Source organism: Narcine bancroftii, chromosome 4, assembly GCF_036971445.1.
Source record: "Narcine bancroftii isolate sNarBan1 chromosome 4, sNarBan1.hap1, whole genome shotgun sequence".
NCBI lineage: Eukaryota > Metazoa > Chordata > Chondrichthyes > Torpediniformes > Narcinidae > Narcine > Narcine bancroftii.
This window is the reverse complement of record NC_091472.1, coordinates 304,522,031-304,666,209: the sequence shown is the minus strand read 5'-3', so window position 1 is coordinate 304,666,209 and position 144,179 is coordinate 304,522,031. Positions and strand designations below refer to the sequence as shown.

At 41.7% G+C, this 144,179-nt stretch overlaps 1 long non-coding RNA gene across 6 annotated transcripts; it reads left to right on the top strand.

Annotated features, from left to right (window-relative positions):
- The first annotated feature begins 56,062 nt into the window (after positions 1–56,062).
- LOC138760185 (uncharacterized) lies at positions 56,063–105,720 on the top strand. Of its 6 annotated transcripts, XR_011355496.1 has the most exons (5): positions 56,063–56,184; positions 57,437–57,550; positions 82,154–82,331; positions 89,164–89,323; positions 100,438–100,923. It is a non-coding gene; the product is annotated as an uncharacterized lncRNA (long non-coding RNA). The 6 variants fall into 6 exon arrangements; XR_011355495.1 differs by lacking the exon at positions 89,164–89,323; XR_011355499.1 differs by lacking the exons at positions 57,437–57,550; positions 82,154–82,331; positions 89,164–89,323 and adding an exon at positions 105,534–105,720 and having other exon boundaries at positions 100,438–100,671.
- Positions 105,721–144,179: the final 38,459 nt, after the last annotated feature.

Sequence of the window (144,179 nt, the reverse complement as noted above, 5' to 3'; positions counted from 1 at the left end):
CATTTCAACCTATAGTAATAGGTTTCCAGCCATGCAGGTCACAGCTCTTCAAATGCACATTCAGGAACTTTTTAAATGCTCTGGACCTCCCCCCACACCTCCCTTCCCCCCCCCCCCACCCCCCCAACAGCAGTAGGTTGCAGATCGCTACCACTCACTGGGTTTTTCTTATCTACCATTTTCTTCTTGATTAATGAACTTTCAGGAAAAGGTAATTGGTCCTGCTACTTATTCTATGTCGGCCTTTCATAATTTTCTTCACTTCTTTTACATCTTCCTTGAGCTTCCTCTGTTCCAAAGGAAAACAGTTAGTAGCTGACCCATCTTTTCCCAAAGTTAAAAATGTCCTGATTCTGTTATGGTAACATTGTTGTAAACCTCATCTCAAGTTCAAGTTCTATTATCATGTGACTCTCTTTCTCTCTCTCTCTCTCTCTCTCTCTCTCTCTCTCTCTCTCTCTCTATATGTACACACACACACACACACACACACACACACACACACACACACACACACACACACCCAGGCCACCACTGTGCGCACACATACACACATAATAATCATGTATACATAAAATAAAATTTAAAAATTCAGAATATTTAAGAATAATTTACTCATTTTATGCAAAAGAGACCTAAGGTTACAGGGTATCAATCTCACAGGCTGTGGGAAGAAGCTCTTTACCAGCCTAGTAGTCCTGATTTTGATGCTCCTGTACCTCCTCCCTGATGGTAGTAGGTCAAAGATTCTGTGTGATGAATGGTAGGAATCATCGATAATTCTTTGAGCCCTGTTTAAGCATTGCTCCTACTGAACATTGTCAATAGAGAAAAGGAAGACCCCAGTGATCTTCTCAGCTGTTTTAATGATCCTGAACCCTAATGTAGTAAAACTCCATTCCAAGCTGTCCAATGAACTGGAAATAATGCTGAAATTCATTGCCCGGAAATGGACACACTTTCACAGTGAGTTCTACACAATTATTTTTAAAGGTTTAGTATTAATTCCTAGCTTTTGCACTCAGTGTCCGTTTTTAAACCCAAGGAGTTTGCATACTTTATTAAGGGCTTCCTCAACTTGACCTGACACTTTGTGCAAATGCTCAGTTCTTGCTGTTCTTGCACCCACTTTAAGTTCATTATTTGCTTCACACTGCCTGAACCCATTCCTCTTTGTAATTCATGCAATTGACTTCCTATGTTCAAAATTCATCTGTTCTGTGTCTCCCTATTTTACTTACCTGAAGTTTGCTTCTGCCCTTGTCACTGTTGACTGCTTCGCTCAGTTTTGCACTATTTGAAAACTTTGAAATTACCCATCACCCTGGTCTTCTCACTATTATGTTTAGGCAGTAGGTACAGGTGCCTGATGCCTGGCACGCTGAGTTCAGACCGCCAGGACCACCAAATATCTGTCTGCAATCCTGTAACATCACAGTTTTTGCCCTAACTGAAACGGTAAATATTTATCTATCCTTTTCAAAAGTTTTTTTTCTCTCATGTGGCAAAATAATTTGTACTTAATGTTTGTTAGTGTATCTTAGGCAGCAAGCAAGAATGCCATTGCATTTGTATATTGTATTTATGTATGTGTATGATAATAAACTCCTGTCGTCATTGAAATTACATCAGTCTACATATTTAAAATAGCTTAGTAGAGATTTTAATGTTTCAGGTGCTAGTAAAATACATTCATCCGGATGAGAAGTAACGAAACACCACTTGTTAGTTTTCCTTCCACTCGACAATTTTGTATCCACAATGTCTGAAATGTATATAATTATATTAACATAGATTAATCAGCAATGCACAGAAATGAGAAGTTAAAACAATGCTTAGAACAGAGCAATTATTCAGCATTTATTTAGCCTTTTAAATAAAAAAAGAATAAGCAAATACAGAAATCTTATTAAATCTGTCTGTTGACCTAATCTCTAAACGCCCTCTGAAATATTTTGCCCCAGCCCCAAACTGGAGATATCGTGTCTTTACCCAGTTCTACGACTAAAGACTGACCAGCATGTAATTTTATATCCTCTGATGCTTGCAAGTCAGTAGTATATCCCTTGTGAGGATTCCTGAGATGGACCTTATCTAAATGTCCTTTAATCTCTATACAATATGGCATTTTACTTATTTCCACATGATAGACATAATACCTGGGGAGTGTTTTGACCTGTATAGCAGCAACTCCATTATTCAAAAGTTGTGACATCATTTATAATGAGGATGAAGAAACTGTACCAAAAAACTTGCTGATGACCTAAAAATCATAAAATCATAGAGAAGCTCCATTGACCTGATCGCAAAATTCCATTTGTGGTGATTTGCCTGCCATTTAATTAAGCAGTGTAACCCTGCTGCTATAACAACATTAGCACCTGGTTCTAATAAGAAGCTAAGTCTTTTTCATGTTTCATCAGGGAACAATCTGGACACCTTTGATGGAACTCCACAAACGATATATCTCTGTCCAGCCAAGATTTTTCAATTTCATTCAGAAGGTACTTTCAATGAAATATTGTCTTCACCACTCCAATGTTTTGGCAGGATATCTGTCTTACTTAACATTAGTTTTATTTTCATTAGATTTAGTGCACCATGCAGCTTTTTCAATGTAATTTTTGTTTGCTCAGATTTCCTCTACTTTAATGTTTATGTGATTTTTTTTGTTATACTGCTTGGTCCATAACAATGAAACAAGTGATAATCAAATTAGCTGTAGTAAAAGGGACTTGGTTATAAATGAGATTTATAATTGGATTAGTAAATATGCAGACGATACTAAGATAGGTGGAATAGTGGATAATGAAGAAGGTTTTCAAGGATTGCAGAGGGATTTGGGCTTAGAAAAGTGGGCTGAAAAATGGCAGATAGAATTTAATGCTGATATTGAGGAATACAGAAGAGCAGAAAGATTTAGGAGTGACGGTACATCGTTCCCTGAAGGTAGAAACTCACGTGAATAGGGTGGTGAAGAAGGCTTTTAGTATGCTGGCCTTTATCAATCATTGCATGGAATATAGGAGTTGGGAGGTGATGTTGAGATTGTCTAAGACGTTGGTGCGGCCTCATTTGGAGTTCTGTGTGCAGTTCTGGTCGCCTAATTATAGGAAGGATATAAACAGAGTGGAGAGAGTGCAGAGAAGGTTGACCAGAATGTTACCTGGGTTTAAGCATCTAGAGTCTAGGGAGAGATTGGACAGATTAGGTCTTTATTCTTTGGAGCGTAGAAGGTTGAGAGGGGATTTGATAGAAGTATTTAAGATTATGAAAGGGATAGACAGAGTGGATGTGGATAGACTATTTCCGTTAAGAAAGATTAAAACAAGAGGACATGAGTTAAGAATTAAGGGGCAGAGGTTTAGAGGTAACATGAGGGGGAACTTCTTTACTCAGAGAGTGGTAGCCGTGTGGAATGAGCTTCCGGGAGAAATAGTGGCGGCGGAGTCAATTGTATTATTTAAGAAAAGGTTGGACAGGTCTATGGATGAGAAGAAGATGGAGGGTTATGGGCATTGTGCAGGGAGGTGGGACTAGAGAGGGGTGTTTGGTTCAGTGCAGACTAGAAGGGCCTAATGGCCTGTTTCCGTGCTGTAATTGTTATGTTATGTTAATGTAAAGCTTTGATCTTGCCCAATGACAATTTCTACTTTGTGGATTGGTTGGGTGACATGCAGGACTTCACCAGAGACAAAGAACAATAGTAAGTGTATTCAACCTTGACACCATTTAAAGCAACATATTTTATAGAATAATTTCTTTATCGCAGCAGATAATGAAAATACTAAGATCATTATTTAATTGCCCCTCAAGCTGTAGATCAGAGGCCTGGATTTATTTCCTTGTCTAATTTTTCCACAAAAAAAAACTAAGGCAAATTGTCACAGTTCCATAAACATCCGTGAAATGAAAGAAGGGATGATATTGAGACAATGCCACTATAACTTGTCATTTTAACCTCTTTAAATACCTGACCTTAGAGCCTTTGGTCCAAAAATAACCAATGAGATATATTTCAGAAAGTGACATCAAGGCAATGTTTAAATAAAGATAAAAACACAAAGCTGGAGAAACTCAGCAGGTCAAACAATGTACTTTATACAGCAAAGATAAAGATACATAACCAATGTTTCGGGCTTGAATACATGTGGCATCAAAAACAACGTTGGCATTATAAATGAAGTGAATAGAAATTGAGAGGAAGATTTCTCAGTAACTGCTCTTATTTGGTGCAAAGGAATATGGTGGTGGTATTACATAAGGACATAAGAAATAGAGCAGGAGTCAGCCATCCGGCCCATCGAGCCTGCTCTGCCATTCAATAAGATCATGGCTGATCTGATGATAGACATATATCCACAGACCTGCCTTTTCCCCATAATTTTCTTTCCATGTAGGGTTTAAAAAGAGACCCATCAAAGGGTGGACAAACCCTCTCATAGGATCAACAGCCATCTAGCGAACACATGCTGCAACAATCTTTCCTGCAATATCTTCAAGGATTCTTTTGGGTCAATCAAATATACTAATACATCATCTGCAAATAAACTAATCTTATATTCCATTAAATCTGATGTAATCCCCTTTATTTTATCTTCTTGTCATATTAATTGTGCTAAAGGTTCAATCATCAATATAAACAAGGCCAGTGACAGAGGACACCCTTGATAGTAGATCTCTCTAAATTAAAGGAATCTGATAAAACTCCATTTGTCATCACTCTCACCTTAGGTTGCTTATATATTGCCTTAATCCAAATAATAAGTGTTTTTCCAAACCAAAATTTTTCCATTACTTTAAATAAAAAAAACCCATTGTACCCTATCAATAGCTTTTTCTGCATCCAGCAATAAGATCAAAGGTAAGTGGGATTCTTCCCTAGAGACATTTATCAATTTAATCACATTATCCGCTGAGTATCTACCTTTAATAAATACAGTTTGATTGATATGAATCAAATTCAGTAAATACTGTGATAATCTGTTTGCCAAAACCTTAGTCAAAATTGACCTATAAGACCTCGGGTTTAATGGAACTTTATCTTTTTTAAGAATCACCACAATAATTGCTTGAGGAAACGATTCCGGCACCGATTGCGTACCAGATACCTGTTGGAGAACTTCCTCAAATACTGGAAAAACTAAACTTTGAAACTTAAAATTCTACTGTAGACGCATCCTCCCTAGAGATTTACTATTTGGCATAGAATTCAAGGCCAATTTAATTTCTCTCAAACCAATTGGTCTCTCCAACTGATGGAGATGACAGTCCAGTCATTTAACCTTGGCAACTGCAGTTCTCTTAAGAACTTCTCCATTTTGTTCTCATCTTATCTTATTTCAGAGGTATATAATTTTCTATAAAACTCTTAAATTGATCATTAATATCTTGCGATCTCTAAGAGCCTCCTGAAATCTTCCTCACTGCTTTTATCCTTCTTGACATTTGTTCAGATTTTAACTGCCATGCCAATACTTCATGTGTCTTATCCCCTAACTCATAATATCTCTGATTAGATTGTTGTATTATCCGTTCAACTTTATAGGTTTGTAATGTATTATATTCCAATTTCAGTGCGTCCAGTTTACCGTCAAAGACTCATCTCCACTTCCGTTCTTCTTCGTTTGAGATGGGAAACATCGACCTTTCTTGAGATCCAGCAAAGACTTCGCAAATTCCAAGGCTTCTCTTTCATTATCAAAGAAACGAGTATCATAATCCCCATAGAAAACTTTCAACACCATTGGAAATCGAAAAGCAAATTTGTAACCTTTCTGACAAAGAACCGCTTTTGTAGGATTAAATTCTTTATGCCTTTTAATAACATTCTAACTCAAGTCCGCATAAAAAAAAATACCTTTCTATTTTGAACTATCTGCCAGTCTCAGAATTAATTCTCTATCTTGATATCTCAGACATCGAATCAAAACTGATCAGGGTTGTTGACCAGGTATTGGTTTATGTCTTAAAGCTCTATGTACTCTGTCCAGTTCCAGCCCCTCAGGAAACATCTCAGCATCAAACACCTCTGGTATCCATTGACAAAAGAATTTCACTGGATCCGATCCTTCAGAATCTTCTGGTAATCCCACAATCTTGACATTATTTCTCCGACTCTGATTCTTCAAAGTATTAATTTTTTTCAATAAATCTTCCTTCTCAACTCTTCATCCCATAAAAGAATCATCATATGTTTCAATTTTTTCTTGATACTGACCAATAGTTTTAACACAATCTTCCAACTTGTCATTCATTTTCTTCATTTTTTATTGCACTTTATCCACCACTTTGGCATGTTTCACCTTTTCAGCCTTAACATTAGAAATATCATCCCTAACACTAGCCAGTTGATTATTAACAGAAATAAAACCTACTGACATATGTTGTAACATTATCTGAAACTGGCTGTAAAAATATTCTTTATATTCAGTAAAAGGCCTACCCTGACCAGATTTAAGTATTTCAGGCACCTCTTCTTCTGGCTCGCTGATCAGCTCTTCTTCAAAGCTGCTGGCATGTGGTTGGACCTCTCCCCCCTTCTTCCGCCCTTTAATCTTCTTCTCAGTCGCGTCAGCTCCCCTCTACCCTTCCCCTCGGGTATGGGGCCCACTCCCAGTTAGTCCAGTCCCGCTGGACTGACGAGTGGTCGCCCGCCCCTTGGAGATAAAAATGCTCGATATTGTGCGCATTCGCACATGTGCACTGTATCTTCAGCTTCAGGAGGGGAGCACCAGACACCATCTTTCCTGGGGCTCCGTAGTCCAGGTGCCTGTGCCACTGACAGCACTGCCCATGGGGAGTGGGGGGAGGGACTACTCAAGATCACAGGCTCTGCTTCTAAGGTAGGCCGAACTTCTTCCAAACTTGTTGACAGTCCTAAAGTCGGTTTCTTTATCGTTTGAGCCCGAGTTTTCTTCATAGTTGTATTTAGTTGCTTGTTAAATCTAAATTTAATAACTTTTGATGTAGTTTAAAGTCACTTCTAAATGGGCTTTTATACAAATCTGCTGGGAGAGATATTCCAACATGTCTCTCTCCTACACCATCACACCACACCCCCCTCAGACGAGTGACCTGACACTAATTGCACAGTGGGGTGTTGAGTCCCAGAACTTGGAGTTTATTGATCAATGAGACCAAGACCAAGAGCAATTGGTCCCACATCATGCAAATTAACCACCTTTATCTTGGAGCTTCCTTTCTTCATCCTCAGGAGCTATTTACGAAAGTGCTTCACTATCACCTTCTCAGGACTATTAACAGACTGACGCAAAATGCTGATAGTAACATCCCATGTATAAAAAACAATTTTAAATATGATACACATTTAAAAGTTCTTCTTTTTCTTTGGCTTCTTTGGCTTGGCTTCGCGGACGAAGATTTATGGAGGGGTAATGTCCATGTCAGCTGCAGGCTCGTTTGTGGCTGACAAGTCCGATGTGGGACAGGCAGACACGGTTGCAGCGGATGCAAGGGAAAATTGGTTGGTTGGGGTTGGGTGTTGGGTTTTTCCTCCTTTGTCTTTTGACAGTGAGGTGGGCTCTGCGGTCTTCTTCAAAGGAGGTTGCTGCCCGCCGAACTGTGAGGCGCAAAGATGCACGGTTTGAGGCGATATCAGCCCACTGGCGGTGGTCAATGTGACAGGCACCAAAAGCTTTCTTTAGGCAGTCCTTGTACCTCTTCTTTGGTGCACCTGTGTCTCGGTGGCCAGTGGAGAGCTCGCCATATAACACGATCTTGGGAAGGCGATGGTCCTCTATTCTGGAGACGTGACCTACCCAACGCAGTTTGATCTTCAACAGCGTGGATTCGATGCTGTCGGCCTCTGCCATCTCGAGTACTTCGATGTTGGAGATGAAGTCACTCCAATGAATGTTGAGGATGGAGCGGAGACAACGCTGGTGGAAGCGTTCTAGGAGCCGTAGGTGATGCCGGTAAAGGACCCATGATTCAGAGCCGAACAGGAGTGTGGGTATGACAACGGCTCTGTATACGCTAATCTTTGTGAGGTTTTTCAGTTGGTTGTTTTTCCAGACTCTTTTGTGTAGTCTTCCAAAGGCGCTATTTGCCTTGGCGAGTCTGTTGTCTATCTCGTTGTCGATCCTTGCATCCGATGAAATGGTGCAGCCGAGATAGGTAAACTGGTTGACCGTTTTGAGTTTTGTGTGCCCGATGGAGATGTGGAGGGGGGGGCTGATTGTCATGGTGGGGAGCTGGCTGATGGAGGACCTCAGTTTTCTTCAGGCTAACTTCCAGGCCAAACATTTTGGCAGTTTCCGCAAAACAGGACGTCAAGCGCTGAAGAGCTGGCTCTGAATGGGCAACTAAAGCGGCATCGTCTGCAAAGAGTAGTTCATGGACAAGTTGCTCTTGTGTCTTGGTGTGAGCTTGCAGGCGCCTCAGATTGAAGAGACTGCCATCCGTGCGGTACCGGATGTAAACAGCGTCTTCATTGTTGAGGTCTTTCATGGCTTGTTTCAGCATCATGCTGAAGAAGATTGAAAAGAGGGTTAGTGCGAGAACGCAGCCTTGCTTCACGCCATTGTTAATGGAGAAGGGTTTAGAGAGCTCATTGCTGTATCTGACCTGACCTTGTTGGTTTTCGTGCAGTTGGATAACCATGTTGAGGAACTTTGGGGGACATCCAAGGCACTCAAGTATTTGCCAAAGCCCTTTCCTACTCACAGTGTCGAAGGCTTTGGTGAGGTCAACAAAGGTGATGTAGAGTCCTTTGTTTTGTTCTCTGCACTTTTCTTGGAGCTGTCTGAGGGCAAAGACCATGTCAGTAGTTCCTCTGTTTGCGTGAAAGCCGCACTGTGATTCTGGGAGAACATTTTCGGCGACACTAGGTATTATTCTATTTAGGAGAATCCTAGCGAAGATTTTGCTTGCAATGGAGAGCAGCGTGATTCCCCTGTAGTTTGAGCAGTCTGATTTCTCGCCTTTGTTTTTGTACAGGGTGATGATGATGGCATCACGAAGGTCCTGAGGCAGCTTTCCTTGGTCCCAGCAGAGCTTGAAAAACTCATGCAGTTTGGCATGCAGAGTTATGCCGCCAGCCTTCCAGACCTCTGGGGGGATTCCATCCATACCTGCTGCTTTGCCACTTTTCAGTTGTTCAATTGCCTTATATGTCTCTTCCCGGGTGAGGACCTCATCCAGCTCTAGCCTTAAGGGCTATTGAGGGAGCTGGAGCAGGGCGGATTCTTGGACTGAGCGGTTGGCACTGAAAAGAGATGGGAAGTGTTCTAACCATCGGTTGAGGATGGAGATCTTGTCGCTGAGGAGGACTTTGCCATCTGAGCTGCGCAGCGGGCTTTGGATTTGGGGTGAGGGGCTGTACACAGCCTTTAGAGCCTCGTAAAAACCCCTGAAGTCGCCAATGTCCGCGCTGAGCTGGGTTTGTTTGGCGAGGCTAGTCCACCACTCCTTTTGGATCTCCCGGAGTTTGCACTGAAGATGGCTGCATGCGCGACGGAAGGCTCGTTTCTTCTCTGGCCAGGATGGCTTTGCAAGGTGAGCCTGGTGGGCAGCCCGCTTCTTTGCCAGCAGCTCCTGGATTTCCTGGTTGTTTTTGTCGAACCAGTCCTTGTTTTTCCTGGAGGAGAAGCCCAGTACCTCTTCAGTGGATTGCAGTATGGCAGTCTTCAGCTGATCCCAGAGGGTTTCAGGGGACGAGTCCATGAGGCGGATTGCATCCTCGAGCTTTGCTCTGAGGTTTGCCTGGAAGTTTCCTCTCACTTCGTCTGACTGCAATTTTCCAACATTGAACCTCTTTCTGGGGGCTTTACTGTTCCTGGACTTTGGCTTGAAGTGAAGGTTGAGCTTGCAGCGAACCAGCCGGTGGTCAGTGTGGCATTCCACGCTGGGCATGACCCTGGTGTGGAGCACATCTCATTTGTCTCTTTCTCACACCAGGATGTAGTCCAGGAGGTGCCAGTGTTTGGATCGGGGATGCATCCAGGTGGTCTTAAGGCTGTCCCTCTGCTGAAAAAGGGTGTTTGTAATGACAAGCCGTTGTTCTGTGCAGAGCTCCAACAGGAGGCGCCCGTTGTCGTTGCACTTGCTGACTCCATGCTTGCCCAGGATTCCTGGCCAGGTTTCTGAGTCTTTGCCGACGCGAGCGTTGAAGTCGCCAAGGATGACAACCTTGTCGGCTGTAGGGGTACGTTGAATGAGGTTGTGCAGATCAGTGTAGAACTTGTTCTTTTCTGCTGGTTCCGCCTGGAGGGTTGGAGCATAGACACTGATGAGGGTGATGCGACGCTTGTTTTGAAGGGGGGGGGGGGTCGCATGGACATGATCCAGTCCGTGGCCTGTCGGGAGGTTTTCGAGTTTGGAGGCAATGGAGTTCTTGACCATGAAGCCTATACCAGATAGGCGTCGTTCATCCATAGGCTTGCCAGACCAGTAGAGTGTGTAGCCCACGCCGCGTTCTTGGAGGCTGCCTACATCTGCAAGGTGGACTTCACTAAGAGCAGCTATGTCGATGTCAAGTCTGAGGAGTTCATGTGCGATGAGGGCAGACTGACGTTCAGGTCGGTAGCTGTCAGCCTTGTCTAGCATGGTTCTGACGTTCCAGCATGCTAGCTTGAGTTTGTGAGCATCTTTTGAGGGGGAGGACATGGAGGGGGAGGAAGTGGACCTGTCCTCAGGCCTGCACAAAGGAGCTTTTAGGTGGAGTGCAGTGTGCGCAGTACTGGCCCCACCCTTTACACCCATGGTTCGTGTGCCGTGGCCAAGCAAGCTGGGACGTGGCAGCGAGGTCCTTGGGTCATAGGTTTTATATCGGAGTGGCCTTCTCCTATGTAGGTTTCTTACCCGGGCTGGAGGGGCCTGCCTCCCCTCCTAGGTCAGACCATACCTGGTCGCAAATCACGTGTGGACATGGCCTAGGTAAGCTTAATTGGGTTCTCTAATTACCTCTGAGGTAGGTCAGGGACCCGGTTGGATTCTGACGGGGTTGACCAAGTCACACCCTTTCTACCTTTTAAATGTGACGGTCTACCCCGTCACATTTAAAAGTATTGCTGTGGGAAACCTCAAGTATTGGAGAATAAGGAGCTGAAAATGTGAAATAACACAGAATGAGTTTTGCCATCAGCACTCGATTTTACTCCAGGTCATGGGAAAAATTATACATTTTCTTCCTTCAACCAGAGGAAGTTTTCATAAGTATTAAGTTTGCATGTTTACCAACTGCTTTATAATCAAATGTACAAGCTCTATTTGATGGTTTAATTGTTGAAAGACACTAATTATATTTACTTGTTTTGTCAGAACAGACATTAAATTTTATCCACATTGTGCATCAGCTTCTGGAGGAGATGCTACTCATAATAAATTAGTCTGGAAGAAAGCTTCCTTTTTAAAGGATGAATTGTAAATGACAGTAAAGTAAAATACATTTCAGCTTTGATCTTAAGAGCAAATTAAATATAATATTATTTATAGCTGAACACTCCTCATTTCTCTAATAATTTTATTTCTTTATCTTTTCATTGTCACATTTGTACATTTAGAATCAGATTTTAAAATTAGATTCAAGTGGTTTGTAAATTCATAGTGATCAGAAAGCAAGCAATGGAAGCAATGCAATTACAATGTGACAAGCGGTGCCAAGTCTATTAATACTCCAAGATTAGATGAGTTTAATATGAGCTTCAAATTTATCACACAGCTTTTTTTTCAGAGTCAGAATGATATCGACATGATTTTTTTTTCACTCTGGGGGTTCAGAAAAGAGCTTTTGAAATACGCCTCTCTATTTGATTTTTCTCCCTCCTCAGGAGGGTCATGAGTCAAATGGGATTGCACTGCATCAATCTTTCATTGTCCTTGAAGATTGATTTATCCTTGGGGCACACAAATTTAGGCAGCAAATATAGATGGTCTGAGCCTGGCAACTACTTGCCTGGTATCCCATTACATCTTCTAGATGGTATCATGAGTTGGAATCTCTTTGTTCTTTCCTAAGCCCAGTCACTCGTGTAGGACAGTGTTTCAGAGTTTGGCAATGAGATTGCCACGGGTGATGTAAATTTGGTTTGAGGTTTGGAGGGTGACCCAGAGAATGTTGAAATCATAATTAATTAATGGACTTGTTGTGATAGGGATCCAGTCGAGTTTACCAGAATAGGGGGTCTCATTATTATTAGGGAATGACCTTGCAGAGGATAAAGTTGTACCTGCAGTGAACTTGACTGCCAAGCCAGTCAGTGAGGAAATAAAGACAGACTTGGATAAATATCCAGCCTGTGGAGACTTTTTGGACCAGAATTCCGAGAGTAAGCACTTGTCATTGTCCTGAAAGGAGTTTGTGGTGTGATAGAGCAGAGATCCTGCTTGTGCTGAGGTGAGAGATAAGGCTCTCTCTGAGGAGGAAATTAAGAAAGTGCCACTTGAAAATACTAAAGCTAAGACTTTGTAAAAAGCTCTTGTAAAATTTTTCATTTTGTTTAATTTGCCTAAAGTGATGCAATCAGACCAGGGAAATAATTTTATGTCGGGATTGTTTCAGCAAATAGTTTATGAAATGGGAGCCAATCAAATCACATAATCTGCATATCAGCTAGAGTCACAAGGGGCCTTGGAGAGGTTCCACTAGACTCTCAAAAGCATGATGAGGACCTATTGTCTTGATAATGAGAAGGTCTGGGATGAGGGTGTCCATCCTCTTGTTTGCAGTAAGAGAGTCTGTGCAAGAATCATTCGGCTTTACCCATTTTGAGTTGGTGTTGGGACAAAAAGTTGTTGAAGGGACAATGGGTAAATGAGGATGTTTAGTTGAATTTGCTAGATTATATCTCAAAATGTAAAGATCGTTTGCATAAATTCTGTGAATCGGCCCAAGTGAAACTATTTGACAATCTTTCAAAAGTCAACCTTACTATTAATTTGGCGAAGAGTGAACTTGGCTATACCATACTACTGTGACTTATCTTGATTATGTAGTTGGTCAAGGCAATTTGGCGCCTGTCGAGGTGAAAGTTCAGAAGATTTCTGAGTTTCCCACTCCTGCCAGTAAGAACGCTATTGGGAGATTATTGGGAATGGTTGGTTATTTCAGAAAGTCTATAAAAACTTTGCTTATTGCATTTTTTAAAACTTGTTAAGTTTGCAATGTTATTGAAAAATATTATATTTGTCTGTATTATATCATGTAAATAGTGTATGTATTGTTTCCAACATTGTAATTGGCAGTTAAAATATTGTTCTTACAGTTCAAAATTTTCTTTGTTTATGGGAGGTATTATGTGCTCCCATTTTTCAGTTCATTTTCATTTGTGTGGGACTGTCACTTTAAGAGAACAGATTTAACAAAACCCTGCAGACTTTGGACTGTCTCTGAAAATTACTGCAGGCTGAAAACAGTATGTACCTAAATTGGATACATTTGAAGAGAAGCAAGGCAATATCCCTAAAACCCAGGTGCAGAGGCCATGTTTTTCTCAGGGCCCATTTTAAGGAGACAGCACAAGAGCAGGCTGCTCTTGGAAGATATACTGTGCTGGATTGGCCTCATGTGGTTATAGACAATCTGTCTGATTTCCTTCTGTCTGTTATAGAGGAATGAGAATACTACTCTGTGACCAAAAGAGTGAAGGTCACTTACGTTCAGCTGACTCATGGAAAGGGTTCTGAAGACAGAAGAAATACTATGCTTGGATAATGACCAGAGTGAGAGTCACTTGAGTTTGGCTGACCCACGGAAAATGTTCTGGAAGCTTTGTGAGCATCACTTGCTTTGTTTCCCCAACACCAAAGAAAAGGGGGATATAAGGTACTGGTGAGACCGCACCTGGAGTACTGTGTCCAGTTCTGGTCTCCATATTTGAGGAAGGATATACTGGCTTTGGAGATGGTCCAGAGGAGGTTTACTAGGTTGATCCCTGGGATGAAGGGGTTGACATGATGAAAGATTAAATCGTCTAGGATTGTATTCGCTCAAGTTCAGAAGAATGAGAGGAGATCTTATAGAAACATATAGGATTATGAAGGGTATGGATAGGATAGATGTAGAAAGGTTTTTTGAGCTGGCCGGGGAAACTAAAACGAGAGGACACAGTCTCAAGATTCGGGGGAGTAAATTTAGGACAGAGATGAGGAAAAATAGTTTTTCCCAGAGAGTAGTGAATGTTTGGAATTCTCTAACCAGGGAAATGGTTGAGGCTGCCTCATTAAACATATTTAAAATTTGGTTAGATAAATTTTTACATGATAGAGGAATTAGGGGATATGGGGAGAAGGCAGATAGGTGGAGTTAGGCCATAAATTAGATCAGCCATGATCGTATTGAATGGCAGAGCAGGCTCGAGCAGGCATTTTTGGCCTACTCCTGTTCCTACTTCCTATGTTCCTATTATAAACATTCTGTCACCACCCAGTTTCCTTCACCCACTTCATGAACTGCTAATTTCATCTGAAGCCTGCATGTTGCATCCATTTAAAGCCTGCATGTCGCATCCATCTGATGTCTGAGCGTCGCATCAGTTTCAAGCCGACATGTCAACATTGAATTTTTGAAACTGAACTTTGAACTGCCTTCTGAGAATTGTGTCTTGAGTTGTAGTAGCTTAGGGTATTCCACACCCACACACCAGTATATTCATGCATTGTTAGGGGTTGTTAGATAAGTGTAGATAAGTTAGTTAAATAAGATAAAGTGTTATATTGTTGTTTATTAATAATTAAAAATAATTTAATCTAATTTCTATTGCTGCTGTCTGGTACATGACAACTAGAATGTCAAGAAGTAGTATTATCAACCATTTGTGGTCTTGTGTATGCTTAGATTGGGTTCAGATGGTACTAAGTTGCTATCCTTCTCCACTGTTTTCAGTGCTTAGACTAGGCGTTTGTATGCACATGAACCAAACCATGTTGCCACAATTGTCTAAGGTTATAATCCACATTGGTAAGATCAGTCAACAATCATTATTAATTCAATCTCTTGCATCCATTTTGAAGTATTCCACACCGGGGTATATTTCTCCTAATACCTATACTGTATCTCAGTCATAACATTTGGGAACCATTGATCAATGTGGAACATCAATGAAGATTAGCCCTAAGCAAATGCAAATCCATCCACCACTAGTTCTCAGGCAAGCACAACTACTACCCAAGGCTTCAATTTTGTTGACGCCTCTTGTGAACATTCTGCACTGCATCTTTATTGGAGGTTCAGGGAGATAATGCCTCCCTTTATTTCCTCACTTCATGAATTCTTGAAAGCATTATAATTATGCTAGTAGGATGGATTTGCCTCTTTAATGGACACCTTATTAGGAGTTAATTTCATACCTGTTCCCGTGCAGATATTCATAGTACATCGCTGATGATTCCCAAGCGTGTTCTTTATGACTCAAATCATACTAATCAGTTTTAATGACTGGTATTTTGTTGGTAAATCCTGATGGGTGTAACTGCTTAAATTAAAGGAGTGGTGTGTGTGTGTGTGTGTGTGTGTGTGTGTGTGTGTCTCTGTCCCCAATTTGGTCCTGTACTGGGGAATATGACGTCTCAAATCATCTCATAAGGGGAAGGCAGTAAAAATAAAATGTCATAACAACTCAGTAGCTCAAGCTGCTTCTGTGGAAAGCGAAACAAAATTAATATTTCTCATTTAAGACAATGCATAAAAGACAATAGAAGGGAGAGGGTGGGAGAACGAAGGATAGCATTAAGGGAATATCTCTGTGAGGGTGAGGCCCGGGTTGCCTTTTGTCAAACTGATGACAAACGATGAGGGCCATTAGAGGACAGTAAGGGAACATGAACAAAGAGAGTGAAACCTATGAAATAAGAGCAGTTCAGGACAGAAAGAAAACAACAATACAACACAATGATGTGAGATGAAGGAAGTATCCAGCAGGTCTGACCTTGCTGGTGGAGAGAGAAAAACTAAGCTAATATTACAGATAAATAAAAATTAAAAACAAAATGCAGATGCTGGAAATCTAAAATAAAATCAAAAAAACTCTGCAAATACACAGCAGGTCAGGACCAACCTGTGGAAGAGAGAGTTAACATTTCCGATGAAGGATCTTCAATCAGAAATGTTGACTCAGTTTCTCCTCCCATAGATGCAATCTGACCTCATGGTAATGAGAATATGTATATTCATGGTACAATATACATATACACTGACATTCTTAGCAACAGCAGCTGAGCAGTTCCTTTGTGAAAAAATACTTCAAAAATAGCTAAAAGAAACAATTACAATAGTACATGTGCCATATATGTGTAATAATCACATTTTGTGGATCAATTTTTACGGTATAATTTAAGGGGTCGACTATTACATGGATGGTACGTTGGGAGCTTGGATGGGCGAGCGAGTAGCCGAGAGTGTGTGGTAAGTCTGCTTTGGGAGCTCAGATGGGTGGGTGGGCACCTGGGACTGAGTGGTAAGTCCATGTTTGGGGTGTCAGGAGCTCAGATGAGGAGGTGGGTGGCAGGCATCGGGAGGTAAGTCACATTCGGGGTGCCAGGAGCTTGGATGGGCAGGCGGGTGGCTAGGACTGGGTAGCAAGTCTGTGTTCGAGGGGTCGGGAGGTCCAGTGGACAGGTGGCAAAGGCCAAAAATAGGGGGGTCGACTTTTACATGGTATCAACTATTATACACGAATATATCGAAATTGAATTACAGAGGCAATATATACAAAAACATAGACAATAAGTATTCAGTTAGCCTCGTGCAAAAAATAAGTGAGGGCAGACTTATTGTGGTGTTGGAGCAGTCTCTGATTTGTGTATCAAGGGGAGGTTCAAGAGCTTGATAGCTGTTGGAAAGAAGCTGTTCTTGAACTTGGAGATGCTGGTCTACTAGCTTTGTACCTTCTGCCTGAAGGTTGCAGTGAGAAGAGGATATGACCCGAGTGATGGGGGTCCTTTATGATATTGGCTGCCTTCTTGAGTCAGCGCCTCACTTCAGTGAATGGGAGGATAGTACCTATGATGGACCTGGCTGTGTCTGTTACCTTCTGAAGCCTTTTGCATTCCTGCATTATTGCAATTGAAGAGCTGTGGGTTTTTGTGGGCTTGATTCGATTGCTAACTTATCCAATGGAGACATTTGGATAGGAATTGAATAAATCATTGAATGTGAGCTCAAGGTGAAATTAACACAATGACAAGTGCCTGATTGAGCATGAATGATGGGTGAGAAGAACTGAAAAAAATACAGTTCCACATAGCTAGGGCATGTGTGAGTTGCATGAATAGCTAATTAGCTTAATAGCTACCTAAACACAATTTGCTGGAGGAACTGAGTGGGAGAAAAGGAATGGTCAACGTTGTGGGCTGGAACATATCTTCAGGACTGAGGGTGTGGAGGAAGTGTTTTTATAATATGGTCAGGGTGGGAGGAGTGGAACTGGAGTCAGTGGGGGTCTGGGGGACCAGGGAGAGCTCGTGACTTGGGCTTAAACTGAAAGAATCATTCGCTGATGCAGTCTAGCCAGGGTTAGAATCCAGGGGAATTGATGAGAGTGTGGGAAGAATAAAAATAGTTCTGATGTAGGTTTAAGGTAAGTGAGTGGTTGATGATCAGTGCCCATAGGGCCTGTTTCTGTGCTGTATCTCTGTGGTGACCAAGTCACTGCAGATTGAATCTTATTGATATAGGAGATTTTTTTAAGAATAGGGTTTCTTCTCTACTGATGTTGAAAGGTACAGTGATGTTTTCTACTTTTGAAGCCCTAAAATAACAAGCAATTATGTACAATTTCTATAATAATTTAACCTACTTTAACAATTTGAATGTAGACCAGGATCTTGGCAGAATTATATATTTACAACTGGACTACAGATAAACTGGCAGATTGCCTGATTATATTCATATACCAGTGGCTGGTCTCAGGCGTTCCAAATACAAAACACCAAATTTTCAAAATTGTACAGTGAAGAAGGAGGGCTGGCTGGAAATACAAATAGCCAGAATATTAATTGATAAAATGGACATGCCCTTAATTGTGGATTGAATGCTGGGGATACCTTTAATAATGTGTTAATGCTGGAGAGAGCCATTATGCCTTCCCACGTAATGGCTTCTTTGATACCATCATGGCAATTTCAACGAAGGCTGATCAATGTAAGCTTTGATTTGTTATTTTCCCTTGTATAGGTACAATGGTGCTATGCTGGTGAGAATAGGTTTGAAGGGCTCAAGAAGTAACAAGTCCTGGACACTTGTTAGTAGTAAAAACTATAATCATTAGTTACATTCAGGGGAATTCGCAGCAGGGAACATCGGATGCTGGTTAGTTAAAGATAATCACAACTCCCAATTATCCCCAACCCCGCCCCCCCAACCCCCCCCCCCCCCCCACCATTATAAGCAAGCATGGTACACTGATTAACACAGCAACACTAATCTGGTTGCAATTACAATGGCAGAAGTCTCTTCTGGGTGTTTGCCATAAAGGCCCCATTCTGTACTGGCATTACATGTCATAACTGGTTCTCCAGCATTGTCCACAGTTCTCAACATGGATCAGACCCCTCACAGTTTGATTTCCAGTATTACCTGGGGCTCACAATTTGGAGTGCAGCTCCTGCGAAACATTGAACTCCCAGAACAAGCTTTTATTTTCAAAAATATATTTTTTATATTTCTAGAGGAACAGCATGGTAACTGGAGTGAGTTGTGTCTGGTAGTACGTAAGCAGGTGTACAGACTAGTGCTTTCCTTAATAACTATAAAGACCTCTTCTACACACCCCTACTACAGTCCCTGCAGAGGGGGCTTTCCTCCTTTTATTAAGGCCTCCATGCCAACCTAGGTATAATGTTGTCATAGTAAATGAATGGCCCCATTACTTTTCTTACTCCCCTAATGTTGACAGGATGGGCATGTTGGGCACAACCAGTTGCCCCAATAATCACGGAGACAAAGACTGAGGGGAACGATAGGTTTTATTACACACAAGACTTTCTGGCTCAGGTCCAAGCTAGGGAAGTGCAGGGAAGGAAGAGGTGCCTTGACCTTTATGGCCTGGGTCACAGGGGAGGAGTCCAGGGAGGAGTCTAGGAGAGGATGTCATCAGGAGGGTGGGCCAGCCTGTGTCTGTACTGGCCAGTACATACAATAAACCATATCATTACATTCACCCCCTCTTTTCCACAGGAAATGATAGCGAGAAAGGGGAGAGGGAGAGAAGAAAAAAAATGGGAAAATGCAAACTCTCTCTCTGACTAGAGGTTCAGTCACACCGGCGACTTCCTCCTTCTGCCGGACCGACAAGGGGCCAGCATATCCATGCACTGCTCCTTGGAGGGGGAGGCTGTCACAGGAGAGGCCGGGGTGGGAAAAATTTGGGTCGGGGTGATGATGGGGGACTCTCAGGGGTGCGTGGTCCAATGTCTCCCAGGGGGTCGACTCCTGGGGGGAGGAGCAAGACGAGGAGCCAGGCGGCTCAGACTCCAAGATTGTGCTTCTGTGTAGTGTGGCAGGCGGGGCTGTTTCGGGGTCTCCGGCCCTCACCAGGTCTTGGATCAGTACAGAGTCCTCATGGCCATCAGGGTACCTCACGAACGCGTATTGAAGGTTGGCATGAATGTGGTGCATAATAGGAAAACAGCCCCAGGCACCTCTTCAGTGCCTTTAGGATGTTTGGGACTGGGAGCTCCATTAGTGTTCGCATGTGATCAGGGTCTGGGGCAATGACGCCATGTGCCACAATGCATTCCAGGAGGGCCAGGCGGTTTGTATTGAACACGCACTTGTCCTTATTGTACATCAACTTGAAAGACTTGGCTGTATATATGAACTTTGCGAGGTTAACGTTGTGGTCCTGCTGGCCGTGGCCGCAGATGGTGACATTGTCAAGATAATGGGAATGTCGCCGTCAGCTTGTGCTCCTCCACCATCAGGTCCATAACCCTCTGAAAAGCAGAGACGCCGTTAATAACTCCGAAAGGCACCACAGGAAGTGAAATAGTTTGCCGTCGGCCTCGAATCCTGTGTAGATTTGGTCGCTCGGGTGAAGGGGGAGTTGATGGTAAGCCGACTTGAGGTCAATGGTCGAAAAGACTCTGTATTGCGTGATCTTGTTGACCAAGTCGGCTATCCAGGGTAGCAGGTATGCGTCCAACTGGGTGAAGCGGTTGATGGTTTGACTATAGTCAGTCACCATCCGAGGCTTGCCTGCCCCTCTGACCACGAGGACCTGCGCCCTCCAGGGGCTGGAGCTAAGGTCTATGATCCCCTCTGCCAAGAGTCACTGAACCTTGGCCCGGATGAACTCCATATCTTCAGTGCTATAGCGCCTACTCTTGGTGGCGATCGGATGGTGCCCCCTTACCACGCACGTGGTCAGTACCGGAAGTTCTTCAGTCACACACTTCGGGGCACAGCAACTTCTCCATTACTGGAGACGTTAAAAAATGGTGTGTAATAAATTGTTGGGCACTACCAGTTGCCCCAATAATCACGGAGACAAAGACTGAGGGGAATGATAGGCTTTATTACACACAAGACTTGCTGGCCCGGGTCCAAACTAGAGAAGTGCAGGGAAGGAAGAGGTGCCTCGATCTTTATGGCCTGGGACACAGGGGAGGAGTCCATGGAAGAGTCTAGGAGAGGATGTCATCAGGAGGGCGGGCCAGCCTGTGCCTGTACTGGCCAGTCCAAATAATAAACCATATCATTACAGAGCATAAAGCTGATAGTTGTTTGCCTATTTCTTCCTCCCCTGTATGACAATGTGATCCAGGTTTCTGCATTGTTTGTTCTCCTATTTGGACCTAGCTGACCTTAAACCCTTGGGATTGCAATATTCCCAAAACACTTGTAATTGATCTGACGTGCCACTCTTTGTTGTCCAAGGTAATTAACAGATCATTCACTTATTGTAGGATTGTTCTGCAGGATGGCATCAGTTCAAGCCTACCCAATGACTAGATCATGACTTGATGGAACATGGCTGGGCTACTGTGGAAACCCTAAGGAAGTCTGATCTATGCATACTGTGGTCCCTCCAGGTGAAGGCAAATTGGTTTTGGTACTTGGAACTAAAGGCAACCCTCAAGCTGCATTGGAATGTCTAAAAGGGTGACTATTCACAGGCTAGCAGGGACGATGGGATGCCATCACAGCATGGTCTCACAGAGTGCAGTGCCACGTGTAGTCAGTCGGTAAGATTCACCCAGCTTCTTTATTGGTCATGTGGGTGTCAGTATAAAAGAGGTCTCTCATTAAGAGAGATAATGGTCTGTTATTATAAAGGGTCCCTAACCAGAATGGCGACTAACCATTTCTACCCAAGCTGTTTGAGTTGTTTGCTCATGGTTCCAGAATCAGCAATTTTTCTTTCATCATGCGCTGGTTTCAACTCCTTTACTGTGCCTCAAACAGCATCACCCTTCATGTGGTATTGTTTGTGGGGGTTGCGCTCTTCCTCTTCTATTTTAGCCAAGCTTATTTTAACCTGACCACCATCTTGCTTGTATTTCGCCCAGAGGCCAGGGAAATCCAGACACATTATCTTGGCTCCGATCCCTGTTGATCTGGGGTGCACAGGTCTCATGGGCCATGTTGTGTGCTCTGAAGACTCTTTGAGTTCCCTGTCCTTGAATTCTCCTTCCCTGAGTCTATGTTGGCAACTGCCTCCGTTAGTAGATCAGTTCCCAGGATCAGTTCTCCAGAGTGGTGTCACACCAACGACCTTGCATTCATTGTTGGGAAAACTAAGGAGCTGATTGTGGACTTCAGGAAGGGGAAAACAGTAGAACACAAACCAGTCCTCATCGAGGGGTTAGCAGTGGAAGGAGTAAAGAACTTCAAATTCCTGGGTGTCAACACCTCTCAAGATCTATCCTGGGGAATTGAAGGAGATTTGGTATGCTGCAAAGGCCTGTGCATATTTCTATGGGTGTACCGTGGAGAGCATTCTGACTGCTTGCATCCCTGGTGTAGAGGTGCCAATGCACAGAACAGGAAAGGACTACAGAAAGTTGTGAACTCAGCCAACACTATCATGAGCCGACTTTACTTCATTAAAGACATCTACAAATGGCGGTGTCTTAAGTAAGCAGTATCTATCATCAAGGTCCTGCCATGCCCTCTTTTCACTGCTACTATCAGGAAGGAGGTACGAGAGTCTGAAGATGAACACGTAGCTTCTTCCCCACCATCATCAGATTTCTGATTGGACAATGAATCAGAGACACTACCTCACTTTCTCTTCTTTCGCAATAATTTATTTATTAAAAAAATTTAATTTCTAGCAATTTTTTACGCTGCCAAACAACGAATTTTGCCGTATCCTCAGCATCACCTGGAGAGATAAGTCCCAAATTCTGATGTCCTTTCCAGCTCTGGACTTCCCACAATGTTCACGTTTTTAAGACAATGCAGACTGTGCTGGTTGGGTCATATCCATCACATGAAGAATGGTAGACTGCCAAAGGACATCCTCTACAGCAGGGGTGTCAAACTCAAATTCACGGAGGGCCAAAATTAAAAACTTGGACTAAGTCAAGGGCCGAACTAAATATTTATTGAAAATTTTCAACAACATCTGCATGTTTTCTCTTCTTTCAACTTATGTAATGTTAAACTTTTTCTTATTAAAATAAATGTTTAATAATAGTTTTGGATAAACTCTTTCCAGAAGCATTAACAAATGAGAAATAAAATATTCAATAAATAATATTTCTCTATAGAGGATTTGTCAAATGTTGCTAGTGTGCTGTTGAATAGTAAAATTTGAGGGCTATTGAGAATGTGGGAGAATAACATGATTCCTGAAACAATCAAATGGGTGACTGATTGTGGGCATGAACTCTAGCAGGGTTATTTGCCATGCCCTTTTCCCATTGGTACAGATATCCTTTGATTTACACACTTTTCAAGTTTTATGCCTAATGAGCTTGTATCCAGGTGCAGGACCATTTTTAACCAGGAATATATTTATCACTGTGACATGAAACTATTGGAAGATCGTTTTATCCTGAGATTAAAGTTCATAATACTTACTCAGGCCTGTGTGCGGGAGGGTGGGGTTTGCGGGCGATCGGGTTGGACAACGACAGTGCGGGGGCATCGGCTCTCGCTGCAGGGCGGCATCTCGGCGGATCAGCGGCCCCGTCATCATGAGTCGTTGGTCGGCCTGCGGCAGGGAGGGGGAGTGGGCAACGGTCCTGGCGAGGTCAGGCCCCCCCTTGAGTTTCTGCCGGACCCCCCTTGACCTGCTGAGTTTCTCCTGGACCCCCCTTGACCTGATGAGTTTCTGCCAGACCCCCCTTGACCTGCTGAGTTTCTCCCGGACCCCACTAGACCTGCTGAGTTTCTCCCGAAACTCCCTTGACCTGCTGAGTTTCTCCCGGATCCCCCTTTGACCTGCTGAGTTTCTCCCGGTCCCCCCTTGACCTGCTGAGTTTCTCTCGGACCTCCCTTGACCTGATGAGTTTCTCCCGGACCCCCCTTGACCTGCTGAGTTTCTCCCGGACCCCCCTTGACCTGATGAGTTTCTGCCGGACCCCCCTTGACCTGCTGAGTTTCTCCCGGACCCCACTAGACCTGCTGAGTTTCTCCCGAAACTCCCTTGACCTGCTGAGTTTCTCCCGGATCCCCCTTTGACCTGCTGAGTTTCTCCCGGTCCCCCCTTGACCTGCTGAGTTTCTCTCGGACCTCCCTTGACCTGATGAGTTTCTCCCGGACCCCCCTTGACCTGCTGAGTTTATCCCGGATCCCCCTTTGACCTGCTGAGTTTCTCCCAGATCCCCATTTGACCTGCTGAGTTTCTCCTGGATCCCCCTTTGACCTGCTGAGTTTCTCCCGGTCCCCCCTTGACCTGCTGAGTTTCTCCCGGACCCCCCTTGACCTGATGAGTTTCTGCCGGACCCCCCTTGACCTGCTGAGTTTCTCCCGGACCCCACTAGACCTGCTGAGTTTCTCCCAAAACTCCCTTGACCTGCTGAGTTTCTCCCGGATCCCCCTTTGACCTGCTGAGTTTCTCCCGGTCCCCCCTTGACCTGCTGAGTTTCTCTCGGACCTCCCTTGACCTGATGAGTTTCTCCCGGACCCCCCTTGACCTGCTGAGTTTCTCCCGGATCCCCCTTTGACCTGCTGAGTTTCTCCCAGATCCCCATTTGACCTGCTGAGTTTCTCCCGGATCCCCCTTTGACCTGCTGAGTTTCTCCCGGACCCCCCTTGACCTGCTGAGTTTCTCCCAGACCTCCCTTGACCTGCTGAGTTTCTCCCGGACCCCCCTTGACCTGCTGAGTTTCTCCCAGATCCCCCTTTGACCTGCTGAGTTTCTCTCTGACCCTCCTTGACCTGCTGAGTTTCTCCCGGACCCCCTTTTCTTATCATGCCGGTGTCCCAGGACCTTTCCAGGGCAGTCTCCATGCTCAGGACCATGCTGGGATCCCGGTCAGCGATGGAGGAGCAGGTGAACGCGGCTAATCCCGATCCAGCCCACGCCACTCCCGAGATTGGCGGGGGGTTCCACCCTACCTGCCCGACCAGCCTCGCTCTCCATGTGTACTCCGGGCACCCGCCGCTGGTCCGGTGGGAAGGCGCAGGGCGGCCGGCGGCCGGCGCCCCCATCGCCCGGCGGGAAGCCCCAATCTTCCCTCCGGCATCCCGACTCCATCTGCAGCTCCAAGAAACGCTGTGCCACTGGGGTTCCGGGAGCTGGGAAGCAACCTTGGCTTCCCCTGACACCGGCCAGGCCACGCTGCGGTGGGGGGGGTGGGCGGGGGGACATGACAGCGTGTTTATAAAACCACCCACCACTACTTTTCAAGGACCAGGATTTTTCTCTCTCTCTCTCCCTGGGACACAGCGGTTACTGTGCATGCGCTATACTGGCGCGGCGGCCAGCGGGCCACCTCTAATACATTTTGGATATGATCTTGTGGGCCAAATATAATTTGGCCCGCGGGCCAGAGTTTGACATGTGTGCTCTACAGAGTGTCGTGTTGGGTTCAGCCACGCTCGTTATAAAAATGACCTTGAGCCTGGAGTCGCGTTCGTAGCTTGCTTTATTTTACCATACACTTAGTAAATATCTACTTGCTGTTACAAGATCAAACCAGCAACCACAAAGAAGGCATATCACACAGGGGTAAAGATGAACAATTACTTTATTAACAAAAAAATTCACCTTCAAACTTTAATTCAAAATCCTCCCTTTTATAACAATGCCCACTGGTTACTATGCAAATTTCTATAACAATGTAAAACTAATAAATTCCCCAGCCTAAATATAACATATGTAATTAAAGTCTAAGTTATATTTCCAACCAGCCCACAGAAAAACTTAGATATAAAACAAACAAAACACACAAGACTCACAAAACTTCAATCTCAACCGAAGCAAAGATCATAAACAAAATTCAGTTTGTTTGGTAAACTGAAGCCAAAAGATCTTTGTGAGAGAGAGAGAGAGAGAGAGAGAGAGAGAGAGAGAAAGAGAGAGAGAGAGCACAAAATTCGAAGTTGTCTTCTTTTGTTGCTTGCAGAGAGAGGAACAATGACTGCCTTCGGAATGTTCATCCTTTTTGAAATCCCAACATTCTAAACTGTCCTCCAGACCATGACTCATGCTCTGGGCCTCCTTCCACTCCACAGCCACACCCAGTGATGGTTTATCGTCCGTCCAGAAATTTTTAGATAATTTTCTGCACATGCTCAGTCCGTCTCCCACTCTCTCAGCAGTCCACCTTCACCTTGGCTCTTAAAGGCAAACTGTCACTTTTTAGAATAACACCACACAACACAAAGGTCAATACACAACACAGAACTCTGTAACAATGCGCAGGCTTTTCCCTGCTAGTCCTGAGCCTCTCTCTCCAAGGTGCGGAAGTCCCGTCCTGTGACATCAACGGCCTGCTTGATATCCCACCAAAAATGTTACATCACATCCCCCTTACTTTACATTCAAAGCCCCCTTTTCTATGCCTTCACCTGCTACAGTAACCTTTATGCATTCAGGTACAGGTACACATAAAACATTTCCAATACACAAGTCCTTCTTGCCTCTGGGTGTTTTACAGTTTCTACAGATTCAGTCTCTGTGAACTCTTTACTTCTTGTCCAGACTCTGTGTTTCAGTCGGCAGAGTCTCTTGACCTTTGCAGGAGGGTCCAACTGTAGCCTGTGCTCTTGTTGCTGCTCACCTGGAACTCTGGTATGGGAACGAGATGATGGCGATTCCATCTCAGTGTCCCTTGTGATCTGCTAACGTTGTGGTTTTTTTTGATGTCCAAAAATGAGCCAGGAAGCGCGGAGAATTCTTCAGAAAAGTTTAAGCCTTTATTTGCAAATAAAAGCTGAGACAAATCAAAGCCTGGACTCTGAAATGCCTGTTGCTATGAGACGCTGCCATTTTTTCTGTATTATAGTCTTGACATAATCACATTTTTGCACCCAATTATTCATAACCTCATATCTAAACAGGACATCATCCCTTGGCTCGGCACAATTATTTTCATTATTTTCCACCCATTAATCTAATCATGTTTAGAACCACGTGTTTCATCATATCCGGCCACCTGCTGCCTTCTATTCATTACTGTGGCCTTGTGTAGTAAATACATAATGGATTATTACCTTTGTAACATAGTGTGTGTTAATTGTTACATAGTAGTGGATGGTAGTTCATGTGGTTTATTTTCCATACTAACCATGTACGACCATGGGCTGTGGTGCATGGAAGTCACAGTACCTTGCTGTCTTCCATCAGAGATCCACACTTCATCTCCTGGTGCCAGCTTTTCCAGGTCACTCAGTTGGTATCTCTCATTATACCACTTCGCACTCTTACACCTCTTCTTTCTCTCCTCGTTCTGGAGTTGTAGCAGGTCTGGGAATTCTGGCTGCAACCTCTCTGGAGGGGTTGGTAGAGACGTGCGAAGGTGATGTCCCATTAGCAATTGGACTGCAGCCATCGCTCAGAGGAGTGGCTCTGTACACCCATGGTGCAGGGTAAGGGTCTTTTGCTTTCTTGAGCAGGTTCTTCGCTATTTGTACTGCTCGCTCTGGCTCGCCATTGCTTTGTGGATACTTAGGGCTACTGGTCACATGCTTGAACCTGTAATCTGCTGCGAAGGCCTTCATGTTTTGTTCAGAAAATTGTGGACCGCTGTTGCTTACAACGGTCTCTGGAATGCCATGCCGTGCAAACATCGATTTTAAATGAACAATTACATCGGTTGTTCGTGTTGGGCTGAGTTGTGCTATTTCTATAAATCTAGAGAAATAGTCCACCACTAATAAGTATGTGTTCTCTTCAAGAGTGAATAAGTCTGTGCCAAGTTTTTGCCATGGCCTGTCAGGGAATTTACTCGGCAACAGCGGTTCTCTTACGTTTGTCCTTTCCTGGTTGCACCTCAAGACAATCTCACTTATTTGATTATTCAGACCTGGCCACCATACTTTTTGATGGGCACGTTCCAGGCATTTTAAAACCCCCTGGTGGCCCTCATGTATTTTCTCAAGAACCTTGCTTCATATGTTAGCCGGAATAACTAATCTCATACCACACAGGAGTAATCCATTGTACACACTCAGAGCGGCCCTCTCTTGCCAGTAGTATTTAACTAGTCCTTGTAACTGGTTTCTGTGTGGCCAGCCTCCAATGCAGTATTTCATACCTGCACACATTGTCAGTGCATAGTTCCTCTCACAGCTCTGTCAGATACCTGTCGCTTGTTGGGAGGTTTTCCATCACCGCATATACGTAAATATTAGTGTCCTCTATGAGGTCTTTGTCAGCACTCGTGGTTCCGTCTTGTAGTGGGGTGCGAGAGAGTGTATCCACAGTTGTGAGCTCATCCTGAACCTCTGTATCCGTGGTGGCAGCAAATCCAGTGCTTTTCCACCTAGCAGACTCACAAGTGGTTTGTGGTCCATCTCCAACTCAAACTGTCGTCCCAAAATAAAATTGTTGAAATCTCTTGCAAGCCCAAGTCAATGCCAATGCCCCTTTTTACAGATGCGCGTACCATGCTCTGTTGCTATTAGTGATCTGGAAGCACAAGCGACTGGTGACCAGTTGTCTCCATCCTTCTGTAGTAATACTGCTCCCAGTCCATATGATGAATTGTCAGCTGATATTCTCAGCTGCCTATTTGGATCATACAAATGAAGAACCGGTGTGGATCATAGCTCTCGTTTGAGGCTACTAAATGTGCTCTGTTGCTCATGTCCCCAACTCCACTGGTTTTTCTTGGACAACAGGTTTCTCAGTGGTTTGTCCTTTACAGCCAGGTTTGGTAGGAACTTCCCTACTTGGTTCACCAAACCGAGCAAACTTTTGAATTCTCTTAATGTTTGTCGGCTCCTTCATGTCCTGCACAGCTCTTGTCTTGATGAGTCTGGTCTCATGCTGTCCACTGAGATGATGTATCCTCCTTCCAAACTCACACTCCGCCATATTGAAAGTGACCCCTGTCTTTTCTGCTCATTCTAGGACTGCATGGACCCTCTGATCGTGTTGGTCCTTCATGGTCACCCAAATTAGGATATCGTCCATGTAGCAGATAACTCCTTCCAGGCCTGTGGTAACCTCGGGCACCATTCTGTTCTGGAAGCGTTCCGGGGCAGAGGAGATACCAGTGAGTAGGCAGTTGAAATAGTAACGCCCGAATGATGTGATAAATGTCGTGTCGAGAGCTGATTCTTTGGACAAAGGAATTTGCCAAAATGCCATGTACACATCCAACTTAGTAAAATATTGTACACCGGAGAGCATGCCTGCGGTTTGATCCACTGAAGGAAATAGAAACTTTTCTCTGCACACTGATCCATTTAAGGGTGTCAAGCCCACACAAATGTGAACATCTTCTTTATTCTTCTTCAGTGCTACCACCATGCCTCAACACCGTTCTGTAGGCTCCTCTATGTGGCTGATAACTCCATTCTTTCAAGCTCTCTTTTCACTTTGCCCATGAGTGGCAATGGGGCTCTTCGAGGTACCTTCAGTGAAAATGGTTTCACATCAGGTTTGAGTTTAATGATGTACGGTTTCTAAACTAGCCCGAGTCCATGGCATAGTTTGGGGTAGGCCTTCCTGACCATCTCCTGGTCTAGGGTGTCCAATCTGGCCACTAGCTGGAGTCTCACCAAAGCTGGTCTGCTCAACAGCACCGCTTGTAAGTCTCTCACCACAAACACTTCTTCTGTGGTGCTCTGACAGTATTTTCTTTGCCAATTTCAGGACCATCAATTTCACTCCCCCGGACCATAGAGTGGCTTCTGTGTTTTTTCTAACTTGCCATCTCTGGGTATAATTCTTTTGAACACCTGCTCGGGGATGGCTGTAATATTGGCCCCATGTCGAATTTTAAGGTCACTTTGCTGCCTCCTATGTTAATGTCGGCCGTCCAGGGCCCCTCACCTGATGCTATTTCTCTGAGGAACAATCTGTCCACGTCCTCCGCTACCTCATTCACCATGTGGGTTGACCTACAGACTTTTCCGTAGTGTCCTCGTTTGTCGCAGTTGTGGCATTCTGCACTCCTGGCTGAGCACTGAAATGTTGGGTGGAACGGTCGTCTTCCATATTTGGGGCATGTCTTGAACTCCACTTTGCTCTGCATCATTGTTTTAACTTTTTGCTGTCCTGGTGTTTGCCCTTTGCCTTTAAACGTCTGCTGTCCTCCTCTCTTAAGTGGCACTGTGTCTACTGCTGGTTTCCTTGCACACATTTCTCGCAAGTCGGTTTGCTGCTGCTTTATAGCCTCTGACCATCTAACCATTTTAACTGCTTTCATGAGGGTGAGATCTTTGTCGAGTTGCATCCTCTCCGCAGTGACGAATCTCTTAGACCCACTACTAGTCTGTCGCGTAAAAGCTCGTCGTGCAGATCCCCATATTCACAGTTCTCTGGCAGTGCAGACAAGGCTGTGATGAACGTGTCTACTGGGTCTGCAGGCACTGCACTCTCTTCTTAAATTTCGCCCGTTCGCAAATTACATTCTTCTTCGGCACGAAATAACAATCGAACCCTCTCCGTACTGCATCGTACTACTGCCGCTGCACACCCGTTAAGTCTAGGCCCCGTAGCACGTTGTTAGCCTCATCCTCCATGCAGTATACTGGGGAATTCACCCGGTTAGCTTCAGAGGAATTATTTAAATTACTTGCCAGTCTGAAGCACTCGAATCTTCTTATCCACTGCTCCTCTTCCTGTGGCTTTGAGAAATCAAAGGGTTCTGGAGGCTTTATTGTGAAAGTCGCCATTTGAGGTGCCGTCACTCCCAATCAGGGTGCCTCCACAGGTTCAGGTCCATCCTCTACCTTAGCTCGTCTCTTTCACTTTTATTCTTTCACAGCCTGTCCTTCTCCCTGTGGCTCAACATTCCACTTCTGATACCATGTCGTGTTGGGTTCAGACATGCTCATTATAAAAATGACCTTGAGTCTGGAGTCGCGTTCTTAGCTTGCTTTATTTTACCACACACTTAGTGAATATCTACATGCACAGGCTTTTCCCTGGTAGTCCTGAGCCTCTCTCTCCAAGATACGGAAGTCCCACCCCGTGACTTCATCAGCCTGCTTGATGTCCCACCAATAGTGTTTCACCACACAGAGAACTACCAATAGGCAAGAGGAATGTTGGTGGACCCCAGCTTCGCTTGAAGGACCTCAGCAAGCACGACATGAAAGCCTTAAAAATCAACAGAGAATGCTGGGAGGATGCAGAAGAAGGCAAGGTATTCTTCATCAACACCTAGAGCAAGGTGAAAGAGTGATCTTGAGACAGTTTGAGGAGTGGAGAGCTAAGCGAAGAGCACAGCGGACAACAATTCAATAACTGTGGCAGAGCCTGCCATTCTAGGATTGGCCTCCATAGCCACAGTCAACCCAGCTAAACAAACCAGTGACTACCAGAAGCGCAATACCCATGGCCGATTATGACCAACAGAGGCCAAGAAGAATGCTGCCACAGAACTATGAATTTGGTGACACATGTTCATGACAATAAATTCTGATTCTGGCACCCTCATTGTTTGGACGGACCCAGAAATAAACTGGAAGGTGCAGTTGAGGTTCTCTTTCTTTTTGTAAGATAAATAGCCTTTGCAGTGTTAGTAAGGGTAGGTCACTCAACTATGAACATACAATGTTGCTGGCTCCCTAACAATGCTGTTGTGTATATCCGTGGGTCACCAGTGCTGAGGATGGAGGTCACCAACAACTATTTTCTGACTGGATGCTCTCTTTGCCAGTTCTCGGATCTAGTTGGCAGTCAGCGTTGGTGATGATGGGGTCTCTGACTAGGAGGTCACACCCATCCCATATCACCTCTGCTCTTCTCCATCTAGCGCGGCTGTTCATCATTAGTGCCCTGGTCAGAAGCATACAAAGCAGGGTCTCAGCATCCTCTAACCTCTCCGGACTACCTCCCAAGCCCATGATACTATTGCGAAGTAGGTGGATCCCACAGCTATTCCCAAATCTAGTTCCTTTGGTGCTGAAGCCAGGCTCCCTTTCAGCATTTTCAGCAAGACTGAATCATTCCAAACTGGATTGTCTGGCCTCATTATTCCTCATGGGCTCAATATTTTCACTCTGCATAATCCACGGCAGGCTTACTGACCTTGTAAGCAATTAACATTATCATGCGCCAGTTACTCTTACCTCCCCCTCCCCCATCAGATTATAATTACCTACTTAACCGGAACAGTTTGAATGCAGAGAATTAACTTTGCAGAATTACATAGTTACAATGGGACCACAGCAAAACTGGTAAAATCTTTGAATGTCCAAATCCCAATGATTGGTCGAAGGGTGTCTGTACACAAATCACAAGGCACCCAAAATGTTCTATGTTAGATGCAGTGATGAAGGGTAACTTTCTGGATATACAAACAGCCAGAATGTTATTGACAGAGCAGGCATGTCCTGAAGTGTGTCTTAAGTGGAGGGGATATGTCTTTAATGGTGCATTAAGGAAGAGATGGCCACTTAATGCCTTTCGTGATCTAATCATGGGGGCTTTCAATAATGGCCAATTAACAGAAGCATTTATTTATTGTTTTCCCTTGCAGAATTAGGATGAACTATGCTCCATGCATGGTTTTGGTGGTTTAACAAACAATATCAATTACTTTGTTTGATAAAGTATTATTATACAAGTGTCAATAGAAATGATTGCCTTGCTAATTTCCAAAGCATAGCTCTTAACTGGGCTTCCGCTGTTAACCGGAAGCCAGTGGTCTTAAATAGACAATGGTGTCCACTTTGATTAATGCAGGGAGGTTACATGTAAATAGTTTTTTTTTGAAGACTGGTTTTCATTTGAATTAATGAGCTGTTTTCCCTGTCCCATAACTCCTGAAAGATGTCCCATGCTTATTAATCCTTAACAATCTGTGACTGTATGAATCAACACAGGAAGTGGCCCTCCCCTCCTACCTTGGTTTCCCAGTCTCAGTCTTTTATTGACATCCTTTCACGCATGTTTCATGGTACGTTTCTGAGGCCTAGGGCATAACTAATAATTGACCACAGTGATGTCAATGTAGTGCACCCATTATGTAACCTTAGAATTTCTAGACCCATGTTCTTTATTTCACAAAAATATATAATGTGCCTTTACACTCAAATTGAGAATTTTAATATCTAAATTAACAGTGCTGTTTCCAATCAGTAGAGATGGGAGCGGATTGACTATCACTGAGTCAACTAATGTAAGATTAAAATATTTTTTGCAACCCAGATATGCAATTTAAATAGGGAGCAAATTAATCCAAAGTACTGGCTAAGATTCCGATGTTATTTGAGTGATCCTCTGGTTCTTTCTGAATTCTAATTTCCATTATTCTGTCCTGTAAACAAATCCATCATTAAGTAGTGTTTTAACGTGGCATCCGTGATGTCACGTATAAATAGTTAGCTTTTAGGCTGCATTTCCTAGCACCAACATGTTCAAAGTCACCAGGTATTGGATGTTAAATTGTTCAGACAAGTTAATTGGACAGCTCAATATAAACATTAGTCATATAGGAAAGCAAAATGCTCCGATTTTTATAATGATGGACGAATGCCCTTTCAACCCTTTGTACTAATTGTTATGAAAGTTTGCCAGGTTACCCGTCATGAACAGAATCCCACTTGCCAGCCTTAATTAATAGCTTTACAGACTTGGAGGCCATAATGCTCATCAGTTATTAATTAGCAATTCATTTTGCTGAATAAATAATACTTATGATTGATGATAGAACTTGTAATTGGGCACTAGAAGCCTTTCTCATGGGAGCCACCTCGCTAGCATAGATTGAATGAGGCATAAGAAACAGGAAAGAAAGCTGGAAGACCTTCGCTGAACAACTGTGACATGGCCACAGCACTCTATTCAGCTGAATACTGAACATCCTACAGAACATATGTTCCCCACACAATGATGGAACATTAACTTTTGTATATTAAGTTATGTGTCTGGAGTAAAGTGTCAATCTGAAACCCCCCCATACAGCCACACATCCAACAATGCAGGGAGGAGCTGGGCTGCCAAAATCATCTTCCAGCGCTCAGTGAAAACAGCTTGGAATCAAGACAACTCATTTAAATTTTTAGACCAAAGTGTCAAGTGAGAGAGAATGGTGAACAGTGGGCAAAATGCTGACCAGATGCTAGATTCAATTAGTATTTCTACCAATACTAATGTTTTTAGCAGCAAGTTTCTTGATCACTGCTGTCAGCTAAAGGCATAAGGAATATTTTATCATAAGGCAGCTTGAATTTAACCAGATATGAGCCCTGCAGTTTACAAGGGATTTATAGTATGCAAAACCAAAAACTGAGAGCAGCCTAGAGAACTGAATGTAGTGCTGAGATGCAATTAACCAACTCATGGGTGTTAATTAACTTCATACTGTATCATGTTCAATTAGTTCAATCTTCCCTACAAAGGCAACCATGAACAATTGCTTTGATAGCCATACAGTACTTCATTTGTAGCTAATCGGTGTAAGCCTCACAGTTGCTAAGCTACATCAGCCTCTAGGGTCTCAAACTGCACAGATGCACATTGTACAAATGACTGAGGAGAACTGTTAAAACTCAACCCATATACGGCTCGGTATTGATTTTACACAGTGGATCCAAATGCTGTTGATGGTGTTTTGATATATTTTCCTACACTGGTTGCTCCCCTGGAGTATTAAAGAAAAAAGTCTGTCAATATGCTTCTATTATGATCTCTTGATCTGTGGCTATAAAAACCTTCAGTCTTAGCCCTTATTATAGAATAATAGATGGAGTATATTCTTTGTAGCTTACGCTGTACTGCCTGAACAATTTGGACCTGCTTAAAGCCAAATCATAACACAGCACAATATAGCAGGCCCACATGATAGGATTATTAATTTTACTGTCTTCTAACGGGGTGGAATAAGGAAGTTGTAACATAATAAGGTTTCAAAATAAATACTAAGTGATGGGCAGCTCTCATCAGGCTTCCCTTCCCAATCACCAGGCAGGTCCTGAGCAGTCACTACCCCCTACAGCTGCAGTACTTAGCAGTTTCAGCCCTATTAGCAATTTATAATAGCGATCAACAGCAAATCAAGACACTGTCTGGCTGCCTGTTTAATTGGCCTTGTTTCTTTTTTTGATGAATGGCTTGTGACTGTTGTCGGACCCACATTTTGGCATATAATAGGGGACAGTAATTAAACTTACAGATACTAGGTCAAAACTGGGGAAGGTGCAAAAAATGTTAATTAATATCAATAATAGCCAATTATTAGTTAGACAGAAGGACCGAGGGTAACAAAGTGCTCTCTAATGACTTAGAGCTAACTTGAAGGAAAACACAGCCAAATTAGCATAACTTTATATGCAGGCAGCATGGTGGTGTCCAGCAAACATCTGTTATGGAACAATCCAAGTAGAATTCCTAATAATATTAAGTCAAACTTGCATAATCAGCAATTCTTCATGGTCATTTCAAGGCTGAAACAATGCGTTCATGATTTCTGCATCCACCCCCCTCCCCATGCGAGTGTGGTGTGCAAGACTGACCCCAAGTGGGCCCTGCTTCAGACAAGTGCTTCTCATGTTTGCTCTGATGCACTTTATTAAATGCACATCTCATTTTTTTTTTAGTCAATGCTTCAATTTTTAAAAACTTTTGTAAAGTGCTACCAAGATTATACACGATTAAAAATTCTATTTATTTAGGACTGTGTTTGCTCTGGAGACATTCTTGTTTATGGTGCAGCCAAAATAAAAGTAGAACATTTTAATATAGTTAATTAATTTCTGACCTGCACCACAAGAATGTTATGCCTTCAAAAGTAAAACCAGGGACCTTCCTGGAGTTGCCCATGACACATATGCTGCACCCCAGCAAGTTTGCCATCTGCAGCAGAGAGATGTCTATCATTATCAGTGGTAAACAAGCAAAAATCATTTTGCTCATCAGTAATAATCATTGAGACAGTCAGTGCTTCAAGTTCAGCTCAGTCTTATTGTTTGTGCTGTGGCTTTGTTCACTATTTCTGCGCTCACACGCGAGCTCTCTCTCTTTCTAACAAAAGCACAGCAGATTCTAGCCCCTTTTACACAGAGCTTGAAAGCAAGGTTTTACTTGCCTTTCGAGCGCTGTGTGAAAGAATCACAAGGTGGATTTGGGGGGGTGGGGGTGTCTAGACTTACCTGTATTTCATCCAGCAGTGGAGTGTATTTGACTCACAGAGCTGGCTTTCTTCGGTTCTGTGTGAACACACAAGTTGGCTTTCTAAGACGGGTCGTGTCTACGGGAATAGCGCGGCTTTGCAGTATAAAAGGGGTCAGTGTCTGCATTTTAGGTGAGATCAAGCTGGGAAATGGTTTCATGAGTGGAATTTTAGAAGCTACTAAATTAAAAAGAATCTTCAGACCATAGAAAATTATGGCATGGATCTGCAGTTTAATAAATAGGTATTTGTTAAATACACTTTATTAGGGACAGCTATTCATTTTGCATTTCATTTCTACAGATCATAATGCCTGAACAGTGATTTTACAAATCTGACGGTTTGACATTTCAAGTAAGAAAGGTTTAAAATTTATCTCAGACCGTGATTGCAATTTTTCTATGCTGTGGGGTTCAGGCATAACTTTACAATTTAGCAACATTTTGAGAAGTAATTAAAGATCATTGCTTCTACAGTACAGTATTATTTTTTCACCTTGAAGTGAATGCTATCATATTTTAATAAATTACCATACTCTTGAAGATTAACACTAAATACATTTGTAAGTAACCTTAATGAACTGCCAGACTTCAAATAAACAACTACCAATGTATACCCAACTGCATTTCCATTTTTAAAAAAGTAAACCATTTAAATGTATTATTTTGATTGCTGTGTTCATACTTGGATATAATTAGCATCTACCTCCAATGCACGCCAACATCTATCTGCTGCCTGTCCATGTACATCATCTCTCTCCCAGTTTTTAAATCCTTTCAATAACTTTCCCCCTATTGTCAGTGATTATTTATCATGTTTTTCAGACACAGTTTCCATTCCCAATTTTCAAACTTACTGCTCATCCCAATTTTCTACAATTTGATTAATTGCCATCACTCCTATTCTATCAGTTATCATATTCTATCACCGGGAACATTTTTTCCAAAATCCCTTTGCCTTGATTTATCTCTCCTCAGAAGCCTTTTGAAAAGGTGGGTCTTATATCCTGGCATAATTTTGCCAGGAGTATATCAGGATTTCTTGATTAGATTACCACAAACTAATAGCTTCTGAAGTTTGCTTTTTTTGTAGATGGGTAACACAATAACTTATTTCTGCATTGCAAGGTCCCACAATACTAGTGGGCCGTTTTGTCAAAGATTTCCACCCATGGTTACAGTCAGAATCATTTAGGTTTTTTAGACATTCGCAGCATTCCAGGCAATTATTCCCAATTTCCCAGAACATAGTCTGTGTGAAAAGATCGGAACAGGAATAAGGACTCATTCCCATTCCAACATTTTATCTCCTCGACCCCAAGTTATTTTCATGGATTGCTTGCAGTCTAAACTCAACAGGTGATCTGTGAACAACGGGATAATGAAAAAGATGACCAGTCTCCTTAAATACTGCTCTTCAGATATTCTGTCTAAACTCACAGTGTGATATGGATATTTGGAGTCACTCCTGTGTGAATGGCCACTCCTGGAAGTTAGGGAGACACTTCAGATGGAAAAATCACACAAGTTCTAGGTTAAAAAAAAATTGACTTTCATTTGCTTCTGCTTCTCACTTACTCTCCATCAAATCTATCTTCCTAAATATCTTTGACATTCTTTATCCCTGAAAAGAACATCGATACCCCCTGCATTATTTCTTCTCTTCATATTGCTGTTCTCCTTGCCCTCCAAATCTTCCCATCTTCCTGCTGAGCACTTACCACCCCTACTGTAAAGCACTATAAACATTGTCTTACATGAGTGAGAATCAGGTAAACTAGGTCTTTGTTGCCGTGAAACTATTAAGATGGACATGAAAGCAGACATTTTCTAAGCTGAAGTTCAATGAAATTTTAGTCACTAATATGGCTAATCATTCATTAATGACAGTCAGTACATACATTGAATTAATTAGGCAAAATATTTATATACAAGATACATTTTTTAAGAATGTGATATGGAATCATTTATATAATGTAAAATTGGGTATGTTGATTAACAATAGCTAGCCTTCCTGAATTATAAATATTTAAACCTCTTGCTACATTTTTATGGATGTGTTTTAGGCCAAGTAAAACCAATAAAGATGCAAGTCTTAGAAAATGCTTTTCCTTCAGATCTCACATAAGTAACTGAAACAGCTTGTAGTGACCAATATAATGGGATAGTATCTCTTTTAAACAAATGAAGTTCAATTAAAGTTCACAATATAACTTGAAAAGTTCCAGAGCAGTTTAATTGGAATCAGTCTGTCTTTTCAACCAGGGATCAACTTTGAATAGATTTTACTAGTGACCCCCAGTGAGCTGCTATGATGTTAGAATCAACAGAAGCTTGCACTGAGCTGATCTGTATTGATTCTGCCTGTGCAGTTTGACATGGAAGCAATTGCTGTTAAACCAGTTCATTCTGAACTATCTCCAAGGTAGGTTCAAATTAAATCTACCTGAATTACTCTAATAATCTTTGTATTGGCTGGGTTCTGACAGGACAGATTAAAAAAAAGATACATTACTCATTATATGAAAATCTCATCATATTTCTAGCTGCAATATGACTGTTCAATTCAAACTTTAGTAAAGACCATCAAGAAATTGTATAATTGTTTTAATTCATGATCTGAATTTCAAAAGTATATTTGTGGCTTCTACCTTTTTTCCACAAGAATCATTTTGTTGTGGACACTTGCTGTCTCACCTACCCCGTGGGTCACTATAAATCTCAGAAAGGGCATGACAACTTTTCTAATTCCTTTTTTAAATTTAAATCAGAGATACAGCTTTTCTGGCCCGTGAGCCTGCACCAACGAATAAACTCATACGAACAATTAATCTACTAACCCACACATCTTTGAAACTGAAGGAAAGCGAAGCACCCAGAGGAAACCCACGCGGACAGTCGTGGATTTGTACCCAGGTCATTGGTGGTGTCATATCATTGCACTAACTACTACACAAACTGAGCCACCCAAAAAAAAAACACTATTTCATTACCGTTGACTCCTGCGGTTTCTTCTAACCTACTCTCATTCTCCCTCCCTTTCCCTCCCCCTTGTCTTCTTTCCTTCAGCTCTCCACCCTCTTCCCTCTCTATTCACCTTGCTGCTGTGCCCTCCCTTCTCCATCTCCTGCCTTTGGGACCATGCTCCATCCCCACGCCTTCCTCCTTCTTGCCCTTTTATTTGGATGCCTGCCAACATTTTTCCATACCTTGATGAAGGGCTCCAGCCCAAACTATTGGTTTTGTATCTTTATCTTTGCTATATAAAGGACACTGTTTGACCAGCTGAGTTTCTCCAACATTGTGTCTGCAGACTTTCCTGTTTTACCCCTTACTATTTCACACTCTAATAGTATAGTACATTTTTCCATCAGTGCTCTTATCCACTAGAGCTTGCTGCCTCATGAATTTGTAGGTTCTAAGTTAATTAGAACCTCTAACGTATTACCTCTAATATGTAGGTGAGTCTGAAATCTTGAGGAAGTTAATGAGAACGCAGAGAGAATGAAACACGGGATTAAAGCGGCATTAGGATGTTGATAGTCAGCATGAGTTCAGTGGGCTGAAGAACTTGTTTCATGTCCATCACGATCAGTGATCAGCCTTAAAGAAATGTGCTCACCAAGATTCAGTGCGTTCTTGGGGTATGATTAGCCATATTAGTGAATTGCTGTCTTCTGCTTCCTGCAGAGAAAATAGTGTCCAGAAAGAGTGAAATGATCAAGCAGTCTGACAAACCAATCTCATTATAGAATTAGAACAGATTGCAAACTAAAGGTAACTAACACTAGAGCATTTGACTGAATTGAGTTAGAACCTTAAACATCGAATGTATGATTTTACTATTGTAATTTTCTCTAGAATGCATAGGATTTTGTTCTATTTGTTGGAGAGATTTGGCACAATTTTAAGAGCAAAATTAATATAATAAAAAGGTAATGAGTTTATTATCATATACATCGTATAATGTACATATACACTGAAGTTCTTATATTCTGCAGCTGAATAGGTACTTTGTAAAAAAAAACTACTAAAAACAAAAAAAATCCCACAATAGTACACTTAGTTGATTAAAAAAAATACAAAAAACAGATAATGAATATTCACAGTCATTCTTTTGCAATAAGGTGGACTCAATAGTGTAGATAATCCTTTTGTGATGTCCCAGTTTTGCATCGGAGGTGACTTTTGAATCACCACCAATTTTACAATTTGTCACATCCCATTCAACTCATTTAGATTGCACTAATATGTGGGGAAGGTTGAAGAATTTACTAATTCTATATTTATTGCTTTACTGGAGATTAATACAGTGCATCTTGTGGAGGTGTGATGATTTCAGGAACATCTGGGCTTGTGTGCATGTGTAAACTCTGGTCTTCTCCATTATAATGGCGAATTCTGATTGTCATGTGATCATAAATTCTGGATCAATGGTTTGCAACATTATTTGGCAACAAAATATGATTTTTTTCAAGCAATTCTTGCAGGCTAGCAGAGTAGAGAGATGTCATACAGGTAGAAGAGTGGTTCCAGATACCCACCATCATAACTTCTAAAGAAATATTTGCTTTATCTATGGTAGAATTACAATGAAGTCTTCATAAATGATATAATTCCTGCCATCTACATCATTATCTAATGTAAAATTTGGAATCTATTCACAGAAAAGATCATTTGAAAAATAATTGCTTTCTTTCTGTACAAGAACACATAATGGGTTATGGTTCCACTTTGGGTACAGTGAGGAAACTCCATCTGGTGCACCTACATTTTTACAAGGCTATGATTTGCACAGTCTCACCATTTTAATCTTCAGGTGAAAATATATGTTATTAAGGTGACCAGATCCTGCAAAATAAAAGATGACAAAAAATGTAAAGGTGAGAGATTTTAATTTTTGTCATCTTTTACACAGGCTGTTTATCTTGTCTGGAGTGTGCTAACGTTGTTGGTGTTAGCAAAGGAAATTAAACTTTCTTTTCTTTCTAAACTATGTTTTGTTGTCTCATTATCATCTTCAATATGGAAGGTATAATTGACCTTTGACTGTCAAAATATCTTAATGGGAAATAGAAAAATCAGAAAATCTACTGCTGCTGGAAATCTTTCCGTGACTCTACTAATTATTAATAATATTTATTGTAATATATGTTGAATATGCTCTGCATGCATTGTTTGTCCGTACATGTGCTATGTCTGAACATGTATTTGCGCTGTTCTGCACTATGGACCAGAGAACACTGTTTCGATGGATTGTACAGGTACATTCAGATAACAAATAAACTTGAAATCTGAAATAAAAGCTGAAAATGCTGGAATAATTTTACAGGTCAGTCAGCATTAACTACAGTGCAACTTCAACTATCTGAAATGGTCAGAACTGGGCCTATTTCAGATAAATTATATTTTTGGATAACTGGTCATTTAAAAAAAAAACTGCCCAGTAGCATCAGCAAATCACTTGTAACTGAGTTTAAATAACAACAAACAACAAGGGAAGGCTTTTGAAAGCCTGTAATAATGTTTAATTCTCACCAAAAAACCAACCTGAACAAAATAAGATAAATCCAACACTTGAAATTCTACTCCGAGGTTTATTCTAAAATTTAAAAAAAAATCAACCTGTGAAAAACATTTGGATAAATGAGGATTTCTTATTTATCTGAAGAGCTCAAATATCTGGGAAAACATTTTTTTTGGAGCCAAACAGACTGGGTCCAAAAAAATTTTGGATAACTGAGGATTTCAGATAATCTGAGTTTGAATATTTAGAGTTGTACTCTATTTATCTTTCCATAGACCCTGACTGATTTGTTGGGTGTTTCCAACATTTCCTGTTGCTATTTTAGGTAAGAAAGGTGTTTGTTCTTGGGTGGAAATGTCAAGTGGTTGTTTCTCCCAACTGGTTCTGGGAGGGGGATAGGGATGGGATTGAGTTTAATGAATGAACCTCATTCACCACATCCCTTCAAACATATCCCTTGTCCATGAGTTCATTGTTGCAGGTGAGTATTAATTCAGCCAAGTATTCGGGGTTCTTTTGCTTATTACGATGTAGATTCTGAATGTTCAGAGTTCTAAACACTGTTTAATTTGTCAATTCCATCAAGTGAAAAAGATAAACAGAGATTAAAATATAAATTATAAAATATTAGAAGTGGCTAATTTTGTCAAATCCCTTCATTTAGTTTCCTTCTTTCTGAATAATGCATAAAAATAAATATTTCAGGTCAATCCTTTCAATTAGAATGTGACACACTGATGCATACATGTATTTTAAATTTGACCAAGTTTCAAGATCTAATGCAAGCTTTTGAAAACTAATTAATTGGTCTATATGCTTGGAACTTGCAAAAGCTTCCGTGTGTTTTGTACGGAAAATGATTCAGCCATTTACTTGTGGTTATTGAATCAAAATAACAATTAATTTCTATGCCATTGCAATCACAAGTTTGTTTAAAATGTACAAGTCAAAAGGTCTTGACAGGGTTATATTATACAAAACATTGTGTTTTTCCAAGACTTGAAGGTTTTAAATGTCATCTCGAGAAGGCCAATAAAAAGAATCATGTCTCTCTAATGCTATTATAACATGTCTATGGCATTCAACATTAGTTTTTAAACCAGGTTTTGATCTTCAACAAAATGTGAACAAGTACACAAGGGTAAGTGCACAATGGCTTGTGAAATAACAATGAAAAGTAACGTGGATGTGATATCTTTGAGATGCTCGTTTTTTTTCTCTCTCTCTCCAGTTTATGGCTTGAATTGTCACATGGTGAAACCAGGCCAAAACATCTGATTACAAGCAGGCTCTAGGTTGTACTTTCCATTAGTAAGGTTGTAATTCATTGTTTGAGTCACCATCACCTAAGGCAATTTACCCACCCTCACGAGGTCATAAAAACTGTCTCTGGTACATTTGGCTCCAGTAATAAGGTGTGATTTATTGAATTCTACTCTGAGGTGAGCTTTGATGATATCTCAGGTATGTTTGCTTTCAAGGCAGCATATAAAGAAAATTGGTGAGAGAAGGATTTAGTGTAGTAACCATCATATATTTTTATTTTGTTATTTGATTCTGCCTGTTCTGCTGTGGCTTTCTCTGACATTTTTAAATAATGGAAACATTAAGCACTGGAATTTGCTCAGAAGTCACTCCCCGCCCTGCAAACAAAATTGGACAGGCTGCACAACCAAACCTTACTTCCTTGTCATCCATTTTGTGCGATGATCCAAACTCAATCTTAAGCCATTTTATTTTGAAAAGAAGCATTTTCTATTTTTTTTTCTATAGCTAATTTAATGTCGTCAATGCTTATTTTTGAGCCCAAAAAACAATATTACCTTTACAATTGGGAAGTTTTACTACTCTCATCAGATGCGACTGAAGCCTGCGTTGGGAAGATCAGCCCCTTTGATAAAATAGCAGCCAATGTAATCAGAATTGATCAAGCTGTATCCAGAGCTTGTTGTGTAGTAAACTGTTTAATTTGAGAGCGATGTACTCTCATTTTTATTATCTCGCACGTCACTGAACACGTCCTTATAAATTCATTACGGAATGTACTTTTCAGGATGCCAATGTTCTATCTATTATCTTGGGCCCAGAAAAATAGCAGTCCTAATTTTGCTGTCAAATAATGATAAAACTAATCGCACTTGATGTTATTTATCCGTAAAGGTTCAGCAACATCAGACAGGAATCAGATATACTGTGAAGTGCGAGAGCCCACAAATTGCTGTCTGTGCTTGCAAAAATGAGCTGACCATTGACATCTATTGAATATTTTGTACCTTAGATATGCCCTAAATCCAGCTCATTTAGGGTAGGTAGTACAGGCATGAGCACTCATGCTTATATTTCCATCCCTATCCATCAATATTACTGGCACTAAAAAGTAACTATTCAAAAGAAGGAATTTCAGTCCTTTAGATTGTGGATTTTTTTTTAGGATATTCCATTATAATGCAAGTTTTTCCTTTACTCGTTCTTCTATTTTTATACTTGTTTTTACATCAAATTGACATACTTCAGTTGTCCCTGTTCTCAGTTTCTTTACCAATTTGTTATTCTTGCTGGTTCTCTGCTTGCTCAGGTTCCTAATGCACCGTTTTCCTCTCTGTGCCATTAGCAGTTCACATTTACAGCAAGTTAGCAGGTAAAATTGTTTGAGCTGAAGGATGGAGTTGCCAGTCGAACTAGTGGCACACACCATTGGGTGTCCTGCTGCAGCAAATCCTGGGCTATTGTTTAAAGGTCACATTAATTCTAACTGTTATTATTGTACATTATAGCAATGGTGGTGCAGATATTGAAAGGAATGCACAAGTTCATGTACCGTGGCATGGATAATTATTGACCAAATCCGAAAAAAAATTGCAAACTGATCTCAGCAAGGTTAAAATTTGCAAGTCATTACAAATGTCCAATTTTTCTTTTCAGACAATTGGTTACTGTGGTCTGTGGTACATTCATTTCTGTTTAAATGCAAGCTGTTTTACATTCAATGTATTTATCTCCTCACCTATTGAATAAAAATCAGTACTTCTGCATGCAGCATAAATTTTTTTGATAATGCTGGCTTGGATATTTTGAAATATATAATCTAAAAGGATGTTCAATTCATTTCAGTTAGTTAGCTGCTCAACAGCACAATTACGCAAATGTTCAAAGCATAGGTTTTTAAAACAGAACAGCTGGAACATACTCAAGAATACTATTTATGTAGGATTTTTAAAAAAAAAAATCAATATATAGACTCCCTGCCATATTTAACTAAATCCACTGATAGTCGATAACTGCATAAGGTTGCAGAGAGTAAACCCTTTTTCTCCATGTGGGGGGAAAAAAAACCTCTTGTTACCATGTTTAGTTTCAGTCATCTCACAAAAGGCTTTACATTATGCGCAGGTATGAAATATATGAATCAACCTCACATGTGACTGTGATATAAAACATATTATTGTTTAGCTTGGAAAGACTGCACTATTCTTTTGCAGAATCAGGATTCATTACCATCTGACTTGACACAATATGGTTTTAACATCAAATCTAAACCTGACCATTGAGTGCAGAATATCCTATTTTAAACATGCGTTAACTCTATAATTTTATTTGGCAAATTGGTTATACATGGATTTAGGCTGCAATAATAGTGGCATTAAATTATTTTAATGTCCTTTTTAATAGGAATTATTGTTCCATGTGAATTGCCTAATCTGTGGTAAACCTATATTGTTTCTTTAGTTGCTGTGAATACCCAGTAAGCAGTTTCATTAGATCTTAACAAGCAGGCTGCAGACAAAAGAAGAATACTAATGGTACTGGTACCTACCATCTGTATAAGCAGCTGCTCTCCAGCATCTGTACAATATGTTTGAACTGAGAGTGCCAGTAATCTGCATAATACGAAGAGGGCTTATCCCTGTATGGCTAATCATTGCAAGGAATCGATGCACTCCATTCCCTCACTGTAGCCATTGCAAAGTTGCAGCATGTTTACTTTATCCTCCAGATACACTGAGGTCAAGTGGAATAGTCAGCCTTTGATTTCGCCTCCAGCTACATTTTAATTCTCCCGATAATTATAGCTTTTTCACGAAGGCCTTGCTATCTGTACATGTGCTAAATTGTTCCATGTATTTCTTCATAGATTTTAATCATGTCTAAATGATAGCAGCATGTTCAGTGTTTACAAATAGATGGGGTTTTTTCAAGTGATTTTCACAAGTCAAAGATTTTTCTTTTTCAAGGTCAGATTTTGCAAACCAAGCCATAAAATCAGTTACCAATCTTGTCTTTTCTCATAATAAATTAAGATCTGTATCCATAGTCTGAAAGGTCATGGCATCAAAAGGGTATCACCATTAAAACGCGAATGGAGTCTCTCAGAGAGGCTTCAGTCCCTTTGCTCAGATAAATTACTCCTGCTATCTTAGTGAGTGCATAATATAAAGCCAAACACTACCAGAGTCTACCTAGGCTAAAATAGGCCCAGCTCTTTAAGTAGCCTGGACTCATTAAACCTCTCTGAAAGCCTCCCAAGAGCCAACATGCCTGCATAAGTATATACCGTAAAAGGTCTCTGAGATTTACGAGAAACTTCTCGGTCTTGTACTGAGGCACTATCTGATAAACAAGCAATTTTAGCTTCGGGCTAAATGATGCTCTTTGAGGCTTTGATTTACAACGCCAGGAATGATGTATTTGTGGTTCTGCTCTAAAGCTCTGCTGCGGGCCTGCTGTGATTAGTCATCCATGAAGAGAAGTACAGGCGAAAATCTCCAACCAGGAGGTCAGTGTTTTTCCAGTCAAAGAGGAAGTACATGATAAGGGTTTTGAAATCTGGGATAAATACATATGATCTAATATGTATGGATAAAAAAAAAAGCCCCAGACAATATAACAATATAGATCCTTCAGTGACTAAGTATATCCTTGTATCTAATGGTTAATTCATTTTCTTTCTGTGATACAACTATTACTTTTACAGGAATACAATAAACACATAGCTTCAGCTGGAGTACATTGGGGATATTCTTTCAATTATCCCTAACTACACAATAATTCCTCCTGCTTTTAGTTCTACAAGTAACAACATAGTAGTGGAGAAATCAGAATAGAGAAAACCGTGAACCGGAAAGCTTGAGCAATACACTAAGTGCAGGAGAAACACAGCGGGCCAGACAGCATCCATGGTAAGCAATAGACAGTCCCCATTTCAGGTCGAAACCCTTCATGATGACTATCAAAGACCAAGCAGATGCCTGAATAAAAGGTGGGAGGGGGTGGAGAACAGGCTGGCAGGTGATAGGTGTGGCATGAATGCTTGCCTGTCTGATCATTTCCACTCTGCGAAGGGCCACAGAGTCAACTCCTTAATCTTCACTCTGAAAACATGGTACAAGCCAAGTTTTTTGTGCGTTTCATTAGCTTTGCCACTATTCAACTTGGCTGTCGCTGGTTAATATTTTGATTATTTTGTTCTCCACGTACGTATGGAGCTACGTAAACGCTCATCTGCTGGCCACGATACATCGACGCAGCTGTTGTGCCATGATTAGAAAGGAGCTGCAGGATTTCTTTCAGCGATGAGTACAGGTGGCACCGAAGCACAAAATCAATCACATAGTAAAGGATGTCCCGCTCTTGTCAGTTGGTAATTGCTAAATTCTGGCTATTCACGTTTAAAATCCAGACAAAAGTTGATTGGGAAAATAAGTACTTGAATGTTAATGTGAGTACACAATGATCACTAGATAGTTAAAATAAAAATTATATTGACTTGAAAATTCATAATACTTATGGAAAAATTACAACACAGTTTTAATGGTGTGCAACAAATATATTCAGGCTTTGACTTTATATATTTCTAGCATTCATAATAGCAGAACTGGTTACCTGAACATTTAAATATTTGTACTAGTGGATATATAATTGATCCCTAAATAAAAATGAACAAAAAGTCATCATTATTTTTAAACAGTGAACTTTACAGCCAGGATTATCAAGCAGAGGATTCTAATGTGATGTCCCTTCCTGTGCATGTGGTGTGTGGTGTGCGCACATGTGAGGTGTATGGGCAAGCGCACGTTCAAGAGTGTGTGTGTGTTTGCACATATGTGAGAGAAAGAGGGAGAGAGAGGTGTGTGTGGATGTGTGTGTGAGAGAGAGGTGTGTGTGAGAGAGAGGTGTGTGTGAGAGAGAGGTGTGTGTGAGAGAGAGGGGGTGTGTGAGAGAGGGGGAGTGTGTGAGAGAGGATGTGTGAGAGGTGTGAGAGAGAGAGGATGTGTGAGTGTGCTTGTGGGTGTGTGAGAGGAAGAGGTGGGTATGTGTGTGAGAGAGAGGTGTGTGTGTGTGAAATAGAGGTCAGAGCGCACGTGTGTGAGAGAGAGGAGTGTGTGTATGGTATGTGTGAGAGAGAAAGGGGTGTGTGTGTGTGTGTGTGTGTGTGTGTGTGTGTGTGTGTGTGTGTGTGTGTGTGTGTGTGATGCACCATCAATTACATGAACGGCTTGATGATGAAACAACAGAAGAACAAAGACATATTCATACTGCTCGACTGACCTGCACTGAGGAAGGGGTTGTGGAACAGTGATCATTATCCAGGTGCCTGTGGGGAGGAGGGCCACAGGCACAATCGGCCAATGGTGTGCCTGACCAGATAATTATATGCAAACAGTAGTTTACCACATTCACCCCTTGTTTTTTTTAAAAAAGCGTGCAGCAGGGTGAAGTGGAACTTACAAAGTCACAAATTAAGTCTCTCAGGTGGTCTGGTCCTTTGCTGGGACCATCGTAGTACTGGTAGAGGTTGAGGTGCAGCGACAGGGTCCTGGATGGTCTTGAGTACCTGTACATGCTCATTAATATTGTGCTGGTTGGTAAGCGCCAATGAGTCTGGTGTATCCTCCCTTGGGGTAGGGGAAGGGTACCAGGGGTCAGGTTCATCATGCGTGTTCAATGGTGAGGGGTGTGTGTGTGTGTGTGTGTGTGTGTGTGTGTGTGTGTGTGTGTGTGTGTGGTGATCCTTGGAGGTCTCCAGGGCCTCTGGGGGAGCCAAATCCCTAACAGAGACATATCCATCAGGGTATGTCACATTGGGGATTGGCATGGAGGAGGTGGACCCTTTCAACCAGGGGGTCAGACTGATAGCTCCTCACATGCTTCTGGAGTAGGACCAGCCCTGGGGATGTCAGTCACGTGTAGTTCCTGTCACAGATTTCCTGTGTATTTGTGTGTGAGAGAGATGGGAGTGTGTGTGTGAAAGAGAGGTATGTGCATGAGAAGGAGAGAGAGGAGTGTGTGTGAGAGCAAAGGAGGTGTATGTGTGTGAGATAGATGTGTATGTGTGAGTGAGACAGGGGTGATTGGGTGTGTGTGTGTGAAAGAGTGCAAGGGATGTGTGAGAGAGCGAGGGATGTGTGTGTGTGTGTGTGTGTGAGAGAGAGAGGGGTGTATGTGAAAGAGAGAGTTGTGTGTGTGTGAGAGAGAGGGATGTATAATGCACATTAATTACTTCGAAGAAATTATGTAGAAACTGATAGGTTTTTATTAACAACAGAATGGAGGCCCATCCATGCTGGTTGACTGTCCTGGACTAAGGAAGAGCTGTGGCCCAGTTGCCTTTGTTCAGGGGTCTGTGCTACGTAGAATGTACGGGCTAAAACTCTATGGTAATTTACTTTTTGAACCTTCGAATGCACGCTGGTCAAAGCTGTCATTATTTCCCAATTACAATGATACTTCAAATAACGTGGTTTCATCTGCATGAGCCACCAGCACACGCTGATGTTTTCATTGCTGCTGGTGTTTTTATAGTCGTTGCTTTTGTCAAATTATCTGGTGTTTTAGCTACAATATTATGGTAATTAATATTTGTAAATACATTTAGGCTGTGTGAATGATATTGTAATTTAAAGGTATAATTTTAATTTTGCTAGTTGTTTATCTCACTACTATTGCCGTTACATCCAGTGATATACAGGAATTATAATTTATGAGTGCCATTTAATACAAAAAACTTCTAAGGATTCTGTATAGTCTGGTATGGGAGGAGGTCCATGGCAGGGGTGGAGGGAAGGTGATGTGGGGGGGTGACACCATGAGTTACTACACTGGATGACACCAACCCTAGTGACGGCATTGGGAGAGATGTGTGTGAGAGAGAAAGGTGGGAATGTGTGCAAGAGAGAGGGCTGTGTGTGTGCGTGTGTGTGTGTGTGTGTGTGTGTGTGTGTGTGTGTGTGTGTGTGTGTGTGTGTGCAAGAGAGGGGTGTGTGTGATGTATGGTGTGTGTCTGTGATGTTTACATGTGTTTGTGTGTATGATGTGTTTGTGTAATGTATGGTGTGTTTGTAATGTGCATGCTTGTAATGTGTGTTTGTAATATGTGTGTGTTTGTCATGTGTGTGTGTGAGACATGTGTGAGACATATGAGTGATGTGTATGTGTGAAGTCTATATGTAATGTGTGTATGTGTATTGTAATGTGTGTGTGTAATGTCTGTGAGTGTAGCGCTTGAGTGTAGTGTTTGTTTAGCATGTGTTTGTCGGTTGCCTGTATGTAATGTGTGTAGCATATGCATGTGTACAGTGTGTGTACTGTCTACAGGTGTAGCATGTGTGCATATGACATGTGCATGTGTATAGCATGTGCATGTGTATAGTGCATGCAGCATGTGCATCTAGCATGAGTGTGTGTAGCATATGTGCATGTAATGTATTTGTGTGTGGGCATGTATGGTGTGTGCATGTGTGGTATTTTGCATATGTATGTAGTGTGTGCATGTGTGTGTGTGGCATGTGTGTGTGTAGCGTGTGCCTGCAGCAATGGTTCCTGGTCCTTCTTCACCTAATTCACTGGAAGGCTGGTATTTATTTATTTTGCAGTGTAGAGCCAAAAGGCCTAGGTGGACTTCATTTATCTCATTTTCAAAATTATTACGAAGCAGCTCAGTTGAAATTTGTTAGTAGATTGATGGACTTGGATCAACCCCCAAGTTGGGTGAAAGTTGGGCTTATATTTCTGAAGTTGAGGTACATCAATTTATATTTCGATGGAATATGAACTTGCTGCGGGAATGTAATATGCCGGTATTAAAACATTTGTTAAAGGTCTGGACGAAAAGAAATATGGTTTTAGGATCAAAAGGTAAATTATCAATTTTAACTCTATTATATAATAACCAGCTTATTTCATTTTAAATGTTTAATAATCATTTAAAGGGTTGGGATTCTAAGGGTATAAAGACATGGTGTAACGATTTGATATATCTGTAAATTCTTTATTTCTGTACTACCAACTTAGAACTTTGGTAAAAGATAATTATGGTAAAGAGATGAATTTACCTATATTGATGAAAATTGAATCTTTGATTTCCTCTGTACCAAAGAAGGGTTATATTTCAGTTATGGATCAAGTGTTACAAGATAGTATGAATAAACCGGAATGGGAAAAATCTAGGTTTAAATGGGAAAATGATTTAACATATATTTTTCCGGAAGATAATTGGGAGGATATGTGTCATGGCAGTGTAACTAAATTGATGAATGTAAAATATGGAATGGTTAATTATAATTTTCTACATCAGTTATACTTAACTCCGGAGAAATTGAAAAAATATTGTTTTAGTCATTCGGATTCTTGTTTTAGATGTTGTTTATGTACTGGAACTTTGTTACATGCTGTTTGGTCTTGTGTTAAAGTACAACCATTTTGGGAAGGAATTAGGTTAGTTTTGGGAAAATTATATAACATTAAATTACCATTAGACCCATCGATTTTTTAAATTGGGTTATATGGTCTCTTTGAGGGGATTAGGGTTGGATAAGTTTCAAATTGCATTTGTACGCTTAGTGTTGTCTGTAGCTCGAAAATGTGTAGCTAGTACTTGGAAAGATAATATAGAGATTAATATAGAACGTTGGCATAATGAATTGAAACCTTGCACTATTATGGAAAAAATTACATATAACTTGCATGACAATTATTCTTTTTTTGTTAATAAATGGTCTCCTTACTTGGAGTATATCTAAATAGATATACTTTGATTTATTGTAAATATTTTCAGTTATTCTTTTTATTCATATCTTTGGCTCTCCTTAAGAGAGCTGGCAGATGGGGTGGGGCTTTTGTTATCTTTTTCATACTTATACAAAATTGATTTCTTTTTGTTACTGGACTGTATGTTGTTTTTTTTTAAAGATCTTTCAAATAAAGTTAAAAAAAGAAGAGCCAAAAGGCAAATCAATCAAACAGTGTCAAAAAACTAAAACGAAATGCAAATGAATTAGTGATTTCACATTCTGTGCTTTAACTGTTTTGAGCAAATAATAAGTATATCACAATAACAATTTTCTCTGGAGCGTAGAAGATTGAGAGGGGACTTGATCGAGGTGTTTAAGATTTTAAAAGGGACAGACAGAGTAAACATGGATAGGCTTTTTCAATTAATAAAGGGGGAGATTCAAACTAGAGGACATGGTTTAAGATTGAAGGGGGAAAATTATAAGGGGAACATGAGGGGAAATTTCTTTACGCAGAGGGTGGTGGGGATGTGGAATGAGCTTCCGGCAGACGTGGTCGAGGCGGGATCATTGGTTACATTTAAGGAAAGACTGGATCGTTACATGGATAGGAGGGGACTAGAGGGGTATGGACCGGGTGCTGGTCAGTGGGACTAGGAGGGTGGGGATTTGCTACGGCATGGACTAGTAGGGCCAAACTGGCCTGTTCTGTGCTGTAAGTGGTTATATGGTTATATGGTATCTATCATTAAAATCAAAAACTCTTGAAAGACTCAGCAAGTCAGGTATCATTTGTGGAGAGAAAAACATTTCATGCCATTGACCTTTCATCAGAAAATAGAGTATGCAAGTCAAGGGATCTGCCTTTTAAAGGGCTACTGAATAGAGTCAGTTTTAGAGCATGGAAGCAGGCCCTTCTGCCCAATGTCTATTGCGACCAACTTGTCTGGTACCATTTTTCTGTGCTTGACCTTTCTCCCTCTATACGTTTCCCCTCCATGAACCTGTCTAAATGTCTCTTAAACATTGTAATCGTACATGCCTCTGCCACTCCCTCTTGCCGTTTGATCGACCTACCCACCACCTTCTGTCCGTGGAATAAGTTGACCCTGATTTCATTTTAAATCTTTCCCCTTTCACCCTGAATCTATGCCCTCTAGTTTTAGATAGGAAAAAGACTATAATTATTTACCTTATCTATGCCCCTTGTGATTTGTACAGCAAAATCTTTGTGAAGTGCAAAAGTGAAATGTGAAAGATATATCTTGCTATAGTGATTTCTAAAAAATGAAAAAGTCACCAAAAGCCCGAGGTTTTATGCAACAGTGGCTTTTCTAGCTGCTCTCAGTGATGCCCTGCAGCCTTCGCCAGCCAGTGGCTCATTTGCTTTCTTCTGTTAACTTTTACACCATTTTTTTCCTAACGGTTAGTCCATTTTCAGAATGGTAGATCTGAGTCCACAGGCTAATCAGCCATGATCTTATTGAATGGCAGAGATGACTTCCTCCTGCTCCCTTTCCTTATATTCATATGCAGGTACCTAAAATTACAGCCAGTCATTTTTTCTATACCTTGACCTTTGGGTAGACCAGAGAAAAGTGCTCAGTTTTGATCAACAGGTGGACCTATTCAAGCAGAGGGCTAACACAATGCTTTTGTTTTGAGCCAGTCATCGATTGCCCACTAGGATCACCTTGATTTTTTTTTGGGAGAGCTTCCATTACCATCTGCAACTACAGATCATCATAACTTACCCTAAGCCCCTAAATCATCTCTGAGCTAATGAAAACAATTCAGCAGATGGAACATCACGAGCAAGCTTTGCTACTTTCATTTCCTGAGTTGGCCGCACCGATCAGTCAGAGGAGAAAACGTACTCAATAGTCTTTGGCTGAAGGGTTGCTGTGGTGAACTTGATGCTTCAGATCTTTGCCAGCCAAAGAATGCAACATTGAGAAACGCAGCCAAGGAGTGGAGAGTGCTTAAAAAAAAATAACAGGACGAACAAGCTGGAACGACAACAAAAAAACCCACACTGCTGGAACAAGCTAGCAGGGTAGGCAGCATCCATGGAAGAAAATGGGCAGTGAACGTTTTGGGTTGAAAGCCTGCTTTGGGACTGATAAAAAAGAGGGGAGATGGGTGGTATTAAAGAGAGGGTGAAGAGGTCAGTGGGTGGAAGATGGACCAAGGAGGACAGAAGGATGAGGGACAGATGGAACCAGATGGGGTCGAGTTGGGAGACCGTGATTGGTAGAAGTAGAAAGAAGGAGGGAAACAGATGGAAGCCGGAAGGGAGGATGAAGACAGAGATGGCTGCTGAAGGCAGGAAATTAACAGAACCATGGGAGGGAGGGATTGGATCTGTAGGGGAGGAGAGATGGTGGGAAGGATGTGTGTGTGGTGGAGAATGTGGGAAGGGGAAGGGAATCAGGTAACAGGGCGATAGGAATGGAGGATGAGTGTGAGAGAACCTAGCTGAATGAGGAGAAGGGAGAAAGGAATGGCGAAGTTGTGAGTTAGGACTGGAGAGTTCAATGCTGGTGCTGTTGGGTGTAAACTACTCAGGCAGAATATAAGGTGCTGTTCTTCACAATTTTCTGACGACCATCATAAGCAAGATTAAGAGATGGCAGAATTAAGTTGATGATGCAAGCAAGACCAATTGATGTCATACTCATGAGGAAATGCCGCTGTTGCAGACAACTTTGTGTTTCAACAAACAATAATATCCCATTGTGGTGATAACACAGGTTTTTAATCTGGGCTGATGACATCGCTGATTATGTCACTTTCTGTCCATGTGACAGAAGCAGGGATGAACATAAGACTAGCATGCAAGCCTGGAGGTGTCATTCTTGCACTGGACTCCACAGCGACTTCCCTGCATATACATGAACTTGACAACGTGTACAGTGATTCCACAATGTGTACACTGATGTCTAAAGTAGCTCAGTATAGAATACTTCGATAAACCGTAATATTATTTAAAGTACAACCTGAGCGTCTCCATCAATGGTGTGTGACATTTTTAAACCAAAACTAGAGAACATTTTGCCATTTTAATCACTTGATGTTTATAAGATTTTGATTTGCATCAATTGGCTGCTGGCCTACTCTTCAAAATAACCATCCATGTGATCGTTCCTGATGTTAAGAAGTGACAGAAGTTGCTCGATAAGGACACAGCCGTCTTTTGTGCATGCAATCCACAAATGTTTGTGGCACAAAGACTCCTCTAGATACGTCAATCATTCCAAGTGTTTATTCAAGAGACTCTGCTTCTCCAAACACAAAAGAAATATTTGATAAAATTTCAGATATATTGACTTCATAATTAAAATATAATTATTTTTATACCTTTGGGTTTCACTGTGCAGGTTAAGATTTGCCATTTTCCACTCTTGTATCATTCCTACTCTTGGTTGCAATTCATGTATACCTTATCATACCACTCTTTTACATCTGGCAATGTCATTGGCATTAAAGTGCAGCGACTGCCGGTGACATTAACTTTTTTGCCATTTCCTTCTGGTATGTATGATGTTCAATTTTTTTTGCACTTTAGTCTGTCATATTATGTAGTTGCGGAACTTTAATTGCTCTTGGCTCTGCTGGGTGATACATTGCCTGAGCTGTCATGAAGGGCAGCTATTCCACTCACTCACTTGAAGTTTAAGGCAACCTGCATCAGCTTACATTGGTTGCTCCACATTGCCACTGGAAGGTGCTGAGCTGCATATAGCCCAGTCGTTTTCAACCTTTTTCTTCCCCCTCACATACCACCTTCAGTAACCCCTATGCCATCGGTGCTCTATGGTTAGTACGGGATTGCTGAAGGTGGTATGTGAGGGGGAAGGGAAAGTTGAGAATCATTGCTCTAGACCCAATTGTTACTGAAATATTTTGCTTGAGAAAAATTGTCATTGCCCATTTCCTTTGGAGTTATGAAACCGTGCACATAACGAGTCAATTAGGTACAATTAAAACAGTGGTTTTCAAACTTTTTCTTTCCACCTACATGCCACCATAAGCAATCCCTTACTAATCACAGAGCACCTATGGCTCAGGGAATACTTAAAGTGGTATGTAAATGTAAACAAAAAGGTTGAGAATCACTGAATTTAGTCCATTATTGTGCAGTTGAGTTCAAATATTTCCCCTCCTGCATTATCAATGGGGTTGTAATCTTTTACTAATGACTGACTAAGCTGGAATATACACGCACACACACCCAAACAGTCCTGTTACAACTTATTTTTCGGACCATGCATCACCTCAACAGCAATAACTTGCATTTAACCAGTGCTTTTAAGGTAGGAACACACTTTACATATGTGGTGATATGATTGTATGTACTGCCTGGCCCGCCCTCCTGGTGACTTCCTGTCCTGGTCTCCTCCCCCATGTGACCCAGGCCATAAAGGTCGAGTCCCATCTTCCTCTCCTCATTTTCCCTAGCCTGGACCCGGGCCAGCAGTCTCTTGTATGATAAAGCCTATCGTTCCCCTCAGTCTTTGTCTCCGTAATTATTGGGGCAACTGATAGCGCCCAATAACATGCATACCTTCAAACACTAGCAAGGGATACAGAAATGGATGTTCCAAAAACACGCCCATTAACGTAGGTTTTAGGAACTACAAAGACAAAGGTTCAAACAAAAACCGGTCCAGTGACTGGAGAAGACGCAATTGCCAAGGGTGGAACGATGAAATGTAGACATTAGGGAGAGACTCATTTAGGGGGTCCTATGGTCGGGGAGGAGTGAGGTCATGAATTTAAAGGTAAGCTCAGACTCAGCGGGAAGAAGCTGATTGGGCAATTGAGGTCAGGTGACCCAAGCATCACAATAAAATGGAGGGACTGTGTAGAGGAGCAGGCATCATTGGGGTGTACTGAGTCAGATTGGTAAGGCTTCAGTGAGAAGAGGCTGAGATGATGGTGCAAGAGTTCAAGTAAGGCCAACCTGTATGAGGAACAAAAAAAGATTCAGCAAGTAGAGCAGGTTTATATTTATCTTAAATATCTTTTTCACTAGTCATTAACAGTGGGAATGGTAACCAAGGCAGGGCAATGCTCTTCTTGCAGAATGTGGGTCATCAGGAACACTTCATCTGTGAGAAATGCATCCAGCTGTAGCTCCTTACAAACCGAGTTAAAGAATTGGAGATGGATGAACTCTGGATCATTTGGGAGGCTAAGGGTGGTGACAGACAGGAATTACAGGAACACTACAGCACATAGGAGGCAGGAGGAGGGTAGTTGGTGATAGCCAGGAGAGGAAAAAGGAAAAGGCAGGCAGTACAGGGTTCCCCTGTGACCAATCCCCTCAATAACAAGCATACTATTTTGGATACAGTTGGGAGAGGGAATAACCTACCAGGGACAAGCCACAGTGATCAAGTCTTTGGCACGGAGTCTGGTCTTGTGGCTAAGAAGGTAAGGGAGGAGAAGAGGCCAGCTGTAGTGATAGGGGATTCCACAGTTAGGGGAACAGATAAGAGGTTCTGTGGAAGTGATCAAGAATGCTGGATGATATGTTACCTCCCTGGTGCCAGGGTCTGAGTTATCTCGACATTCTCAGGAGGGTGGGTGACCAGCCAGATGTTGTGGTCCATGTAGGGACCAAAGACATAGATAGGAAGGGTGATGAAATCCTACAAAGAGAGTTCAGGGAATTCAGGCAGAAAGTGGAAGGACAGGATCTCCAGGGTTGTGATCTCAGGATTGCTGCCCATGCCACGTGCTAGTGAGGTTAGAAATAGGAGGATAATGCAGCTTTACGCATGCCTAAAGGCATGGTGCAGGAGGGAGGGCTTCAGGTTTCTGGATCATTGGGCTCTCTTCGAGGGCAAATGGGACTGTTCTGATGGGACAGATTTCATCTGAACTGGAGGAGGACTAATAGCCTTGTGAGAAGGATTACTTGTGCTGCTCCAGGGGGTTTAAACTAGATGAGCAGGGGGATGGGAACCATCCCAGAGTAGATAGAGGAGTAGCGGAGGGAAAAGATGATGTGAAAATTGGATGTAGCATTAGAAGTCAACAGGTTGTACATGGTGGAAATTTTCTCAAGTCCATTTATTTCAATGCAAGGAGTATTGTAGGAAAGGCAGATGAGCTTAGAGCATGGATTGGCACATGGAATTATAACATTGTGACCATTAATGAAACTTGATTGCAGGAGGGTCCCCTTGAAGATCAGAGTATGGAGTCAAAAAAGATGGGGAAGATCTTAAACAATTTTTTTTCATCAGTATTTACTCAGAAAAGTGGCACCATCAAGGGAATTTAAGAAGACAAGCAGTGAGGTCATGGAACTGATATAGATTAAAGAGGAGGAGATGCTTGTTATCTTAAAACAAATAAAGGTAGGTAAATACCCAGAGCCTGATAAGATATACCCTCAAACCTGGAGGGAAGCTAATGCAGAAATATTCTATCCTTAGCCTTGGATGTGGTGCCGGATGATTGGAGGATAGCTCACATAGTTCTATTGTTTAAAAAAGGCTCCAAAAGTAACCCTTGAAAGTATAGGCCGATGAGCTTGATGTCAGTAGTAGGTAAATTATTGGAAGGTGCTCTAAGAGATCGGATACACAAGTATTTGGATAGCCAAAGACTGATTAGGGATAGTCAATATGGCTGTATGTGTGGTAGGTCATGCTTAATGAATCTTATAGAGATTTTGGAGGATGTTACCTGGAAAGTTGGTGAAGGAAAGGCTGTGGATATTGTCTACATGGACTTTAGTAAGGCCTTTGACAAGGGCCCACATGGGTTATTGGTCAGGAAGGTTCAGATGCTCAGTATTCATGGTGAGCTAGTAAACTGGATTCAACATTAGCTATACAGGAGAAGACAGAGAGTAGTGGTGGATGATTGCTTCTCAGAGTGGAGGCCTCTGACTAGTGATGTGCCTCAGGGATTGGTGCTGGAACCATTGTTGTTTGTCATCAACATCAATGATCTGGATGATAATGTGGTAAATTGGATCAGCAAGTTTGCAGATGACACTAAGATTGGAGGCATTGTGGACAGAAAAGATGATTTTCATATCTTGTAGAGGGATTTGGATCAGCTGGGCTGAAAAATCGCAGATGGAATTTAATGCAGACAAGTGTGAGGTGTTCATGCAAGATAAATTGTAGGGCACTGAGGAGTGCAGTACAGCAGAGGGATATGGGAATACAGATACATAGTTCCCTGAAAGTAGCATCATAGGTAGATAGATTTGTAATGAGAGCTTTTAATAACTAAAGACATATAACTATAAAACAACCATCCCCCTCCTTGACTGATCAGAGCAAAAGTAAAAGGGTGGCCTGCAAGGGACTATGGGTAGGAGCGCTCTTGGGAGATGTGTCCAGTCAATAGCAGCCAATCACAGTATAACAGTGGTTTACCACAATGGGCTCAAGAGTTCCCACACCTTTCCAAATGTCTCCTACATGTACCTTTTCACTGCACTAACAAAATATGTGTTAACGTTTCAGCCTTTCCTTTATTTCCTGGTATAATTTCTCCTGCCGTTGTCTCTTTCAGCTCCCCATTTAATTCACCACACAATAACTTTATGCACAGTTGAAGAAGCTCCTGTTATATTGTTCATTTAACAAAGGTAAAGGTTCCACGACTGCCACGTAATACTACATTTAGAAATAACACATATGAAATTCTTTAACTATTGTCTACCATAAGGCAGGATTTGTCGAGCGCCCCTCACAGAAACCTACAGTAGTTGGTGTTCCTTGGCAGTCTCCCCTCCAAGTATTGACAAGTCCTGTGCCTGCTTAGCTTCTGAGATCAGACAATCGCAGGCGTATTCAGGTTATTATGCTGTATTATTCATCTTAACATTTATGCTTCCTTTAACACTCACAATCTTTATCCACCTCAGTTAGTCATGGTTAGATGTTTTTTCAAGGTTGTTACTTACATTTCATTCATTTTTTTTGTTTAACTCCTTACCCTTGTTTATTTGGATCTTAAAATCTATCCCAAATGTACCCTAAAGCCCACTTAATGGCTTCAATTGAATTCAAAACTCCAGTTTGCAAGTGATCCGTTTCTCTTATGAAACTAGACACAAATCTTTTATTTTTCCATTGAGAATGCTTTACTGTGAGATCGCTAATAAACCATGTGCTATTACACAAGGTGAAATTTGAAAAGGAGAGCTGAATCGCTTTGACTGTGACCTGTGGTTTAAGGGAAGCACTGGTGTCCAGCCTTTCCCAGGTAACCTGCTGACGTGCCTTGACCTGGAAAGTGCTGAGTGACAGACGCTGGTGTCTCTGTCGCTCTGCTGTCACTGGAAGTTTGAGCTGGGGTTCCTGGGTATTTTCCGGGGGAATTTGTCTTCCTCGTACCAAGCAAGACAGACAGACCCAGCATCTAACTGCAATGGGAATTTCCATTCCCAGGATTAGAAGGGGAGAGCTAAGTGTTCTTAATTTAAAATTATTAAATTATTTTAAATGGTTTTATTGTTGGGATTTAAAAAGTTTTAAATTTTATTGCTCTTATGTTTTCATTTTTTAAACATTTCCAGTATCTGTGGATTGTCCACAAGAAGCACAGTGAATTGGACAGTTGATGACCATGGGTAGTTGGCCCAGTTTGATTTGGCCCAATCTGTTCACTTTTGGTTCTAGACCATGTTGTTGGGAAATACTGCCTGGAAAGCTCAGCATTCCAGCTAAACATGAAAATCTGAAAATGCAAGGATCTAGTTCTAGCTGCTCTGTTGACCCATTTCAATTATTCTACTGCATTTTCTTTTTTTTATTGCTCTCTGGCCATTACTAACTGAATCCTCCAATTTTACCACCATTCACAACATTTTTGCCAGGTGCTTTGACCTCATGATTCCATTGACACAGGATTCAGATCCCCTTGATAAGCCCATGGGTCCCAAATGCCTCTACTTACATTCTCTGAAGGATTCAGCAATATGTACAAAATCCCTAGAAAATGTAATCCTATTCCCCTCTATCACACTTTCACAGACAGCCAGGACAACTTCCACCAACCACCAAAATGGCCTTTCCATTAACTGCTACTCTTTATCCAAAGTTTGTCAACGTTAAATAAAAACATCACAGAATATTTTTTAATGCAAACATCAATATTCCCTCTTCCTGCAATTGGCCAAAATTCTGTAAATACAGAAGCAAAAAAGCATTGAAATTCTTCCACTCCCATCCTGTTTTCTTTTTTTACTTAAATTTCTCCTCTCTTGAGCACTTAAAAGTAGCCTCTTTGATGTCATCCTCATCAGTTGTAGGACCTGTTCTGGTGCATCAACTGAAACGAGCTAACTCAAAACCAACATGAGCCAAACCTTCAATATTCTTTGACTTTACAGATTACAGATGTGATCCCAGTCTTTGCTTAGTGTTGGGTATACATTGAAGGAGGGATGGATTTACCACACATCAAGCCTGATGATTTTTTTTTGGCTCGGGCTGATTTATTTTCTTTGGAGGATTTGTCACTGTCCAGTGAAACCCAGAAAGAGAGTAGAGACAAAAAGTTTTGTGGTTACAAACTCATAGCACATGCAAGAGTTAACAGAGGCTATTTGTTTTCAGCCAGGAAATGCTACCTGGCCTCTGGTAATGGATTGCAAGCTAAACATCCAGATTCAAGAACAGTTTCTTCTCTGCTGTTATCCAACTCTGAAAAAAAATGATACCCTTGCACTGTTTAACTGTATTTTTTCTCTCTTTCCTGCAGTTTGCCTTCATAACACTGCAGCCTACACTTTTTACTGTTACTATATCCCAAATTACTGTTTTATTAATGCACTTCCTGCTGTACTTAAGTGTGGGTTAATTTGCCTGGATAATATGCAAAACAAAGCTTTGATACATGTGACAATAACAATGCAAATTCAAAATAATTGCTCCATGTAATAATGGGTCCCAGTGCAGTTCCTATTAATTTTTGGAAGAATCAATGCTGGACATCTTTTGTATTCAGATGTGTCTTGCATCAGCATTGCCAGGCCAATAAATGGCAAGCAATATGTATGATACCATTCCATAATTATCACCTTATTTGTCATTGGCATTTCCTTCACTAGATTGGAAATATTCAGGATTGTGCAAATCTTGTGTCAGAGGATCAAGATGTGCCAAAAACTGAACGGCTCCAACAGGAATGGCTCTGCCTTATTTTCTTGTAGGTACAGCTTCAGAATTTCCACTTGTTGGTGCTAATTCATTCAAACTTGCACCAAAGGTCAAGAAATTGAAAAGAAAAATTACATCTATTGCAATTGTAAAAATAAAGTGCTTTAAATTAGCAGTCTGGTCCACTACGTTTAAGTAAATAACTGAAAACAATGAAAAAAAAGGCTATTTGCTGGTATATTGCAGTAGAAACCGATCAGGTTGAGATATTCACTATATTAACAGTTTTTTCTAATTATAGTCTTCAGGGAGGCCAATAAGATGAGTCAATTAACTTAGATGGAAGAAAACGACAAAAGAAAAGCTAGGAAAATAACTTTTTAAAAGCAATTAAATGTTTTTTTTTAAATTTGCTGTATATAAAACTACCAAGTGGTCAAATATATGTTTAAAACACTCTTCAGCTATTTAAAGCCAGGTCACCCAAAAATAGTGAACTAGATCTGTACAATTTTTTTTCAACTTTAATCGCAACCTCAAAATATATAATGGAGTATTTTTCAAAGCAAGACATTTAAAAAAAAGTTTTGTAATATTCATGCTGTGTTGGATCATAGCAGAATTTAGATTTGCTGGGATGGGTGGTTGTGGGCATGCGTGTGTATGTGTGCATCAGGTGGTCAGCGACTAACCCAGTTAGACACCTGCAGGACGAAAAATCAGACCAGTCAAAGGGCGGATGAACCCTCTCGTCGGGTCAACTGCCATCTAGAAAACGTGCCATGAAGTGTGGAATGGGCATTCCTTGCATCAAAGCTTGGTCTGGTCATTCACTGCAACAGAACTTGGACCTCACCATGCCGCTGGATCTGGGGGGGGATGTCAAGCGGGTGGGGTCTGGACCTGTGCAAGGATTGGCCTGTACAGCCACTCCAGGATGCATGTATCAAATCCCACAAACTGACTGTAAGGAACCATCAACATCCTATGGATTGATGGCCAGTAGAGTGTGTGTGTGTGTGTGTGTGTGTGTGTGTGTGTGTGTGTGTGTGTGTGTGTGTGTGTGTGTGTGTGTGTGTGTGTGTGTGTATGTTTGTTTGTGTGTGTGTGTGTATGTTTGTTTGTGTGTGTGTGTGTGTGTGTGTGTGTTTTGTGAAGAGAGGGGTGGTGAATAGAGAAGGTATGGTCAGCATTCTGCACTTGGTTTGTTCATTGTGCTGAAGGAAAAACTCAGTTCCCTCTGTCTCCAAGTGATGGCCTATCTCCAATTATTGAGTCATGATTATGGGGCTGTATCTGAACCATAAATCATTTATCCACTTCTTGCAGATGCTGAAGCACGTGTGCATTTTCAACATTTTCTGCCTCGATTTCACATTACAATATTACTTGGTCAAATATTGTTACTTCAGAAATCAATTAAAACATTATGCTGCAAATTTGATCAATCATGCAGTGTATCTACAATTATCACTCAGACTTTCTTTTTCAACTGGCTTTGTAATTTAATCCTGATTAAATATTTTGTTTAAAATGCTACATGGGTGGAGGAGCAGGGAGTGTTGAGGAAACAAGGAGGGTGCAGAAGGGCTTGAACCAATTCGGAGAATGGGCAGAGAAGTGGCAGTGGTCACGAGGGTTGGTGTCACCGGGACTGGTAATGCATAGGGTCAACATTCCTCCAGCCCCATGGATCGAGCAAATCGAGCGTAGAAGAAAAAGTTGTGTGTTCCTTGTATATCCGGGGGGTAGTGGCAGAGCTGAGTGAGGGTGGGGGTGGTGGTAGTGGCAGCACTGTGGGGGGTGGTGGCAGCACTGAGTGGGGTGGGATGGAGGCGGCACTGAACAGAGGAGGGGGGTGGTATTTATGACTGGAGCGCATTAGAAGGTTCAAAAAGCAAATTGACATCGAGTTTTAACCTTGTAGGTATTTTGATACATGTCAGCTGGGCTTACGAGAAATGTTTTTGTTGTTATAACTAACTACAGGGATATTTTTATTAAAAATAATAAATTATTGCTGAATCACTGCATGAAAATTTTATAGATAGTCATTTTGGTGTCACCCCTTCTGATGGGGTCACTTGGTGTGGTCCGCACCCCCCCCCCCTCAACCCCAGTGACCTCAGTGGAGAAGTGGCAAATGACATTCAATCTTAAAAAGTGTATGGAGTGGAACCAGAAAGTCTGAAGACATTGTGATTGTAGTAAAAATACAAAACTTTTGGAGGCATTCAAAACGTCTCGCAGCGTCCATAGGAGGTTAAGATACATAATCAACATTTTGGGCCTGAGCCCTTCTTCAAGGTATGAGCAAAAAGCAGGCAGGCACCTGAATAAAAGAAGGGAAGAAAGGGCAGGGGGAGGAGCACAGGCCCACAGACAAGACATAATAATTGGACTTGGATAGGAGGACAGGAGAGGGAAGGTGAGAATTGATCGGGGAGGGGGTGGCTCTGTGAATGCAGAGTTGGAGGAAAGAAGGCAGTGGGGAAGGGAAAGAGCTAGAGGAAAAGAGGGAAAGGGGGGGGGTTGCTAACAGAGACCAGCAGAGTCGATGTTAATGCCATCCAGTTGGAGAGTGCCCAGATAGAATACGAGGTGTTTTTCCTCCATTTTGCGGGTAGTCTCAGTCTATGAGGCCATGGACAAAAGTGTCAGGATGGGAATGGGTTGGGGAATTGAAATGGGTTACCACTGGGACATATCTGCTTCTGCAATGGACAGAGCTGTGGTAATGTATATGGTCATTCACTTTGGTAGAAGAATTAAATGGCCAGACTATTTTCTAAATGGGAGGAAGTTGAAAATTTCAAAATGCCAAAGGACTTGGAATCCTCGTGCAGTTCACCCTGAAGGTAAACTTGCAGGTTGGGTTAATGGTGAAGAAGGCAAAAGCAAAGGAGGTATTCAATGCAAGATGAATAGAATGTAAGAGCAGGGATGTGGTGTTGTGACTTAATAAGGCCCTGGTGAGACCTCACTTGGAATATTGTGAGCAATTTTTGGGCTCCTCATTTTAAAAAAAATGATGCGCTGATGGGAGAGACGGTTCAGAGAAGGTTCACAAGGACAATTCCAAGCATGAAAGAGTTATCATATGAGGAATTTTTGATGGTTCTTGGTCTTTACTCATTGGAATTTAGCAGATTGAGGGGAGGATCTCATTGAAACATTTTGAATGTTGAAAGGTAAATGTAAATAACCATATAACAATTGCAGCACAGAAACAGGCCAGTTCAGTCATTCTAGTCCATGCCGAACATCTTCTCCCACCAGGTGTTGTTCCTCCAATTTATGGGTAGTCTCAGTTTGACAGTCCATGAGACCATGCATGGACAGACATGTTGGCAAGAGAATGAAATGGAGAACTGAAATAGGTGGCAACTGCAGTGGACAGAACCAAGGTGCTCAACATAGCAATCTCCCAGTCTGCATCCAGTCTCTCCGATGTAGAGAAGATCACAGCGGGAGCACTAGATGTAGTAGATGACCTCTGCAGATTCACAAGTGAAATGTTGCTTCACTTGGAAAGACTGTTTGGGGCCCCAAATGGAGCTGAGGGAGGAGATGTGGACAAATGGAAGGCAGAGAGGGGAGGAGAGGGGATTATGTCATGTAGTGGGATCATGTAGTAGGTGGCGGAAATAGCTGAGAAGGATGTGTTAGATGCAGAGGCTGGTGGGGTGGTAGGTGAGGACAAAAGGAATCCTGTCCTTGTTGCACATGGAGGCAGAGGGGGCCAGGGCAGATGTACGGGAAATGGAGGATATGCAGATTAGTGCCGAGTTGATGGTGGTAGAGGGAAAGCCACATTTGAAGAAGGAGGACATCTCTAATGATCTGGCATGGAAGTCCTCATCCTGGGTGCAGATGTGATGGAGACGAAGGAATTGAGAGAATGGAATGGAACCTTTTCAGGGGACAGAGTGGGAAGAGGTGGAGTCGAGGTCACTGTGGGAGTTGGTGGGTTTATAGAAAATATCTGTCGAGAGTTTGTCTCTTGAGATGGAGACAGAGAGATTGAGAAAAGGGGAAAGTGTTGCTAGAGATGGACCAAGTGAATTTGAGGTCAGAGTGGAAGGTGTCAGCAAAGTGGATGAAGGCATCAAACTCATCATGGGTACATGAGGCAGCATCAAAGTAGTCACCAATGTAGTGGAGGAAGAGTTGAGGGGCCTTGCCCGTGTAGGCTTGCAGCATTGCCAACAAAAAGGCAGGCATAGCTGGGACCCATGCAGCTACCCATGCCTACCCCTTTAACCTGGAGAAAGTGGAATGAGTCAAAGGAGAAATTATTAAGGGTGAGGACAAGTTCTTCCAGCTGGAGGAGAGTGAAGGTGGAGGGGATCTGGTTGGTTCTATTGTCCAGAAAGAAATGAAGGGCTTTGAGACCTTCAGTATGAGGATGGAGGGTTTAATGGATTGGATAGCCATGGTAAACATGATTGAATGGTGAGGCAAACTTGATGGGCTGAATAGCCTATTTCTGCTCATATGGTCTTATTACTTTTCTCTAAAATGCTTTGGCTCTCTCAAACTCTCTCTCTCTCTCTCTCTCTCTCTCTCTCTCTCTCTCTCTCTCTCTCTCACTCTCGCTCTCTCTGATGCGCTCTATCAATGGCTCCAAAGCCGTAGAGTGAGGAACGATGGGCTTTATTACACTTTAGAATTGTAGCTAGCCCGATTCCAAGAGCTTGACTGAGGAGAGGGAGAGGTGAAGGTCAACCTTTATTGCAGAGTGATAAGGGGAGGAGTTACCAGGAAGCGAGTCACCAGTGGGGGACAGGCCAGCTTCCCATTGACAGTCACATATACACATATTTGTCTCATCACACTCTCACTCTATCAATCTCTCTCACTCTCTCAATCTCTTTCTTTCTCGATCCTTATTAATCTTGTCAATCCTGACTTCAGCAATCTCAAATGAGATGTTTCTGTAATCTCCTGTCAGCCTGTTTTTTTTTTCTTTTTAGACTGCAACCTGCAGTATATATTTGCTCTCCCATAAATTTCCAAACTGCTGTATAAAGCATTTCCATGCTTTTGACAGTAACAGTGGTATCAGTCCTAAAGGCTTTGAGACTTTTTTGTTAATAGCTACATGATTAAGAATTTAATCAAGTGGGCAAACACAATCACCTCTATACCTCCACTTAACGTTAGCGAAACTAAATTTGAAACAACTGAAAATTTTCATGCTTTTGAGGAAAGAGTAGCAGAATTTCTCATCAGAGCTATTCCCTTTGTCTGTACTCTCCCCCACCACCCCACCACTGCCCCAATTTATTTTCCTCCTTTCGTTAGTTTGATGAAGGATATTTCACCTGATGCATTACCCCGATTTTCTCTTTTTACTATTGCTACCTGACCTGTGGAGGGTTTCCCGCTGTGGTCTCCTTTACATCAGAGAGACTGGACGCAGACAGGGAGATTGCTTTGTTTATATTTCAGATTTCCATCTTCTGTATTTTTTTCCATGGGCATGATCATTTCTAAATATCCTCAAAGGTTGACTCTGTCCTGAAAGGTAATAATTGCAGAATGTTTTTTTCCTTTTACCATATAACCATATAACCATTTACGGAGCGAAAACAGGCCATGTTGGCCTTTCGAGTCTGCACCGGTTCACTGATTTTGTGCGCCCTCTTCAGGCATTGCTCCCGGTAGATCTTCATTCAATAACGATGGATGAATTCAATGCAGATGGATCTTAAACAATTGTAATATTATTTTAAGTATTGTTTCCACGTTTCTTTTGCCCTTTAATCCCATTATTTTCTTTTTTTGCTTTTTTGTGTAATTTAAATCTAATTTATGCTACTTTCTGCAACCAGGATTATAGAATGGGGTGAAGTTCCACCTCAAATTGGACTTGGGGAGGTTTGTTCTGAGAACTGCAAAAAGTGAATTTCTTGAAGATGCTGATGTTTTGAAATCCAGGTTTTTTTTAAACTATCACCCGATTGTACAAGTACAACCTGACAAAACAGCGTTCTCCAGTCCTTAGTGTAAAATGTGCAGACACACAACTAGACATAACACACATACAGAAAAACAATGCATATGCAGGACAAGTATTCAGATGCAGGCAATCCCCGCGTTGAAAATGCCCGATTTGCGAACAGCTCACTTATGAACTGACAGGCCAACCAGAAGAAGAATGCCATGAACTTCTGATTTGAGCATGGTTGAGTCAGCATCATGAGAGAATGCTATATGATGCTCTTGCGTGATACTGCCATCGCCCAGCATTGTGTGAGAGTAGCGTACAGTACTGCATTTCACAAGCGTGGGAACATTCGAAATTGTAGGTACTGATTTGAACTCGCAGATGCACAGTTCTATAGACTGTGCTCTTATCTGTATTCCATCTGCATTCAAAGTGACTCTGGAACCAACAGTACGATGACTCTTTACTGCCTCCTTGGGTTAAAGGCAGCTCGAAATGAACAGATGCTTCTTTGTAGCTGATTCCATCTCCAAGTTTCACGTGGCAAAAATCCTAATACCTGTACTGTCCCTGTAAGGGCACTGTATTTGTTCTGTACCAAATCTACCAGGGGAAAAGCCCTGAAACTACTGTACTGTACACAAGTAATAACAGAGTAACCCTGCCTCCAAAGTGTAAATCTGATGCAAGTACTGGTGATGCATCAAAGAAAAGGACAACGTTCAAGATTGAAAATAAAGTGGAAATAATAAAATGATCAGAAAGAGGTGAATTGCCATCAGTCGTTGGAAAAGCAGTCGGGTCAACAAATCAGCGTAATATGTCTTTTAGCCTTACTTTAGTGCAAAAAAAGCCTCAAAGCCTTTTCAATTATTTAAAAGCTGCACGTGCATCGAGTGAAAATAATTGTGAAGTATTTGTTGCGAGTCGTGGTTGGTTCAGTTGTTTCAAAGTGAGGGCAAATACTTTAGTATTTCAAGGTGAAGCAGCAAATGCCAATGTAACTTCAGCGAGTGATTTTCCTGAAATATTGAAAGAAATTATTGAGGAAGAAGGTTATTTGCAAGACCAAATATTTAATGTAGACGAGACTGGCTTATTTTTTGGGGGGGTGGGGAAATGCCTCAAAGGACCTACATTTTGAAAGAGGAAAAAAGTGTTCCAGGGCATAATGCAACGAAGGACTAAGTTATTGCTTGAGGGTAATGCATCCAGGGATTTCAAGCTCAAGACTTTGCTTGTGTATCACTCCCTAAATCTGAGGGCACATTGCCATATCATTAAGGCATCTCTTCCCGTTAGATGGAAGGCTTGGGTACAATTGCCATCTTTGAAGATTGGTTCTTGAACCATTTTGTCCCTGCTTTTGAACCTTATTGCTTGGCCAAGAAAATTCCTTTCAAAATTCTCCTTGGGCTTGACCACACACCCGGACATCCAAGTTCTTTAGATGACCTTCACCCCAATGTAAAGGTCATATTTGTACTCCCAACACCACATCACTACTTCAGCCAATGGGACAAGGAGTCATAGCTTCCTTTAAGGCCCATTATTTACAGCGGACCTTCTCACAAGTGATCAGGACTACCCAAGATGATGTGATGAGCTTAAGGGAGTTCTGGTGGAATTATAACATCTATGAACCCATCAAAAATATTGTTAACTCTTGGGATGAAGTGAAGCAGTCAAATATCAAGTCAAGTCACCTTTTTTTATCATTCATACCATGCTCGCATGGTAAAGTTGGGATATCGTTTCTCCAGGAGCATGGAGTTTATTTATATAAATGGAAGTTAGAATAGAAGTTAAACACATTACAATATTAAAATATTATGACGTATACAGTAAAAGTCCATGGTTCACTATCCACATATGAACTGGGAATTCAGAAGCCTGGTGGCTTGGGGAAAAAGCTGTTGCCCAATCTGAACATAGGGGCCCGAGTGCTATAGTACCTCCTGCCAGATGGCAGAAAGGAGAATATGAGGGGTGTGTGCAGTCCTTCACAATGTTTATTGCCTTTTGCTGCTACTCTTTGCAGACGATGCTGCTTTAGTTGCCCATTCAGAGCCAGCTCTTCAGCGCTTGACGTCCTGTTTTGCGGAAACTGCCAAAATGTTTGGCCTGGAAGTCAGCCTGAAGAAAACTGAGGTCCTCCATCAGCCAGCTCCCCACCATGACTACCAACCTCCCCACATCTCCATCGGGCACACAAAACTCAAAACGGTCAACCAATTTACCTATCTCGGCTGCACCATTTCATCGGATGCAAGGATTGACAACGAGATAGACAACAGACTCGCCAAGGCAAATAGCGCCTTTGGAAGACTACACAAAAGAGTCTGGAAAAACAACCAACTGAAAAACCTCACAAAGATTAGCGTATACAGAGCTGTTGTCATACCCACACTCCTGTTCGGCTCTGAATCATGGGTCCTCTACTGGCATCACCTACGGCTACTAGAACGCTTCCACCAGCGTTTTCTCCGCTCCATCCTCAACATTCATTGGAGCGACTTCATCACCAACATCGAAGTACTCGTGATGGCAGAGGCCGACAGCATCGAATCTATGCTGCTGAAGATCTAACTGCGCTGGGTGGGTCACGTCTCCAGAATGGAGGACCTTCGCCTTCCCAAGATCGTGTTATATGGCGAGATCTCCACTGGCCACCGAGACACAGGTGCACCAAAGAAGAGGTACAAGGACTGCCTAAATAAATCTCTTGGTGCCTGCCACATTGACCACCGCCAGTGGGCTGATATCGCCTCAAACTGTGCATCTTGGCGCCTCACAGTTCGGTGGGCAGCAACCTCCTTTGAAGAAGACCGCAGAGCCCACCTCACTGACAAAAGACAAAGGAGGAAAAACCCAACAGCCAACCCCAGCCCACCAATTTTCTCTTGCAACCGCTGCAACCGTGTCTGCCTGTCCCGCATCAGACTTGTCAGCCACAAACGAGCCTGCAGCTGACATGGACATTACCCCTCCATAAATCTTCGTCTGCGAAGCCAAGCCAAAGAATGTTGTATATGTCCTTCATGGTAGGAAGAAAGCCCCCAATGGTCTTTTCTGCTGACTTCACTATCCTCTGCAGGGTCTTACAGTCTGAGGTGCCACCCTCCATCCTCTGTAGAATGTAGTGAGGATGGGGGATGGAAGATGAGCTTTCCTCAGCCTTTGCAAGAAATAGAAACACTACTGGGCTTTCTTGGCTATGGAGCTGATGTTAAGGGACCAGGTGAGATTCTCCGACATGTGCACTCGAAGGAACTTGTTGCTTTTGACAATCTGAATGGTCGAGCCATCAATGGTCAACAGAGCATGGTCCCCTGGGCCCTCCTGAAGTCGACAACTGTCTCTTTTTGTTTTAATAACATTCAGATACAGGTTGTTCACTCTGCACCAGTCCTTTAGCGACTGCACCTCATCTCTATATGCTGATTCATTTTTACTGATCAGGCCCACCATGGTCGCGTTGTCGGCGAACTTGATGACGTGGTTTGAGCTGTGTTTAGCTTCGCAGTCATGGGTCAGCAAGGTAAACAGCAGTGGGCTAAGCACGCAGATTAGGGGGCACCTGTGCTCAGTGCGATGGTCTTGTAAATGCTGTTACCGATCCAGACTACCTAAGGTCTCCCCAACAGGAAGTCAAGGATCCAATTGCTGAGGGAGGTGTTCAGTCCCAGCAGCCTCAGCTTCCTTATTAGGTACTGAGGTATGATCGTGTTGAATGCCGAACTGAAGTCAATAAATAGCATTCGAACATACAAGTCCTTGTTTTCCAGGTGGGTGAGGGCTAGCTGGAGGGCAGTGGTGATGGCACCGTTTGTAGAGCAGTTGGGTCTGTATGTGAACTGCAAGGGGTCTAGTGACGGGGGCAGCAGGAGCTTGATGATGAGCCTCTCGAAGCACTTCTTGACAATGGATATGAGGGCGTCATTGAGGCAGGACACAGATGACTTCTTTGCATTGGGTCATTGATGACAGCTTTGAAACATGTTGGGACCACGGCGCTTCTCAGGGAGATGTTAAAAATGGTGGTGAGAACAACTGCTTGCTGATCCACACATCCCCTGAGCACTTTGCCAGGAATGTTATCTGGTCTGGACCACGTGAAAGAAGTGTGGATCAAATTGTGTCCTCAATTTGCACCAGATTTCCCCTGCCAAAGCACTGACCAATGAAGACCTTATGGAACTAAAGCAGGAGATGACAGCATTTAAGGAAGACTCAGACCTAAACACTCCAGAACTGAGTAAGTTTTCACTGAAAGAATTAGCTGAAGTCTTTTGTCTTGGTGAAGCAGAGATGGCAAAGTTAAAAGGGGCAAAATCCTGAAACAGAGAGATTCAACAAAGTTCACCGTGCAGTTACTGAAGACCTCATCTCCTCCAGGGTGATTTATGACGATAAAAGAAAAGCTCTATACAAACCTTCCTTGATGCCTACTTCAAGAAATTAACTCCAGTAGCAAACCCCTCCCACCCCCTCTCAAGCAACAGAATCAAACTCGGACTCTCCAGCACCAGATCCATCCTCTCCAATCATCTCTCCATCATCTTCTCCTACATCATCCAATTATTATGTTTAAGATGTTGTAGCGTATTTGAAAGTATTTCTTAAGTATTTTACATTCAGAGAAAGGTAAAATATTTATATACTAAGATAAACATTTGACTAACTTGAGCTAAATAAGGACTGTATGTACTTTTTCCGACAAATACAAATTCAGGTTAAAAACAGACCTAGGTAATGGAATTTATTTTTAATCCGGGGACTGTCTGTATACAAATAAATAAATATTGTTTCATAAATACAAGAGTCTTGGTTGGTCAGTGTGAGCAGTTCCTTTGGTCATTCAGCATTCTAACTGCTCGTGGGAAGAAGCTGATTCTCGGCCTGGTGATTCTGGCTCTGATCCTCCTGTATATCTTTTCCATTGGGAGCAGCTGAAAGATGCTGTATGCAGGAAGGAAGGGATCTTCAGTGATTATTGTGCACCCTCTTCAGACAATGATCCCAGAGGATCATGTCGATACGGCGGGGGGGGGGGGGGGGGCGGGGGGGGAAGGGGTAAGGAAGACTCCAGCGATCCTCTCTGCCCATCTTATAGTCCTGTGAATTGACCTCTGATCCATTTCTCTGCAGCTGGCCAGGACACTCTTGATAGAGCTCTTGTAGAAGGTGGATGTGATGGTGGCCGTTGCCTTGCCCACTTCAGTCTTCTCAGAAAGTGCAATTACTGTTGCACCTTCCTGACAAGTGAGGAGATGTTGTGTGTCCATAATAGGACACTTCTTAAGTAGACTCCAAGGAACTTGGTGCTCTCTATCCCTCCACTACTGAGTTATTTATGTGTAGTGGAGGGTGGTTAATCCTGGTCCTCTTGAAGTCCACAATCATTTCTGTTATCTTCTCCACATTAAGACTTAGGATGTTACTCTCACGCCATTTCACGAGATTTTGCACTTCTTCTCTGCAGTGCTGAAGAGGCCAACTACTGCTGTGTCATCCGCAAATGATTAAAATGTTGGAGCTGGGTCTGGCCATGCAGTCATGGGTCAATAGTGTGAACAGGAATGGGGTGAGCACACAGCCCTGAGCTGCACTAGTCTCAACCTGACGGTGCTCGACTTTCTGCTACCAATCCGGACAGACTGTGGTCTTTCTGTTAGGAAGTCTGGAATGCATTTACAGAGAGAGGTGTTGAGTCTCAGCGAGGACAGATTCTCCACAAACCTCTGGGGAATGATCGTATTAAATGCTGAGCTGAAGTCAATGAACAGCAGCCTGGCACATGAAGAGTCATTCTCCAGGTGGGTCAGGACTGAATGAAGGGACAAGGCTTTATCATCGTCAGTGGACAGTGTCTGCTGGTGGTGATTTGTGATGTGTGCAGTAGAGTCATGGAGTTCTACAGCATGGAATCAGTTACTTTGGCCCAACTTGACAACACTGATCCACCTAGCTCCATTTGCCTGCATTCGGCCCATATTCGGCACAGATAAGTTTTCTATCCCTGTACCTTTCTCAATGCCTTTTGCATGTTAAAAGGCCTTTTTACAAAGAAAACCCACTTAATTGGAGCATGAATGACCCATCTTTAAAGGCAGCTCGGGTCATTCACACTGAACCAAGAAATGCCGGATCAGGGCAACCTTTTACATAAGCAAGCTGGAATCCTGGACCACAAGGAGGCAGAACCTGTAGCATTACAGTGTTGATTCCTGTGTAATGTATAACATATGCACCGATCAGTGACATTTCTCTATACACAATAATGGCGCGTGAATTTGAGGTGCTTATGTTAGCACATTTATGGCACTTTTCGAATGCAAGCAAATTTTCTGTGCTTTGCATTCAACTATTTGATATGCACACTATCGGATCCATATAAAGTTTGAATCTTCCACTGGTAAATGCACGCATTTAATGTCATCGATGTGTCACAGCCTTCGACCATCCTGGACCTGGCAAGCCCTAACCCTGTTAGACAGAAGTCTCTGAAGTATCGCATCGCCTCTGCAGTATCAGACAGGGGATGAAAATGACACCAAACCCACCTTCGTTGTGTTTATACAGGCAAGTGAATGTTAAAAGGCAGTAAATTCCTGTTTTTTTTTAACAGCTGTGTGATATTTCTTGGCTTTAATACTTCCTCCGGCAGTTCTTCTCACTCACTGAGAAGAAGACACTCCATAGGCCCCTTTTAAATCAATCTGCTCTCATCTTAAATCTTTGCCCACTATTTTAGATTCCCCAGCCCTGGGAAAAAAGACTGATTATCGATACCTTTACCAATGCCCCATATCATTTTATAAACTTCCATAGGTTCCCTACACCCCCTTCCCCTTTCAGGTTCTTATATTCGCTATTTATTCATTCATTTATTTATTTATGGTAGTGTAAACAAACATTTCCATAAGATGTATCTCAGATATTATACATGTATATTATCTTTTCTTTGGCTTGGCTTCGCGGACGAAGATTTATGGAGGGGGTAAAAAGTCCACGTCAGCTGCAGGCTCGTTTGTGGCTGACAAGTCCGACGCAGGACAGGCAGACACGGTTGCAGCGGCTGCAGGGGAAAATTGGTTGGTTGGGGTTGGGTGTTGGGTTTTTCCTCCTTTGCCTTTTGTCAGTGAGGTGAGCTCTGCGGTCTTCTTCAAAGGAGGTTGCTGCCCGCCAAACTGTGAGGCGCCAAGATGCACGGTTTGAGGCGAGATCAGCCCACTAGCGGTGGTCAATGTGGCAGGCACCAAGAGATTTCTTTAGGCAGTCCTTGTACCTTTTCTTTGGTGCACCTCTGTCACGGTGGCCAGTGGAGAGCTCGCCATATAACACGATCTTGGGAAGGCGATGGTCCTCCATTCTGGAGACGTGATATATATATCATATTTGCCACAATTTTCCACATGATATTTATCTGTGGTCCACACTTATAAAGAGAAGATGAAAGACAGAACAAGAAAAAGAAGAAAACTGTATACAAGTAGAGAGTGTTTTTTTTAACAACATATCATTGATTTGTAAGAAAAAGATCAGGCCCTATGAGGCTAAACCATTTTACCCAGTATGAATCAAATTGTTCCAATTTATAATGAACAGATTCGATGATCTTCTTCATGTTATAAATGTTCATTATAATTTCCTTCCATGTGTTTAAAGCTGGGCTCTCCTATGATAACCATTTCCTGGTAAGAGTCTTTTTACCAGCCACCAACTGCATATTCATTAAATATTTATCTCTTTTCAACCATCCTTGAGGTATGTACACAAAATGTATGGCCTTACTTTCTAAGGGTATTTCACATTTAAAAATGTCTTGTAGGGCATTGAATGGTAATAATCTTGGATAACGTGGCAGCCCAAAAAATATGGTAATGGTTTTCATTTTGATTTCCACAATTTCTCCAGAAAACAGGGAGGTTAATATCATAAAGTATCTTATCGGGTTTTTCCACCCAAACTCCCTCCACTTCTGTGAACTGGCTACTTCCATTGATATTTCCATACTATTGTCCATTCTTCCTCAGATATAGTTATTCCTCCTTTCTCCCCATTTTGTTTTAATGTATGAAGTCAAGAGTGTTTTAAGATTTGACAGACTTTTATATAGACTTGAAATGATTTTACTACAATTATCTGAATTATATGCTTTTCTAAACAGTTCAATCAAACATGTACAGTACTTGCCTTGGTTACATTTTTATCTCGCCTATTAACCTTATGTTGCATCTGCAAATACTGATAAAAGTCTTGTTTTTCTAATGTTACTAGCCCAGAGGACTCCAAAACCTAGAAGCAATAGAAATTCACCAACACAATGGTTACTTAAGCAAAAGTTGATTTTAATTTTCTTTAAACATGAAAACAGGATCAATCTTTAACTATTAACTTAACTTAACCTAACTTAACACCCTTCTAATTCTAAGTGCATGTGTATGTAATGTGTATATGTTCAGGAAAGTTCACTTTTCACTTCTCCAAGTTCACCGGTATCAGGCAATTCTCATACTGTGCACAGAATTCAACATTTATAATTTCCACCAGGCTCTGGTGGTTAAAGGTAAATGGTTACTGCTCAGGAAGGTTCTTGTTGGTTTCAGAGAGAAATATGTTACTTGTTGGACACATACAAACTGATTTCCTTCAATCAGTCACTTCAGTGTCTTGCCAAAGAAACTTGCCCTATCAAGGATTTTCCAAGTGATAACCTCTTCTTCCAGGTCACCACAGAGTTCTTCTTGTTTTCCTTATTTAAGAAGAAACACTCTAGCCAGCCATTTCTTCTTGTAAGGACTTTAAGGGTTTTGAACAGGCTGAACTCAAAACTCACAATTCATCTTCAAAATGGGGTTTTTAAACAAGCCTGCCAGCTTGCCATTTTGTAGCCTCAACTTCTGCTGTAGGACTGCATCTCTCTCTCTCCAAAGAGAAATCACCTGTTAGTTTTTTTTTCCTCTCTCTGCTTGTAAAAAACATCTCCCAAGGCTCCAAACCCAATTTTCAAAAGATCTCATCAGTATCTGAGCTTCGACATGATCAACATTATGCTCCATTTGCACCTCCTTTTGAAGTCCTTTCCAAAGCAGTTCCATTGTCCCTGTAAAGTCACTGGTGACACAATGTCTCACTTCAGCAAAGCGCTTGCATTTTAAATGAGATGACTTTTGTGAAAGTGTTACTCTGTGAAATGTAACCTAAACTAAACCCCTACAATCTATCTCTTTTAAAGACATATTTTACCCATAGCTATTCTAACATATCCCGTAACACTAAAAAGTGTTTCTCTTTAAGCATTTCAAATCTGAATAGTCTTCCTTCATTTTTTTTACAAAGAACTGTTATTCCTTTAGCTATCCAGCCCTTAAATCAGTATCCAATTTATTTGATGTGAAATCTGAGTCATACACATGCTGTTTAAGAAATGCAATATCTCCCTCTAGTTTATTTACTTTTATAGCAGTTTTCCATATTTTAAGAGTCCATTTCACTAAAACTATTAATGTATCTTTGTAGATTGTTATCAGCCAAAATTGCCTGTATGGGGATGGAAAGTATCTTCTCCTCAGTATTTTTCCATTGAGCATCATATGATGGGTGACACCAGCATATTGAGCAGCTCTCAATTGTGCTGCAAAATAATCATCTTTAAGGGAAGGTAGGCCCCATCCCCCCTTTTCCTTGGATAATTGCAATGTTTTGAGACCAACTCTAAGTCAGTGGTTCTCAACCTTTTTTCTTTTCACTCACATCCCACTTTAAGTAATCCCTAGGCCTTCAGTGCTCTGTGATTAGCAAGGGATTGCTTAAGGTGGTCTGTGGGTGGGAAGGGAAGGTTGAGAATCACTGCTCTAAACCAGTTGTTACTGAAATATTTTGCTTGAGGAAAATTGACATTGCCCATTTCCTTTGGAGTTATGAAACCATGCACATAACGAGTCAATGAGGTACGATTCAAACAGTGGTTTTCAAACTTTTTCTTTCCACCCACATACTACCTTAAGCAATCCCTTACTAATCTCTGAGCACTGATGGGATAGGAAATATTTAAAGTGGTATGTGAGTAGAAAGAAAAAGGTTGAGAACCACTGGTCTAGTCCTTTTACCTTGCCATAAATATGTTGATAACATTTTATCCCATTCTTTGAATCAATTTTGGTTAATCTCTATTGGTGGGGTCTGGAAAAGATAAAATTGTCTGGGCAATATATTCATTTTAATGGGTTCAATCTTTGAACTGGGATTTTAAAAAAAAGTATTAGGTTCCATCTTATAATATCTTCCTTAATTTTTTTATATATAGGCAAATAATAGCATTTGAATAAATTTGTCAAATCATTTGGCATAATGATACCCAAATTCTTAACAGACTCTGCCATGCCCAGAGATATCTACTTTCAGTTTCTCTTGGTGGACTATAGTTATATGAGAGTAATTGGGGTTTTATCTATGTTAATCTTGCATCCTGTTAACTGACCATATTGTTCAAAGGATTGCATCAGTTTAGGTAAAGAGTATATTGGTTGTCCTAAATATCTCAAAATGTCATCCACATAACAGGCCAATTTATGCTCTGTCCCTTTTATAGTAATTGCCCTGATATCCTCATTCAGCCTGATGAATGGTTCCAAATATAATGCAGAGTCGTGGTCACCATGCACAACCTTCTCTTGTGCCCTTTTCTAGTATAAAACTATCTGATAAATATCCATTGATTTTAATCCTAGCAGGATTGTCATATAGTGTCTGAATAGTTTTAATAATCGTTTCATGTAAACCAAATCCATGTAAAACTCTATAAAGAAAATTCCAATTAACTGAATCAAATGCCTTTTCAGTGCTAATAACTATTGCTTTAATTTTGTTTTGCATATGATCCATAATGTGAAGTGTCCTTCATATATTGTCTTATGTTTAGTGTTGTATAAAACCTGTCTGATCGTTATGTATCAATGTAGGTAAAAACTCTTCGAATTATTTGTCATAATAACCATATATAACAATTACAGTACGAAAACAGGCCATCTCAGCTCCTCTCGTTCGTACCGATTCAAGTGAACTCCACTAGTCCCACCTACCTGCTCCCTGTCCATAATCTCCCGATCCCCTCACATCCATGCACTCATCCAACCTTCTCTTAAATGACAAAATTGACCCTGCTGCAACCACCTCTTCCGGAAGGTCATTCCACTCAGCCACCACTCTCTGAGTGAAGCAGCTTCCTCTTATGTTACTTCTAAAGTTTTACCCCCTAACCCGTAACTTATGACCCCTTGTTCCAATCTCACCTACCCTCAAGGGGAAGAACCTATTCACATCTGCTCTATCTATCCCCCTCATAATTTTATATACCTCTATCAAATCCCCCCCCCCCCTCAACCTTCTACACTCCAGTGAATAAAGGCCCAGTCTACTCAATCTTTCTTTGTATTCTAGATACTGCAATCCAGGTAACATTTTAGTAAATCTTCTCTGCACCCTCTCTACCTTATTGATATCCTTCCTATAATTTGGTAACCAGAACTGCACACAATATTCCAAACTTGGCCTCACTAATGCCTTGAACAGTCTCAACATCACCTCCCAGCTCCTATATTCTATGCTTTGATTTATAAAGACCAGCAAACCAAAAGCCTTCTGCACCATCCTATCTATAATGGAGGTAAATAATTTATAATCTACATTAAGAACAGATATTGGTCTAAATGACCCAGATTCCATTTATCCTTGCCTTCTTTCAGCATTGTTGTGATTATCACCTCCTTCCAACTGGGTGGCATTTGTGCCTTTTTTAAAGCCCAGTTCAACGTGGGGAGTAAGACAGAAATTAACTCATTTTTAAATTCTTTACAACACTTGGCTGTATATCCATCTGATCCTGGTGACTTGCTTAATTTAAACCTACTAATTGCAATTTTTAGTTCAACTTCGGTTATACAAATGTTCTTCACTTCAAATGTGTACAGGGTTCTACATTCAAGGAGAAAAGTCCCAGCTTCTACATCTCTCATTCACGTTGACCAGTCCTGGTAATAACAGTGACTTGGGGAAGGTCAATATTTTGATAAGAATCTGAGTGATTTAGGCCCAAAGGTGAACAGGGGTGTGGCAGCGACATGATAGTGATCTGACGGTATTTGGGGAAACCAAACAGATTTTTAGGAAATATGACCTCTGTATAGCTCGGACCAGAAAGAAGTTTTGCGTTGTGCACAGGGTTGTGAAGATATTTATCTTGTAATTACTCAGCTCTCCTCACCCAGTTTTCAGCTGCTGGATATTGTGAAAAACATCTGACGTGAATTAAGTGGACGGCAGAGAGCCTTCCCAAGTGATTGGTCACCTACCTTACCCGATTTCCCATCTCAACTTAATGAGAAATGGAAATTCCATGTTTTGAGAAAAAAAATAGCTTTTTGTCTCAGATTTTCTTAATTTTAACCCCATTAATCAGCCATTTTTTTTCTGGTGGGAGAAAATATACAATATGAGTTTGTACACCTTGGTTTTTAAACTGATGGTGCAATACTGTACTGTGCTGTGTTGTTCTATGTTGTAATGCTTAAATTTAAAGCAAATTCCCACTAATTAATGCAAAATGTGGGTCAATATTAACTATTCTCTGCTTACATTTTAAATAAATACATTTTAAAATATTCCATATCATAAAAAATATAAAGTGATATTTTGATTATCCTTAGCATAATTGTTTTGGACCAAATATATTGCTGGTAAAAGGGGTGGAAATTTTAATCCATACATAATAAATAATGCAAACAGAATGTAACGGAAGAAGAAAACAAAACATACAATTCCGATCCGTGAAACAGGTACCAGTAAACTCCCGCTGAACACCCCATTTGAAATTGGTTTCTTGAAGCTGTCGCTTTGCATTTTCTCCTGCTGATCCACATTTTACAGTTAAGTTCTTAGACTTCCTGAAATTTATGTGAGTCAAGTGGCTTGTTAGCTGCTTCATAAGTGTGAAAAGGTCATTAATGCAGGCACAGCGTGGTGGGCTGCAGCTTTTTCAGTGCCACATATCAATTCGCATTTCTTATGGATGGGAATGTGCTGCACTAAAGTGGTTTCATTAAAAGTTAAAAGAAGCCCCATATGTTTTTATTTATGAACTGAAGAATGTCATGCTCAAGGATTACAGACAATAGAACGAGATCTAGCAGTTTCAATTCGAGCAATTCCTCAATTTTCGTGTCATTTACATCTTTGCTTGCATTATTTTATTTCCCCTTTTGCTTCATTTGTCTGCACTGTTCATATCTACTTAACTCTCATATATCCCACCGCAGGCCAGCAACACAGGAGTTCTGATCCCTCAAGAAACTTTGGCTTTGTATTTACTTTGTGCTCAGATTCTTAAATGTTTTTTTTAGACTGCAACGTCGGGAAAATCACTGAAAAAAATTAACATAATTACTGCTCGTCCACACTGGGCGTCTTTTTGACTGCAAGTACCTGAGTGCAACAGTCCCGGTGGTTGGATGTGCAGTAGAGTGAATGACCGTCAGCAAATTTTTTCCGGTATGATTTACACTGCAGGCTTCCTCCGAAAAGTTGTAAGGGTCCTGCAGGATAAATCGCGGTGCAGGAATTGACTGAAAATTCCTGCACATTCCCTTTTCAGACAGCACATGTAGTGGCAAAATTACTTGATTGTGCCGTAACACGCCTGCAGTCTACAAACGACTTTAGATTATGCTGGTACTGATTTGCACTATTAAGCGAGATTCTTCACTCGACCAAAGGCCCACCTGGATAAAAATGTTAAATACTGCTGGTTCTAAATCATTGCTGACTTAAAACCATCATCTTCAGGCTTAAAAAAATAATGGTGCGGATTGACCATTTTGTCCGTTTGCAGAACGAGATTGTGGATTGATGACAATCTGCTTCAACCTCCATGTTGGCAACAGTGAAATGCATTATTTTACGTGTGCTGAGGAAGAGATTGTCACTGAGGGAAATTAAAGAACCAAAAGAACAAAACTGGTTTGCAAAACTCAAGGGCACTTCTATGGTGTATAACCATTTCTGGCTAATTAAGTTCCATTTGGAGAAGGAAGTTTGAAGTTTTATATCTTTCAACCTCAGGCCTGTAAAAGAAGAAAGAAGAAAAACGAGGGATAGCCAACAAGTCAGGCAGCATCTCTAGTGAGAGAAACTAATAACATATTAAGTCAATGACCCTGATAAAGAAAGAAGACAATTGTGTTTTCATTTGCAGAGAGCAAGTGGAGGAGAAAGGGAACATCTGCGATAAGGTGGGACATGCAGGTTGTTCAGGTGATACAATTGTTTTTGATGCTGGCTGAGAAATAAATGAATGCTAGTTAATCATTGCTGATGTGGAAGATGAATGAGGACAGTGGTGAGGTAAAGCAAACAGCAACAAGTTAAAGGTGAGATGCAGAAGACACCAGTTCCAGGAAATATGAAATAAAAGAGAAGGCTGGAAATACTCAGCTGATCAAGTCTCACATTTGTGGAGGGAAAAAAATCATAACTAATGTTACAGATGGATGACCTTGCATCAGACTGGCTAGTTAGGAACAGGGTTAGGGTCGAAGGAGCTGCTCCAAGAGATTATGTTGAGCTTTCGTGGCCAAAGTTGGAGTGGGATGGTAAATTAAAGTGACAGACAGTTGGGAACTGAATGGAGGCTTTCTGAAAAATGCTCACTAAATACGTATTTGGTTTCTCCATTGACGAAGAGGCCACATCATGTTGCAAATGCCTTACAATAAATTGACAGAAGTGCAACTGAATTTCTGTTTCATCTGGATGGAGAGTGGGCCTTTGTATGGTGGGTGGGGATAAGATAAAAGGATAAATGTGTCTTCTGTGATCACTAGGAATGTGATGTAAGAAGGGAAGTGATTGGTGGAAATGGAAGAGCTCTCCAGGAAATCACATAGGACCAGCCCCTTTTGAAATGCTGAAAGTTGAGGGGAGATGAAAATTTGTCTGGTGGTGGAACTTCACTCAAGGTGGCAAAAGTGGTGAAGGATGGCCCATGCAATGTGGAATCAGGTAGGAGAAGACATTACCTTTCCTTGTAGTAAATTATGTGCCTTTGTTCTGAACCAACTAATCTTTCTATGTATCTTTGCAGTTCTATACTGTGTCTTGCTTGGGGTACCATGAGTAGAATGTTTAGCTGGATTACTCGTTAATCAAACTTTATCACTGGATCTTAGTACTGTGACAATAAACTTGAACTTGACCTCACATCTACCTTGCACAATATTAGAGATTGTGTCAACATAGATGGAGCTGGAGATGATTACATTTGGGAACTTAAAGCAGCCTACAATTTTCACCGCAGGCCATTGATATAGACCAGGACATAAGCTCCACCCTTTTTCTAGAAGTCTATGACCAGCTCATTTTTCTTGCTGACTTTGCGGGAAAGGTTATTATCCTGACATCAAGCCACTAGTTCGCTGATTTCCCTTCTATATTCTGACGTCATTGTAGTGATACAGTGCTGCCACCAGGAGGAATTGGAGATGGAGTGTAGGGCATCTGATGAATGTTGCAACTTGGGCATACTGTTGCATCTTTAGTAGATTCAAGATGGATGCCTCCACATGAGGAGCTGCCTATGTGTATTCTGTCTTAGTGGTGTATGGTCTTAATAAATCTAGTTGTTTAAAAAGAAACCAAGTTTCTTTAATTGTAATTTAAAAATCACATGGTACCAGGAGTGGAAGAAACACCAGGAATATACTGCTGTGCACATCAGTCAATATCAGCAGAGAAAATATAGAGAGTTTTAAAACTCCTAATGCTGTAAAAATAGACTGGAAATATTGACCACAAGTAGAGGCTGTTTAAACAATGATTCATGCTGTACCTGCAAGCCATCGGAATCGATAGCAAACCAGATACATGGAAGATTGCAATGCTACTTACCTAAAGCTCTAGAGGTTTTCAACACATTTATTTTTGCCAAGGCAGAAGACCAGAGCAAATTTGACAAGTTTATCAAGATGTTTGATGAGCACTGTTCTCCAAAGAAAAATGAAATCTTCGCGAGGTACGTGTTTTGCTCGCGCACACAGCTGCAGGGTGTGAGCTTTGATACTTTTTTAACAGACTTAAAATTAAAAGCAAGCACAAAAAATTTTGAACCATGCAAGATTTAATGATCCGTGATCAAATTGTGTTCAAGATTATTGATAAGAAAGTGAGAGAGAGGTTGCTGCGAGAGATAGAGCTTACCTTAGCTGGAGCTGTGAAGATATGCCACGCCAGTGAATTAGCTCTGCAGCATGTGAAAAGGTTTGGTGATAGTGTAAAAACCAGTGAAAATGAAGGCATAGTCGTAACCACAATGTCTGGACACACAAACAAACAAAATATGAGACATAGGAAAGAAAATAAAAGATGGAGAGACGTTCAATTGTAAATGATATGGCACTAAACGTGCACCCAAGCAATGCTCATATTAAGGGAAGGTCTATAATAAATGCAACGGGCAGAATCACTATGCAGAGGAATGTTTTTCCAAAGGGAAACTAAACAGAGTACACATGATAGAAGAAACTGCCCTCAGTGATACACTTTTGGTGGGCATGCCCAAAGTGAACAGCGTTGAACAGGATAAGCAGTCTGTGCCACTGCTTACAAATGGAACAAATAATCCTTTCAAGCTGGACACAGGGGCAAAGGTCAATTTGATCTGTAAGCACAACATCAAACGAAGATAAAGCCATACATCCATACAAATCCTGTACAGCTCAAAGCATACAATTTCATTGACATGAGAGATACATGTAAACTCAAGATGAAAGTTAAAGATAAAGAGCACCACCTCAGGTTCACAGTCATCCTAGATGTTTCAAAGCATGTAAAAACATTCCCAAGTCAAGAGGGTGTACCACATTAACAGCGCCAATGCACGGAACAGCATAGAAGAAATACTGGATCCATTTCCAGACAACTTGAAGGGGTTTGGAGTTCTGCCAGTTAAAAGAGAACACACAGCCCATAGTGCATGCCCCGAGGAGGTTCCAGTGATACTGAAAGAAAAACTCAAGCAGGAGCTCGACCGAATGATGGCACTAGGGGTCGTAAAGAAAGTGGAGGAGCTCACAGAATGGGTGAATTCAATGGTGTGTGTCAAAAAGAAGAATGGTGACCTACACATGTGCATGGACCCAAAAGAAATCCATGATAATAACTGATGTACTAGCAGAGTCATGGCAGAAAGATGGGAGTGATGTTCCATATGGATGAAAAGACTTACTTTCCGCCTATTAATTATCTATCGAACTATCCAGAGATTGCACTGCTTCCTAACCTGTCTGCTGTTTGTGTGATCCAATATATGAAATCGATCTTTGCAATATATGGAACTCCTCAAGTTGTCAACAGTGACAATGAACCATGCTATAGCTGTAGAGAATTTGAAAAGTTTGCAGAAGAGTATGATTTCCAACATGACTTCATCCTCTACATCTACAGTCAAATGGCAAAGTAGAGAAACGAGTCCACATTTCCACTCACATACCACTTTAAGTAATCCCTATGCCATCAGTGCTCTGTGATTAGTAAGGGATTGCTTAAGGAGGTGTGTGAGTGGGAAGGGAAGGTTGAGAACCATTGCACTAGACAGTGGTTCAGACCCGTATTTAGCTCTATTGAGTTACAGCGCCTTACCTCTTGAACATGGCATGTCACCTCCTGAGCCTCTGGTGGGACATAGTCTATGTGCCACACTCCCCTACTCTGCAGACCAAAACAAGAACAGGTGTCCAAGATGTTGAACAGAAACAAAAGCGTCTGCATTGGAGACAAAAGTCAAACTATGACAAGTCAGTGAGAAGCTTAGGGCCACTGGCACAACATGAAACAGTGTGACTCAAAGATTCCTGCTCATTAGAGAAAACATTACAGCGATACTATGGCAGGATAGATTGGAGAACTCGTCCAGTGAGGCTATTTGGGTGGAATTGAGGAATGGGAAAGGTATGAAAACACAAATGGAGTGCATTATAGACCCCCTAATGGACAGAGAGAATTAGAGGAGCAAATTTCTAAGGAGATAGCATATATGTGTAATAAACAGAAGGTGGTGATTGTAGGAGATTTTAACTTTCCATACATTGACTGGGACGTCCTTACTGTAAAAGGGCTGGATGGATTGGAGTTTGTCAAATGTGTTCAGGAAAGGTTTCTAGATCAATACATGGAAGAATCAACTAGAGAGGGGGCCATATTGGATCTCCTATTAGGGGATAAGATAGGCCAGGTGTCAGAGGTGTGTGTTGGGCAACACTAGGACTCGTATAGATAGAAGGGAATGGATGAGGTGCTTGAGGAATATAAGGAGCGTAAAAAAAACCTTAAGAAAGAAATTAGAAAGGCTGATAAGAGATATGAGGCTGCTTTGTCAGGGAAGGTAAAAATAAATCTAAAGGGTTTCCACAGGTACATTAAAAGTAAAAGAATAGTGAGGGATAAAATTGGGCCCCTTGAGGATCAGAAGGATAGGCTATGTGAGAAGTCAGAAGAGATGGGGGAAATTTTAAATGATTTTTTTTTCTTCAGTATTCACTAAGGAAAAGAATATTGATCCAGATGAGGTGGGGAAATCTGGTAGTGAGGTCATGGATAATATACAGATTAATGAGGAGGTAGTATTGGCTATTTTAAAGAGAATAAAAGGTGGATAAATCTCTGGATCCTGACAAGATATTCTCTAGGACCCTGAGGGAGGTTCATATACAAAGAGTGGGGGCTCTGGCAGAAATATTTAAATTGTCATTAGCCACAGGGGAGGTGCCAGAGGATTGGAGGGTGGCTCATGTTGTTCTGCTGTTTAAAAAAGGCTCCAAAAGTAAACCTGGTAATTATAGGCCAGTGATTCTGATGTCAGTAGTGGATAAATTAATGGAGAGTGTTCTTAGAGATGGTATATACAATTATTTGTCAAGACAGGTATTGATTAGAAGTAGTCAACATGGTATGTGGTAGATCATGTTTAACAAATTTTATAGAGTTTTTGATGAAGTTACTACGAAAGTTGATGAGGGGAAGGCTGTGGGTGTTGACTATATGGACTTTAGTAAGGCTTTTTGACAAGGTTCCACATAAGGTGTTAGTTAGGAATGTTCAAGCATTAGGTATTAATGATGAAGTAGTGAAATGGATTGGATGGGAGATGCCAGAGAGTAGAGGTGGAAAATTGTTTATCAAACTGGAGGCCAGTGACTAGTGGAGTGCCTCAGGGATCAGTACTGGGTCCATTGTTGTTTGTCTTGTATATTAATGATCTAGATGGTAGAGTAGTAAATTGGAGTAGTAAGTATGAAGATGATATGAAGATTAGTCGTGTTGTGGACAGTGAAGAAGGTTATTAAAGCTTGCAATGGGATATAGGACAGTTAGAAGAGTGGGCTGAAAGATGGCAGATAGAGTTTAATACTGATAAATGTCAGGTGCTACACTTTAGTAGGACTGATCAGTATAGGTCATACATGTTAAATGGTAGACAATTGAGGAGTGCAGTAAAACAAAGGGATTTAGGAATTCTGGTACATAATTCTCTGAAAGTTGAGTCAAATGTAGATAGGGTGGTGAAGAAAGCATTTGGTATGTTGGCCTTCATAAATCAGAGTATTGAATACAGGAGCTGGCATGTCATGTTGAAGTTTTATAAGGCATTGGTGAGGCCAAATTTGGAATATTGTGTGCGGTTTCGGTCGCTGGGTTATAGGAAGGATATTAAACAGTGTAGAAAGAGCATGGAGGAGATTTACAAGAATGTTGCCTGGGTTTCAGGGTTTGAGTCACAGGGAAAGGTTGAGCAGGCTGGAACTTTATACTCTGGAGCGTAAAAGATTGAGGGATGATTTGATGGAAGTATTCAAAATTATGAGGAGGACAGATAGAGTCAATGTGGACAGGCTTTTTCCATTGAGAGTGGGAGAGATTCAAACAAGAAAATATGGATTGAGATTGAAGGGGAAAAATTTTAGGGGAAACATGAGGGGGAATTTCTTCACTCAGAGGGTGGGAGTGTGGAATGAGCTTCTGGTTGAAGTGGTAGATGCAGGTTCGGTTTTAATATTGAAGGAAAAGTTGGATAGGTATACGGACAAGAGGAATGGAAAGGGTTATGGGATTAGGTAGGAGAAGATGTTCAGCATGGTCTAGAAGTGCTGAACTGGCCTGTTTCTGTTCTGTAACTGTTATATGGTTATATTCCAATCCAAGATCCTTCACGGTCAGAGCAGAGGAGGGTCAAATACTGAGGAGGAATCGAAGGACCCTGCAGAAAATCCCAGAGATACTGCGGGAATAGATGGATGCAGAGGATTCAGCCTGCGCAGAAACAAAGGAAACCCCACCAATGCTAGACAGTAGTGGACTAGCAGAGCCAACAAAAGTACCTGTGTTAAGAAGATCCAAATGAATTGTCAAAGCACCTGAAGGACTACGCTGATGTTAATGTTACGTTTGTGTTGAACTTCAAATTTGAAGAATACTGTACTAATGTATCAAGGAAAGGGGATGTAGTGATAGCATGCTACCACCAGGAGGAGTCGGATATGGAGTGTGTGGCAACTGGTGAATGCTGCATTTTGGGCATTCTGTGACATCTTTTGTAGATTCAAGATGGATGCCTCCATATGAGGACTAGCCTGTGTGTGTTCTGTCTTAGTGCTATTTGCTTTAGTTAATAAAACCAGTTATTGAAAAAGAAACCAAGTTTCTTTATCGTAATAAAAGAAACATCACAGTCATTGCTGGAAATCTTGCCTATGACAATGGTTTTATCTGTAAATTTATGGTAGGGCATTGTTTGCCAATTCAGTCATGGGCCCACGGGGAGTATTGTAGAGGGTTGAGTACACTGCCATGCATGGCCCTGATGTTGAAGATGATTGTGGAGAAGGTGCTGTAACCAGTTCTCCCTGATTGCAGTCCATGGGATACAAAGTCATGAATCCATTTGCAGAGGGGTGTGCTGAGGCCAAGGTTCTGGAACTTAGTGTAGAGTTTGTTTGGTAATAGGTGTTGAGTTTGTTTGGTATTATTGTGTTGAAGGCAGAGCTAAAGTAAATGACTAATAATCTGATGTAGGTGTTCTTATTGTTCAGCTGTTCCAAAGCTGAGTGCAGTGCCATGGAGACGGCATCGGCCATAGTCCTGTATCATCGGTATGTGAATTGGAGTTGATCAAAAGTTGCTGGGAGGTTGCAGTTAACATGGACCATTGTTATCTGGAGGATTATCCAACAGGTCAAACAGGAAACTGCTTCAAACAAAGGATAATCATTGTTCTTGCTCCTGGAGGGTCATCTGACCAAGAAAGTCTGATTTGGAAATCATCTCACCTGCCAATCAAGGCTCAGCCATCCACACCTGGATCCTTTGAATGCATATACACCTCGCCACTGGCTCCCTTAATCACATTCCCTATTTTGGCATGCCTAAACCAGCACCTCCAGCCAGCTTCTGCATAAAGTCCAACACATGGAACAGCTGGTTCACTTTGTTTTCCTCTGAGGATCGAACCTGAGTTCCACTCCAGGTAGTGAGTCATGGGCAATTCTGGAGAAGCCATTGTAAGGTGATGGCTATAGTTGGAGCATGCCCGTGAGACCATTGTAACTTATTCTTATCTATGGCAATGCTGTGGTTGCTGGTTATCTAAGAGTGGTGGGTACTGTTATATTCTGTCTTTCTATACTTCTGCAGTTTAGTTGTGTCTGTTGTGTGCGAAGTGTGTGAGTGAGTGCGACCCTTGTTGCGACTTCCCCCACATGTTAAGAAAGATCCTTGCTTGTTATTGGAGTGTGTCCAGACGTGTCACTTCTTGAACCCTCTGAACTTGTTCTCGCCATCACAGCCATGACCAACCTCTCAAAGCTCTTCGTATTGGTGGATGTCACCTGCCAAGAGACATTTAGTGAATAACCAAATGAATGATGATGGAAGGGGGAAATAAATAAATGCAAGGGGCCCTGGAGAGGGAGTGAATGACTGCAACAAAACCATTGAATGACTTGGTACGTCAATTTACACCAAGATTATTGAATTCCTTCAGCTCTTAAACCGGCTGAGATTAGCAAACACAATGCTAGCCAGATAAGTCAGTTATTCTGCAAACTGGGGTTTCCTTTGACCAGGAAGTTTGGGAATTCCCTTCCATTAACCTCCTTAAATTTTTTTTATTTTTCACACTATAAACCATACTGACCAAAATACATACAGACATTTTTCTCTTGAATATATACAGTGTCATTTTCTCCCTTTTTCCCCCCCTCCCTCACCTCCCCCTTCCCATTTATTCAAAGTTAAATTCAATCTACAAGATACATTAAACCCGTTAAACAACGTCGTCACTTAATAAAAATAAACAAGACATTTTTGTCTTTACTTTTACATACTGAGTCAATTCATTTCGTTGTCTTCTCCTTCTGTCATTCCATTAACCTCCTTTCGATCCACTCATTGTTCCTGTAACATTTCAATCCTCTTTATGTTGGGTATCCAAGAGGAAATTTTTATTGAATTTTTTCTCAACCTATTATTATGACAATGCACTAACTGGAACCTCCCCCTCTCCAAGATTATTATCATAACTGATCATTCCATGGTTATCGTAGTAACTGATCACTGCTTTTAGGGTTTCCGGCCGCCTTCTTGAGCTAAGCTAAACAATCTGGCTTCAGTGGTTCTGAGTGTTCTATGCAGTAACTGTGATTGAGTCATTGCAGACTGAAGCTGGGTAGATGTAAAAGGTCTTTATTCATCACAATCTGGTCTTCTGGAGAATCTATTTCTCCTCTCTCCTGACAATCTCAATCTTATTTTTGGACTCTGCTCAAAGCTTAAGGACCCCCTTCCCTGCAAAACAGTCGTTTAGTCGGTTTATTCCATATTTCTCTCCTACCAATTAAATATAAAGCATTAAAAATATTTTATGATTTCAGTCCATGGCCCCCTTAAATGTGCTGTGGCCTCCAGGAGGCCATATGGCCCTGTTAAGAAAGGCAGCTCCATGGTCCAGTAACGTGTTTCACTTTTTTTTAAAACACAAAGAAACAATTAACTAGAATTCCATTGCTGATAATTAACTATTTCAACATTTAGAGTGTCGACCTATAACTTTTGCAGAAGTACATTTTTATGATGAAAACACATCCCAACTGGTTAAAACCTTTTCAATATTCAAATAACGGCAATTGATCTGTGGATTCTGAGTGTTAAACAGCAGATATCCAAAATATACAGTGATGAGGAGTGGCTCACTCGATCTATAGACAGCCAGAATATGAAGTGACAAAACAGATCTCCTGAACTGTGCATTAAGTGCAGGGATATGCTTTTAATGTGTTAATGCAGGAAATAGCCAATGAATGCCTTACCCATCACATAATGAAGATCAATCAAAGTGAATAGTAATTTATTGTCTCCCCTTCACAGTTAAAATGGTAGCAAATCAGTATTTCTCTTCAATGATTTGTTTCAATATCCTTCAAGTATCAGTGGAAATTAAACTGTGACATGCCTTTTTAAAACTAGTTTTATTTGTGGTAATGCCTGCTATTCTCATAACACTGGACAACACGCTTTTTTCAGGAAGTTGGAGAAACATTAAATTAACTTTTATTGAATTTACCATGTTTAATCGCATATGGTGCTGACACAAGCTCTCAGGTTCACTGCATATGTTGCACAACAAATGTGAGGAGCCCAGGGTTTGTCTTGGTCACCAATGTTACAGCCGACGTAGAGCTCATAGGCTTTTTTAAATAAGTGCAGCCTTAAGCATACACTCGCCACAAATGTATTGCAGTTCATGTGACGTTGGCAAGACATTTCTGCCATATTGAATCTTCCTGAAGACAATAAATGCTATTGTTAAGTATATCACTATGCCGTTACCTGAAGAACATATGCATCAACATGCATTTAATCTCTATCAACGTAGTGTATACTGGTAGGTGAACTGGCTTTTATAGCCTGTCTGCATCTATCCTAACTAAGCACGCCCAGGCCTAAGACAATATTTGCATAGCATCTGCACTGAGTGCCTACCCAAACATGCTTGGACTGACCAAAACAGCTTGGATAATATACTAGTCAACTTAAAATATGACAGGAAATCCCAAAAATAGGTAACGTCTAAGAAATGGTACGTGATAGGTAATTTTTATGATCAGCAGCCCAAAATCCATAAAATACATCGAAAGTATTCAGGAAGCAAAATCTTCATTGTCCAATTAAATTACTGACTATTCTTGAACAGTCAGTGCTCGACTGAAGCAGTAGAGTTGCACATTTTCTTGGAAAAAGGGTCAACTTCAGGGCATGGCCTCTGCAATTTCTGAGGGGGGGGGGTGGTCACAAGTCAATTGCAGAAAAATGCCTTTAGCTTGGAACTATATTTTCCAGATATGAGTAGATGGGCCACGTGGGAAATAAAAATGTTCTATTGACTTAGTGTGAATTAAAATGCTGTTCTGAAGAATGTATTGAAGGAATTATTGAAGTCAGATTAGCAGGCATTTGCACTGCAGCCAGATGTACTTTATTTTACCTGGGATTATTTGAAACTGAAAAAAGAGAGGCATTCAATTTTCAAACATTTAAAATACATTTAAAAACGCATTGAACTTCTAAGAGTTATTTTTTAAACCAAACCTTAAATATATCAAACTTAGTCCAGTAAAATGAAATATTGTTCATGAAATTGGAAAACATTATATTTTCCCAACATAAATAGTGCGGCATAATATTAACATAATTTATATGACTATTAACAACCAACTTAGCATGTTGTATCATTTTATTGGATTACTTAAAATATCCATTTGGATTTTGTGTATTTGCTATTACAGTACTTTAGCTTGCAGCAGTATTTATAAAAATTAAATTTGATAAATGCATGCTCTAGAGTTTTAACTTACAGCTTTAGTCATGGAATCTTGGTACTTCAAATTTACAATTTTGTTCAGAATGTCTGCATTTCTTCTGGGTGCTCCAGTTCCATCCCACCTTTTAAAACGAAAAGGGATTTAGGTTCATTGGAGATGAGTTCATGGGCATTTGAAATTTAATAAATTGATTACTGGATTATTAATTAGTTTTAAAGCCCAGAACTATTGGCAGTTCCAGTTTGAGGTGCCAGAATTTCTACTGACAGGCACCAGGAATTTCCAAACTCCTGTGCAAGTATCAAATCTGAAACTTGCTGGCAGATACCTACAGGGGTTTTGCTGACCATCCACTGCTGTTAGGCTCCTCTTGGGTTTTAACGAGGGAGAAAAATCTTCACAAAAACCTGCTGCCCTTGTGCTGGGGAATTTTCCTGCTGAACCTATTAAAACTATTCTGATGGAGGGTCATTGACCTGAAACATTAACACTATTTCTCTCGGCACAGTCCTGCTGAGTATTTCCAGCATTTTCTATCTTATTTTGCATCAGATTAGACCTGGCATAGGAACGGCAGCTCCATTTTCTTAAGTGGAGAGGAAGACCTTGGATGGGGACATTTTTAAGTAATTTGCTTTTTGATTAATTGGGGTTTTTTTAAAAAGTAAGTTTGTATTTTTACTATTTTAGAATCAGAATCAGAATTTATTGTTATGAACGTGATACAAAATTCATGGTTTTACAGTAACATTACAAAGTAGTGCAAGAAAAAGTCAAAATAAGGCAGTATCTGTGCTTTGTTGTTCATTCATTCAAGAATCTGATGGCAGCGGAGAAGAAGCTGTGCCATTGAGTGCTCATCTTTAGGCTCCTGTATCCTTGATAGTAGCAGAGTGAAGAGGGCATGGCCTGGGTGGTGGGGGTCCTTGAGGATAAAGGCTGCTTAGTTAAGACACTGCCTCTTGTAAGTGTCTTCAATAGAGTGAAGACTGGTGCCGTGATGTTGAAGGCCAAGTTAACAACCCCCTGTAGCTTTTTCTTGTCCTGAGCCATGGCACCTCCGTATCAGTGATGGAACCAGCCAGAATGCTCTTCATGGTACACCTAGAGAAATTTTCGAGAGTCTTTGCAAATCTCCTCAAACTCCTCACAAAGTATAGCCGCCGGCGAGGTTTCTTCATGATTGCCTCGACGTGGAGGATCCCGGACAGATCTTTGGAGATGTAGACACCCAGGAATTTTAACTTCTTGATCCTCTCCACTGCTGACCCCTTGAAGAGGACTGGGTCATATTCTCCTGATTTCCTCCTTAACTCCACAATCATCTCTTTGGTTTTGCTAATGTTGAGTGCAAGGTTGTTGGTGTGATCAACCAGCTGATCTATCTCCCTCCTGTACGCATCCTCGTTGCCATTTGTGATATATAATTATATATTTTTACTATTTTGCATTTTGAAAAGGCCCTTGTAAAGGATAATTTAACTCACTAAGTCATTTCACACCAAATTAGTACATATTGCATTGATTCATTGAGCTAGTTGTTAACTGTTTAATCTTTTTGCTGAACTTCAAAAGGCATCGCTTAGTGTGAGTCATACATTTCTCGATATATCCATTAACACTACCTATTATTCTGCCATCAAAGTTGATGAGCATTCCTGTTTAAGCAGAACATCTCTTTAAGGCCACTGAATCAATATTCTATAATTAAACAGCCCGAGGATAATCAGAGAATAATTATTGTTGGTGAGTGAAGTTGGTAGATTGCATAATCAATACAATATGTTCCTCTTTGGTGTGGAATAACATTGTGAATTAAATTATCCATCCAAGAGGGTTTTTCAAATGTAAAATAGCAAAAATTTACAATGAAAATAGTTAAAAATGCAAAAACATTTTAAAAAATCTCACTCCCTTGGAGCTATTTTATCTTCTCCACTAACCCCAAATGTAGTTGCTGTTCCTGTACCAGGTCTAATTTGTGCCTAAAAACTGTACTCATTAATATTTTTTAAATATGTAGATTGTGCAACCTCATGCTTCCTCTTTGGTGATAAAAAAGTTGCACAATGTAGTCCAAGTTAAAACTTTTATTAAAGTGTCACATTACTACAAAGAGCTCACAGAATCACGGGTGCCACCAGGGCGGTGCGGACCGCACCAGGTGACACCAGCAGAGGGGCTGACACCAAAAGGACTGTCCATAAAATTTTTGTGCAGAAATGTATTAATTTTTATTAAAAAAATAGCCCTGTAGTTAGTTATAACAATATATACATTTTTTATAAGCCCAACTTATATGTATCAGCATACCTACAAGGCTAAAACTCGACACTAGTTTACTTTTTGAACCTTCTAATGTACTCCGGTCAGAGCTGTCACTATTACCCAATTACAATGATGTTTCGAATCACGTGGTTTCGTCTGCACGTGCTACAAGCATGCGCTGATGTTTTCGTTGCAGCTGGTGTTCTTTATAGTCGCTGCTTTTGTCAAATTATCTGGTGCTTTAGCTACAATATTGTGGTAATTAGTATTTGTGAACCAATATCAATAACTTTTTTGAGAATGAAGTTGTACGATATTCTAATTTAAAGGTGTAATTTTAATTTTGCTCGTTGTTTATCTCACTATTGTTGCCATTACATTGAGTGGCGTACGGGAATTACGTTATATGAGTGACATTAGCTCAAAGAAAATCACTAAGGATTCAGTGTGGCCTGGTATGGGAGGAGATCCATGGGGTGGGTGGGGGGGGGCGGTGGTGGGCTTCCACTATGAGTTACTGCACTGGGTGTCGCCAACCCCAGTGACGCCACTGCATTGAACTACTTTGTTGCAATCTATTTAAAGAAAAGCCTTGTCTTGCTGGATACTGGGCGGCATTTGATAGAAGCAGCAGTGGCAATTGCTTTGATGGAGAAGGTGGGAACTGCATAGTCGTCACCTGACTATCAGGAGTAGCACTCAGTGACGCCGAGACCTCCCCTCGAGTGAAGGTCTGCATCAGATTCTTGATAGCTTGCGCCATATTGCTTCTAATACCTCATGCATTGTCCTGTGAAGTGTATTGCTCTAATCTTACCTCATTCCATGCAATGGTGGATTCTCAGGGGTCCATCAAATGTGAACCTTATCATTGCCCTCACCAAATCCCAGATCATTCTTTCTCTCTCTTTGTTCCTCTCTCATTCATGTGTGTGAACACACACTGACACGCTATTTCCCTCTCACTGACACACCATACATGCATGTGCGCGCAGACATGCAGACATGTGCATACACATACATTCATGCACACACATGTGTACTTGCATTCACACATGCACGCATGCACAAACATACACCACCCACGTGCATGCATACATAGAGCACTGATTGACACATTAAATTAGTGAAGTGCTTTACTTCTTCTACACTTTCCTCTCCAACCACTTGCCATTTTTCACAAGGATCAATCCCTGTGAGACATCCTGGACTGCTCTTCCTTCTGCAACCACCCTTCCACCCCCTAACCATTTCCTGCTGTAATCCCAGAGAGAGCAAAACCTGTCCCTATATCTCCACTTCACTGCTATCCAGACACTCCAGGTGAGGCAGAGCTTTACAAGCTCATCGACCAACCTAACCTACTGCAGTTAAGTACCCAATGTGGTTTCTACAATGGTGAGACCAAATGTACTCTAAGTCATCACTTCGCTGAATACCTGTGCTCTGTCTGTGCGTCCAAGTGAGAAGCCCTGGGTCTTAACCATCTTTATTCCTCTCAACCTTCCTACATAGACATATCTGTTCTTTGCCTCATCCATTGCCAGAGAGTGAAGCTATCTTGTGGCGCCATACATCACATTCCTCTGGACAACTTTAAACCCATTGGCTTGAACATCAATATTTTTTTTCTAATTTTAGGTAAACCTCCCCCCCCTCCCCCACCTCTATCTGGTTCTACTGTTTCCACCTTTACATACTTCTATTCTCACTTTCCTCCCCCTCCCTCTGATCTCTTCCTCTACCTCTCGGCCCCACCTTCTGTCCAACACCATGTCTCCCCTTAGCCTCTCATCAGCCTTTCCCTCTCTTTTTTCCCCACTTGATACACTTGATATCACTCCTTCCCACTCTAGTCCTGACCATGGAGGCTGAACCATGATCCTTCCAACTTTTTTCATGTTTGCTCAAAACTCCAATTTCTGTAATTTTCTATCAGGATTAATATGTTGAGTCCATTTGATATGGTAATTTGGTACTTCAAACATGTCATGAGATAGCGCTGCTTTTTTTAAAAAAATGCACAATTTCTACTCTGTAAGTACAAGTTTCAGAGATCTAACGTTGCAGGCAATAGCTTGTGCTGAAGAATATTCTGTTTGGGTTATTTGGCAGTGTACATGAATTTTTCTTTCTGAACTGAAAATAATTTTGAAAACAATTATGCTTGAGAGCCTGTCACTTTATTATCTTGGGTGGTGCTGAGTCCAGAATAGTCTCGAGAATTACATTTTCTTGTTTTGAAATTACATTTCTTTATCCTATTCTTCCTCCGTTGTTTCGAACAAAGTGATTTGAGTAAAAATTATTTGATAGCATGTGAAGTATTTCATTACCAAAGTTATTCTGCCAGCACAAAGTGGCATAAATTAATGGAACATCCAGCCATAACCACAGCAGGACCATTAAACTACCATCCAAAGTTGCTCATCTAGAGAGAAACATCTCACTTTGTTTAAACAGGGCTATTTATAATTTATAATAATAAAAGCTCAATGTGTCATTATATTTTTTTTGCAAACACAGCAAATGATACATTTTGTATGACTTGAGCCCATTTGCTGGCCCCAGCCTTGCACCATGTGACATGAGGGTATCGTAAGAGCAGGTGACTCCATGGCTTTGCAATGATGTAGAACTTCTTTTAAGTGAGAAAAATGTTTCACTGGTAATTAATAACTGAACTTTAGCATCGTCTACAAAGAAACCAATTGTATTACAGCTTTTTCTATGTTATCTGCTTTGAGTTTGCAATGAATGACTTTGTTTAACAGTCAAAAGTAATCATAGATACATAAAATATGTCCACAAAATACAGCACACGACTCAAAATGAGGTTTCATACAATCCTCATTGTCCCCTCTATGGACTTTAACGTTGACTGTACTATGATGGATCTACATGTATCTGAGTGATAACAGTTGCTATGCTTGAGAGGCGATGGAATTTTACTGGTTTTACCTTCCAAAGCAAAATTGAAAAACTCCTGAGTACCGGCTACCAGCAAAATGTACCCAAGTGTCTGGTTAACTGAGGAAAAAGGTTTAACAGCTCCTTGAAATGCTGCACCCACCTGAAGGAATGTGTTCAGAGCACCATTATCTTCTGACCCCTCTCAAATCCCCTGGCATATTTCAGAGGTCCTAATAACTGTGGCTGACCCTTTGCAGTTCAAGTATCAGCACTCCTGAGCATATAGTTCCCACTACATTCTCTATCTGTGTGTGCATTACTGTTTGAACCATTCATTTGAATTACATTTTTGTGAACTACCCTTTAAACAAGTTATATTGAAGAATAACACACAATCTGTATGCAATGAAAGTTAATTGAATATTATTAAGACATGTGTGAAGTGTATTGACTTTACCTGTGTAGTAACTGATTACCAGCTACAAACGATAGCATAAAATATCAGGTGGCTGAGACTTGTGTATTTGTCATTTTTGAAGTCAAGATATTTTTTTAAAATTACAAATCTATTAAACTTTGATAACTGAATCAGTTATTAATATTCTAAGCAGATAATTACAGTCAAATGTCTGGAGATTGGAGCATCTCTAACTAAGAATGCAAAATTTGTGCTGCAGGAATAACTCAGACATATTTATTGCTGAGCATCTGGGTTGCAGTGTTACATTAGAAGGCAATTGAAAGTGCATTTTGTTTATTCAGTGCTACCTTTATTTTGTGTTGCTTGGGTTACAGTCATTAGTGGATCAATACAATTGCTGTTGATGCATTACCCTGCTAATTAATGTCAAACCTGTACTTCTTAAAGCCACTCCAGAAAGTGTATGTCATTTAAAGAAGCTGGAAAGGAGGTAATGCAAGGAGGTGTGCTTCCCCCATTTCACTGATTCTAACTTAACACCTTGTCTAATGGCACATGGGAGAGGTATACCCACTTGCCTGCCTCAGAAGAGCCCTCAGAGGTAACAGGGAAGTGGCACAAGTGGCTGGTGAGATAAGCTTCTGGAGTGAATCATCACAGAGTAGAAAGAAATTCCATGATGCCTTTAATTATGTCGAGGTTAGGAGTGCAACTCTCAGAATAGCAGCACAATGTCATTCAGAGGTTAACTCAACGATACTGATGCCTAACTCAAATTACTCCAGAACAATTCAAGTTTGCAATCCAGGGTAGATATGGCAAGGTAAAGGAACTTCAGTTAACAAGGAATAAAGAGGCACAGATCAAAAAGAAAAAGGAAGCACAACTCAGATACAGGCAGACAATTTTGAGGGAATCCCTTGAAGAATATAAGGAATGTAGAAGCATATTGCAGAGGAGAATATGGAGGGCTAAAAGAGGCATTGAGAGGGCAGTGTGTAGCTAGGGAGAACATGCGCTACACAGTGTAAGGGAGAATCCAAAAATATTTTTTAACTACTTGAAGAACAAAAGAGTCACGAGGGAAAGAATAGGTTCCCTTCAGGATCAGTCTATGTGTGCAGGCAGAGGAGATGGAGAAATTCTTAAATGAGTATTCTGTAAATGTGTTTACTCTGGAGCAGGATAAACAGGAGTGGGAAGGAAGGGAAGTAACTAAAGAAAACCTAGGGCATGTCTGCATCAGTAATGAAGAGGCCTTAGCTGTCTTAGAATCCTAGCTCCAGACCAGGTGCACTTTGGGAAGATTGGAAAGAAATGGCTAGGGTCTTGACAGAAGTTTATAACTCATTGCTGAGGATGGGAGAAGTTCTGGAGGACTGGAATTTGGAAATGAAAGGTCTGTAAGGATAATCCAGATAACTGCAGACCTGTTAAGTTTGATGTCTGTTAAGACATCAAACTTAACAGGTAGGAAAACTGCTGGGGAGGATTCTGAGAGATAGAATGGGCCAGGGGAAAATCAAGGAAAGCCATCATTTATTTGTGTGTGGGAAATAGTGTCTCACAAAAAGATTTTTGAAGAGGTGACATTAAGGGCGAGGCAGTTGATGTTACTTGTACGGATTTTGGAAAAGCATTTCACACACCATTCCCACACCAGCATGTCTATCCATGACGTCATGCACTGCCAAACAACATCTCCTCCTCACTGATTATCGACACAGGCGCACCCCAAGGATGCGGGCTTAGCCCATTGCTCTACTCGTTATACACCCATGACTGTGTGGCCAGGCATAATTTCAATGTAATCTACAAGGTTGCCAATCACACCGTAGTTGTCAGTAGATATCACAATGGCAATGGGGAAGCATATAGATCAGTTCATTGAATGGTGTAACGACAACAACTTTGCGCTCAATGTCAGCAAAACCAACGAGATGATTGTGGACTTCAGAAGGGAGTCAGGGGAATAGACCTAGTCCTCATTGAGGTCTTAGTAGTGGAGAGAGTCAAGAACTTCAAATTCCTGGTGTCAAAATCTCCGAGGATCTGTTCTGGAGCCTCCACATTGACACAATCACAAGGAAGGCTTACCAACGGCTATACTTTGTGAGGTGTCTGAGAGATTCAGTATGTCTCCGAAGACTTCTACAGGCGTGCTGTGGAGAGCATTCTGGCTGGTTGCATCACTGCCTGGTATGGAGATGCCATCTCTCAGGACAAGAATAAACTCCAGGGGGCTTGCTAACTCACAGGCACCAGACTTCACCCCCATCAAAGACATCTACATGAAGCAGTATCTTAAAAAAAGCAGCCTCTCTCCTCAAAGACCCCCACCACCCAGGCCATGCTCTCTTCACTCTGCTACCTTTGGGAACAAGGAGCCTAAAGATGAGAGCTCAACGGCACAAGGACAGATTCTTCCCTGCTGCCATCGAATTCCTGAATAATCAATGAACCAAAGACACTGTCTTACTTTTCATCCACTTTTATTTTTATTTTGATATTAATGTGATAAGATGGTTCTAATATGAATGTTTACATTATGATGCTGCTATAAACACCGAACATCATGACAATAAATTCTGATCCCAATCAGTCTTTACCATGTCTTTTTTTGTTTTCCTCTTTGTAGCGTCTCATGAGAAACCATCCATCTCATGCTCATTCTATGCAGGAGAGCCTTTCCAGAGAGGAGGTGAAAGAGGGTGTGGAGGTCAGCCGAGTCTTTGCACCTGACATTATCAAGCATCAATTCAGATGAATAGTTTAGAGCTGAGGAGTACACCTTATCCAAGAAGTAGCTGACAACAGCAGGCTGCGGAGAGTTCAGGGGAAAAGAGAAGCTAGAATGCTGGCTATCCAGAGAGTGAGGATATACATCCATCTTTGTCGACTTTGTGAAGCTACAATAGGGAAACAGCAGTGTGCATGGGAATACCGCTGCTGATCCACATAGAAGTGCTTCATGTATCCAAGTGTCTGCTTACAGGATGCAGGAGATACAGTGCACTCCATAATGTTTGGGACCAAGGCACTTGTTTCCATTATTTATCCAATTGCTCCACAGTTTAAAAATTTGTAATCAAACAATTAACGTCATAAACTACACATCCCAGAATTTATTCAAGATTATTTGTAGATATTTTGGTTTGACCTTGTAGAAATTACAGCACCTTTTATACATAGTCCCCTCATTTCAGGGCACCATAATATTTGGGTCATGGTATATTAAAGTCGTCATGTTTAGTACTTTGTTGCATGTCCCTTACATGTAATGACCGCTTGAAGTCTGTGATTCATAGACATCACCAGGTGCTGAGTATCTTCTCTGGTAATTCTCTGCCAGGTTTGACTGCAGCCCACTTGCTTTGGGAGCTTATCTCCTGAAGTTTTCTCTTCGGCATATGAAAGGCATGCTCAACTGGATTTACATCTTCACCATTCAAGAATTTTCCAGTTTTTAGCTTTGAAAAACTCCTTTGTTGCGTTAGCAGTATGGTTGACAACATTGTTTTGCTGTAGGATGAAGCACCATTCAATGAGTTTCACGGCATTTGACCAAACTTGAAGAGATAAGATGTTTCTATACACTTCAGAATTCATTTTGCTACTGCCATCACCAGATATATCATCAACGAAAATAAGTTTGCCAGTCTCTGTGGTAGCCATAGATGCCCAGGCCATAACATACCCCCATAGAACCATAGAACATGACAGCACAGAAACAGGACCCTTCAGCCCTTCTAGTCTGTGGTGAACAATTTTACTACCTACTCCCACTGACCTTCACCCATTCCATAGCCCTCAATACCTCACCTATCCATATACCTGTCCAAATTCTTCTTAAATGTTAAAATTAAGCCTATATTCACAACTTCAGATAACCGCTCATTTCATATTCCCACCGCTCTCTGTGAAGTTGTTCCCTCTCACGTTCCCCTTAAAATTTTCCCCTTTCACCCTTTACCCATGTCCTCTGGTTTGTACCTTGCCCACCCTCAGTGGAAAAAGGTTACCTACATTTACTCTAGCTATTCCCCCTCATCATTTTAAATACATCTATTAATGCACTCCATGGAATAAAGTCTTAACCTGCTTAACCTTGAGGTCCAGGCAACATTGTGGTAAATCTTCTCTGCCCTCTGTTTATTTTACTGATATCTTTCTTGTAGTTAGGTGACAAAAACTACATACAGTGCTCCAAACTTGGCCTCACCAATAACATGCCAAATCCTATGATCAATACTTTGATTTATGAAGGCCAATATGCCAATGCTATCCACCTGTGATGCCATTTTCAGGGAACTATGTATCTGTATTCCCAGATCCCTCTGATGGAAATGGTTTCCGCACAGATAGAAGCCAGACAAAGCTTTCATGCTTCAATCAAGTCTGAAGCCACTCTAATCAAAGTGCATAGTTCAGCTTGCAATCTCCTGGAACAGACTGATGTTCGCAAAGCACAAAGATGACAACACAGTCATCTTTGTGTCATCATTAAATAGCAGACCTCTACCAAGTTAGAGTTTATTGAGGCGGGAGAAGGGGTAGGGTGGAGCATTCTCTTTATCGTTTGAGCATCGATTGCCTTTTACTTTCTATGGATGCGGTGTGACAGCTGAGTTTCTCCAAGAACTTGAGGAATGCTGTATCCTTCAGTGCAAGTTAGACAGCTGTGATGTTCAAGCTGGCTGCATGTTTGACTGTGGACATGGCAAAGAGAAGTGACTACAGGTGAAATTGAGAGTGGGGATCTGCAGTGACCTGGGATTCACTGGTAGTATTTTGTGCTGATGGCTGGCTCCACCCCCATCTGCTCATGTTAAACCTTGGTTTCCCGCCTAAACCCAGAACCCTTCCGAAGACTACTGTGAAACCCTACCCATAGTTATAAGCTAATAAAAGAGTTTGTTCTCCCTCCAGTTGTGAGAGCTTTTATTCGCGCTACAATTTTATTAGCTTATTCCTTAAATGATGAAAGTGCTACTCAAGCCAGGTTTGCTGTTGATAGACCCTCTATCCCCTGACGTGGCTGAGGAGTTCACATATTGGCTAGACTGCTTCCAGGCTTACCTGAACGCGACCAGAAATGTCTTCCACACTGATGAACTCAGGAGGTCTTCACTCGTTTCCGGAGTAGGAACGAAAGGGTGTGCAGTCATCAGGGACTGCCTACATAGGACACTGCCATCAAGGCATTGAAGGCTAGGAACATGAAGTCACAAAACGAGGTCCTAGCAAGGCACCACTCACTCTGCCAACGGCCAGGAAAGACCATGATGCCAACTTCCAGAGTTTTCTTCACACGCTGAAAGTCCTGAACCTCACTTATAACTCTGACAAGTGCGTGTTCAGGACTAAACATCTGGCTATCCTTGGCTGTGTGGTGAAGAATGGGATCATTGGGCCCAATCCTGATAAGATGCGCCCCCCCCCCCCACTTTTAGAGCTCCCCATTCCCAGGACCACAAAGACTGAGGAGATTCCTGGGGTTTTTCTCATATTACACCCAATGCATCCCTCAATACAAATGGAATACGCTGATAAGCTTTGCCCTCTCTTAAAGGCTACTAATTTCCTCCACCTACAATTATGACATCGCCTATTAGCCAGGAGCCATTAATGACCCTCCAGATACCTTATCCAGAGGAAGCTGTGCCTCTGCACACACCGGCCAACTGCGGTCTCTGCATAATGAGCTCTGCCATCCAGGGGTCATGCTCATGGCTCATTTTGTCAAGACGCGCAATCTGCTCTACTCCATGGAAGACGCCAGGTCTTGCCAGGTAAGCGTGGAGTGCAAGCCGCACTTCTACTGCCCTGCAAAGCCGTACCTGATCAAGTCATCCAGGCCCTTCGAACAGCTCAGTGTTGATTTTAGGGGGCCTCTCCCTTTCACAAACGGGAGCACTTCCACTTCCTGTTTGCGATTCCATGTCCAGACATGTCCACTTCGTCAGTCATAAAAGCCCTAGATTCCATTTTCACCCTGTTCGGGCATCCCAGCTACATTCATAGCAACTGGGGTTCATCTTTTATGAGAGACGAGCTACATCAGTACTTTCTGGCGAAGGTCATCGCATCCAGCTACAATTCCCGGGGAATGGGCAGGTTGGAAAGGAGAATGCCATGGTCTGGAAGGCTGTCAAACTGGCCCTGAAGTTAAAAGGCCTTCCAGACTCAAGCTGGCAGGAAGTCCTCCCTATGGTGCTCCATTCCATCCAGTCACTACTATGTACCATGACCAACATTACTCCACATGAACTGCTATTCAATTTCGAAAGAAGGTCGGGATCTGGAATTACACTCCCAACCCGGCTCACCACTTCTAGTCCATGTGTGAAGAAGCAAGATCAACCCGCTGGTGGAAAGGGTGAAACTGCTCCACACCAATTCCACCTACGTCTATGTAGAGTACCCGGATGGCAAGGAAGACACAGTGTTATGAGCCCAGAGGACCTCAAAAACCAGCAGCAGTAGATATTCACCAAGACAAATGGTTACTTAAACAAAAGTTGTTATTAATTATCTTTAAACATGAAAACAGAATCACACTTTAACCTATCATTGTTGACTTAACTAACCTAACTTAACCCCCTTCTAATTCTATGTGTATGTAATATGTGTGTATATAAGTTCAGAAAAGTTCTTTGGTTCACAGTCCAATCTCACTTCTCATTCCTCGAAGTTCACTGGTTACAGGCAATTTTTATACTGTGCACAGAATTTAACATTTATAAAGTTCACCAGGCTTGGTGGTTGAAAGGTTAATGGTTACCACTCAGGAAGGTTCTTGTCGGTTTTCAGAGAGAGATTTGTTGTACGCTGGACACCTAGCCACTTCAGTGTCTTGCCGAAGAAACTTTCCCCCTCAGTGTTCTCCAGATGATAACCTCTTTCTTTCAGGTTACCACAGAGTGCCTTTTTGTTTCACTTATTCCAAGTGAAACATTAGAGAGCCAGTTCTCTCCTCTTGCATGAACCACAAGGGCTTTGACCAGGCTGAACTAAGAACTCACAACCCATCTTCCAAATGGGGTTTTCCACAAGCTTGCCAGCTTGTCCTGTTCCAATCCCAGCTGCTGCTGCTGACTGTAACACTAGAAGTGATCTCTGTCTTTGAGAGAAAGCCTGTTTGACTCTCTCTGCTTGCAAAACCTCATGACCCCCTTATAACAGCAAGTTCCCCTCCAGACACAATGCGGCTCCAACATGCTCTTTCATCTGTTGCCTTTTTGTAAACACCAATCCATGAGTAAAGTCTCTTGGACACTCTCCAAAGCTTTTGCAAAGACTGTTGGCCCTGATATGTCTAGCATGAGCAGAGCTCCAGTATTTTAAATAAGATCAGTTTTAAAGTGTTTGTATGTGACCTACACTAACAAACCTTGCCCCAATTTATCTGCCAAAAACCTATCTATAATCTATCACAACAGTCTCCATCAGGGACCTGGCACCCACTGGAACTTTGTGCCCTGTGAGCCACAAAGCTCATTCTCACCATCCCCAGTAAGGGCCTCAGGGGATTCGGATCAGGAGGAAAGTGCATCCCCCTCCACCGTTGAGCAGGAGACCCAGCCCACCTCTCCTCCCTCACAAGGGGACCACCCAAGGAGTCCAAGCCCCCCCCCCCCCAGTGCTAAGGACTGCTTAAATCTGTAAATTTGTAAATAACTGCATATTTTTCAACTTTTTTTCTGAATCCATGTTCTCTCTCTTCATTCACAGACCTTAAGTTCTACAGGAAGGGGTGAATGCAGTGAACTGGGATTCACTGGTAGTGTGTGGTGCTGATGGCTGACTCTGCCCCCACCTGCTCACATATAACCCTGATTTCCTGCCTAAACCCAGAAGCCTTCCGAAGACCACTGTGAGACCCTACCCATAGTTTTAAGCTCATAAAAGCGTTTGTTCTCCTTCCATTATTGAGAGCTTTTATTCACACTACAATCCTGCACTCTTTTCTCAGAAGGGATCACAACATTGGATAACAAAGCCAGGTGAGGTAATGGTACGTCATCATTTCCCCACATTACTTGCATGCTAAGAGGCAGAACCTATACAGATGGTATCTTGGCAATTAGACTGGCTGTCTGAGAACAAAAATGCCCAGTAAACTGGTAATAATAGCAATGACCAAGCAAAATCTTTGCCCATGATCATCCACAAATTGGACACTCTTGAGGGGCATTCTTCTGAAGGAGAGCGTTGAGCATTGCAAGGATTCATCCACCTCTTTCTGAACTTCCAGGTTGCTTGCACCCTTGCACAGGCTGAGATAGAAAGCAAATAGCCCTCATCACCTGGAATGATCATCTCTGCCAGGGAAGTGCAGGGTGACTGAAACCTTCTCCCTCATAGGCAGAGCTGTCTAGGCATAGGTAGGTGGCTACAGCTCCATCGAAATAAGGTCTTGGAAGATCCTGCTTCCAGGTTTATTGGTCTTTGAAGAGATAAAGTCAGAAGTGTTGCTACCTTAATTTGTGCATGGAGATTCATCTTCCCATTCTCCAGGGCATGCCTGCCCTCCCTCTGATGCCTGCCCTTCATCGCCAGTCAAGTTGCACACCCAGATGGGACCAGGACGATGATAAATGGAGAAATGGCTGAAAGCGCCCATCATTGTTGCTCTTTAAATTCACCGTTATGCCTGGCATCTGCACGTGTGCAGTTAAACACCTTTAAACGTTATATTCCATGATATCCTCTTCCACAAGGCACTGCTGATGTATTTACAGGTGGAACCCATGTAAATTCAGTGATTTGATATGAACTTCAACTTAAATGAATTAATCTCATTCCACTAACCTTTAAAAGTGTTAAGGCTGATTCGATAGATGTAACCCATTCTTTAATAGCTTTGTAAATCATAATTACCACCAAACAACATGTGGTGCACACAAAGATCACATGGACATGATGGAGTGATTAAATGGCTTTAATTACCGAAAACCTGAGAATTACTGATACACGACTTGGCCAGGTTCCAGGTACAGGAGCAGGAGGGGTTAAGCCCAGACACACCAACCTTCATTGGGAAATCCGGGGAGGAGCCAAGGGAGGGGTTAGGGAAGGACAGGTAATTCTGGACTGGCCAGTCCATACAGCTATGCAAATACCTTTCACCACACAGCATTACAGGTCCGGGAAAGTACATTTATGCCTGGCATGTTATTCCCTCTGAATACTTGAAAATTCAATTATTTCAAAATACAAAATGCCCAAGTGTTTAGGAAACACAACCTTTAAGGATTAGCAAGGAAATCTTTGAAGAACAAATATAAATTGTGTCCACAAATGACATTTTTGTTTCTTGTTGAATCCCATTATTGTGTTGCCAGCTTCTATATGCGGGAAATAATCAATATTTTTTCCTGCTATCAAGGTGTGTTGAGCTAATTACCTGAGTTAATTCTGCCTCTTGCCTGTTAATGGAAGCACAGTTCGCATTCACAATTCTTTAGTCACTAGGGATCACCAAGATTCACCCAAATACCAAGTGTTTACTCTGTGTACAGAGAGCAGACAGTCTGTATTCACCCACTGACATCCAATGAATGTAATTAACAATCAAGGTTGTATCTGGTCAGTGAGGATTCAGTAAGCATTCAGTCTGCATCCAGATAGATTACAGTTAATAATCTGGTCACCAGTGTTCAGTGAATACATAGTTAGCAAAAACTGATCAATGGAAAAGAGGTCGTGCCTAATTGATATACAGACACAAGCACACTGTGATCGAAATATACTACAAGGATAATATTTTTTTTAAAAAAGCTGCTTTGGAATTCTGCCTAGGAATGAATAATGCTTCCTTAGAATGTAACATTTTTGAATTTTAATGGACTCACTCACTGCAATGAAGGGATGTGGATGTAAGATATATATATTTTAGCAATGCCATAAAAGGTGGTAATAAACCATGGACTGATTTTATTTTCTTTAAGGGTCACTGCTTCCCTGCCTTGAACCCGTTTTGTTTGGTGCATTGATAATCGGCTGCAAGCAGGAAAATATGCATAGAAGAGCTGATTAGTTACATGCCTGAGAAAAACTATGGACAGAGTATCACCTTGGAAGCACTGGTATTAGAAACCAGGCAATCTATCAGTCTAGTTAGTTAAGGAATGAGGTCAAGAGATTTGTAGCAAGCAGTTGCAGCACTCACTAGGGGGAGGAGTGAGATTTTTACAAGCAGCCTTTTTAAATGACAAATCTCTGGAAGGAACAGAACTGATTGTGTAATCTGTACTTGTATGATTCTTTCATGTTGTATTCCAAATCTGACAATTGTAAGACAATTAGGCAATTAAAAATATCCTTGTCGAAGGTACAATAAAATCTTTGCTGCAATCAACGGCAATAAACAGGCAAAACTGCAAATTCCTATGGGTACAGTGAGGTAAAGCAAAGGTAATAAATTTGGGTTATAGCATTACATCATAACTGTAATCTAGAGAAGCTATTAACTGTGTAGAAATTACATTAACATTTCAATGGTTCCATCCTTGTGTGAATTTGCTGATTGTATTTTTTCCATTGTGCAGCTTTAAAAAGGTGAAAGTTTTTTCTGGTAGTCTACAAAGAAATTTATAGTGCATTGTGTTCCTGCTGAACAACAATTGAAATATTTAGGTTACTTCCACATCCCAAATCTTGCCCCATAGCTTCATAAGTTATTGCTTTTCAAGTTCATATCCAGTATATTTAAAATGTGATACAGGTTTGCCTCAACCACACTTACATACAATATGTTTCACACCCACTTTGGATGTTTTTCCATCCTAAATCTTCTGCATTAATTCATGTGCCTTAGTTCTCTTGACCTCTCTATCAAGGGAAACGTGATAACTAATTCTCCAGTCCTGACAAGATCCTCATAAATCTTCCAAAGTGAGGGCCCAAAGCCGGGCTTACACAGGTCGAGGGAGAGATGGGAGTTCGACTTGGCACAATTATCAATGAAGAGTGGTGGCAAGACCTGTGTCTGGACAGCGTGACTGAAATCATCAATACCAGATACAGGTTAGTGCAATATAACTTCTTGCACCAATTGTACCTCACATCACAAAAATTACATAAACCAAAGCCAGAAATTTCAGAAATGTGCTTTAGGTGTGGTGTGGAACTTTTGTCCACTCCTTCTGGCTATGTACAAAGGTAAGATCTTTCTGGGAAGACCTGGGGGACATTTTTTTAAAAATGACAAAAGTGGATTTTCCACAGGATCCAGAAGGGTACCTTCTGGGAGACATTGGGAACGTGAGATTTAGAGTGTCCAAATACCAAATTTTGTTCATGAAGGTCGCCTTGGTGGTAGCCAGGAAGTGGAAGTCCAACTCCCAACTAAATGCCACACAATGGGATGTGGAAATTCAGAGTTGCCTTCCCCTGGAGAAAATCATGTACAATCTAAGTAAGAAACATAACACATTCATTAAGGTGTGGAAACCTTTCTTGAAATATTTTGCCACGCAGGTTTATTGTAGCAATCCATCCCAGAAGGGGAAATGAATGTGATCAAAGAAGTGGGATATGGCACAGACGATGAAGTACAGTTACGTTTTGAGTTTTTTTGACTTTCTTTTTAATTTAATTGTATCAAGCAGTCCCTTTCAAACTGCCGTGTAAAATGGTTTAATGGGCAATTTGCCCTGTTAGCGCTCCAGTTACATGGCAATTAGAAAGGGTCTGACCCACTCAACCCTGTCAGAATCCAACCGGGTCCTTGACCTACCTCAGAGGTAGTTGGGGGTTGCGTCTACAAGAGATTTGAAAATGAAAATGGCCAACCCGCTTATTCCGGTGATGTCGGTGCTTGCGGGCGTGCGTCACAGGGCAGTCAGGATCCAAACATCCGGCTGTACTTCTGGTGAGTACGTGATGTGTCATTGTGGGGGTGGGATTTCCCCCTTAAACCGCCAGGTTGGTGATTTAATGGGTAAATCCCCTGCAATTTAAAAGTGTTTCCAGCACCTTTGTCCCAGTAATCACACCCGGGTCCCAGGAGGGCGACCCAGGGGCTGCAATTTAAAGGAAGCTAGTGTAATTTAATTGACTGTACTTTCAGTTGTACAAAGATGGCGGGGGGGGGGGATGCTGGCATTGGGGAGGTGTGGGGAGGGGATAAATACAGACTCCACGTTTCATGAATGTTTAAAAAAATTATCTGGTTTGTTTGAATTTATGAGTCTATGAATATTAAAACAAAATATTCAAAAATAAATCCTCATAAATCTCAGCATCCCTTTGAGGGACGAAATGTCCATCCCTTCATAGGATGATCAGAATTGTACTGCTACAATGCCTAACTCGTGTGTTGGTACAGTTTTGCTCCCTCGCCAATAAAAGCAAGTACTCATGCCTTCCACCTATTGTTAAAGGTCCTGACACATATGGAGAACTGTACATGCAGCTCAAAATCCCTCTGGTCCACTACTTTTTCTGGAATCCTACCACTGATTGTGCATTTCTGTATTTGCTGTGCTCACTGTCATCTCTTCACATTTCTCCAGATTGAATTACTTTTGTTGCCTCACTCGTCCATTGCTATTTATCTGTGGCCTAGAGCATTTTTCCTCACCCCAATAATACTGCTGACTTCGGTATTACCATTATCATATTAAGCATATGGGAAGAAAGTGGGATGAGGTCCTACAATCTGAATTTAAGGAGCTAGGAGATAAATTAAGGAGTAAGACCTCAAAAGTAATAATCTCAGAATTATTACCGGTGCCACGAGCTAGTCAGAGTAGAAATAGCAAGATAGTTTGAATGAATATGTGGCTTGAACAGTGGTGCAGGAGGGAGGGTTTCAGTTTCTTGGGGCATTGGAACCGGTTCTGGGGCAGATGCGACCTGTACAAACTGGATGGTCTACATCTGGACATGGCAGAGATAAATGTCCTAGGGAGATTGTTCGCTAGTGCTGTTGAGGAAGGCTTAAATTAATGGGGTGGGGGGGGGGGTGGGAATCTGCAAAAGAAAGAATGAGAAAGGTGGTATAGAGACCAAAGCTAGAGTTAGGAAAGAGAAAAAGAAAAATAGAAGACATGAGAGTCAAAAAGCAAAGAATACAGAGGTCACTAGATTCTAAAAGGACAATGAGCATAAGGGGCACTTTATCTGAATGCCTGTACTATTAGAAACAAGATTAGTGAACTGGAGGTGCAAATCAATACCCAGGCATATGATTTAGTGGCCATCACAGAAACATGGTTGCAAGATGGACATGATTGTGAATTAAATATTCAAAGGTATCAGGTTATACCAAAAGATAGACAGGGAGGTAAAGGTGATGGGGTGGCGCTCTTAATGATGAGATCAGGGCAATAATGAAAGACGATGCAAAATCTAAGGAGCAGAACATTGATTCCATCTGAGTAGAGATTAAGAATAGTAAAGGGGGGAAAAAAAATCACTGGTGGGAGTTTTCTATCGTCCACCAAGTAACAATAGCACAGGTAATTAACCGAAAGAGAGCTGAGGCATGTAAGAACGAGAGGTGGGGTCCATGTAGATTGGGAAAATCAAGGTGGTCGAGGGAGTCTGGAGGATGATTTTATAGAATGTATCCGTGATAGCTTTCTTGAGCAGCATGTTAAGGAGCCAACAAGGGAGAATGGTATTTTAGATCTCGTATTGTGCAATGAGTTAGGAAAAAATAAACAATCTAGTAGATAGGGACCCTCTTGGAAAAAGCAGTCATAGTATGATTGAATTTCTCATACAGATGGAGGATGAAGTATGATCTAAAACTACTGTTTTATGCTTGAACAGGGGAGACTACAACAGGGTGAGGGAGGAATTGGTCAGTGTGGACTGGGAGGACATTTGAGGAACAGTAACATATATAACATAACATAACAATTACAGCACGGAAACAGGCCATTAGGCCCTTCTATTCCGCACCGAACCAAACACTCCTCTCTAGTCCCACCTACCTGCACAATGACCATAACCCTCCAGCTTTTCCTTAAATAATAAAATTGACTCTGCCGCCACTATTTCTCCCAGAAGCTCATTCCACACCGCTACCACTCTCTGAGTAAAGAAGTTCCCCCTCATGTTACCTCTAAACCTCTGCCCCTTAACTCTTAACTCATGTCCTCTTGTTTCAATCTCTCCTACTCTTAACAGAAATAGTCTATCCACATCCACTCTGTCTATCCCTTTCATAATCTTAAATACCTCTATCAAATCCCCTCTCAACCTTCTACGCTCCAAAGAATAAAGACCTAATCTGCCCAATCTCTCCCTGTACTCTAGATGCTTAAACCCAGGTAACATTCTGGTAAATCTTCTCTGCACTCTCTCCACTCTGTTTATATCCTTCCTATAATTAGGTGACCAGAACTGCACACAGAACTCTAAATTAGGCCGCACCAACGCCTTATACAATCTCAACATCACTTCCCAACTCCTATATTCCATGCAATGATTGATAAAGGCCAGCATACTAAAAGCCTTCTTCACCACCCTATTCACGTGAGTTTCTACCTTCAGGGAACGATGTACCGTTACTCCTAAATCTTTCTGCTCTTCTGTATTCCTCAATGCTCTCCCATTTACCACGTATGTCCTGTTCTAATTCTTCTTACCAAAATGAAGCACCTCACACTTATCAGCATTAAATTCCATCTGCCATTTTTCAGCCCACTTTTCTAAGCAGCCCAAATTCCTCTGCAATCCTTGAAAACCTTCTTCATTATCCACTATTCCACCTATCTTAGTAGAAGACTTTCAAAGAGATTTTTCACAGTGCTCAACAAAAGTATATTCCCATTAAAAATAAGGACAGTAAGAGAGGGAAGTTAACTCAGGAAATAAAGGAAAGTATAAAATTAAAAGCTCATGTGTACAAAGTCACCAAGAGTAGTGGGAAACTGAAAGATTGGAAAAACTTTAAAAGGCAACAAAGGAGAACTAAATGGGAAATAAGAAAAGGGAAGAAGGTAAATTAGCACAAAATTAAAAAAATAGCCAAAAATTTTCTAAGTGTATAAAATGGAAGAGGGTGGCTAGAGCAACATAGGTCCCTTTGAAGATGAGAAAGGGAAATAGATATTGAGTAATGAGGAAATGGCTGAGGCATTGAACAGATATTTTGTCTCAGTCTTCATGGTGGAAGGCACATCCAGCATGCCAAAGAGTGGAGATAGGGATACGAAATGAGGTGAGGGCCTCGATAAAATAATTGTTACAAAAGAGATAGTGATGAGCAAACTAATGGAACAGAAAGTGGACAAATTCCCTGGTCCTGATGGGATGTATCCCAGGGTACTCAAGGAAATGGCAGGATTTATAGTCGATGTGTTGGTAGTCATTTACCAAAATTCTTTGGATTCTGGCAGCTCCTGGCAGATTGGAAGTCAGCAAATGTCATGCTACTTTTTAAAAAGGGATGTAGGCTCAAGACAGGTAACTATAGGCCAGTTAGCTTAAGGACTAAGGGGTTCCATCAGGCAGACGCAGCATGGATTCAGAAAGGGCAGGTCTTGATTGACAAACTTGCTGGAGTTCTTTGAGGATATAAAGGATGAGGTAGATAGAAGGGAACAAGTTTATGTTGTATATTGGATTTCTAGAAGGTGTTTGAAAAGGTGCCGCACAAGAGGCTTATCAATACGATACAGATGAATGGAGTTGGGGGAGTATATTGGCATGGATTGAGGATTGGTTAACTGAAGAAGACAGAAAGTAGGGATAAATGGGTGTTTTTCTGATTGGCAGATAGTGGTAAGTAGGGGGCTGTAGGGTTGGTGCTGGGCCGTCAGCTGTTCATCATTTACATTGATTTGAAAGAGGGGACAGAGTTTGGAGATGATAATAAATTAAGTGGAAATCAAATTGTACAGAAGATGTGGAGAGGCTGCAGACGGATATAGTAAAGTTAGGTAAGTGGGCAAAGGTCAGGCAGATGGAGTTCAATCTTAGTAAATGTGAGGTCATCCACTTTGGGAAGAAAAATAGAAGAGCAGATTTGTGACACCATTATATAGTGCAAATATTCATATTATGTCCATCTTACAACTTTACTATAAAAAGATAAAAATAATAATGCATGAAAAGTAAGGCAGTGTCTTTGCTTCATTGATTATTCAGGAATCTGATGGCAACAGGGAGGAAGCTGTCCTTGTGCCACTGAGTGCTCATCTTTAGGCTCCTGTACCTTTTCCCCACTGGTAGCAGAGCGAAGAGGGCGTGGCGTGGGTGATAGGGGTCTTTGAGGATAGAGGCTGCTTTTTTAAGACCCTGTCCTTGATGGAATGAAGTCTGGTGCCTGTGATATCGCAGGCTGAACTAACAACCCTCTGGAGTTTATTCTTCTCCTGAGAGTTGGCATCTCCATACCAGGCAGTGGTGTGTGTGTGTGTGTGTGTGTGTGTGTGTGTGTGTGTGTGTGTGTGTGTGTGTGTGTGTGTGTGTGTGTGTGTGTGTGTGTGTGTGTGTGTGTGTGTGTGTGTGTGTGTGTGTGTGTGTGTGTGTGTGTGTGTGTGTGATTGCAGGTTAAAAGTTTTTATTGACACAACAGTAACTGAGCCCAATGGACAATGTCATTGGCTTTATGGGAATAATCTCCAGCATTAAGATTGTGCACATTCCTTTATTCTCAACTGTTGCTGCCTGAGTTCAATGAGTAAGTTAGCACTACTTCTTCATTGGACCTGCACCACAAGCTCTTCATAATAGAAACTTTATTTATTACTGTCTGGTTGCTAAAATCACAATATTGATGTCAAAGCATGAATTCAGTCTCACGCCAAACAATCCCAATTAACTGTCTAATTTTCCACCTGGAAACAGACAATCCTGCAAATATTTCTCAGTGATAAAATCCTGTAAAGTGAATCGATTAAGTCACAGGATGGCCTGCTTCAGGGAACTTCGTGGGGTCTAAATTGGGCATTTCACCTGCTGTAATCAAGTGCTAATCATATGAGCCCAGACATATTTATTCCCCATATAGTGTAGCAGATTAATCATTTTAAATACTGTCATACCCATCTCACACTTTTACTGAAGTTTAGAAGATTTCAGGCCGTTTCACAAAATGGTCAAAAAATGCAGGAAGTTTAAGACCATAAAAGTGAGAAAATTGAATATTCTGATATTCAGCAAATTCTGGCTGATCTTTCATCAAAGTTTCATTTTCCTGCACAAATCCCATAGCCACATTTCCTTAATGTCCAAGACCACGCTATCAGATCAAGGTGCATAGAATGGGCAAAGCCCAAAGATTAGTACTGGAGCTTTTCAGCTCTTGCTACTGGGTGATGGTATGTGTTAACACAGGGTTTTGCACAGTGGCCATTATTTGCTAACCAAACCAGACTGAAGCAGCTGCTTACTGGTGGGTAGGAATGTAATTTTGAGTACAGGAGGCCATTGGAAGTGATTAAAGGAAAGATATGATAGTCCTAACCGTCTGTCTGCAAGTATAGTCATAATTGTCTTCTCCCTGTAAGATAATGCTAGTAAATGCTGGCCTGTGTTCCTGGCTTCCCTGTAAAAGTAATATTAAAATTAAGTAGTTTGCTTCACTGGTGTACTCAGCTGTTACAAATTTGTCGGTATATTTCATAAGGTTTCCTGCACACCACCACATATGTTGTGCGACTCCGAGGTAATAAACTGTGAATTCAATCTTAGGCCAATGGAGGCCAGATTCCTTCTCAGCCTGGAAGGCTTTGCTACTTGAAGCCTTCATTCAAAACCGCATCGAAAACAGATGGAACAACTTTGGTCACTACACCAGCTTAATTGAACACCATTTCAGCTATATGACAAGATTAGGAGTGATTAAGGTTAGCTGACCTCACATCAAAGCAAACTTTCTCAGTTATGCAAACCTTTATGTTCAATGTTGTAAACCATGTTGCATTTAATATGTTCAATCTCTTTCAATGTCCGATCCAGTAACAAACTGAATAAGATTTCTTGGAAATTGGAATTATACACATCCTAGATCCTGAACAGCGAAATGTTTCCCCAAAGCTTTTTTTTCATAAAGTTTTAAAGTTTACATCTTGAAAGTTTTACAATCAATTATAGAACCATAAATCAGAGAAATTAGAGCAGAGAAGGTGGTCATTCAGTATATTGTACCTGTGTGGGTGCAAGCACATAACCTGAGCTATCTACACTTTTCTTTCCATTGTTATTTATCTATCTGATAAACCTATTTCTCAAGTACATGCTATTTCTATATTTTTATTGAATTTAACATATAAGCATGCATAGTAAATGCCGATTACATAATGATTCAATTCTATACAAGTAAATACATACAGAAGGAGAAAAAATAATGTAAATAAGAAAATATCCATTACTACATCAATAGTTACTTATAATGATTCAATCTAGTAATAAACATAATGTATGCAACCATGCCAGACCCATTTATTGGAATGTTTTAATAAAATAATAAAGATTTTTAAAAAAGGTGAGAAAAAAGCTAAAAGCTTATGGACTAAACTAATCTAATCTATCCCCTCCCTCTAATCAAGGTTAACTTATATGTTTGTAATGAAAAAAAAATCACTGTCGACTCCTGGAGAACAGACAAAGGATTACTGGAACATGTAAATGATGATTGGTACTTCCAATTATAAAATAATTCCAAGAATGGGTCCCATAATTTCATAAATTGAAACTTTCTGTCTTTAATATTATTTCTGATTTTCTCTAAACTTAAATAAGACATTACATCATTTAGCCACTGTGTATGAGTAGGGGATGAACCTCCTTTCCATTTCAATAAAATAGCTCGTCTGGCTAACAATGTAGTAAAAGCTAACACTCTTTCTTGAGATGCTGATAAAGGTTCATCTGAGTCATGAGGAAAACTAAACAGAGCGATTAATTTTTAAAAATAAAATAATGGTATGAATTTTCTATATGAGTGTACACTTCCCATCATGCAAGAGATACAGGAGTATCAGAGCCAGAACCATCAGGCTGAGGAATAGCTTCTTCCCATGGGCAGTGGGACTGCTGAACAACTGATAAACTGCTTATACAAACTCTCCATGATTCAGCAATAATATATAATTATTTTAATATTTCTATACAAGTACTGTGCATATGTATCATTTGTCTGTCCAAGTAATATATCCGTATGTGTTTTTAGTGCGTTGCACCATGGACCAGAGAACATTATTTCGTCGGGTTGTACTTGTATAATCAGATGATAAATACATTTGAACTTGAACATACAACATTCTAACTCTGACCCAGTCAAGTTTCTTTATAAATTTGTCACTTGCTTATTTTTATATTTCATGTTTCTGTACATAAATGCAGAAAGTTGCTCAGTTTTTCTATCAACTAACTTTATCTGCACATAACTTCTGCAAGCTTTCACACCTTCTCCATTTTTAACTTTAATACTAAGGCCTAAAAAAAATCTTTCTTTCACTGGAACATAAAGATTCTGCACCCTCAAAATCTCACCTTTAAATGCCCTCCAATTCTCCTCTACCTCCTTCCCAAAAAACAAATCATCCCAAACCACTCCCTGCAAATCCCTTCTCATTTCATCAAATCTAGGTTTCCCCCACTCAAAAGCCTTCATCGTCAGACCAGGCCTATCCCTTCCATAATTATATTGAAACTAATGTTACCCTGATCACTGGATCCGAAGTGCTCCCCAACACACACCTCAGTCACCTGCCCTATTTCATTCCCCAACAGTAGATATGCCTAAAACATTCAAACAAAAAGGAAATAAAGACAACACAGATCCTTAGGCAAATTAATCCCCAGGTTGAACCAATCTGAGAGATCAAGGGATTCTTGACGAGTTTTGCTTTTCTCCCCATCCGCTCATTCTATCTCCATGTGTAAACTCTCTGTTTGATACCACAGAGGTTCATTTTCATTACTTGATTTATGGGCTGAGAATGAAATGTTGGAGCAAATCTTGACAGTGGATAAGACACCCAACAGAGGCTCGAGTAGTGCAATATTCAGTTTGAACCTAGAAATGTGAGCATCAATTTAAACCTCATCAAGTTTGGACGGAAATTGTGCCAGTTTGTGCTTACATTTTAAAAGAATTGAAGTTAGGGACAGTGACCCTGCAATATGCAACGTGAAGTTTTTGTAAAACTGTAAATGATCTTAACAGTGCTCAGTTAAATCCTTTGTATCACATCACTTAAGTGTGTTGTTAAAATGGAATTCTTCGGTTTGGGACTTTTTGGAAGCACGCAGCCTTTCTCAGATCTAGGAACACACCTTGCTGCTAATTCAGTTCTTTACTGCTTTCAAACTAATAGGCCTCAGCTTTATAAAAATAAGATGACATTTTCAAATTTGCCATGGGTATCACAGTCATACGTTAAATGAACAGCTGATAAAATTTGTTGTGTGATGCCTACAAGAAACTGCACCAATTAAAACCTCTGGCACATCATGAAGAAAAAAAGTCATGTTTTAATTTGATGAAAGATGTAAGTACAATCAAGTGCATTAACACATTCTTGTTTGAATTCATAAATTGCATTGTTGTTATGTGCTCTCTTTTGTTGATTGCTGTTTATTGCACGCACATTGATGTGTTTAGTGTTTTCGAGGCTGAGAATTATCAACTCTTACCAGTTGTGGCTCCTAAATCCAAATGTAATTGTAAAATGGACAGGTCTCAGCTGCTGGTTAATGTTTTTTTCAAATCAAGCAAAGATAATCTGGCTTGTTTTGGGATTTTAAATATCATAGGCCTTCTGAGCAAAGTGTCTGATCACACAGCTCCACTACAAAGAGGATTATAAGGAGCCTTTGTCTCATCTCGATCAAAACTGGCAAATCACCAATTCATGCTTAACAACCCACTGAACAGCTCCTACGTTGAAGGACTCTAAGAATTTTTATATCACACTAATTGTCTCAATGACTTTAGGAAAGGATCAAGTGGGTCCTAATCAAGGTCTTCTTGTGCAATTATGTAAATTTCAGTCAATAGATAAACAGATCATGGAAAAGAATTTTAAGGGCAGTTTTTTTACTCCACATGTATTTCATTCAATTTAAACAGTACATGTTTCCACAGTAAAATAAAAAAAATTAAATACTTTTAAAATTCAGATTTTGTGTGGCATTTGAAAATGAGACTAAATATCCAATGGTCATAATAGTTAGATATTTAAGAGTTCAGTGCGACATTCCAAACCAGCTGGTTATTAAGACCGGTCAAAGGACCAAACACTGTCCTTCAGTTTGCTGGCCTTACATAAAATTCCACTAAACATTCAGAGATTAGTGCTCGAAAAGAAGGCTTTGACTACCATAATAGAAAAAGGTAGGTTATGCTATTATCTTTTCCCATTGGACAGCACTACCCATTAAAAAAGACTCTCATCACTTTTTAATCTAATCCCTGCAGCAGATTTTCACAAGTTGTGCATGTTGACATTGCCAATCCTTTTTAAAAGGCTACATCTCAAGTGTTCTTTACACAGATGAAAAGGCTGTTGCTGCAATCCTTTCCCACAGGACATATGCATTTCCTGCTTTAGAACATGAAGTGCCAACAATCATTTGTACTATCTCTTCATTACCATCTGACGTGATACTAACAAACTTGGGGGAAAATCACTCCTCCACATCCAAATTTTGTAAACCCTTACATTATATTTCCACATTAATACTAATTTTTCAATAAATAAAATCTTAAAGTGTCTCCATAATGAATTCACCATAATGATCCTCTTCTTGTATATATAAAACAGAGAATATTGTAATTAGATCTGGAATATTTATATCAAATCAAGTTCTACTGTCAATTTCTTGATAAATTCATCATTGCAAGTTTTGAGGCCTATTCAAATCTTTTACAATTTAGTTGTGAAATGACATGAATGTAAGTAAGGTGAAGAAATGTATTGTTTTATGGAATGGAAAATACCCTTTCTTATCTTCCTTTGAGCCAACAGAAACCAATAGAGCCACACCACTGAACCCAGCCGTTCAGTGCACTACATAATATCCAAACTATATTAAGCTCATTTGTCTGCACTCAGTCCATGTTCTTCTATGCCTTGCAAACTTATGGCAGAAGAATTATGTTGGTAATATTTTATTTCTTACAGTTACTTAATTTCAGATCTATCAAAATCTAGATTATAGTCTTTTGTTCTGGTCAGCTCATTACAGGAAGGACGTGGAAGCTATGGAGAGGGTGCAGAAGAGATTTACCAGGATGATGTCTGGATTGGAGAACCTGCCTTATGAGGCACTCTTTGAAGTGAAGATGAATGACAGGTGGCCTAATAGTGGTTTTCAAGATTATGAGAGGTCTTGATAGGGTGGACAGCAAGTACCATTTTCCTGGGGTGAGAGTTCCAAACACCAGAGGCCATTTATACAAGGCGACAGGAGGAAAGTTTAAGGGATATGTCAGGGGTAGGTTTTTTTTTTAAACAGAGAGTAGTGGGCACTTCCAATGCATTGTCATGAGTGGTGGAGGCTGGACATTTTAAAAGATTCTTAGACATGTATATGGACACAAGAAAAATAGAGGGTGAGGATGTTTGTTCGGTAGGTTTCTATTGGTTGGCACAACATCATGGACCATCGTGGCCTGTCCTGTCCTGCAATGTTATATGTTCAATTTATGTGTGGGACAAAATAATAGAAATATGTGGCATGATTAGTGTAGCAGTTAGCAAAATGCTATTACAGAATCAGTGATCCAGGTTCAAATCTAGTACTGTCTATAAGGAGTTTGCATGTTCTCCAGTGTCTGTGTGGGTTTCCACTGGGTGCTCTGGTTTCCTCCCACCCCTCAAAAAGGAATGGGGATTGTAGGTTCATTGATGTATTTGGGTGGTATGGGATTGTGGGATGAAGGGCCTGTTACCTTGCTGCATGTCTAACTTATCAAACCGGTTCAAGCTCCCAGTGGAAATATGGGCACCAAATGAAATATCTCCAAAAACAGGTACAGTTTCATCATGACCTAGTTTAAGTGGCATAAAAACTGTGTGCTACTTGGTGTTTGTGATACTAGCATCCACTAAACAGTCCCTCTTTTTTGCTTACCTTGATGCCTCAGCAAGAGACCCAATTTAGCATCAGATGTAGTTCACCTGCATTGCTTAAAGTTGGTCTGCACATCAAAGGAAAAAGTGCATTGTGGGAGTGGCAGCTATTCCCTGACTGATGCTGGGACTGAACAGAATAGGCTCCGTGGATTGTCACAGCTGCAGGTTTGAAAGTATATAATGGATCTGTGTTAATATTAATATTTAGGTTGATGTTAAGTTATATTTCATATAAAAATATCTTAGTAAATTAAGTTATAGAGTTAAAATATTTCTAGTGAGGGAATTGTGGGCTGAATACAGGATCACACACAGGACACAGCACATTTGCAGAAACATCATTACAATAAGAGAAAGTGTTCAGCTGGAGTCATCGCATCTTGAAAAACACAAAGCCAATAATGAAACAGAAGTGTTCTTAAATGTAACTCAAGTATCAGGTGTGGTTCCTAAAAGCAATTTTTATGTACAATCACCATTCTGCTGGCAGCTGTTTCAAACCTGAAGTATCATTTGAAATAACCTGTGTTGACTTTCCAGAACTAAACCACTTAATGCTCTTGAACAGAGATGAGGTTGTTACAGATGGGTTGCAGAAAAGAAGAAATGAAACTGATGATGTCACCTCATATGATGTCAGAGAACTGAAGACAGAGAGACATTTTGAATCAGAAATCTGAAGAGAGAAGAGACTAAAGAAAAATGACATCCAGGAAAGACAGGACTAGGGCAGTAACCTTCAAAAAGAGAGGGAGATGCTGTTCTCTACTGTATTATCCTTATCATTGGAAATACAATGTTCTTTTTAACAAGTAAGACCACTTCTGACTACTCTTTTAAGAAGAGGGGCAGCTTCACATGCCCAGCAGTTGGTTACTCCTGTTTGAAAAATAATTCATTGTGAAAATCTCAGTTCTGCAACCCCAACAAGGTAGGGGGGGAACTTGGGAAAACACTCGTGAAGGATATCTCTCCGAAAGACAGCTCATCAAGAAACTTGTGACTTTAAAGAGATCTGAAGATATAATGTTTAAAAGTGCTTCATAATTACTTTTGAACCTCAATTTTAAATGATCCTGAAGTTCAACAAGAAGTTTGAAACTGAAATGGTTAAAATTTAATCAAACACGCTCACACACATATGTACATTTGTGCATCATGGGGTTTTAAGATATAGTTAAGTTTAGAGATCAGTAAGAAATGTTATGCTTTTTTTAATAGTTTAATAAAAACAATTATTTTGAATTGACCATTGTCTGGTGAATTTTCCATTGCAGTTCCTTTGTTAGTACTAATAAGGTTCGTTAGCTTGTAACAGGTATGACTTTAGCTACTGAAGACTTATCCCCCTGATGTCCATTGGCTTCATTGTTTCCAGCTCCTTTATGCCACACTAGTCTGATGTTGCTTTGGTGTCTAAGACAGTCATTCTCAAACTAGCCTTTGTAATTCAGATCACTGATCATCTTTATACCTAATCCAGCTCCTCATAGTTCACTTTGCCCTCATTCCACAAGCTGATCTAGTTGATAAACGGCAAATGGTGGAAGCATGCACATTTTATTCACCCTTTAGCTTTATGTAGGGCCATTCTTCTTCAGAGAACCACGACAAACACACCTGGTATGAACTCTGCCAGGTATTATACTGCAGCAATAAAATGGTACTTCTATGTATCCTCAGCTCCAAGTGTTAAACGTCTTTGAGGTGAACATTAATCCATGGTGAATGATTTAACAGAAGCTATAGATAACAAGTCAGGCAGGGGAAGGACAGGGAACTTAGAAGATCTGAGACCCTAAACTGAATTTACTTCAATGCAAGAAACCTTACAGGTAAGGCAGATGAACAGAGCATGGATCAGCATGTGGGATTGTGATGGTGTAGCTATTACAGAAATATGGTTGAGGGATGGGCAAGACAAACAGCTCAATGTTCCAGATATTGATGTGTTTGGGGTGACAGAGGTGGAATTAAGAGAGGAAGGAGCATTGCACCATTGATTATGGTAAACATCATGGCATGTTGGGATATCCCGGTGAAATATCTGGTGAGAAATAAGAAATGGGGTGATCACTATGATGGGATTCTATGAACGAATTAGAGGATCACATGCAGGAAAATGAGAAAAATGGAGGGTTATGCAGTAGGGAAATTCTAATGCAGGTTATTATGTCAGACAATACAGTGGGCTGAAAGATGATATTGTGTTGTGGATTTCTATGTTCTATGTTAAAATCACTGATAAAAGTAGAAATAATATGACTGTTAGGTGATTTTAACTTCTCTTATATTGACCAGGACTGCTTGAGAACTACGAGGTTAGTTTGGACAGGATTTGGTAAGTGTGCCCGGAAATACTTTCTGAACTAGTATGGAGATGGCTCTTTGAGAGAAGGAGCTACATCTGATCGATACCTTCTGAGGAAATGAGCCTGTGTCAGTGGTTGATGAGGAGCAGGTTGGGGCCTGAGATCACAAATCTATTCATGAAAGAAAGGTAGAATTGGTCTTAAAGTCCTAAATTGGACGAAGGCTCATTTTAATGGCATCAGAAGGAACAAATTGGGAGAGGCTGTTTGTATGTAAAAGGATGCCTGCCTAGTAGAAGGCTTCCAGAAATTAAAGAGGAAGAGTTCAGGGCTTGCATGTTCCAGATAGAGTGAATACAAGGCTAGGAAGATTCAGGAATCTTGGCTGATGAGGGATATGAAGGAGTGAAATGTGAAAGACTACAGATGCTATGATTATAGTAAAAACACAGAAATGCTGGAGGACCTCAACTGGTCTTGTACTGGAAAAAGAAACAGACATATCTTGGGTGTTGGCAGATTGGATGAAGCATGTCCCTTGATGAGTAGAAAGAATGTGGCAGAGCACAAAAAGGAAAATTAGGAGGACATCATGGGTGCATGAAATATCCCTGGCAGACAAGATAATGGAGAATCCTAAGAGACTGAGTATCTGAAAAGGATAGCTAGTGAGAGAATAAGTTCACTTCAAGATCAGTGTGGTGATCTATGTGTGGAACCATAGGAATTAAGCCAGGTCTTAAACGAAAACTTTTCACCTGTATTTACCATAGAGAAGGGGATTAACTCAGGGGAAGGAATACTGATATCCCGGAGCATATCAGCATTACAAAGAAGGAGATCTTGAAATGTGGATAAATCCATAAGTCTGATCAGTTGTATCCTTGCATGTTATGGGAAGCAAGAGAGGAGATTGCAAGGGCCTTGGCAGAGATTTTTGTATCTTTGATAGAAACATCTAAGATACCAGAAAAATGAAGGCTAATTAATGTTGTGCTTTTATTTAAGAAAAATAACACAGCAGGGATATGCCTTACATCGGCAGTAGGCAGGGTTTATGTGCATTTTGAAAAGCAAGAACTGACTAGGGATAGTTAGCATGAAAAATCCAGAATCAACAATTTTCATTTTTTTTTTGAAGTGAGACCAAGAAGATTGATGACTGTGATATGTTAGACATTGTCTAAATCAGTGGTTCTCAACCTTTTTCTTTCCACTCACATCCCACTTTAAGTAATCCCTATGCCATCGGTGCTCTCTGATTAGTCAGGAATTGCTTAAGGTGGGATGTGAGTGGGAAGGGAAGGTTGAGAATCACTGCTCTAGACCCAATTGCTACTGAAATATTTGGCTTGAGGAAAAATTGTCATTGGCCCATTTCCTTTGGAGTTATGAAACCAGGCACATAACAAGTCAATTAGGTAAGATTAAAACAATGGTTTTCAAACTTTTTCTTTCCACTCACATACCACCTTAAGCAATCCCTGACTAATCACAGAGCATCTATGGCATAGGGAATACTTAAAGTGGTATGTCATTGGTTTAACCTTTTCCTGTAACTCAGTTTCTGAAGTCTGGGCAACATCCTAGTAATCTTCTTTGCCCTTTTTCAATCTTTCTGAGAGCTCAGCCTTCCACACCATTATTCCCTCAGTGCTGGTCAACAAGCTGCAAACCCTGGGCCTCTGCATCCCCCCACTGCAACTGGATCCTTGTCTTGCTCATTGGAAGACCGCAGTCGGTGTGAATTAGAAACAATATCTCCTCCTCACTGACTATCAACACAGGGACACCTCAAAAATGCATGCTTAGTCCACGACCCTACTTACTCTACACCCATGACCAGGCACAATTCAAATGCTATCTACAAATTAGCAATGACACCACAGTTGTCAGTAGAATAACGAATGGCAATGAGGAAGCGTACAGGAGGAGGTAGATCAGCTTATTGAGTGGTGTCAACATCTCCAAGGATCTGTCCTGGAGCCTCCACGTTGATGCAATCATGAAGAAGGCTCATCAGCGGCTGTACTTTGTGAGATGTTTGAGGAGATTTGATATGTCACCGAAGACTCTCATAAACTTCAACAGGTGTACCATGGAGAGCATTCTGGCTGGTTTTATCACTGTCTGGTTGTTAACTCAGCTTGCAAATCATGGGCACCAAACTTCATTCCATAGAAGACATTTACAAGAGTTGGTGTCTTAAGAAAACAGCTTCTTTCCTCAAGGACCCTCACCACCCAGGCGAAGCCTTCTTCACTCTGCTACCATTGTGAAAAAGATACAGGAGCCTGAAGATGGGCACTCAGTGGTGCAAGGCCAGCTTCTTCCCCACTGCCATCAGATTCCTGAATGATCAATGAACCAAAGACACTGCCTTACTTTTCATGCACTATTTTTAATTATGGTTGTAAGGTGGTTTATATGAATGACGCTGCTGTAAAATTACAAACTTCAGGACTTGTTCCTGACAATAAATACTGATTCTGATCTTTCCTGTAGTTAGGTGACCAATACTGCACACAATACTCCAAATGTGGCCTCACCAATGACTTGTACAATTTTGCCATAACATTCCAACTCATCGACTCAGTATTTTGATTTATGAAGGCTAATAAACTCTCTTTACAACCCTTTCTACCTATAACGCCACTTTCAGAAAACTATATACAGTATATGTATTCCCAGATCCTCTGAACTACTGCACTCCTCAGTGCCCTTCCATTTATCAATATAACTCAGATTCCAATACAGCACAGCAGAATTCACCCAAAGTTGAGTGCTAAGATGGAAGTTCAGCTTGCTTCTAGGTAAGCATCGATTGCTGCTTGCCTGGCTGTTGATATCTGTTCTCAAACAGAATACAGCACTTTGAAACAGGTTGCTAGGGTTGCTGAGGCTCTGCTCTGAAGGAATGGCAGCAGTTGTCTGGTGAAATCTATTGTCCTCTATCATGTTTTCAACACTCATAATTTCACCACTGCCAATCCACCTCTTCATGGTTGTTGCCTGTCATTGAACCAACTCAAATTGCTATCACTCATTGCAAAAAGTATGAAAGCAGGCCTTGCATACTGATTCAGACTGGGACCTTCCTACAGTGTCCTCCACTAGATGAACTGCATTGGAGTAATAAGGCCTTTGTGTTCTAGAGGGGGAAAAGAATAGCTATTAGAGACTGCACCTGGACAAAGAAGGGAGAAGGAGACTGTTGGTCATTGGGAAATTAGGTATTGTGTGCATTTCTAATGCATGTTTGATGATTGTCTAACTAAAAATGTAGCATTACCCTTTTGTATTTCAAATTCTCCAAAGAACTGCCTATAATGCTTCTAAATGTTGAAGATTAACCATTTAGTACCACCCCAATGAACAACCACAATAGTGTATTTTTTCCCTTTTGAACATCAAATACATTTTCCAGTCAAAGATCCACAAGAATTTTATCTGGGGGCATTTTTCAATCTACTTTAAATTTCAAACCATCTATTTTCGTTTGTTCAGGTGCCTTGCTGTTAGGTGTGGGCGATCGCGTCTCTCCATCCATCACGGTCTCTGACCCTCGGAATTGTAGTTGTTGCCTCCCCCTCTTTCTAACCACGATGTAAATCATTTTCATTTCCATTCTCATTCTCCGTCTGCTTTTGCTTCTTTTTCCTTCATTTCGCAGTTGTAACTAAATGGTCCTAATGTATTTCTTTGCGTGATGTATCCAAAGAATTTGATTGCTGTTTTCTGATTCTTTAAGAAATGTACATTTTGTTTTCATTCTTTGTAGAACTTCTTCGTTTGTTATCCTGTCCATATATGATATGCATTGTATATCTATTTTGCTGGAAGTTATTTCCATGATTCTCTTTGGCTTGGCTTCGCGGACGAAGATTTATGGAGGGGGTAAAAAGTCCACGTCAGCTGCAGGCTCGTTTGTGGCTGACAAGTCCGATGCGGGACAGGCAGACACGATTGCAGCGGTTGCAAGGGAAAATTGGTTGGTTGGGGTTGGGTGTTGGGTTTTTCCTCCTTTGCCTTTTGTCAGTGAGGTGGGCTCTGCGGTCTTCTTCAAAGGAGGTTGCTGCCCGCCAAACTGTGAGGCGCCAAGATGCACGGTTTGAGGCGTTATCAGCCCACTGGCGGTGGTCAATGTGGCAGGCACCAAGAGATTTCTTTAGGCAGTCCTTGTACCTTTTCTTTGGTGCACCTCTGTCACGGTGGCCAGTGGAGATATTTCCATGATATTTTAAATGCAAATATCTCCTCCAATAAGTGGCTCTTGGGTCTAATCTACCATTCACCGTTACAAACGGTATTCTCTTCCTCTCCTGAGAGAAGCAAGGTCACTTTTTCATTTAAGGAAGAGTTGGATAGGTGCATGAAAGTGAGGGGATTGGAGGTTTATGGGCAAGGTGCAGGTAAATGGGACTAGAGGAGATCACTTAAATCAGTACAGATTAGAGGGGCTGATATGGCCTGTTTTCATATTGTAATTGTTATATGGCTATATGGTTCTATGTTTAACTGCAAACCCTTTTCACTAATTTTAATGGGTTTATTTTTGCCTTCTGTTTATCCCGCCAGTAAGTTGCATTTTTCGTCCTAACAATCTCAACTAAACAAGAAAGAACTGCAACTGAATTACCTCCATTTAAAAAAAAAATCATTCATTTTTAAGCCAAGTTTTTAATGGATGAATAGTTTGCTGAATGTATATTTTCTGATCAATTTATTTTGTCATTGTATATATTGTATAACCTGATGTTGCTCTTTTATCCTTTTGACCCAATAAATGCATTTCATTTCAAAATAGACACAACTTTAAAATGTTTCTCAACATTGAGAAACATTCATTTCATTTTATTTAGTCTTGATTCAGGTTAAACTGGTGGCCCACAAAGACGCAGGGCTAGGATCACATATTTTCGATGATTGATTCATGTTTATACAAAAACTGAAAGAGTTTCCTTTATACTTGTCAGTCTCAGCATTGAGTCAAGGAGGGCAGGTCATGTTAACGAATTACTGAAGTTTTATAAGGATATTATGAGTGCAGTGGATAGAAGGGAATAGGTGTTGTCTACTTGGATTTCCAGATGTTTTATAGATGCTACCTATATTAACAGGGTTTCTTACCCGGGCTGGAGGGGCCTGCCTCCCCTCCTAGGTCGGTCCATACTGCCCGGACCGGGGCCGAGGCCGCCGCAGTTCACCCTGTGCCTGGACTGGGGCCACCGCCTCCCACTCCCTGCCCGGACAGGGGCCTCCACCTGCCTCACTCGACCGAGGCCGGGGCCGCCGTCTCCCCCTTGCTCCTGCCCGTATCGGGGCCGCCGCCGTCTACCCTTCGCCCGGACCGGGGCCGGGGCCGCTGCTGCTCTCCCTGTGCCCGGACTGGGGCCGCCGCCTCCCACTCCCTGTCCGGACCGGGGCCTCCGCCTGCCTCACTCGACCGAGGCCGGGGCCGCCGTCTCCCCCTTGCTCCTGCCCGGATCGGGGCCGCCGCCGTCTACCTTCGCCCGGACCGGGGCCGGGGCCGCTGCTGCTCTCCCTGTGCCCGGACTGGGGCCGCCGTCTCCCCCTTGCTCCTGCCCGTATCGGGGCCGCCGCTATGAATAGGAGAAGGCCACTCCGATATAAAACCTACGACCCAAGGACCTCGCTGCCACGTCCCTGCTTGCTTGGCCACGGCACACGAACCATGGGTGTAAAGGGTGGGGCCAGTACTGCGCGCACTGCACTCCACCTAAAAGCTCCTTTGCGCAGGCCCGAGGACAGGTCCACGTCCTCCCCCTCAACGTCCTCCCCCTCCACGTCCTCCCCCTCAAAAGATGCTCACAAACTCAAGCTAGCATGCTGGAACATCAGAACCATGCTAGACAAGACTGACAGCCACCGACCTGAACGTCGGTCTGCCCTCATTGCACATGAACTCCTCAGACTTGACATCGACATAGCCGCTCTCAGTGAAGTCCGCCTGGCAGATGTAGGCAGCCTCCAAGAACGCGGCGCGGGCTACACACTCTACTGGTCTGGCAAGCCTTCGGATGAACGACGCCTATCTGGTGTAGGCTTCATGGTCAAGAGCTTCATTGCCTCCAAACTCGAAAACCTTCCGACAGGCCTCTCGGACCGAATCATGTCCATGCGACTCCCACTTCAAAACAAGCGTCACATCACCCTCATCAGTGTCTATGCTCCAACCCTCCAGGCAGAACCTGCAGAAAAGAACAAGTTCTACACCGACCTGCGCAACCTCATCCAACGTACCCCTACAGCCGACAAGGTTGTCATCCTGGGCGACTTCAACGCTCGTGTCGGCAAAGACTCAGAAACCTGGCCAGGAATCCTGGGCAAGCATGGCGTCGGCAAGTGCAACGACAATGGGTGCCTCCTGTTGGAGCTCTGCACAGAACAGCGGCTTGTCATTACAAACACCCTTTTTCAGCAGAGGGACAGCCTTAAGACTACCTGGATGCATCCCCGATCCAAACACTGGCACCTCCTGGACTACATCCTGGTGCGAGAAAGTGACAAACAAGATGTGCTCCACACCAGGGTCATGCCTAGCGCGGAATGCCACACTGACCACCGGCTGGTTCGCTGCAAGCTCAACCTTCACTTCAAGCCAAAGCCCAGGAACAATAAAGCCCCCAGAAAGAGGTTCAATGTTGGAAAACTGCAGTCAGACAAAGCGAGAGGAAACTTCCAGGCAAACCTCAAAGCAAAGCTCGACGTTGCAACCCGCCTCCCGGACCCGTCCCCTGAAACCCTCTGGGATCAGTTGAAGACTACCATACTGCAATCCACTGAAGAGGTACTGGGCTTCTCCTCCAGGAAAAACAAGGACTGGTTTGACGAAAACAGCCAGGAAATCCAGGAGCTGCTGGCAAAGAAGCGAGCTGCCCACCAGGCTCACCTTACAAAGCCGTCCTGTCCAGAGAAAAAACAAGCCTTCCGTCGCGCATGCAGCCATCTTCAGCGCAAACTCCGGGAGATCCAAAATGAGTGGTGGACTAGCCTCGCCAAACGAACACAGCTCAGCGCGGACATTGGCGACTTCAGGGGTTTCTACGAGGCTCTAAAGGCTGTGTACGGCCCCTCACCCCAAGTCCAAAGCCCGCTGCGCAGCTCAGACGGCAAAGTCCTCCTCAGCGACAAGATCTCCATCCTCAACCGATGGTCAGAACACTTCCAATCTCTTTTCAGTACCAACCGCTCAGTCCAAGATTCCGCCCTGCTCCAGCTCCCTCAACAGCCCCTAAGGCTAGAGCTGGATGAGGTTCCCACCCTGGATGAGACATATAAGGCAATCGAACAACTGAAAAGTGGCAAAGCAGCAGGTATGGATGGAATCCCCCCAGAAGTCTGGAAGGCTGGCGGCAAAACTCTGCATGCCAAACTGCATGAGTTTTTCAAGCTTTGTTGGGACCAAGGTAAACTGCCTCAGGATCTTCGTGATGCCACCATCATCACCCTGTACAAAAACAAAGGTGAGAAATCAGACTGCTCAAACTACAGGGGAATCACGTTGCTCTCCATTGCAGGCAAAATCTTCGCTAGGATTATACTAAATAGAATAATACCTAGTGTCGCCGAGAATATTCTCCCAGAATCACAGTACGGCTTTCGCGCAAACAGAGGAACCACTGACATGGTCTTTGCCCTCAGACAGCTCCAAGAAAAGTGCAGAGAACAAAACAAAGGACTCTACATCACCTTTGTTGACCTCACCAAAGCCTTCGACACCGTGAGCAGGAAAGGGCTTTGGCAAATACTAGAGCGCATCGGATGTCCCCCAAAGTTCCTCAACATGATTATCCAACTGCACGAAAACCAACAAGGTCGGGTCAGATACAGCAATGAGCTCTCTGAACCCTTCTCCATTAACAATGGCGTGAAGCAAGGCTGTGTTCTGGCACCAACCCTCTTTTCAATCTTCTTCAGCATGATGCTGAACCAAGCCATGAAAGACCCCAACAATGAAGACGCTGTTTACATCCGGTACTGCACGGATGGCAGTCTCTTCAATCTGAGGCGCCTGCAAGCTCACACCAAGACACAAGAGAAACTTGTCCGTGAACTACTCTTTGCAGATGATGCCGCTTTAGTTGCCCATTCAGAGCCAGCTCTTCAGCGCTTGACGTCCTGCTTTGCGGAAACTGCCAAAATGTTTGGCCTGGAAGTCAGCCTGAAGAAAACTGAGGTCCTCCATCAGCCAGCTCCCCACCATGACTACCAGCCCCCCCACATCTCCATCGGGCACACAAAACTCAAAACGGTCAACCAGTTTACCTATCTCGGCTGCACCATTTCATCAGATGCAAGGATCGACAATGAGATAGACAACAGACTCGCCAAGGCAAATAGCGCCTTTGGAAGACTACACAAAAGAGTCTGGAAAAACAACCAACTGAAAAACCTCACAAAGATAAGCGTATACAGAGCCGTTGTCATACCCACACTCCTGTTCGGCTCCGAATCATGGGTCCTCTACCGGCACCACCTACGGCTCCTAGAACGCTTCCACCAGCGTTGTCTCCGCTCCATCCTCAACATCCATTGGAGCGCTCACACCCCTAACGTCGAGGTACTCGAGATGGCAGAGGTCGACAGCATCGAGTCCACGCTGCTGAAGATCCAGCTGCGCTGGATGGGTCACGTCTCCAGAATGGAGGACCATCGCCTTCCCAAGATCGTATTATATGGCGAGCTCTCCACTGGCCACCGTGACAGAGGTGCACCAAAGAAAAGGTACAAGGACTTCCTAAAGAAATCTCTTGGTGCCTGTCACATTGACCACTGCCAGTGGGCTGATAACGCCTCAAACCGTGCATCTTGGCGCCTCACAGTTTGGCGGGCAGCAGCCTCCTTTGAAGAAGACCGCAGAGCCCACCTCACTGACAAAAGGCAAAGGAGGAAAAACCCAACACCCAACCCCAACCAACCAATTTTCCCTTGCAACCGCTGCAATCGTGTCTGCCTGTCCCGCATCGGACTGGTCAGCCACAAACGAGCCTGCAGCTGACGTGGACTTTTTACCCCCTCCATAAATCTTCGTCCGCGAAGCCAAGCCAAAGAATATTAACAGGGACAGAGGATTGGTTAAGCAATAGAAGGCAGAAAGTTGGGATAAATGGGTGTTTCTCTGGTTAACAATCAGTGGTGAGCGGAATGCCATAGCCATTGGTGCTGGACCTACAACAGTTCACAATCTACAGAAATGATTTGTTGGAAGGGTCCAAAATGTAGCATAACTATTTGCTGATGTCACTAAACTGAGTGGAAAAGTAAGCTGTGCCGAGAACATAAGGAGTCTGCAGGGAGAAGTAGACAGGTTAAAAGTCTGGAGGATGGAGTAAAATGTTGGTAAACGTGAAGTGATCAAATTTGGAAGAAAACTTGTTAATCAGATTATGATTTAAATGATAAAAAGCATCATGTGGTTTTGGAGAAGGACAAATGTGCTTGTACATCAATTTCAAAAGGTTAGCTTGCAGGTTCAACAGGTTTAATCGAGAAGACAAATAGAATGGTAGTCTTTATTACTGGAAGGATAGAATTTAAGAGCAGGGACGTTCCACTGCAGCTGAAAAGGTAAGGCCAGACCTGGAGTACTGTGCACAGTTCTGGTCTCCTTACTTAGAAAGGATTTACTGGCTTAGGAGGCAGTAAAGAGGTTGATTTCGGTCAAGAGGTTAGCCTATGAGGAGAGATTGAGTCATTTGGGACTATACTCACTGGACTTCTAGAGGGGATCTTCTGGAAATATCTAACATTATGAAAACAACAGAAAATATAGAAGCAGGAAAGCTGTTTCCACTCAAATGTGACACAGGAATAAGGGGACCTCATCTCAAGGGAGTAGATTTAGGACGGAGATGAGAAGGAATTGTTTATCCCGGAGAATGGTGAATCTTTGGAATTCTCTGCCTGATGAAGCAGCAGAGGTCACCTCATTCAATGTATTCCGGCCACAGTTAGTTTTTTCATTGTGGGGAATGAAGAGCCATGGAAAAAGGTGGATAAGAGGAGCTGAGTCCACAGCCAGAATAATCATAATCTTATTGAATAGCGGAGCAGGCTTCTTCTCCTAATTTTTATGTTCTTCTGAGTTGTAGAAGCACTCCATGTGTATAACATCTGCAGCCTTTTTTATCCCAAAAGCAGAGATTTAATTGACCATATAGTTGAAGAACTTGTAGCCGGGCACTACAAGCTGTATGTCTATATTTGGTAACTGGTGCTCGGATCACCTGTGGCTGTCAGGGCTACCAACTCATTAGATGGGTCAGTAATAGTGTGTAAACATATAGAAGGTAATAATTATATTTCAAGGGTTAATTTTGTGAAGCTTCTTTGCACCTTTGACATTTAGAGAATAATGTTTCTAATTACTGTAAATTTACTGCCTGTACTGAGCACTGCCCATTTACCTGTTTTATGTACAATAAATCTCTCTGTTGATTTATAGCCTATGAGATTGTCCAATGGATCATATATTCAGCTGGTTTAAAAAGCAAAGGGATCAAGTGTGAGTATTGCAATAACTTGACAAACAGTGGCAAGTGATCGCTATTCAGCTTTCAAACTGTTTACATTTTCTGAGACGTTGAGCAAGAAAGAAATCTGAGATCCATTTGCAGAAACAGTAATTGACATTGAAGTTCAGAAGAATATCCCGTGTAATTCTAGAAAATTGCCCTTTTCTCTCTCAGAGCCGTACTATTACTGAGCATCAGATGGCTTCTGATATTAGAACATCACATCATTTTATTAATAACGTTTGAAAGTTTGTTATCTGTTCTGCTGATCTCAAAATAACTTAGCTTTAAAATTCTTGATTGTCAGAGCAACTGTGGAGATCAAAAGTCAAAGGTTTGAATCCAGGGTTGTATGCTATTCTGACTTGCTTTGAGCATGTTTCTCAGTTTACAGCCTGTAATCGCGTCGAAAGAACCAAAGACTTGTTAATCCAAACCAAGGCTTTTATTAACTAAAAGACTGGAGCGTATCACAAGTAGGTCGACCTGTCCAGAATGACCTGGTCTGGCTAGGAGCAATCCTTTAAGACCTGCCAGTAGGTGTGGCTACACTCTCAGCCAATCACAGTCATCCTACACTACAATCTGTACATATACACATTGGTGATAGAATCTGTACTATCACACAGCCAGCCTCTCAACAACAGCAGAACTCCAGGGGATGGGAAAGAGATGTTTTTAACCAATTATGCACTGCTGCTCACCCCCTCCGATAAATAGAATGAATTTGTGGTAAGTGGTCATTTACGTTAGCCAAACATAAATCCTCCTTCTGAATTTCAAACTGATGCAATAGGTCAAAGGAAAACTTAAAACAATCTGAATTGTGTTAGGTCTTGAACAGCAGTATTACCAGACTACTCAGACACAGTGGAGAGATACTCCTAAATTTAAAAAAAATCTCATCAGACAATGTTCAAAGGTTCAGTAGAAACCACCATTTCCTTGTATCTTCAGTTTCCCTGCAGAAATCCCACCTCTGATGGACACCAGAAATATATCATTTGCAGAGTTTACCTTTGGGTTATAAGCCTATCCTGAGTGGAGGAGGGAGAAGGTGATGTGAAATTTGCATGCATTGTTAGAAGTCAATGGGTTGTACATGGTGGAAATGGTCTCAGGTGCAAAGAGTATTGTAGGAAAGGCAGACAAGCTTAGCGTGCGGATTGGCACTTGGAATTATGACATTGTGGCATTTGGTGAAACCTGGTTGCAGGAGGGGCAGGACCGGCAGCTCATTGTTCCAGCATTCCATTGTTTTAGGTGTGATAGAATGGGGGTAGGGAGGGGATGAAAGGGGGAGAATGGTATTGCTCATCAGGGAAAATATCATGGCTGTGCTCAGGCAGGACAGACGAGAGGGCTCATCTACTTAGGCCACATGGGTGGAGCTGAGGAACGGGAAAGGTATGACCACACTCATTGGGCTGTATGATAGACCACCCAATAGTCAATGAGAATTGGACAAGCAAATCTATAGAGAGACAACAGACAGGAAACACAAGGTTGTGATAGTATGAGATTTTAATTCTGCACATATTGATTGGGGCTCCCATACTGTACAAGGGCTGGCTTGGAGTTTGTCTAATGCATTCTGGAAAGTTTTAATACCTCTATATATAATGGTATCAACTAGAAAGAGGGTGTAATACTGGATCTCCATTTAGAGAACAAGATAGGACAGATGACAGAAGTATGTGTAAGTGAATATTTGGAGTCCAGTGATCATATTGCTATTATTTTCAAGTTAATTATGGACAAGGATAGGTCTCAGTCTCCATTTGAGATTCTAGATTGGAGAAAGGCAAATTTTGAGGAAAAGAGAAAGATTCTAGAATTCGTGGATTGGTATAAGTATTTTTGGGCAAGAGGAGGACTTCCAAATGTAAAGTTTTGAGAATACAGCATTTGTATGTCCCTGCCAGGATTAAAGGCAAGGTTAGCAGGCATAGGGAACCTTGGTTTTCGAGGGATAGTGGGGATCTGGTTCAGAAGAGAGAGGTGTATAACAACATGGAGCAAATGAGGTACTCGAAGAGTATAAAAAATTCAAGAGAACCCTCAAGAAAGAAATCTGGAAGACTAAAAGATGACCTGAGGTTGCTTTGGCAGACAATGTGAAGGAAAATCCTAAGGGTTTTTACAAGTATATTAAGAGCAAAAGGATAGTAAGGGACTAAATTGGTCCCTTGAAAATCAGAGTGGTTGGCTTTGTATGGAGCCAAAATAGATGGGAGAAGTCTTAAATGGTTATTTTTCAACAGGATTCACACAGGAAATGGACACAGAATCATGGGAAGTAAGGAAAACAACCGTGAGTTTATGGAACATATACAGACTAAAGAGGAGGAAATGCTTGCTGCCTTAAAGCAAATAAAGGTGGCTAAATCCCCAGAGCCTGACAAGGCATTCCCTCAGACCTTGAGGGAGGATAGTGTAGACATTGCAGGGGCTCAGGCAGAAATATTTAAAATGTCCTTACCCACAGATGAGGTGCCGGAGGATTGGAGGGTAGCTCATGTTGTTCCGTTGTTTAAAAGAGACTCCAAAAGTAACCCTGGAAATTATAGGCCAGTGAGCCTGACATCAGTGCTAGGTAAATTATTTATTGGAAGGTGTTCTAACAGATCGAATATACAATTATTGTATAGCCAGAAACCAATTAGAGATAGTCATCATGTTTAAATAATCTTAGAATTTTTTGAGGAGTTACCAGGGAAGTTGATGAAGGAAAGGCTGTGGATGTTGTCTACATGGACTTTAGTAAGGCCTTTGAGAAGGGCCCACATGGGAAGTTAAACAGGAAGGTTCAGACACTAGGTATTCATGGTGAAGTAGAGAACTTGATTCAACAATAGCTGGACAGGAGAAGCCAGAGAGTAGTAGTGGTGGATGATTGCTTCTTAGACTGGAGGCATGTGACTAGTGGTGTGTCTCAGGGATCGGGGCTGAGACCATTGTTGTTTGATCTGGATGATATTGTGGTAAATTGGATCAGCAAGTTTTCAGATGACACTAAGTCTGGAGGCATTGTAGACAGTGAAGAAGGTTTTTCAAAGCTTGCAGAGGGATCTAGACCAGCTGGAAAAATGGGCTGAAAAATAGCAGTTGGACTTTAATGCAGACAAGTGTAAGATGTTGCATTTTGGAAGGACAAACCAAGAAAGGACATCCATGGTAAATGGTAGGGCATGAGGAGTGCGGTAGGACAGGGGGATCTGGGAATACAGATACATAATTCCCTGAAAGTGGTGACACAGATGGATAGGATTGTAAGGAGAGCTTTTGGAATATTGCCCTTCATAAATCAAAGTATTGAGTATAGGAGTTGGAATGTTATGCTAAAGTTGTATAAGACATTGATGAGGCCAAATATGGAGCATGGCTTGCAGTTTTGCTTACCGAACTATAGGAAAGATATCAGTAAGATCGAAAGAGTACAGAGATTTATTAGGATGCTGCCAATTACAGGGAAAGGTTAAACAAATTAAGATTTTATTCTCTGGAGTGTAGAAGAATGGGTTGAGATTTGATAGAGGTATTTGAAATTATGAGTGGGATTGACAGAGTAAATTGGGATAGGCTTTTTCCACTGAGGGTAGGTGAGATACAAACCAAAGAACATGGGTTAAGAGTGAAAGTGGAAAATTTTAGGGGGAATATGACAAGAAAATTCTTTACACAGGGAGTGGTAGAGTGCCAGCTAAAGTGGTGAATGCGAACTCAATTTTAACATTTAAGGAGAATTTGGACAGGTACGTAGATGGGAGAGGTCGGGAGGGCTATGGACTGGTTGCAGGTCAGTGGAATGAGGCAGATAAAATGGTTCGGTACAGACTAGAAGGGCTGAAGGGGCTTGTTTCTGTGTTGTAGTGTTCTATGGTTCAATTTTAGAGAAATATGAAAGAGATCTTGTCAAAAATCAGCTCGAGCTTTTGTTACATGTTCTTCTTTTTACCAGTGGTTTAAAGGTTGCCTCGAGCATCACATGATCTGGTCATGTACAGATTGCTATTCCAATGAATTGCTGAGATATGCATAAAATCAATTGCAGTGTTGTACTTGCACTGTTCTGTCAATTGCAGATCCCAGAAGATGAATAGTATATTACATTTTTGTTCAAATTTGGATTTTGCATCTGTGCAGGCTTTATTCAAATGTTGAAAGTGTACAGCTAAGGTCCGTAATCATCCAAACTGAGAAAGGCAGGCATAATCTTTTCTTTAATTTTGTCTTTAGAAATTGCATTTTTAATAATTCTACGGCAATGATTTTTTATTTTTCTTCCAAAGGTTCAAAGTAAGGCAATGGCTTATATCTTGCTAAGAAGAATAAGAGAACACAAATCCAGAAGGGGCACATTTATTAAAGTTTGATTTATGAACTTTTTGCTAAGATGCCATTGATTGTTTAAGGAATGCACCAACGAATTGTGAACCTACTTATTGCTATAATGAATAGTGTGCCATTGTTAATGTGTAAAAATACATTGCTCCAGAAAGCATTTCACCAAGCTTTTTAGATTTACAACGTATTTTTCAAGATACCATCACTTTTGCAAATAGATGAAAAGCTGTACAAGGACAGGAAGATTTGGGTTTATGTTGAAAACATCACTGAAGATAACAGGCGCCAGGTTGAGGAAGTGTTATGGAGTTGTGCCCATACCTACATGCCAACTTTTTTGTCTCTCTACGGTAATCCCATTTGCACCCATCATGCCTATTCCTTTCCGTACCGTGATTGTATCTGTTCCACCAGCTCCTCTGGCAGCAAGTTCCAGACATTGATAATCTTCTGTCCAAAAATCCTTTCCCCTCAAATCCCCTTTTAAAATCCTTCTCACCATATACCAATGCCCTCTTTTTTTAATCATATCCCTGCCATGGTAAAATGATACTGACTATCCATTCCATCCATGCCTTTTAGAATATTTATCACCAGCCTCCTTTACTCCAGGGAAAACAAGAACAGTCTATCTAATCTCTCCCCATATCTAATGTCTTCCAATTCAGGCAACGTCTTGGTGAATCTCCTCTGCACTCTCTCCAACACAATCACATCCTTCCTGTAAGGAGGTAACCCCAAAAATGCCCCACAATAATACTCCGCATGTGATCTATTTAGTGCTAGCAGTGAACTGGGATTCACAGGTAGTATGTTGTGTTGATGACTGGCTCTCCCCCCAGCTGCTCACGTAAAACCTTGGTTTCCCACCTAAACCGAGAACCCTTCTGAAGACTACTATTAATCCCTACCCATAGTTATGTAAATAAAAGCATTTGTTCTCCCTCCAGTTGTGAGAGCTTTTATTCGCGCTCCAATGTTATTAGCTTATTCCCTACATGATGGAAGTGCTACTCAAGCCAGGGATACTGCTGATAGACCTTCTGTCCTCCGACATGACTGAGGAGATCACAAACTGGCAGGAGTGCTTCTAGGCCTACCTGAATGTGTCCAGAGACATCTTCCACACTGATGAATTCAGGAGGTCTGCACTCATTTCGAGGGTAGGAACAAAAGGGTTTGCAGACATCGGGGACTGCACTAAATATGATGCTGCTATCGAGGAGTTGAAAGCTCAATACCTGAAGTCACAAAATTAGGCCCTAGCGAGGCACCGACTTGCTGTACATAAACAACGGCCAGGAGGAACCATTGATGACTACCTGCTGGATCTGTGGAAGAAGTGCAGGTCCAAAGTGGCTATGGGCCGCATTCATGAAGAAGAACAGATCCGGGACACCCTAGTCATGGGGGTCCACTCGAGGTACATGAGACAGCGACTACTCGAGTCAGGTAAGAACGACCTGGCTACCCACGATGAACTGGCCAAATTATTGGAACAGGCCATCCTCGAGAACGATGACCTAGAAGCGAGTGAGCTCTCTCACCCAGGTGACCCCTTCCAAGGACAGGCTGCTCCTGCTACCCCTGTCCTAAAGGCTGCCGCTTCCCATGCTAGGGAGTGCTCTTTCTGCGGCAAGAGCCAGCATCCCCGATCTCGTTGCCCAGCAAAAGACTCAGTGTGTTCCAGCTGTGGCAAGAAAGGGCATTGGGTGAGCATTTGCCACACAAGGAGAAGCCTGGGGAAGTCCATGGCCTAGATCCGATTCCAACCCCAAGCCATCTGCCCTGAATTCACCTGAACCCATTTGCTATGCAACACGCTGATGAAGGGTGGCAGTGAAGAAATGGCGTGACCCAAATTCAAACTCAGTGCCATCATTATCAGAGGAGGAAGGAGGGCGGCCATCTTGCCATGCCATGAGGTCGATGCCATCTTATCCACGCAAGGCAACCCAGGACGGTGGGGGCCTCTCAAATGAGGAGTATGGAGTCTCTGGGGTCCTAGCCTCGATGGTTCTAGATCAGGACAGACCTCACCAGCTCAGCAACTCCATAGTGACTGTGAAGGTAAATGGACATTCCACTAAATGCCTAATTGACACAGGCTCTACCGAAAGCTTCATAGATTCATGGACTGTGCAGGAATACAAGCTAAAGATGTATCCTTCCAATTATCGCATATTTCTTGCATCTCATTTGCATTTTACGTGCATTCAACAACATTGTACAGTACATCTGTCTTTTGAAGGGGGAGAACTTTGTAAAATAAGCCTATATATACTTGATGAATTGTGTGCTCTGGTGTTGTTGGGTCTGGACTTCCTGTTTCACATTAGAAGTATTCTGGTCCCCTCCCCCCTGTAATGGTTTGGAACGGAGAGCCCCTAAAATCAGAACACACATACAGCCTCTCCACACTGAATATTGACCCCCCTCTCTTCTCGAATCTGTCCTCAAATTGAAAACATATTGCTACCAAAAGCAGGAGGTAGACCACAGCAGACCAAGGTTTCATAAAGTCTGAGACACAACGTCTGCTCGACAAAGGTATCATCAAACCTAGCACCAGCCTGTAGAGAAGACAAGTGGTAGAGGTAAAAGGGGAAAACAAGTTCAGGCTAGCAATTGACTATAGCCAAACTATTAATCAGTGCATACTCCTGGACGCATACCCACTCCTTTGAATTTTGGACATGGTGAAATTATATTGCACAGTATCAGGTCTATTTGACCATTGACCTAAAAGCTGGTTATCACCAGCTGCCAATCCATTCCGAGGACCATCCATACACAGCATTTGAGGCTAAAGGTCATCTCTATCAATTCTGGAGGGTCCCTTTCGGTAATGGAATTTCTATCTTCCAGAGGCTGATGGATGAGTATTGGTTGAAGGCTACCTTCCTCTTCTTCGATAATGTCACCATCTGTGGCCACAACTTGGAAAACCATGACACCAACCTCCAGAATTTTCTCCATGCAGCAAAAGCCCTGAACCTCACTTATAACTCTGACAAGTGCATGTTCAGGTCTAAAGGTCTGGCTATCCTTGACTATGTGGTAGAAAATGGTATAATTGGCCCCCAATCCCAATAGGATGCACCCTCTGCTAGAGCTCTCCATTCCCAGGACCACAAAATCTTTGAAGAGACGTCTGGTGTTTCTCTTATATTACGCCCAGTGGATTCTTCAATACGTTGATAAGGTTCACCCTCTCTTAAAAGCCACTAATTTCTCCCTCTCGGCTGAAGCCCAAATGGCTTTTAATATCTCTGAAATCGCATTGAGAAAGCCGCCGTGCACATGGTGGATGAGAATGTACCACTCCAAGTGAAAAGTGATGCTTTGGATGTAACCCTGGCTACTACCCTCAACTAGGTGGACAGGCCGGTTGCATTTTTATCTCAGACATTACAAGGCCACGAGCTGCAGGACCCATCAGTGGAAAAGGAGGCTCAAACCATTGTAGAAGCCGTAAGGCACTGGAGACACTACAGCTGGAGACTCTGGTAAAAGATTTACGCTCCTCACTGACCAGCGCTTGGTCGCATTCATGTTCAATAATATCAAGAGGTGCCAAATCAAGAATGGCAATATTGCTAGGTGGAGGATCAAGCTCTCCACCTTCAATTATGACATCGCCTATCAGCCAGGAGCCCTTAGTGACCCTCCAGATGCCTTATCCAGAGGAAGCTGTGCCTCTGCACACACCGGCCAACTGCGGCCTCTGCATAATGAGCTCTGCCATCCAGGGGTCACCCGCATAGCTCATTTTGTCAAGGCGCGCAATCTGCTCTACTGCATGGAAGATGTTAGGTAAATGACCAGGTCTTGCCAGGTCTGCGCAGAGTGCAAGCCGCACTTAAACCGTCCCGCAAAGGCGCACCTGATCAAGTCATCCAGGCCCTTCAAAAAGCTCAGTGTTGATTTTAAGGGACCTCTCCCCTCCACAAACGTGAACACTTTCTTTCTTTCTATCATTGATGAGCACTCCCACTTCCCGTTCACCATTCCATGTCCAGACACATCCACTTCGTCAGTCATAAAGGCCCTAGATTCCATTTCTCCCTGTTTGGGAATCCCAGCTATATTCATAGCGACCAGGGCTCATCCTTTATGAGTGACGAGCTACGTCAGAGGGGCCTCTCATCCAGCAGGACTACTAGCTACAACCCCTGGGGAACGGGCAGGTTGAAAAGGAGATTGCCATGGTCTGGAAGGCTGTCAAACTGGTCCTGAAGTCAAAAGGCCTTCCAGACTCACGCTGGCAGGAATTCCTCCTTATGGCCCTCCATTCCATCCGGTCGCTACTATGTACTGTGACCAACGTTACTCCTCACGAGTTCCTATTCAATTTCGAAAGAAGGTTGGCATCAGGAACTACACTCCCAACCTGGCTCACCACTCCTGGTCCAGTCCTTCTCAAGGAGCACAAGAGGAGAAGCAAAACCAACACCCTGGTGGAAAGGGTGAAACTGCTCCACGCCAATCCCACAAACGCCTATGTGGAGTATCCAGATGGCAGAGAGGACACCATCTCTATCAGGGACCGGGCACCCAATGGAACCGAGGGTCCATTGCCTCAAGTGCCCTGCTAGCCACGGAGCTCATTCTCGCCACCCACAGTCAGGGCCTCAGGGGATCCAGTTCAGGAGAAAAGTGCATCCCCCTCCACCATTGAGCCAGAGACCCAGCCCGCCTCTCCTCCCTCACAAGGGGACCAGGAGACCCAAGGAGTCCAAGGCCCTTTGGTTTTAAGGCACTCCACCAGGATTTCCAGGTGCTCCCCCAAATCTGTAAGTTTGTAAATAACTATATTTTTTGACTATTTTTCTGAACCCATGTTCTCTGTCTTCATTCACAGACCCTAAATTCTGCAGGAAGGGGTGAATGCAGTGAACTGGGATTCACTGGTAGTGTGTGGTGCTGATGGCTGGCTCTGCCCCCACCCGCTCACATATAACCCTGGTTTCCCCGTAAACCCAGAACCATTTCAAAGACTACTGTGAAACCCTACCCTTAGTTATAAGCTTATAAAAGTGTTTATTCTCCCTCCAGTCGTGAGAGCTACAGTATTTTATAACGTTGCAACATTACATTACAGCTTAACTTTACATAACATTCTCTGCAAGTGATTTAAGGAAAATCATATGGGATGCTGGAGAAAGGAAGGAAGTCATGGGAAATCTTTACAAAATGGATGTTTAGTCTCCACTGAAGTATCATATTTAATTCTGTGCACTACAATTGTGGAAAGGTGTAAAGATTTAAAAAAAATTCACCTAAAGGATTTCAGTTGAAATGTTTAAAATGGTGGAGGAGGGATGTATGCAGAGGCAAAAGGAAGGACCAAAGAACCAGTCATATTTACACAGTGACTAATTAGAATTTCGAATGAAGTGCCGAAGGACTGGTGGAGGTAGAATCAGTTGTAGGGGAATTGGTTAAATTCTTGATAAAGAAGGAATTTGTATGCAAGAGAGGATGAGGTAGTGGGTCAAACTGGATGGTTTGCATAGATTTGGCAGAGAATTAATGGGCTGAATGGACTCTTTCCCCAACATAACCTTTTGGTGATTCAGCAGTTAAAAATTACAGGGACTTTCTGACAATTGGGATCAATATTTTGTGAACAGTGTAACTTCAATATAATGAACCTAATTATAGTGTAGCTTCAGAGCACAGATTGTTGAGACCCCAGAAAGGACAACATACGTCTGTTAGCCTATTGTGGAGAGGTTAATGTTGTCCCTGACACCCACGTTAAATCAAGGTTTTGCTGTACTTACCTATATAGAACAAAATATGAATAAACATAATTCCATGATACTGAAACAACACAGCAATACCTTTCCCCTTTAAACACACAGCAGTGTTTCCCAATGCAAGAGCTTTTCAATTGTAGCTCAATTATAGCACCTGTCTTCAAGTAGAAAGTTGCACATTGAAGTCCCACTCCAGACTTGAGCAGAAAAATGTCGGCTCTGTTGCAAGTATAGTATTGAAGGATGCAGCTTTGGAGGTGTTGTCTTTTAGATTATTTTAAAATCAAGGATTAAATGGGCTTTTGGACTGGAATAATAACCAGTGAAATTTAGAGGACTCTGGAAAACTCAGGCTTGTACATTTAAC